The 144,179-nt window shown below is 34.4% G+C and overlaps 6 protein-coding genes across 10 annotated transcripts; 3 read left to right on the top strand and 3 right to left on the bottom strand.

Annotated features, from left to right (window-relative positions):
- Positions 1–34,700: 34,700 nt before the first annotated feature.
- On the bottom strand, positions 34,701–41,248 carry or (AP-3 complex subunit sigma-2 or). Its single transcript, XM_068765819.1, has 6 exons — positions 41,045–41,248; positions 40,157–40,248; positions 39,261–39,372; positions 37,390–37,569; positions 35,696–35,803; positions 34,701–35,138 (listed from the first exon to the last, which is right to left on the bottom strand). Exons 1-6 carry the CDS (start codon positions 41,111–41,113, stop codon positions 35,124–35,126), a joined length of 576 nt encoding a protein of 191 aa, XP_068621920.1. The 5' UTR covers positions 41,114–41,248; the 3' UTR covers positions 34,701–35,123.
- Positions 41,249–41,930: 682 nt separating this feature from the next.
- Positions 41,931–87,119, top strand: foi (fear-of-intimacy). 4 transcript variants are annotated; one of them, XM_068765622.1, is made up of 7 exons: positions 41,931–42,098; positions 81,797–82,309; positions 83,189–84,258; positions 84,493–84,629; positions 84,923–85,003; positions 85,708–85,895; positions 86,572–87,119. In XM_068765622.1, the coding sequence occupies exons 2-7, from the start codon at positions 81,902–81,904 to the stop codon at positions 86,710–86,712; spliced, it is 2,025 nt and encodes a 674-aa protein (XP_068621723.1). In that variant the 5' UTR covers positions 41,931–42,098; positions 81,797–81,901; the 3' UTR covers positions 86,713–87,119. The 4 variants fall into 4 exon arrangements, with proteins under 4 accessions (XP_068621723.1, XP_068621725.1, XP_068621724.1 ...); XM_068765624.1 differs by lacking the exon at positions 41,931–42,098 and adding an exon at positions 58,377–58,433; XM_068765623.1 differs by lacking the exon at positions 41,931–42,098 and adding an exon at positions 66,540–66,568.
- A 1,446-nt stretch (positions 87,120–88,565) lies between these two features.
- AspRS (aspartyl-tRNA synthetase) lies at positions 88,566–105,172 on the bottom strand. Of its 2 annotated transcripts, none has more exons than XM_068765680.1 (13): positions 105,052–105,172; positions 102,951–103,078; positions 99,927–100,092; positions 99,385–99,520; positions 98,236–98,413; positions 97,614–97,758; positions 95,851–96,002; positions 94,432–94,598; positions 93,446–93,561; positions 91,526–91,680; positions 90,064–90,175; positions 89,127–89,186; positions 88,566–88,883 (listed from the first exon to the last, which is right to left on the bottom strand). In XM_068765680.1, the coding sequence occupies exons 2-13, from the start codon at positions 103,065–103,067 to the stop codon at positions 88,780–88,782; spliced, it is 1,608 nt and encodes a 535-aa protein (XP_068621781.1). In that variant the 5' UTR covers positions 103,068–103,078; positions 105,052–105,172; the 3' UTR covers positions 88,566–88,779. The 2 variants fall into 2 exon arrangements, with proteins under 2 accessions (XP_068621781.1, XP_068621782.1); XM_068765681.1 differs by lacking the exon at positions 105,052–105,172 and adding an exon at positions 104,938–105,040.
- Positions 105,173–105,652: 480 nt separating this feature from the next.
- Positions 105,653–110,446, top strand: LOC137923093 (uncharacterized). The gene is made up of 5 exons (XM_068766229.1): positions 105,653–105,741; positions 106,153–106,316; positions 107,789–107,964; positions 108,690–108,778; positions 110,011–110,446. Exons 1-5 carry the CDS (start codon positions 105,653–105,655, stop codon positions 110,432–110,434), a joined length of 942 nt encoding a protein of 313 aa, XP_068622330.1. The 3' UTR covers positions 110,435–110,446.
- Positions 110,447–112,208: 1,762 nt separating this feature from the next.
- Positions 112,209–127,466, bottom strand: LOC137922815 (putative mediator of RNA polymerase II transcription subunit 26). Its single transcript, XM_068765892.1, has 7 exons — positions 127,379–127,466; positions 120,760–120,791; positions 117,541–117,620; positions 115,265–116,955; positions 114,529–114,727; positions 113,183–113,229; positions 112,209–112,490 (listed from the first exon to the last, which is right to left on the bottom strand). The coding sequence occupies exons 2-7, from the start codon at positions 120,789–120,791 to the stop codon at positions 112,317–112,319; spliced, it is 2,223 nt and encodes a 740-aa protein (XP_068621993.1). The 5' UTR covers positions 127,379–127,466; the 3' UTR covers positions 112,209–112,316.
- Positions 127,467–136,477: 9,011 nt separating this feature from the next.
- On the top strand, positions 136,478–137,216 carry LOC137922906 (histone H1.1, embryonic-like). Its single transcript, XM_068766016.1, has one exon. The coding sequence runs from the start codon at positions 136,479–136,481 to the stop codon at positions 137,124–137,126; it is 648 nt and encodes a 215-aa protein (XP_068622117.1). The 5' UTR covers position 136,478; the 3' UTR covers positions 137,127–137,216.
- Positions 137,217–144,179: the final 6,963 nt, after the last annotated feature.

Raw genomic sequence — 144,179 nt, 5'->3', positions numbered from 1 at the left:
AAGTTCAACTATTATCATATAAAAGACCCAAAACAAAAACTAAATTTAAATTGGTTAAATGTTTGTTTACAGATAAAAGATATTACCTTTTTTTCTTAAACAGTTCTCTTAATCTGTTACTTACGAAAAAAGCTACACTCAAAAACTAGTTGACTTCGCAACGCTTCAACGCTTTACCTTTTTTTTTGTTTGAAAAAAAAAAAAAGAAACAGCGACAATACTTCACTTAAACGTCACTGGCCGCTCACAAAAGCAGTCATTAATGTCAAAATATTTTCAAAATCCGAACATTCGTCGCTGGAGGCGACGCTTTGCGAACACCGCTTGCAATGGGATTAGTTTCTTTTATATATTCTGTGCTTTTGAGACCGTAATGGTATATTCTTTTTTGTTAACTCTGTGGGACATTCTCTTTTACGTTTGCCGGTTTTATTGAAAAGGAATATAATTATATGCAACACTGAAACTGTATTGAAATATAACGAACACTTTAAATTGCCATTTTTATAAATAGTAACAACCACGCAAGTTCAAATCCTTCGCAGATCTGACGTACGTATATTTAATAAAGTTCCACTTTTCACGTTCCATCTTATATCTTCCTTTTCATAGTTTTAAATCTTACTTTAAAAGATTTTTATTAAATTAATTCATTTATTCAACATTGAAACTTTTAACAGGACTCTTATTGACGGGAATTTTTTTAATCTATTTTCTTTTTGACTCTACTCTATTTCGCAAGGTCCTATAGCTACGGAGAAGAAGCAGGAAGAAACTCCACAGCAATACATCTTGTAATAGTTTAACAACACAGATTTATACATATACACTTTATTAGATATTGCCTAAATAAAAACAAAAAATCAGTGACATCATTGCCAAGGATTATTGGGATTTAAATATTCGTGTATTAAATAATAAGTCTTTTTTGTTAATTTACTTTTAATATGAGCTATGAATTTTGGTACTGGTAGCTTATTACTTACAATGTTAAAATAATCGACGATTCGAAAGTGCGTATAAGAATATACATGAATAAAGATATTTCGAATTTAAAATCTAAATGTTTTTTTGGCCTATAAACAACAAGGTACTGATCGTAGAGTCAGTATACTACTTTTTGAATACATTTAAATATTGCTGGCCTTTTCCGCCTTAACAGCTTCATTTAATTCAAGAAGCTACAATTTGAAATTTAAAAATACTGTTTGTTCTCTAAATTCAATAGGCAAGGCAAGCCAGTATACATTTTTTTAATGTACACTTTTACAAAGCGTAGTACGTCCAGTAACAAGGTGGATAGATGGCATATTATTAAGGTAGCTGGAAAATTGTGTAAAAATTGTACATCCATGCCTATGTCCAGTGTTGAACTGGACATAGTCTAGATGTACAATTTTTACACACATCGCGCTGTGGCGGATTTAGTGTGCCAGCCATATCGGTTGTCAACCAGTTTTTTATGAAGACTTTATTCAAAATGGTTTCGTAAAAAAATTAAAACCATATAAATTTTTCACAGTTAACTATTAATATTAAAAAAGCCTTTAAATGCATTTCGACGTAATATAAATATATCAGCAGAGTTGAACTTAGTCATCTGCAGAATTTCATCATCGTCATATCAGTTATTAGATGTCCACTGCTGGACATACGCCTCTACAATTGGTCGTCCTCCGACGACCTTAGCAAGGTTGTCTGTCTTTGTCGGTAGACGTCTCTGCGCTTGCCGGTTCATGGTTTCCGGGTGGTTCATGGTTTCCAGTCCAAAACTTTAAAGCTCCTGCGGCCATTCATATTGCGTTCACTGCCACGTCATCCTACCCACCCGCTGGTCTCAGTTCCTTTTGCTCGTCTACCAACCTTCACATTCGATCAACGCGACTGCGCGGCTAGGCCAAGATTAAGCCTAAGGCACCAGCAGCCATGTGGTATCTCCACTGCCACTCAAAGTGCCACTTCGTTGCGCTATTACGATTAATGCAGACTTTAATAAGGAAAGAGCCTTTTTGAAAAAATCCAAAAAGAGGTTAAGGTTTGAAGTTTATTGAAAAGCCAGTTTAAAATATACAGTCATCAATATCATCACCAAGGTGGTTGATAGACGCTCACTTCAAGACATAGGCTTTCTCCAAAGATATCTTCTGCCTGCATCCAGCGATTTCTTGCGACCACGACTATGTCGCTGGTCACCAGCTCGCGGTCGCCATTTGAGAACTTTTCCACCCCGCCTATCGCCGGTTGATCAGTCTGGCACAGGTTTCAGTCAATTTCAAAATGTAAACACACCCTGAAGTTAAATACCACACATTTGTTTATTTATCGATTAAATCGTAAATAAATTACGTATTTTAAAGTACAGTATAGAGATTGTTATCGACAACCATCATTTTGTTCGCTACAAAATTCTTTCTCTATGCTCCCATTTACATATTACAAACCTTACTCAACCGAAACGATTTTCTATTATAATATACCTAACCGGATGTTATAAAGTAGCATTATGGGCCGATTATACTGAAAAAACTTCGGTACTTCCGCTCCTAAAACACTGTGTGACTGGAATAGAAATGAAAGAATTACGACTTGGTGTCATTAAATACGGATTGGCTTTCCACCCTAGCTCCGAATCAAATTCTAAAAAAAAAAAGATTTTAAACCGATTTAAACCCTTTATCTGTGGCAACAGAATGGCAGTTATTTTAATGTCAACGTGACATTTCGATTCAATGGCGGGAATAATTATTTAACTGTCATATGTTTATGAGAATTTTTTTTATTTGCAAACTTAAATCACACGGCTGATTAACGTTTTATTAAAATACAACAAAAAATGTTATCTGTACTTTAAAAGGTTAAATATGCAGTGCATTACTGTCAATTAATGTATCCAAAAATCAATGGCTTCAAAAATAATAAGTCACGTAATGATAATATAATAAAAAAGTGTTTACAAAACTCAAATTAACACATATTAAAATTAATTATTGTTTACTATCTATTCCTGCAGATATTGTACTGCTAGAAGTTACTGGCGTGACCCATTCCAATATAAAAAATAAATTAAGGGGACAAATTGAAAATGTCTTCAATCAATTAGACATTTACACGCGCTTTTGAACCGTTGAAAATTATAACATTGTAAGTAGAAAGCTATCACCGATTCGGATTGTTGATCAACTGAGAAAAGCTGACTAGAATCTCAATAATTTCTCATATATGCTTTATTATTATAAACCGTGCAATGGGTATACATACCAAACTATATACTTTGATCACCAAAAAACTCTTGAATGCAATATTATATGTTATATGGTATACAATAATATTTACTTAAAAATACACTTTTAGTAATAAATTTTAAATTAAGAAAAGGTAGAGAGATAGTGATAAGATAAAAGATATATCTTTATATATATATACACTCAAACTTATTAAGAATTTATTAAAATTTTGAAGACGAAATTTACGCGTTATGAGTTGATTTTCATTTATAGTATTTATAATACGTAACAGTGTTCTATTAAAAGTTAAACATTCGTACTTTTAAAACTTTTTCATAACCAATCATTTCGAGTAACAATAATTTTTTTTATTTAAGTACGTAATGAATATTTTTTTAAATGTTAATATTAAAGAAATATATATTTCAGAAAGAGAGAGTTTGTTTTGATTTCCTCGTATCCTTTTTATATTTTAATAGGATTGCCAAAAAATCCGTGAATAACATGAGATCGTAAAACATATGCGTACGTGTTATTTCTCAAGCTATGCAGATACAGGCATTTCGTCGTGTGCGGTCCATTCGCGTTCGCGCGCTATTTTCTTTTTTTTTAAAAAAAAACAAATCAAAGGCCGTGACATATTCGAAACGTCGCTCCGAATAGAATATTCGTTTGAAATTCGAATATATTTAAAATGGAACTAAACAATAGATACTCATAACGTATACGCATACGTAGCAAATGTTTTTTATAGATCAAAATGAAATAAATAAACATTTATTAAAACTTATATTAAGCTATAGGATATATTTACGACATTGATTTGTTTTCGTGTTCCTTGAAAGGGTTCACATGGGCCTTTTTCTTAAATAGAAGTAGTAAAAAGTTAATTAGATGTATTAATCTTATCACCATAGGAAAACTACTGTTGAATGTACATATATTTCCTCCAATGATATCTAATAATACCGGACGGAAGTCGTCTGCATCTATTGTCTTAGATTGACCTCAACAAGGTCAGCTGTCTTCAGAACCCCAGAGACCATATGTTCTGCGCGCTATGTAGCTCACCTATTGCCACTTCGACCTGCCAATCAGCTGGTCTATTTTGGTTACTTTCTTTTGACCACCTATCTTTTCATACCTGATTTAATATTATAAAGAAATCCCATAGTCCTTTCCATGGCCCGTTTAGCTACTTTAAGTTTCCATATGAGATATTTAATGAAATCAGGCGTTACCTTGCGAAAGTCCATCCCAGTCAGAAAAAGACCAATATTTAGCCACTTCCGCACATGCTACACCGATTAGTGCTAACTCTGTGTTTGTCACTAATCGGTGTAACATAACTCCTGAAGATGCCCCGTGGAGGGGTGAAACACGTGTTGAGTAAATTAACGGTGGCAGTTGTGTAATTCGCATTGTTTGCCGCATACGCATTTATCAGCGGGCTGGCGGGCGGTGCACTTTGTTGCACGACTACCACTGCATGTGTGGAAGTGGCTAAATATCGGTCCTTTTCTTACTTCCATATAACACTTAGCGTGTGCGACTTTCCATGCCGCATTGATTGTAGATTTTCATCTTAAATCACTGGCTCCTGACACACCAGACAAATCATTTTTAACAAAAAACTAAAGTATTTTCGACCTAAAAATACAGAACGGTGATTTTTAATTAAACATATTTAACGTTTTAGAGTTTTACTAACTTAAACAGCCTCTAGTTATAAATGTACTATCAATAAATACATATTGATTGCAATTATTATTATGCCTATCAAACTTTTATGTTTGTCTCAAATGCCCAAAACTTATCTTCAAATCTTAAAAGATCTTTTATGGGTCTTATTGTAAAGCATACATAAAAATATAATATTAAAGTTCCATAATATATGTTAAACCTTCCGTTCTTCGTTTGTTAATAGTAATTAAAATAAATTTTATTACAGCGTTCAAAAGTTTTTGATTGGATATATGTAAACCTTGGTTTGTTGATTCATTTATATGATTGATTTTATAAGATACATCAAACATTTTTAAGTTTAGTTTAAATAGAGCAACAATTTAATTTCTAGACGGCTCATCATTCCGAGATATCGGTAGCTTACAGGTAATATTAAAATAATTGACTGATTCAAAAGTGATTGTAAATATCTACGTGAATAAAGATATTAAGAATTTGTTGACCACGCGTTTTTGAAATCGTGAATCCGATTGAAAGGTAAATTGGAGTCTGAATCTGCTCGCCGCCAAATCACTGGCCGCAAAAATCGACACCACGGCACGCCGCGGGCGGAACCTTTAAAAAAAACAAACACAGCGTTCTAAAATTCAAAAATGAAACTACAATTGGGTCGTGTATGCAAGCGGCTCTCAAACCTTTTTGTTTAACATTATTAAATGCTATTTTCCTTATAATTTCAACTAACTTTAAAGAGTAGTATAATTTTTAGCATTTAATCTTGTTTATAAGCAAAACAAATATAATTGCACGAAGCTTACTTGATTTGAACTTATATCAAAATAAATGTTTAAATGTGATATTTTTTTTGTTAAAATAATAAAAGAGTAAATGGCATATAACTCAATCTACCAAAAGACATTTAAAACATTGAATTCTTCATTTATTTATGTTAATACTGCAATAATTGTGGACGGGGCTTTTAAGTTAGACTGCGTGCGTTCAAAATGAAATTTATAAAGTATGGAAAAATTGTCAAAAAACTAAAACAAATCATATAAATTACAAAATACAAATTCTTTATTGGTGTAGGTCACCATCAAAAGTAAGTCGAAATAATAATATTTAAAATTTTTTTTATGAAGAGTTCTTTTTTTAAACAATATACGAATAAATTCATTTGATTTTTTCCTCAAAACACAGGCAAGAAGTGAGGAAGGAGAACAATAGAGTGACAAAAAAGACTCGGTAATTTGTTTCAGACCTATTTAAATTTTAATTAATATACTAAATAAAACAGATTTCTCTGGAATACTTATGACCATATCTTTAAAGACCCTATGAAAAATATGTAAGCACCAAGTGAATAATATAGCATTAAACACACTACCAAAAGTTTGAGAACGTCTGGTCTAGATACTTATCTACGGGCTCCTAATGGGCCATTGTCTCCCGAACGTTCCATCGGAATGTAGAATTTAAAATGACTTTTTCTTGCTTCAGTTTAATTGCGGCAATTTTTACGGATGTCACTTGAATCGCGCGAGCTTTTTAAGGGACTGGCCCTTTTTGATTTGGCCCATTGTTACCGTCCCGTATTTGATAACGACGTACCGGGGAGCACAGGGGAAATAATTAGATTATTAGGTCGACGGCGCCTTGAGGCATAAAAAGGCGTGATTGCGCCTCCTATAGATAACACTGGCAGATGTTAGACAACAGACGCCTGAAGTATGCTCTGCTTGCGGTAGAGAAAGGAAACGTAAACCATATAAAACATTCAGAAAGTCAATATGATAATGGTTTGATTTCTAGATTGAGGTCGACGGCGCCTTGAGGCATTAAAAAGGCGTGATTGTGCTTCCTATAGATAACACTGGCAGATGCTTAACAACAGACGCCTGAAGTATGCTCTGCTTACGATAGAGAAAGGAAACGTAAACCATACAAAACATTGAGATAAACAGTGTTGAAGTATTTTAGTTCTCCAACATATTTTATTCTGCTCATTAGATATAATAATCAAAATCGATTCTTCTCCTTTTATCTTTTTAGTTGATAAACGCCCACTACAAGGACCAATGCCACCCCCAAAGATCACCTCGAGGATTAGTCTTGCGCTGCTCACATCCTGCGACTTCCCGCAACCTTAGTTATGTCGTTCCACCTAGTGGTCAATATGATTATGGTTGGATTTCTAGATTGAGGTCAACGGCGCCTTGAGGCATAAAAAGGCGTGATTGTGCCTCCTATAGTTAACACTGGCAGATGCTAGACAACAGACGCCTGAAGTATGCTCTACTTGCGGTAGAGAAAGGAAACGTAAACCATACAAAGCATTCACAAAAACAGTGTTGAAGTATTTTAGTTCTTCAACATGTTCTTTCTACTCATTAGATATAATAATCAAAACGATTCTTCTCCATTTTTCTTTTTAGTTGATAAACGCCCACTGCAAGGACCAATGCCACCCCCGAAGATCACCTCGAGGATTAGTCTTGCGCTGCTCACATCCTGCGACTTGGCGCAACCTTAGCTATGTCGTTCCACTTAGTGGTCAATATGATTATAGTTTGACTTCTAGATTGAGGTCGACGGCGCCTTGAGGCGTGATTGTGACTCCTATAGCAGATAACACTGACAGATGCTAGACAACAGACGCCTGAAGTATGCTCTACTTACGGTAGAGAAAGGAAACGTAAACCATACAAAGCATTCAGAAAGTTAATATGATTATGGTTATATGTGAAAAGAATGATTATGGTTTGATTTCTAGATTTAGGCCGACAAGAAAGTGGAAGAGGAAAGTGTCGCCTACCTTATGATTGATTATAAGGTTCTGAGATGTGATGAGGCAGACCGTTACACGGAACAAGAGCAAATATTTAAATAAAAATTTTAAAAAAATTACACCCAACGAAATATATCATATATTATCTGTATTTCAGTTTTCTTATTTATATAGTTTGATTATGGGTGTACAAGTTATAACGGGGGAAATGTATGCTCATTTTCTTTCAATCAATATACGGCACACCCTATCTAAAATCAATGATTTCACAAATAATAAATAATGTAATGGTAATGTAGATTAAATAATCGTTTTTAAAATTCGAATTACTACATATTAAGATCAATAATTGTTTACTAATCTGTCTCGACAGACTGTAACGCTAGAAGTTATTGGCATTTCGCATTATAATAGAGTTGGGGCCGAAAGATTCTCAAGTCACCACCAGGAGCCGGTGGACGCGGTGTGGGCAGCGCAGGAACGGTCGTTGTGACGATCTTTAAGAGAACCCTATGTCTTGCAGTGGGAGTCCATCGTCTCAAAAGAAGAGAAAATTACAAAAGAAAAAAAATCATGAATAATATATATTTTACAGTGATTACTTTATACAGGTTGTTTGGAAATAGATATAAAAGCTTTATTTAAAGCTTTTTGCTGACAAATGGCTATTCAATCGCCCATTTCAAGCTTCTACAGCTATACTCAATCACCCTGTATACCCTATTAGATCTTGTATGATAAATTCAGATATTTCCAAACTGTTTTATAGAAGATACTCCTCCGCAATTAACTCTTCTAACTATCAATAGCCAAATCACTCTAAAAATCCTTTTTCCAGCTATTCGGTTCTATTTGTCACCCCACTCCGTTTTAATAACACAAAATATTTTACAATATATAGGCGCGAAAATAATTAAATACAATGAACAAACATACAAAGATGACAGATTCCAAATTTAAAAGTAGTGTTTTGTTGATTTTTAATTATGTATTTATTATACACGTATATTATACCCGGACTAAGTACTTATCTTGAAACTGGACCATGCTTGTCGAGTCGTTGATTATCTTTAAAAAATACAACAATGATACTAAAACTTTAGTTATTCTTATAGTTATTGTTGAAGAGAAGAAAATTCTGGAAGCTAAATACTAAGCCTATTAATTTATTTAAACACTTCTTATACAATTTATGTATAATAGCAAATTTAATGACAAAGATATTTTCTACTAGTTGACAATTTGGACGGTGCAGTGATAGATTATAATAACATAACTGAGAAATTAAACAAAAATCAAAATGAGATGGAAAAAATAGTTAACATAAAAACAATATAAATATACTAACTATAATGATGCATAAATGTAATATAATACATATATATAAACAATAAATTCTAATTATCTTGATGACTCCGTTTGTTGGTCTCGTAACAGCTTCGCTTTAAATGCGCAACAATTCCTAATCATCCTGATATCGAGGGGGAGCGCGTTCCAGAGATGAATATAATATATTTACAAGTTTACAACAAATTTCTTCTTCACAAATACATCAACAAAGCAAGAAAGCGTAAACCAAATATAAACCGTTTAAAAAAAATAAAAGATAACATATTGAGCCGCGTGGTACCTGGAAACTTGTGTTTTTATCAAAGCATTTTTAAAAATATAATGTTCTTTTTTTAAAAAGTCACGAATGAGAAATTACATTTGATACCCATAAGTTTCTACCGAATTTAAACTTCGAATTGTGTTTTATTTTTATCTTATTGTTTTTTTTTTTTTTTGCAATAAGCATTGATAACATTTCGGCTATACCACCGGTATATATAAAAAGGTATTTAAAATGATTATTTAAAAAAAAAGTGAAAAAATAAGGCTAGTAATGTGGTTAAAAAAATCAGTATTTCGGTGTATTGAATACAAAAATAAAAGTATTATTAATAATGGAAGAAGAAATATTGTTATTAATTACATTTTTAAGAAAGCATTCATAGCTGTTTATATTTCGCATATTTATTCATACAATAACCTCGTGATCAAATAGAAAATATATCGTAAAAGATAATAAATAATGTAAAGTAAATTAAAAGTTCAAATCATCATATACAATAAAAATACTTTTTATCATAAATTACATCACCATCATTACAGCCTTCCATTGTTGGACACAAGCTTTCTCCATAGATTTCCTATGAGAGCGGTTGGAAGTGGCCTGCGTATCTTTTTCCGGCGACCCTAACAAATTCATCTGTCTACCTCGTAGGTAGACGTCCAACGATGCGCTTCTGTGTCCGTGGTCTCCCCTCCTGAACCTCAAGATTCCAGCAGACATCGGTACTGCGAGCTAAGTGGACTACCCACTTCAACTTGCTAATCCGCTGTTTACTTTCGTCTACGGATCTCCTTATTGCTGTGTAGTCTCGTAAAGAATTCCTGAGCATAGCCCCTCTCCGTGGCTCATTGATGAAGAATTATTTAGGAATAATTCATCACGAAACAGTTTATTTTCCGACAATTTTTCGAAATCTTGTATTAAATATTTAATGTTAATTTTATATACTTCCGTAGCACTTTTGAGCGTGACTGTACGCCGGCTAAATTCTTACCTTTTTCTTTTTCTTCTTTTTTTTTCGATAATTTATATGAAGCGACGCTCTCAACGCGGCGCGCGATAAAGTGTTTACCGACTTATTTGCGGCCAGTGTCTGCACACTTTTAATTTATTTAAATTGCTTTTTTAAATGCCATGCCTCCTCGGCTTTGAACAAATACCTTTGATTTTTATAAAATTGTTCTGTCAAACGTTAAATTTTAATTTGTTTTTTTTTATGTTATTTATTTTAATGTTACTCAATCTTTAATATCTGTATATTTACTGCGCGGCTGCATCCTTCTTAGAAGATGTTAGTGAAGACACGGAGAATATTACAAGAATTATCGGCTCATGAAGTAAATATATCATGATACGTAATCTCGAATTTGCCAGAGGAAACTTTTATTGAATTACAACAAACCCAGAGTGATTGCTTATATAAAATCTTTAACGGAATGCATAAATAGTTCGTGGTTTCAGCCTATAGATGCCCGCTGCTAGTCCACCCTGCAGCTATTTATATAAGGGTATACAACAATCGCCATTCTTGGCAGATGGGTTGGCGATTTCAGTGTGGTATTATGGTACGCAGAGGACACTTACACTGCTGCCCTTCTCTGAAAACTTATTTGTTAGCAGTGGTAATCATATACAATTGAACCAGGCGTGGACAAGACCGCGATCCACCTGGTAGCAGAATGTTCCTCATTTGGAGGGCTCCGATATGAGACCGAATGCCGGCTAGGTAAAAAAAAAGGAGGCAACACTTGCCTCCATTATAATGGAAAAGGATGAAAGAGAGTGCGTCGAATTCTTTAGGAAAGTTGCACAATACGCAATAGACAGGAACAAAATATAGGTGGATAAAACATTGTAAAGTTATTAAAATAGATTCATTAAAAAATAAAAATAAAATAAAAAGACAATTGTAAAATAAATCCGTGATAAAATTGATGTACACGAGAAAGTAATTAAACCAATTAAAACTATGATACTGTAATAGAAATGGATAACTGAAGTGTTTGAAGATGTACGAAAGGAATGGAATGATTGAGAAAGGAAGATGGAATTGAAGAATGATAGAAGGAAGAAAAAATATATTGTGTACTATGGAAGACGAGAACGAAAATTAAAATTCTAGTTAAATTTTTTTTATTAAGATATACAAAACCCTGTTCTCAATTAAATAAGGGGTGGAAGAAGAGGTTATTAATGCACTAAGTGTGAATTGTAGTGAAGTGGAATCTAACCTGCGACCTACTATCGCCAGCCTCTTTATTTATCTGTATGTAGTCTTATGGAAAAAGCTAGTGAATTTTATAGCTTTGTGAAACTATCATTTTCCCAGTATAATCATCATTCTAGCAATAAGATGTCCAATGCCGGATATAGACTTCCGCTATAAATTTCAATAGGCCATATGAACGCGGTCTACATTCAGCTTCTTCGGAAGATATTAATATGAACGTATGTCCAACTTGTTGGTGGACGTTACGAAGCGTTTGCCAAACTGTGATCTCAAAACCTTAGCGGCTCTCAACTTTCTTGGTATACGGTCTCGTTACTGCCAGTTTAACTTGCCTGTTTACTGAGCTGCATCAATCACTACAGTTCTACGGCCTGTAGTTGATTCTATCTCATTAATAAATTCTTAGCTCTTTACATGGCACTTAAAGTAAACTTTCTTAATGATTTTCAGAGTAAGAGACCATTTTTCTTCATCTGTTTCTTTTGTTTTTAATCTGTATTTTTAGGTTACAGCATGGATGCACAGACCGCGGCCCGCCGGTCGAATACTGGTGGCCCGCCGACAGCAAAAATAATACTCTCCACATTCGAAAAATATTGAATTCTATTCCAGAATAAAACCAAAAAAATTAATTACCTATACTTCTGGCGGCCGGCCCGCCATCAGTTCATGATATTATAAGTCTGTGCAACCATGGGCTTAGAGTTTTATCTATGTTTGTACATGTCAACCCTGTTATGACCAATATAGAGAAACCAAATAGAGACATGATGCAAAACTTTTAGCCGCTTTCGACATAGGTTCCGACAATAGCCAACATGGTACGAACGTTATCATGGCAACACCGTTATATCTATCAGAACTGAATGTGATCAATAAGCACCTCTATTGTATGTATATATATATGTATATAAGAATTCAATTCCATGTAAAGCAAACCCATTGTCCGTATATTAGAAAGAGAGATCAGTGAAAACGTATTAAATAAAGGTAACGATAAAAAACGAATTGTTTATTTCGTGAGCTAATTAGTGAGAAGATTTGGGGCGTCGACGCGGGATGTTGCGTCACTTTTTGTACGGATCCCACGGCGGGGTAAATGCTGATGAGTCGGAGAAAACATTATTAGGGTTCTGTAAGATTTAAAAATTATTTTTACGTCTATTTTGCCACCACAGGTACCAATATCGTACTCTCTTTATCTCAACTATATTGACATCGTCTATTTTTTTTCCCTTTCAAAAATAGAGTGCGATAAACTTGATCTTTTCACCAATTGAATTTATTTTGTTATTTTTCATTTGCCCTACATTAATAGTGATTGATTATAGGTATGGTCTCTCATCTCTCGATTTGTGCTTTGATGCTAAAAACTAGGATAGTAAATATCGACATATATAATGTTAAATAAATCAATAATAAAATCGAACAGCTTGATATTTCCAATGGGATACGTATATCTACAAGTAATCTGCCTGAAGATGTGACACCAGGGACGTTAAGTTTCACGTTTGGTAACTTTGAATGTTAAGTATGCAAGATATTCGGCACGTAGGTGTAACACGTTAAGAAGTAAATATATACCTCACTTTATCAAAAAACTGTAAAGTTTTTACTCTTAAATATTTAATGGAATCAGGCGTTACCTTGCGGAAGTCCATCCTAAGTAAGAAGAGGATCAATATTTAGCCACTTCCGCACATGCAGTAGTAGTCGTGCAACAAAGTGCACCGCCCGCCAGCCCGCTGATAAATGCGTATGCGGGAAACAATGCGAATAACACAACCGCCACCGCCAAATTACTCAACACGTGTTTCACCCCTCCACAGACACAGTGTTTTTAATTCTTTTCTTACTTTTTACTCTTCTATATATCACATTAATTTATTTCTTCAATTCTAATGCGATAGCGTAATAACTTCTGGCAGTACAAAGAAAATAGACAAATTTTTAAAACGATTTTTCTTACTATTTATTATGTTATATATCATTTCTGAAATCATAAAATTTTGGAAAGAATGTACAATATATAAATTAGCAAATAAGCCATACATTGACCCTTTCAATGTTATTACACCTATAACCAAACAGACTGAAATAAAGATTTTCACGCGCAAAAAACAGTAAAAAAAAAACAATGAAATTATATTTCAAACTTTTGACAGAACGTTTATGGTTCTCATATATGGTACAAGGAACCCTAAGAAATAACTAAATAATAAATAAAAACATTACATTGTACGTGTCAATGCGTCTGTGTGAGTGGATCAAGACGAAGCCATCACATTCGCAACGGCGATGTATAAAGGCTGTTTTCAATTTTAAATTGCAAAATACATTTTATAGATGAATATCGGAAGTCTCAATGTTGACTTATTGAATTGTGTTACTGCAATTAATATGTCACAATTGCCTATGTCTCCTTTTAAAAAAAAACATATTAAAACCTCCTTCGCATTGTGTTATTATATATAAAATCAACTAAGATCTATTATTACACTTTACATATAAAACTTACGACTCTAATATTACAATTTTTGGCATCATGAATATATTTGTTTAATTTTCGGGCCAAAACCCCTGCTATTTGGGATCTCTCGTACAAGCTATATCTTGGGTTCACAGGGATAATTTTTACGTAAACATTTATTCACATCCTTTATTTATTATCTCACTCTGCTGCTTCTTAGTATTTCTCACTTATTCTTCTTTTATCCGTCACTATATCTTCTATTCCTATCAATTCCTTTACCTTTTATTCCTTGCCTCTTATATTTCATCGTTTCTCCTGAATTGCTTCCTTACCAATTTGGTTTTACTTATTTGAAATTTTGTTGCATTCTAATTTATTACTTGTTTTTTTTTTAAACTTATGTCTATATCAGAGTATTATCACTTATTTTCTTGTGACATTTTGTTATCTATTTGTTCTTAAATTTTTACTACGTTCTCGTTTATTTGTTTTGAAGATAACTGTTCGATGTTCATATATGCCCTATTTAGAAGAGTCAAGAGTATATGCCGTAAACTTCCATAAGTTTCAACGTCTCTAAAGTTGGCGATGGTTTTATATGGTCTCAAAAATCGTGATAATACTGGATTTCATAGGCAGGTTGAACAACCCCGGGACGAGATATCCGTAACACAGTGCGGGGTACTGTCGTTGTTTCTTAACTTGGTGATACCGGGGTCACTCGCAGCGCAGACCGTCCGAGATAAGATATCTTAAACATCCGGAAGGTGCCCATCTCAAAACCAAAAAAAATCCCAAATTCTTCGTGACATAGGAGACGATTTAAAGGGACAATAAATTCAATCTCCTTAAGGATAATTTTAGTTAGTTCACCTCTAAGGTTCTTTGGATGATCACGGAACTATTTCAGCAGTTGCCTAGAAATCTCATATTACCTTATCGCCCCCCCCCCCCTCTTAAAACATATCGAGAAGACTTCCCCGGAAGTAAAAAGCAAAATTTCCATGTTCACGACGGTGACGGTGACTAAAGAAGCATTGGGTACGCTGACATTTTTTGGATTCTTCTTCGTTAATTTAAAGAGTACCCGGAGATAGCAGACGCTCTAAATAATGGCATCTAGCTGCACTAAAACTAGGGTGTGGTCCAATCTATCCCCGAGATGTGCCTTTGCACGGTGCACCGGTGCGGTTCATAGGAGATTCTGGTACCAACAACAAGCTGTGAGGATGTTTTTGTAAATAAGAATGTTATATAACTTTTTTTTCTCCCAAAGATACTAAGGTGTCTTGCACATGTCGAAGAAGATTTCTTTTGAAAGATTTTTCTATATTGATAGCTTCGATGAAGTGTTAGAAAGAATTCCAAAGTAAATTACCATCGATTTATTCATGTCGTCTCCTAGTATTCTAAATATAATTTTGGTTTATGTTTATTCATTTAATACGTAAAGTACATATATAGTAAACAATTTGCTTTATCGTAACCTTTATTTATATTATTGTAATTGTATAGTTTCCTTTCAGTTGTTACGTATGCAATAAAGAGTAATAAATGTAATGCAATAAATGTCTTTTAATTAATATTTATTTTATTACGTAAATGAAACACCATGTAGATAAGCAGAAACAGTGATAATCACAAACGAACGCCGCCCATACACTCGAGAGGAACGTAAAAAAATATATCAGTTTACCTTTTCTAACGCTACCAAATCACTATTGCTATTCCCTTCGCTCTCGCCCAAAATGGTCGACCACAACAATATTAATAATTTATATAAAGCCGATATAAACTGGTCCGGTTTATTGGGATCGCGCCAAGTGGCATGGCTCTACGCAAAATGGCCGCCAACCTCATCTCTAGCTCCCACAGAATACATATAATTTACTTAGGCCCCGTAAAATAATAATTATCTGTGGAGCGTTTTCTTTTTGACGCTGTCATAGACATTTAGGGTGCACATGAGATGAAATAATGCAGGACATTGGAAAGTCGATTGCGTTTTAAATTATTTTATTTTATTTATTACAATTTCAAAAATAATAATACGTATACTTTTATCTATAACTTACTATCCAGTTTTTGTATGGTATAAATCAATTATTCCAATTGTTTTATCGTAGTCGAACTGGTGAGAATTTTATACTCGCTTTGATCTTCTTTTCAGCTGATGATCCGGTCAACCTAGAGAGGGGCCTAACGACGCCGCGTCTACCTACTTGTGGTCGCCTCTCGGGAACCTTTCGGCTCCAACAGCCGCCCTGCCACTTGAGACGAATTGTGCTCCACAATTATATCCATGATTAACTTATTCTGTCAAACTCCATTCCATCCATTCCATCGAAATTATCATCATTGATTTGTATTTACATTTTTAAAAAATTTATGTATATTTATTTTTTCCTATACTCTCACATTCAATTACGGTTGCAAGCTGTAACAACTGGCCATTATAATTGAAAAATTAAATAACTGTGTTCTAAAATCTGTAAGTTAAACTGTACTGTACTTAGCTAAGTTATGGTTCCCATTATTGGCACTGTCATCCATATAATATCTTGACTGTATTTATTTTCAAGTTAAGAATTAAAAAAAAAACTATTTTTCTTTTCTTTCTTTATTACACCATAATTAACACGATTCACATTGTTAAGGGTTTTGAACAAAAACACCTGCAATAAACTGTGTTCAATCATTAATGTTGCCTCATTTCGAACGTTACGAACCACATCACGGTTTTGTTAATAAAAACGGAATAAATTTTTATAAATGTTGATTAATAATTAATATCACAATGTACGGTGCGGTGATTGTGTGTAAATTACATATTTTTTCACATATATATATATGTCACGTCGAAATATCTGCGTTCACTCGATACAAAATTCCTAACCATAATATTTTCTGTACTTTCGTTTTTTCTCGCTTACATTGAAACCTGAAATTTAAACCAGAAAATAAAGTTTAAAAAACAATTCGCATTATTTAATGCAGCATTATATCTACAGGATAATTGGTTATAGGTGTTAAAGGTTTTACATATATTTTCAAGGAAGATCAGGAAAACCGTGTAGTCCTCGCTTCGCTCACCTATACTACACTTCAATGACAACACTATACACCTACAAGGGTATAGTCCCTCTTTATACGTACGTCTTCGATATAATTCAGATGCGATCAACCAGCGTAAATTTTTTAACCTTCGGATCTCCGCACATTCAATACCGATGAAGTTGCTCGAAACCTCAGTCATCTAGCAGCATTACCTCCATCAAATTATATATATATATATATATATTTATATATTTATATATATATATATATATATATATATATATATATATATATATATATATATTTATTTAAGATATCTATGCTATGCTATATCTAGGCCTCTTAATTTGCAATAGGATTGGTCTGAAGTGGTCTCTATCTTGTTTCTATATATATATATATATATATATATATATATATATATATATATATATATATATATATGTATCTATTTCCAATCGTCCTGTACAAAATGATCACTCTGAAATATGTGTAATAAAGAGATTTGAATACGAATTTAATTGGCAAAAAATGTGATGAGAAATTGACCAGAATGGAAGCGCCGGAATGGAAGCATCACCAACACCACAAAATGATTTTTTTTTAATGGTATCAGACGTTATTGCCATACATTACTTGACGGCGAATGAGCTATACAATAACAGTATAGAAGCTTTTACTTATAATCAAACACCATGTATAAAGAAAAATCAATCGCTATATGTTACTCATCGCAAAACTCAAAAACGGCTTTGCTGATTCGGGTATTTTTTTTCTTTCTTATTTCCGTATTACGAGGAAAATTCTTATGGAAGGTAAAAATGGAGAAACTGCAAAAATAATAGTAATACCAAGACTTTTATTTTTCGTTAAAAACCACAGAGTAAATTATAACAACTGTCCTTATCTATGTATAAATTAAAAATGTGATAATGAACTTGCGATCGAAGTTCAAGGGGTCGATTCCGTGGATAAAATCTAATAAATCACACTTTGTGCACTAATCATAAATGATTGTCACTGTTCCCAAATAAGTTTCAAGAGGATGTGCAGCAGCTATATCTGTGTACTGTAATACCATAGTGCACTCACAAATTCAACTACCAAACGTGGCGATTAAGATATATTCTTCTAGAGGAAGAATACCTATGTCTAGCAGTAAATCTGATCATCTATCGTCTATGGCAGTGATTACCAAAGTGGTCTATATCGACCCCTAGGGGCCTATGACAACCTGCAAGGGATCTTTGTCAGCGGAAAAAATTTGGGGGTCCATGAAATGAAAATGAGGGTCCACGATAGTGGATCTCAACACATACACTGATAGTACCTATTTACTTACATCATACTATCTTATGATATCAAAACATTTACATTATTTATAAAAGTACCTATGAAGTAAAAAAAATATTGCATATGTTTATAAAATTGTGTAAGTTGTAGGATTATTAAATCAACAAGTGTTTTTACTTTAAGTTTTTAATACTAAACTTCACTACAGTTAGAGATTTACAGGAAATCAATATCAGGTAAGTAAGGGGGACTACCCAACACGGAAAAACATGGCAAGGGGTCTACGACACAAAAAAGTTGGAGGAACTCTGGTCTATGGGCTGGAACGATAGATGATGTATGTTTGTGACGTATTACTGTGACAAAGCCTAGCTAATATAGAGCTGTGGTAGTCCAGCGGTAGAGGACTGAAACTTGCGATTGAAGGCCGCGGATTCGATTCTCAGAAAACAATTTCAAATAATTCACACTTATCGCATTAATTATATAGGATTGCCACTGCTCACAAACAAGTTTCCAAAGGTAGATATAGCTTTCAGCGATAAGACCGCCTATAATATATAAGGTGTTTTTTTCTCTCTAGTTATTGTCTGTGGTTTAAAAGAGCGTTAATAAATAAAATAAAAGAAGTTTTCAGAGAATCGACAGCAGCGACCTCTGCTTACTTTAAGTCAATATAAATTGATGCAAATAGTGTCCAAAGATATAATTTTATTATAATATTAACCGCCATTTTTTCGGCAATTTTAGAGATAATTCAAACATACATATTAAAACCTGTAAAATCAAACCATCATTTATTTTCCTTCCATCATACATCGCAGTTTTTAGTTACTACTAACATTGCACCAATCGTACTATTAGTTGCCAAAAATATGTCCATGTATCCACGATTATCAATAATAATGGATACTATATTACGTTAGAATAGCCTCAGTAAGTCAGTCGTGGTCAGTAGATGACTTCATGCACGCCGGATGGTCAAATGGTTTAGCCACGCCGCATAAAACGGTTCAGCTTGATCGCTTAGTTTTACCATTAATACTCAATAAAACCTAATAGGTAATGAAACTATTTATCAAGGATTCGAGGCTGTTAGTAAAATTTAACAAGCATAACATTGAATAGAAATTTTTAAAACGTCATTTATATAATTAAAACAGGAATGAAACAAAATTAATTGCAATATAAATATATTGCGTCATAGATATTCAATTATGATTCATTTGTGTTTTGTTATTATAAGTTGTGTAATAAATGTCTTATAATAAATCATTATAAAATTAATTAATACAATAGACAATAACACTAATATTCATTATTATTTTAGCTTTGGCAAGCACCACCAGTTAATAGTACATAGAACACCAATACTACAAAGAAGGCCGCCCCCAAAGATCAGCACGATGAACTGATCTGACCACATCCTGCGACTTCCTGGCCTATCCATGCCACGTCTACCGGCTATCGCCACTCAAGATCCTTTCGGCCCCAAAGACCGTCAGTTGCACCAATACAAAGTATTATTCTAAGTAAGAAAAGGACCAATATTTAGCCACTTCCGCACATGCAGTGGTAGTCGTACAACAAAGTGCACCGCCCGCCAGCCCGCTGATAAATGCGTATGCGGCAAACAATGCGAATCACACAACCAAATTACTCAACACGTGTTTCACCCCTCCACGGGGCATCTTCAGGTGCCACGTTACACCGATTAGTGCCAAACAAAGAGTCCACTAGAGTCCACTAGTGGCTAATATTGGTCCTTTTCTTACTTAGGATGGACTTCCGCGAAGTGACGCCTGATTCCATTAAATAAAAAGTATTATTCGTCACAATTTTATCGATATATTACTGCTAGGTTCAAAATGTACAGTCTGTCAAGAAGAACCTGACAAGAAACCCGATGATTACTCTTTCAGATACCATTTTTAAATTTACATGACGTTATTTTTTTATTTCTCAAGTGAAAGTCTGCTTGTTACTAATTCTGGCTATATTTGTCTCCTATACAATCTTTTCGCTGGTAAATGTTAAATTTCACGGAGTTTATTATACAAGAGATTTTGTACTGTTGTTAAACTGAAAAGCATACATACTAATCTAAAAATTAAAAAAGTACAGCAGTATTTTAATCTATGCCGAACCCGTGGTTCCCGAGTATAGTTACGGTAAAAAGTTCTAGACTAGACATCTTCTGCGATCCTCTCTCAAAAATCTTTGCACACAGCCACTCGACGGCACACTAAATGTATTAACCACGTCTGTTTTCCCGACACAGTTTAATAAAGAAGCTATTGCCGAAAGTTTTGATGATCTAGCCCGGAATTTTACATATTAACATTTTATATTTTCCTAGTACTAACATTTTTCGAAGTGGTAGTAATTAGGCCATATCAAGTGCTTGTCTGAATGCTAAGAGGGTGTTATTGGCGAATGACAGGTCAAGCCGAGGTTCTTTAATAGTGACCTTGTCACTCCAAAGAGGTATTACGCTAAGCTCCTTCTTCGCCATGCCGTCTCAAACCAACGGAATCTGCAGATGCCAATCGAGCAGCTGTGAAGTTCACCAAAAAAAGGCACTGGCAACACAAATAACGGTTGAATTGTTAATGCCAACTGGCAAACATTTGTCAAAGACACGGCGCCACACCGCCGGCGCATTATGGAAATTGAAAAATAGAAAAAGAACATTAGAGTTCAAATAAAATCTACCCGCAATAAAAATCCGAATCAAATGTTTAGTTAGTAATATTTCAGACCGACACCCGTCGTGATTCTGCGAAAAATAATTTTAAGAATCGAGCCGATATGAAATCGCACTTCCAAGCAGTCTTTACTTATGTATTCATGTGAGCTTGTGTGTGTATACATATATGTGAGTGTGGAAGTTTCTGGAAGTCTCAAGTAATTTAAAACTGGTTGTGAACTATCCAATAGGCTGAAGACCACGCCTTTACAGTATACAAGCATCTTTTATTTCATTACATGGTCGCTATGTTAAGGAATTGTTTATTTATCAGTGTACGTGATGAGAAGTCAAATTGAAGAACCTATTCTCTTCTTCTTCCTCAAAAGATGGCCACGATGACTTGTTCTGAGCTGCCTGCATCTAAAGACTTCCCGACCCTATGTCGGTCTACCTAGCGGAAGGCCTACCTAAAATACGTCTACCGGTTCATGGTCGAGAGAGAACCTTTCAGCTCCATTGGTGATCGGTTACACAAACATTATGCTCCGCCCACCGCCACTTTAGACAAGCAATTATTCAAGCTGCGTCGTTGCTCTTGGTTCTTCTGCGGACCTTCACATTTCTCATTCAATCTCTCAGCGAAACTTCAAGCATACCCCTCTCCGTAGTTCTCATAGTAATCTTGATGAATTAACAAGTTCAAATTAAGGTTCTTTATTCAAAATTAAAAGTAATTCATAGTGAATTACATCTCTTATCGGAGTCAAATTGAAACGAATGGTAAATGTTTTAGACCATAGAAGAATAGGCGTAAAAAACTCTTTCTATACACCAATACCTCACTTTGCGTCGTGTTTACGTTCCAATAAATCACGATGCAAATTGAAACGCCGCAAAGTGAATTAAGATTTTCTATAGCAAGCCATGTAAAGTGTGTTCCAGGGTCACAAAAATACTACTTTTTAAAAATAAAATTAACAAAATAAACATTTAAAAAATAAAAATAATATAACTCTGCCAATAAATAAGTTGGAATAATATTTACCTTTTTTTGTAACTAGAAACCACACGTAAAAATTTAAATAAATTTATTATTCTCTTTTAAAAAAAAGGTCATCATATTACATTACATTACAACACACTACGTAATTGAAACTGAACTCTTAAAATTGCGTTGATTTTTATTTAGAAAGGGAATCTCCGATTTTAATGGCATGGCAGGTAGAAACAAAAGTGTTACCATCTTTTATAAAAAGAAGAAAATTTAAAAACATTAAAGACTAACCCAAAACAACGCAACCTCGAAAATCTAATGACGCATAGTGAAAATTAGTATTAATTAAACAGCAACGCAACTTCGATAAAAACGCAAAACGAAACGACGCAAAGCGAGGTATTGGTGTATTTAAAAACTATGACATAGCCTGGAGGCGAACACATCGCTGCCAAAGTGCTATCTTCTACGAAGGCGTTTATAATGTTAACATGTAACATCCTTTGGCAATTTTTTAAATGCACCAATAGAAGCTATATGAACTGGGATCTTATTTTAAAAGCATATATATACACAGAGTCGATTATTATGTAAACAAATAAAATTGCTTCTAATATATATAATGTGTATATCACACTTTCAGGGGAAATAGGTTTTATGAATACTTTCACATATACGTGTTGAGAAGCAACATTCGATATTTAAATTATTATATCAAACGCACTTTACTATTCATATTACAAATAGCAGAAATAGCTAGGAAATTAGAATCAAATTCAACTTTATTATGGCGTCCTTCAATTTAAAATAAGAACCCTTATGTGTTTACATCTGAAAAGATTCCACAACAAACACATTCCGTTTTTATTTGTGAACAATTTCGTAATAATTTTAATTCTATATTCCTTTTAAAATATATTTAACAATATAATATGATTTATATACTAGTTCTTATTATTGAAATAAATCAAATTGAATTTGGTGATGATAAATACCTTCATTACCATCACCATTTAAACTAAAAGACGTCCACTGCTGGGTATGTGCCTGCTCCATAGATTTCCAGAAGCCAATATATCTAATAAAGTATATATGTATAAATATATATGTTATTAAAATTTATTAAAAGATATGTCGTTGTAGACTTTCTTTCTCCTTTCTCCACAACTATAACACTTTCCGAAAAAAAGTCAATAAAAAAACAGATTAAAAAAACATTTAAATAATATCTTATAGTTGACGATCTGTAAGAGTTCTGTTAAAAGTTCCAATAAATGATTTTTTTATGTTTATCTTTAGCACTGTGTGGGTGGACATTCTACCTTGCGCTTGTTGGTCTGTAGTCTGTCGAAAGCGTGACAAAGGAAGTTATTGTAAAAGACTACACAGTTGTCTACGAAAAAGTAACAAATTTTGTAGAGCCTAGAGAAAAGTTTCTACATCATTTTTTTTAATGGAATCAGGCGTTACCTCGCGGAAGTCCATCCTAAGTAAGAAAAGGACCAATATAAAGCCACTTCCGCACATGCAGTGGTAGTCGTGCAACAAATGCACCGCCCGCCAACTCGCTGATAAATGCGTATGCGGCAAACAATGCGAATTATACAACTACCACCGTTAACTCACTCAATACGTGTTTCACCCCTCCTCGGGACATCTTCAGGAGTTATGTTACACCGATTAGTGCCAAACACAGAGTGCTGTGTTTGGCTCTAATCGGTGTAACATAACTTTGTGTTTCTAATTATATGTCTATATTCAAGTCGATTATTTTAACATTATAAGTAGTAAACTACCACCGGATCATTACGCTGATTTATTGAGAAGAACAGAGAAATCAGTTGCTCTTTTAAAAAAATTTTCACGTGTACATTATAATATCAATCATGTAAATGAGTCAACAAATAAAATTCCACACATTTCGATCAATTAAAAACTCTTGAAAGCTATAGTCGTCATTGCAAAGCATAGATATCTACCAAACATATCTATAAGGAGATATACCATCATAGCCACGCTTGATAGGCGGTTTATCGATCCCAGTGTGGTGTTATGGTATGCAAAAGACGCCACAGCCCATCCTCTGGATCTTGTTTATGAACAATAACAAACCTATATAATTAATGCACAAAATGTGAATTGTATAAGACTGAATGTGAAAACTGTGAATTGAAACGTTGGGCTACAGATACTTAAATGCCTTAATAAGATTTAATAATGTAGTTTTAATAATAGTTTTAAAACTAAGTAATAGGAAGTCTTTGAACTTTGAACTGAAGTTTTTGACGTTTTCCGTCTTATCAGGTGCTAACCTTATTCATCGCTATTTATCATATATTTATCACTATTCTTATATGTATTAAAAAGATTATCATATCATCATTATCTTTTCAGCTGTAGAACATTAACGTTTCACTACCGAACATTGGCCTCCCTTAAATCCAATATAAACAGTTAAAAGCTGCCCGCATCTAGTGTGTTCCAACGACTTCAACAAGATCGTCTGTCCCACTTTTTGTGGGTGCCCAACGCTGCGATTACTGGTCCGTGGTCTTTACTCCAGAACCTTGAAGTCCCAGCGGCCATTTGTCATATATTAATTATTTAAAATCACTAAACTTAACTTCCATTGCACCATAAAGCGTGTTAAGATTAGCAATATCAAAAAGTTCTGTTTATTTATTTTCTAAATAAACGACGACCGACGTTTATATAATTTTTATTTAGTTCCAAAGAGTTAGTCTATGCCTAAATTATACACTAGAAATAACACAATATAACAATATACTATATATAAAATTTGTATATGTTCGTAATAAAATATAATAAATGCATTAAATATGTCAAACTCATATTTTTTACAGCCAACGTCATTCTGAATTTAAAATGTTTAATCTAACATTTTCATTCTAAATATTTAAATAACGCTACACCAAGGAGGTTAACAATTACTTTGAAGAGGTTGCTATATAAGCTGAGGGCTTAAACGCGGCATACACACACAGTATTTTATGAAAACATTATTTTAGCAGTTTCTAATACAGATTATATTGTATATTTTTTGTTATATTTAAATAAGATATTCATATTAATCTTACTGTTCATATTTTGTTGAAAACAATTACCCATATTGCAATATATTAAAAAGTCAAATCATTGTTTTAAATAGTGTATTACTTTTTCATTGTTTGTTTTTCATTATGTATAGAGAAAGCTATTTAAAATGTTACAACATGCGCTACCTGGAAATTTTCACAAGAATAATTAACAATTATTCCTTTATAAATTACATTCTCGTGGCTTATGGGGGACAGAAATGTAAACCAGTTGGAACTATAAATAAAAAATAATAAAACAGCGAAAAAACATGTTTCATTTTAATTAAGATATCTTGATAAGAAACATGAATATTTCTAATTCAACATAAACCCAACATGGCGGTATTTCATTTTGGCGCCAACTTCAATTACTGAAACTTACTTTTTTATTATAAAAACCGGCCAGCTATATTATTCAGCCTAACAAATAAATTTTCCTTAACAGAAATAAAGAAAAAAAAACAGAGGAAATTAATTTATCAAAATACGTACACGCTTCACGCAATGATGTAAATAAAACAACGATTTATTATGGTCGGATATAAAAAAAAGTTTTGTCTATGTTTTGTCGCCCGGTGTGCGACCACCCATGTTTAAAAACGCCGCGAAAGCATTCGTGATATACGATATAGTCCAGGTAGAGTTCTATTGATAATAATAATATAAAAAAATGTATGTCAAAGCAGCCGAAATCAATAAATAACCGTTGATAATAGCGCGGTGGAGATGTCACAACATTGTATAATTACGGGGGGTAGGGCCGGGTCTTTTTGCGTGTGAATGCGCCTTAAGGAATAATACGTCGCAGGTGATTGTGTGGCGGGACCTTTACGCTAGTTTCTTGTTTTATAAAATTTCCCTTATTAACAAGCCCAACTGGTTCAAAGCGACGGACATTCCTTTTTGCGCAAACCTTGGATACCTTTGTTTTGATTTGAGAGGAGTTACACACGCGTTATGAAATTCTTTGCATTGATAGTTCACATCATTTCAGCCGTCTAAAGCTTCACATAAGCATCACCGATATATTTAATGGAATCAGGCGTTACCTTGCAGAAGTCCGTCCTAAGTAAGAAAAGGATCAATATTTATTTAACGGTGGCAGTTGTGTAGTTCGCATTGTTTGCCACATATGCATTTATCAGCGGGCTGGCGGGCGGTGCACTTTGTTGCACGACTACCACTGCATGTGCATAAGTGGCTAAATATTGGTCCTTTTCTTACATCACCGATTTATTTCCAAAAAGGCCGGTTGGAAGCGTTTCATCCAGGGTCTTGCGACGACCTTTTCAAGGTCGTCTGTCCACCTCTTGGACGAGCATCCCATGCTGCGCTAGCCGATTCATGATCTCCCTTCTTCTTTCTCCAATTTTAAGGTTCAACGGCAATCATTTTTGCGCATAAATAATATAAGAAATCATTTCTATTTTATCTTGAGCCTTTTTGGGGGAAGTTCCGAGTTTAGCCACTTTAAATAGACATAATTAAGTTCGTTGGAAGTTGCTGAGGTCTATGTCATGCTGTAGGCGTACACCGGCTGAAAACAAGAAGAAGATTAAGAAATAAGACCTGAAAAACCTTCCACATAGTTCCACGTTAAATCATTTACAGTGAACACTTTGAAAAATGCTATATGCTCAATTGAATACAAATTATAATAGAGATGAAAGAAGAGTCCACAACAAACTCACCGGAGTTTTCTTTTGTGCGGTCATTTTCCTAGTATCCATATTACTTTAAGTCTAAATTCGCCGGAAAATTCTAGATAAATACTGCTTCCGACCGGTCTTATTGGAAATATGCGGAAGGCGGCCTATGTCCAGAAGTGAACAATCTGCTATAATGATGAAGATGATGATGATATAAGTAGAAAGTAATACGCTAAAGGAATAGGCACGTAAGTGAGATTAATAATACGCCAGTGGACAACTGCCAAAATATGCTTGATGAATTAAGTGCGATATAAAAAGTAAAAAAAAATAAGAGTAAATAAATTGTTACAAAAATGATAAAAATAATAAACGTGAAATTCCAGAAGTCTGAACGGAAGGCGAAGGAAGTGAGACGACACATGAAAAAGAATGTAAGACATTTAGAAGAACGGAAGATGGGCATAATGTCCACCATTCTACCATAGGACTTGAACAAGAAGCCCCAAAAACTGGGCCGAAAAAAAACACAAGCTTGAAAACGTATCTAGTGTCATTAGCTATACCTGTAAAAGTTTTAACAATGTGAATGTATTGTTTACTTGCTGTAAATTTATATGTAACATTATAACACAGAAGAAATAAAACACGTTTTCGAAATTCGTGTTAAAATAAATCATTATTTACTCTATGTAACTGCAGGCTTTATACTGCCAGAAGTTATGAAATTTAAATATATGTAACACATATCACAGTGATCACCACGTAATTCAATAACATGATTCAGGGTGATTGAAAATAGATGTGCAAGAAATTGAATTTAAAAACTTGTATATATGACAAAAGAAAATTAAAGTATTGTTTTCAAATAGTTGTTTGTATTTTAAAATATGACCGCATTATAATTATTTAATTCGTAGCATTATTTAACATTGAAAATGTCGGTGAAAAGGAGCATCTTGTGTCCGACGGTGACCACCGGACGTCTGCCGTCGGCCGCACCGCAAAATTACCGTCCGAACGTCAAATTACCGCATAAAATCCCGTGCGACCTATTTTCATAATTCAATACTCGGTATTTCAAATTGCATGCGTCCTTTGGCGAAAGTTTTTTTTTTAAATGGCGTTTTAAAATGGATCTACGAATACCGTTTTATTTAATAAAAACGGATTAACGTTATCTCGTTTGTTTGTTGCGCCAGTTTTATTAAGAAAATAGTTAAAAATAAGTACGCGTGGAAGGTACTGCAAGCAGTACCTGCACCGTTTTAAAATAATCGATAATGAGACTTGCCCATGCGACGACTCCACAGTACAGAGTTTTGATTACTTACTCAGACACTGCTCCCGATTCGCATCCAAAAGACGTAACCACGTGACCTTATGTGAAAACCTTAATCTACCTCCGTTCAACTTACCGGACCTTCTCAAGAAAAATTCTACAGCAGAATCTTTTGATGAGTTGGCCCGACACATTGTGCTAAATCTCAAGGCATTTAACGGTCTGTAGCGCTTAGGCAGCGACTTGAAATAAAATAATGTAGCAACAAATATGTAATTGAGTATTCCAAATTGTATTGTTAATATGTATAAATTTTAGCTGTATTGTGCCTCGCTGGGAGAAGAAAGATCCGTATCAAATAGCGGCAACCCTCTCCCAACTGTCTGCGTTTAGTTTAAGCGAAAAATAAATATTGTAAAAAAACACTAGCAATACAAATTAGAATTAATAAAAAAAAAACGCTGCGTGTATAGACCCACACTAGATTGGTCGACGACATTGTTTAGGTAGCGTAAATCGATGGATGCGGGCAGGGCAAAATCCGTCATCGTAGCGATCTTTGGAACAGGCCTCTCTATTGCTCGTTACAGCTCCGATGTTTTTTTATCTTTCTTGCAATCTGCAAAAGCCTCTTAGGTTGCTACCTAAGAGGCTTTTGCAGATTTCTCAGGTTCGATCAAGCAGCGCGCAGAGGACGCTTTACCTAATGCCTCTTTTAAGGTAGCGAAGCTAGGCTCTCTGGGAATCCTTGCAACCGCTACGTACTACAAATTTACCTTGCATTTGTAGGTCCCCTAGCTGTTAAATTGTTATTTAATTAAATGTTAAGCAACATAAGCACTAAGTGGATAAACCAATAAATAACAGAGCTACGAGAGTTCCAATCGCGTTCTGATGTAATGAGTGCCCATAACAAAGACAGACGGGTTTTTTTGGTTATCACTTTTATAACAACCCCAATACAATTAAAAATATTAACAGCTATAATATGATTTTTATATTAAAATTATTATAGAAAATATTATACTTTTTAATTTACGTTTGGCGATTCTAAAATCAAAATTTAAAAATGTAAAATTTTCAAATTGTGAACGTGGCAAAAATGGTATAGTTTAGCGACAGAGCTGACCAGCTGTGATGTTAAGGAGAATGCGAAAACGAAGGCATGTAATGGAGGCTCTTTAAAAGGCCCCCAAACCGCAAATCGCACTGAACCGTCCCCGGTAATCAAATACGCTTTATGACCAAATCATAATGCTCGCCACTTGTAATTTAACATACGAACCAAGAAAATGGCGGGAGAAAGTTGCAAAATGACATTTATTTAAATTTGGAACGGTCAGCAGATGGCCAGTGTAGGAGGTTGAAAAATAAATTGTAATTTACTAATGTTCATTTAATGATATTATTTAGTTTTAAAATTAACATCCGTTTACTTTAATTTTAATTAATCTTTATTTTACTTTTACATCAGCTTCTTACTTAATAAGAAGATATTCAGTATATGTAGTGATTGGTTATGGGTTAAATTCTTTAAGGGGTGAACATATGGCTTATTTTTCAACAAAGCTTTTACATCTATTTCCAATTACACTTTATATAACTTCTGGCAGTACAAATTCTTCACGGACAGACAGTAAACAATAATCAACTTTAATATGTTTAATTAAACGTAATAAACGTTATTTATTATTTCTAATATCATGATTTTTTAGATAAAGTGTACCATGCATTAATCAAAAAGATCAATTAACCTGTATATTAATATAGAAAATATAAAATTTTCGGAACCTAAATAAATAAGTATTTAATTTGTCGGTAAATAAAAACACAGCGCTAAGTGAGAGTTCCGTGTTCATTTATTCATGTTATTATTAAAATAGAATTATTTACAGAATTTACTTCAAAATATTCTTCGGCTTAAGGCTACGAGGTTTCCAAACGCATCATGATCTGACAAAAGCCCATGACAAACACAGACGGATTTTTTTTGGTCACTTTTACAATATTCTTAATATAGTAGAAGATCATTTTACACAAGCTTTATTATCACTTAAAAATCTTATACATTTAAAAGAATTTCTTACAAGTTTTTATTCAATAAACTTAGATAATACATTTTTTTATTTCTCATTAAAATATGAAGTTAAGGAACTAGTAACGCCATCTAGTAGACACTTCCTTCGCATTTAATCAGAGTTTATATAGCGCAACGTATATAAATCGTTAAAGAACATTAAATAATATAAACCTGTTTAAATACATCCATTCTATTTACCAATACGTCAACAATGTTTACAGTTTTATCTAATTTATTACTTTCTAACGTAAATAGCGCGTACAAACTTACACACGAACTATTTACATTGGGTGATAATTAAAAAAGCATCAATTACTTACTTGCATGTATACGTTGGGTAATGCTGCCTTATTTAATGCCACTGGCGCATAAATTATGGTGTTAATTTAAAATTAGCATCATTTTCAAATTCTTGCGACGTTCCGACACATACAGGATGATAGGTTATAGGTGAAAAACGCTTTAAAGGAATAAATGCTTAAAATCGATACATAACACCCTATCCACGAATTAATTGTTTCAGAAATAATAAATAATGTAATGATAATATACTAAGAAAATTAGTTTCGGATAATGGCGTATTAAAATTAATTATTGTTTATTATATGTCTCAATCTTTGTACTGTCAGAAGTTACCGGTCTGTCGCATTGAAATAGTTTAAGAGCATGGATGCACAGACCGCGGCTCGCCGGTCGAATGCTGGTGGCCCGCCGATAGCAAAAATAATACTCTCGTACATTCGAAAAATATTGAATTCTATTTCAGAATAAAACCAAAAAAATTTAATTACCTATAATTTTTGCGGCCGGCCCGCCATCAGTTCATGATTTGCCCGAGTGGCCCCTAGTCTTAATAAGTCTATGCAACCATGGTTTTAGAGTGATCTCTTAATATAGGATTTGCAGATATGTGTTATATGCGTATTATAATAAAGGTTTTTTTTGTGACAAATCAATGCTGCATTTACCTCTTTTAAGCTTTCATCTGTGATCAATCAACCCTTATGTATAATATCATCTTACTTAAGTTAATATTAAAACAAAATAAAAATTAACAATAATTAAGTATGGGAATGTTAATTTTTAAAGTAAGTAAATAGTATTATTTAATGAGGACCATAAACAAAACAAAGGATGAATTATGTATCCACGTAAAAATGTTGAACAAATCTTTGTCAAAATACAGAACTTTTCCGGTCTGGTGCAATTGCTTTGCTTATTCTATTCGTTCATTTCAGACCATAGACGACCAGTGCAAGTCAAAGGCCTCCGCCAAATATATCTATGGGGATTTACCATAATCGCCACGCTTGGGAGGCGGTTTTGCGATCGCAGTATTATGTATATTATGGTATACAGAGGGCTCTGCTGCCCATCCTTTTAAAACTTATTTGTGAGCAGGGAAATCCTATATAATTAATGCACAAAGTGTGCATTATATAAGATTATATTCCGGGAATTGTACCCGCGACCTAGCAAGTCTCAGTTCTCTACCGCTGGAATACCACTGCTCATTCTAGTTGTAAAACGATATTTATTCAGTATACTTCAGAAGATATATGAACAGAAAAAATATCTAACTAAGAAACGAATTCGTTGGACTTACATTCTAATTCTTACATATCTGCATAAGTTAGATTAATTATTTTAAGAGCATATTAATGTTTTAATGAATGTCTGCATCAAATTAAATAAATTGTTGAAAATAATTTTTCCTCGCGTCCTCGTCACATTTTGAATCTAGTCGAGGTCGCGATACGCACACTTTTTCGTTTTTCATCTAGATTTCTTTGTACCACATGGAAGTAGAGGTACGAATTCTCGTATTCGTATTTTTAAGTTGAAAGAAGAAGAGAGACCATCTGAATTTGATTCTCGTTTCTATCAAATAGGGCTCCTCTATTCTATTCATGACATACACAAATGGTAATTGTTAATTCTATGATAGTAATGATGTGTGCAACTTTGTGATACTATTGTAGGAGAAATATTAGGTCATCATCAGCGGCGCATCGAAAAGGGGAATCCCACAGAAAAATTGTTGATTTAAGTCGGCATAAATACGGGCTTCAATAAATATACACACTGCTTCGGACATCGTGTTGTTACTACCTCAAGAGGTACGGACCTGGGGAAGAATCTTACATTATAATTAAAATTGTACTGAAATGATTAGGGATTTAATGTCATACTTGTTTCTATGTGTACATGACGACGGCATCTAGCTTGCTAATTATACTATTACACTGGTTGAATCATAAACTTTAGCTCTTGGACAGTCGACAGCTGAACAAAGACCTCCCTGATAGATTTTTAATAAGACCGATTGCAAGCGGCCTGCTTGCAGAGTTTTCCGAAGAAGAATTTAATAGGTTGTTTATCCATCTTCAGACCCAGCGGCCACTCTTTCTGCGTCCTATGTGGCCTGCTTACTTCACCTTAGCTATTCGTTGGGCTATGTCGGAAACTTACGTTCGGATATCCTCATTTATGATGCGATCTCGTATAATAATTCCAAGCATAGCCTTATCAATAGTTTGTTGAAAGATTGTGAACTTACCTATGAGACCTAAAGTAAGAGATCACGTTCCTATGTCGTAAAGTATCATTCGTATGTTGGAGATCGTCGTGTTTAGGAATTGACAGATTATAAATTGAACTAGGAGACATTTCGTTGCTCCATATATTATACGTATATACATAAAACGTTACTAAACAAGATTTAAATTTTATTTTTCTATTCAGTACAGAAATAAATAGTAGCTATTTAAAATATGCGCCATCTATTGTCACAAAAGTTCACCAAGAAATATCACCCTGCCATCTATTGTCGAATAGCAAAATTACTTTTAAGCGCCATCTAATATTACTTTCTAACATCAAATTTTACTGCGCTACCTACAATATACTTCTCAAGCTTGCTTTAATTACGCCATCTATTATCGAATTGTTTTAATATTTAAAATAGATGGCACTTATCCAAGTTCTTTTCATGATAATCTTTTTCAAGGATTTTTTTTTAATTCTTAGTCAAATAATCAAAGATTTATTGTTTTGAAATTTATCTTAATTATAGATGTTAACTTATTGGCGAAAAAATATAGAAATATTTCCTTTATTTAATTAAAATATAAGCATGTCATAGAAGCCGCATCTATAAGTTCTAAACGAAATAACTATGAAACCCTTTTTTAGTAAGCATCTAGTTGAAATGACATTACAACTTAGGTATTAAAGGTAAAATAAAACGCAAATAATAAGCGGTTAACATATATATTTCTTATCAACTATATTATAATTAAAGTACATATATATCACGTTTCTGAGATACATAATACCTCTTCGTGTTACTGAGTTTTTCTACCTAATATGTTACATTAGGTAGGCCAGTAGCGGAAAGTCGCTGCATGTGAACAAAGCAAGACGAGAAACAAAGATTTCCGGGAGACAGCTGACATGGAGTTGATGATTTATAAATGAAGTATAGACTCTTTACTTCCATTTCTAACTTTATCACCTTTATCAATATGTCGTCATCATTGATGTCCTGTTGGATGTAGGGATTCCCCATGATTCCCAAAAGAACAGGTTTCAAGCGGTCTACGTTCAGCGTCCTCTAATAACTTTAAGAAGATGTCTGTCCAATTTATATATATATGTGTGATACTATATCTACCAAGAAAATATTTTATATCCCAGAAACGTGTCAAATTTATCTTTTAATCACCTCAATAATATTTTTTTTCATTTTAATTAACTCACGTGTATGAGGAATGTTTACAATAAAAATAATTTTTGTTTAAACTACCCACATGAATAAAAATAATCATATTTGAAATTGTTATATTAATCATTCTTTATTTAAAAATCATTAAACCTCAACAAATGCAAATTTTTAACTTCTGTTCACTGTTTTAAATGTTTTATACTTGCAAACATCGGTTTTCTTACAATAGGTCATGGTATTCATTATTATGCATAAACTAAAAAGTGAAATAATTAACTTGAACCTGTTTACGTGCCTTTTATATGAAATTAATAGGCACACAGTCTAAAGAGTAAATTAAAATTCTATTTGATATGTGACAATAGCTAACCATACTGTGGCATATAAATTTGATGTCAAATTAAACCAGGGAGGTGAAAGGAAGTAACCAAAGGATATTTAAAGGATTACTTGTCTCTATCTACCTTGTGTTATTATATTTAAAAAGAATATATATCATTCTGTATGTTTTAACTTGTCTTTTAAATTCATCATCAGCCATAAGACATCAGCTGGACATAGGCTGCCTCCATAACTTGGTAATCGAAACAGGAATGAGATCTGCTGAGGGATTAAGTTTTTGGAGTAGAGATCATGGATAGGCAAGTGCAGCACGAGACACAAGATTGAGAGACTACAGGTCAGATGACCATAAGCAATCTATTTGGAAAGGCTTATGTCCATAAGTGGACGTCTTATGGCTGAAATAATGTTAAATTGATAATAATTAACTATTTTGTAAAAAATGTATTGAATTTTTTTTGTCCTTAGTGTTCTTTTTTTGGATTCTAAAGATTAAACTATTAAACAAAGATAATCTTATCAAAACAAAACCATTCAGTACTAACATAGTTGTCAATAAAATTTTAAATTCAATATCCCGCTCACTTTCCATTTCTCTTCTTCTTCTTTCTTTTTTTAACTTCACTGTACTCCCGCTCGACTGTGCCGCTAAGATCCTGATAACCATCTGATTTGTGGGTCTCGTAATTAGGGAAGTTTATACCTTCAGTCTGCTGGTAGTTCTCGGAGAAGGATTCTGAAAACCGAGTGCTGAGTGCTTCGGAGCCAAAGAATTTGTTGGGGAAGTCCTGTCGATGGAGGTTGTGGTACTTGTCGTTCTGCGGGTAGATGCTGCTGATGATATTGGTGGCTAGAGTGGCGGGCGAAGCGGGGTACGCGCCCTGCTGTAGCGGTCAGAACTTCAGATCCTGCGGACAAGGTCGCTTTAGTTCACACCATACAAATTTACCAAAACAAATAAGTAAATATCGGATGATTATAAATAGGTGTAAAGGCTTTAAATTGCATAATATATAATGAGTAACATTATTTGTATTACTACATATTAAAATTGATTATTATTTACAATCTGTGTCTACTATTTCAAAGAGATCACTTTATACAGGGTGATTGGAAAAAAGAAGAGAAAAGGGCCTTCATAACAAAGCTATATGTTTCCTGTATAAATTATTTCTCCTCGAACCACTCCACTTTTTGTACCTTTATATAAAATAATTCTTTTTTTAGTTATTATCTATGGTGTACAATAAAGTGTAGGGTGGGGCGATGATCGGAGTCCAGTTCATGAATTGACTCGATGCTTTGGACTTGGAGTGAAACATTTTTAAAGAGGGCTAAGTCAATAATTGATGCCCTGTGAGGGTGGGGGAGAGTTTAGAGAAACATTTTGTATTTTGTTAAATATATCATTAAATATTCAAAGTGACAAGATACTTTGTATAAAGACGTATTTGTAAATAATGACCTTGATTGCTTGCGGAAGGTCGGGGAGCTTCATGTAACGCAGCTGTTGTGGCAAGTTCATACTTTTCACAGCTGACACTGCACGTGCGGGAGCCGCAGATATGCCAGCCTATAAAAATAAAAAGATATTAAAATTAACCATCGCTATGCCTCGCGTTCTTATGGACCATTTGTTTACCCCTATATTTGAATAGACAGGGACTTTATTTTTCAATTTTTTTTTTTTAGTTATTTCTTTATTTAAGTCTCCTCTTCCATTCATGATTTAATTCTTCTTCTCCCTTCATACATAACCTCAAACTCCTCACCACAATTTCCAAAGTATCGCAGTTACAATTCTTCTTTATTCATACTTCTGTCGTCCACTTTGTATATCACTTTATTTTTATTTTTTTACATTTTAAATTTATTTTTGGTTTAATCTTTTATATTATTACATTCATTTGACTTAATTTGTGACTAGAGTAGTGTTTCCCAGCGTGGGGTCCACGCGACATACGAGAGCAATTTGATCGTCAAGCGGGGCAATTTGAAAATAGAATCGAAGTTTTCAACCCTTTCGCTTTTTATGTATATATTAAATATATAAACATTATGTAATTCACATAGAGGGAATTAAGAATTTTAAACGTGACACTAAAAAGGTTGGGAAACACTGGTTAAATATTTAGTTCGTACTCGGCTATAATCTCCTTCATTATCTCACTTCAATATCAGGGAAATTCGGGGCGACTTTGCTGTCGCTCATTAGAGAGACAATGTTGCTGACCTCTGTCTTCATCTCTGTTTCTATTTTGAGATAATTCCTTTGTCTTTTGGATGCAGTAGTTATTACATATTGACACCGAAACGTAGTCTCTCACCCTGGGCTTCATTGCAAGACGCTCAAAAGACCATGGAGAGGGCTATGGCATTGATTTATCTAAGATATCAAATTCGACATAGCCCAGTGAACAAGTAGACCAGATCCACTGGGACCTTAAAGACTAGAAACCAAGGCCCGAGAAACTCAGTGACTGTCGTCAGCCCGCCAGGTGAACGGACCCTATTACCCTTAAGGTCCTTGTAAGATACTAAACACAGACCGCTTCCAACCAGTCCCATTAGAGATTTATTAGGAAAAAATTGTCTAGCAGAGGACGTCATATGGCTGTGACAATGATGATTTTCAAGCTGTGTTATCAATTTTAATAGGGTTAAGGTAAAAAGTTCGTCCAATAAAAACTAGTAAATAACTAGTTTTTATTGGACGAACTTTTTAATCTATACATATAAAAATTTAAATGTCTTTTGTTTAATATTAAAATTACCGTTTTTTACTACATGCATAACATATGATGCATATACCAAAACTACTTTTTTTTAAAATCATCCATATGTCTGTTTGTTTTAGCTAATCTCTGAAATGGCTGGACCGATCTTGACATTACTTATAGTGATGTTTATTACTATAAGTAAATAATTACTAGGTAGCTGATGTAATAATGAATAATTTAGGCTACTTTTATTTTGGAAAAATTCTTAAGCGAAAATAAACTAAAGAACCTATTTTTTTTTGTTAAATTCCACGAGAAGTCGCGGGCACAACTAGTTTATTATATGAATATTTTGTTGTAAAATAAAGGAGTTAAGAGCATCTCCTATGGCTGAAATGATGTTGATGAATATGGGTCCGCGAAGAAAAGTATGATGCACCTCAGCTTTCTGCATCTTATTCTGTTCCTGGAGCCTGCACAGTATATCCGCCATGTTCGTCTGAAGCACCATACCACCCATCACAAGTTCATCTAGAACTTGATGAGCGGCATCCGCGTGGAAGATCAGGTCCAGCTCGCAAACATTCTCAAAACACTTGTCCAATGTTTCAACAAATACCTGCAAAGGGATAAAACATTACATGTATTTAAATACAAAATTTTATATAACTATTTATTATTAAACCTCATTATGTCAGACAGTGGTGTAAAAATAGGGAAAGATATATAGATAGCAATGGGAACAATGTAATATATAAATACATGAACATATTTTTTAACTTCTTATTCAATCACTTTACTTAAACTACACATTATATATATATAAATAAATGTCTGTCTGTCTGTATTCAACAAATTCAAAAACTGTACATCCAATCGCAGTGAACATAATAAATTATTAGGTATATCCCCCAGGAAGGTTTTTTAAAAAAAATATATTACCAGTTTATATTTGTGGTATCAATACTGCCTTTTTATTCAGATTCTTAATAAGATTCACAACACAGCAAAGTGTGGACGCGCACCCCTCACTTTCTCGGTATTTCTTTTATCTTACTTATTTATAAAACAGTGTGAATATGCAGTTTAAATATATTTTTTTCTGTCAAACATAATCCTACACAAAATAACCTAATGAGTTTTAAAAGTTAGTTCAATAATATACAATATATCAGATACGCTCTGGTATGTCAGAAATGATGAAAATGAAATACATCAACCCTTTATCGAAAAAGAAATCCGGCGGACAGGAAAAGAAGTACAAGAAATAACTGAACCAAAACATATTGCCTGACTGACAATATATGAAAGTCTTAAAAGACAAAAGAGATATAGAATCTTGGAACTGGGCAGAACGCAGTAGCCAGTACACAATATCTGAGCAGATGCCTCGGAAACGTGCATGCACAATTTGATTAGAAAGCACTCAACATATCTGCATATAATTCTAAGACTGATGGCAGATTCAAACTGAGTTAGATTAAAATAGAATTTGTTTTCACCAGTTAATATATAAGATTAATTTATTTATTTATAATTAAAAAGGTTACACACTTATAATAAGACAACATTGACAAAAACATAAATATAATGTGTTGCTAATAACACGCTTCCACAATAATGTATACAAGCACTCACAGGTGTGTATAATCTTATATGTGAAATGTAAAAAAGTCAAAGTCACATTAGCGCCACCCACCAAATCAGTCATTATAAATTAAAATATTGTTACATACTGTGGGTTCTGTGGGTGTAGGGTTCACCCTTCTTTAACACAAAGTATACTTTCGCTTAGTCCAAACTATGCTACCGAATCGCTCAAGAAATCATTGTCCAAGTAACTTTATATTACTGATCGTAGTTCTTAATCTTTTAACTCGAAAAACAAAACTGAACTGTCGACACGGGGAGTACACCTATTTATACTACGGAGGTATTACTAAGTTTGTGATAGTCCTTGGTAAGAATTTCTGAGAACCATACACAAAAATCTATAAATAACTTCATCACGCGTGTTTACAGCACTTCTTGATCCTAGGGTTCCGTATTTATTGTTTAGAGGGTTCTGTAACTCTTGCTTTGTTTAGATTCAAGTAAAGAGATATTTAATTAAACGAATTACTCCTGTAATTTCAAAGGAAACATTAAGTATTGGTCGCTGTTGAATTTGTCTATAACCTATTTTAGAAAGTTCTGGACTGTAAATTATGTCATTAATATTAAATATAATTTTAAAATTTATTTCATTAATATTAAATATAATTATAAAATATAATTTAAAAAAAATTGGTCATTCAAAATTATATTTACCTGTATGAGATCTAGGATACCCAGCTCACTCTCTGAAGAATCCACACAAAATACAAAGTATAATGTTGCGTAGTGTCTATATATAAGCTTGTAGTCTGAACCACCAATTAAGCTGTAAAAAGAAATTATTGTCTACTACTTAATAAATATAAAATAGGCTATATTTTCGAAAATAAACTCCTGTTATTCAAATAAATACATATTTATGCAAAAAATGCAGCGATGGATAAAGAAGACAAACTCTTATAAAGATGGTCGGAAAAAATTAGACCTAGACAATATCCAATCTGACTGATTGGAAATGTACAGAGAAGGTCCATACAGCATAGTATGTTAAGGGAGGTCTTCTTACAATACATTGGTGTCATCACCTTATACTATATATCATCTTAAATTAAAAAACTTTGATATTCACCATATCTCTTGATCTCTTATCAATGGCATTGTCACACATATTGGGGTGACAGAATAAGTTCTCGTCAGGCTATGTCCATATTCGGGAGACAACAAGAGTTCTAATTGAGCCAATCAGCCTTTATTTATGAGGCTACTTTAGTGGGATTTCCAAGTATATTTAAAGAAATATGAATTAAATGTAAGGTGACAATTAAGGAATGTAGTACGTAGTTGGTGAACTAAGACATGGTAAAGGTCACTGGGAGTCACTGGATGTAGGCAGAGCAAGACCAGTCTTTGTAGCAATCTTTGGGGGTGACTTATATTGAAAAATGGACAAGTATCAGCTGACATGATGTTAATAATGATAATATAAAGCTTCTCTCTTCTGTCTAGCATGCACACCAATATTCTGTTGTTAACAAAGGCAGTTAACATATCAAAGCAGAAAGAAAGAGTGTCATAAAAACAATTAAATTAATAAAAGTTGGAATTCATACCTGCCACCCTCTAAAAAATTACAAACATTGTCATCTCTCTTGGACACCAGCTGAAAGGTTTCCTTAATGATTTGCTGTTGCATGTCTTCATTCTGGAATATTAGATATTTACAAGTTAACCCCTTGTGTGTACAAATGCATGGCAATTGATTATAGGTGCGAAAGATTCACTCTCATACAATATTATCATCACATTATTTATAATTTTTGTAATCATTGAATTTTAGACACAGTGTACCATACATAAAATGGCAGCAAATGAGCTATACATTCACCCTTTTCAAGCTTTAGCATAATCAATCATCTTGTACATTGTATGAAGTATAAAAATACATTATATGTGATAACAAGATACTTTTCAATAAATGTTTATACTAATATGAAACATTCATTTCATGTTTAAAGTTATCAGTAGTCAAGATAAGGTGAAACAAATCTATAAATATACATTATAATAATATATATGTAATATATAGGGTTATTTGTGCTTTTTAAAACTAAATACTCTTTTCACTCTCACAGACAGATTCCCCTAGTGAAAGTGAATAGCCACACTCACTATTTGACCTAATTTTAAATTCAGCAATACTTTACCAACATGTATCCAAAGTTTCACTTATATATTTAAATTTATTACAAACCGTACTTTATGTCTTGTCTTTTATTAATATATAAAGCTTTAATTCAAAGTAATTTAAGTAGAAAGTAATTTCTATGGACTAACATCAATAAATAGAAATTGGTTGCAATTACTGATCTTCGAATATGAATGAATTAGCCTGTTTATAACTTATTGCGGTCATTTGGTTACAGGTGTTCAAAAGTAATATATTCTTTTTAATACTAACTCGTCGTAATTAGAATGTATGAATATATATCATTACTTACAAAATATTGATAAAACTTTGACAATCGCGGTTTCCCATGATTGTTAAAAACTAGTATAGCTTTGATCATTGTAAATCGAATATATAGTTATGCACTTGTTTTTATTAATTTTACATTTATACAATTCTAATCAAATAATGTTAACGTAATTCTCTTAGATGAAAATACAAATTCATCCATCGATTTATTTCACGATTGTTGACATTGACATCTCTTTGACAGATGTAGTTTACGCCATAGACCACACTAATTGGTATTGTTCAACAATCCAAAGACATTTGATCTTTTATTGAATTACAATACAAAAAGTAGTAGACGGTATTTACACCATTATAAAGTTTTACGTAAATTAATAAACTATGTAATATAAATAGAAATAATATAAATAGTGTAAAATATAGTTAGATCCATTCTTAGCGTATTATAAAAGTTCACAGAATTAATATAAGGTTAGGTTGTGTCGCCTAAAACAGCGCAATTTAAATATAGTGATACAGGACATAGTTTTTAACTCTTCGTTATATTATTAAATTTACAAATAACATATTAACAATTTTATATGTCATACCTGTCAACGATTGAACTAGAAACAGTTATTATGGAGAGACCTCAGATACAGTATCAGACATAAAACGAAATTTCTAAGGTAACATTATATATGATGGTAATCAAATAAAAGGAAGTGAGTATATAAAATACTAAATATATCACTTTACATAAAAAAGTTTAATTATTTTACTTAAACTTTTATAATTTGATTGTTATGTATAATATTATTTTATTGTATTAAGCCACAAAAACATTCTTTTGTTATGAATGTTTCTATCTATGACAGGGAAGATTTCCTGACGTTTTTTTATTATTAATCTGTAACGTTGCGCTCCAGCGGACAGCCGAACGCTAGTTCCGCGAGTGTCACAAAAAGAAAATCGTAAAAAATAAATGGTTATTGTGTGAAATTAACTGAAATTGTGAACGTTCGTGCTTATTGTGAAATAAACTCTTGAATGGAATCTCAGCGTGGCGTCGGCGAAGCTATTGATGCAAAAAACAGGTCAGTATTTGTTGAATGGTCGACATGTCATACTTTGATGTCTTTATTTGGATGCCGGGCTACGATTCCAGCGGTGTCGGTTGGCTGAATAACGCATTTAATTGTTTCTTTATCTATCTTATAGGATAAATACACGAACTGAGAACATATTTTTATGTTAATTATTTCTTTAAGTACTGGTTAACACTTATTCCACTATAATGGCTATTGTCCATTATTTAATTGATAAACAAGCTTTGAATCAGAAGATATTTATAAATAATTAATAAACAAAAACCTGGAAAATAATGTGATTAGTTTTTTTACCGCGATTTATTATTATGATACAAATTTCCTCTGTTTGTTTTGATTTAGAAACAAGCTATTATTTTTAAAAAGAGAAGGAGAATAATTATCATTTTTTTATTTTTAATAGTATAATCCGCCAATAATAAAATAAATTAATGTTATTTTAATTAAAGAGCATTATTTAGTACACAACCTTGTCTTTACTTAGCATTAGAAAGTTTAGTGAAAGTACTTGTTACTTGAATTTACAAGAGACTGCTTTGAAATATATTTATACATGTTGTTGTGTATTGTCTGCTTTGTAACAAGCAACTATTTATTATCAAATTTGACATTTCAGCTTGAAGAACACAACAATTATTTATATAAATATCTAAGTCAATTATACCAAATCATATAAAATTCTAGAAATTAATAAAAGATAGCAAGTCTGTACTTTATAACACTTGTGATACTTTAAGTGTATTCTGTATTCATATTCTACATCTTTATATAATGTAAATAATGTTGTTCAAGTCAATCCTTAATTGCAGTATTCAAATATTATTAAAATTAACGGATATAAGGGTCCTGAATAACATTAATTATTGTATATCCTTGAGCATTCTACTTATGGCTTAGTTTAAATTGAAGATATTACTTCAAATTATTGTCAAATAAGTATTATATTAATTAACCAGCATTTCAGTTAAGACATATTTAAATTAAAAGTAGATGATTGATGATGATGATTTTTATTTAATTAAATCAGTGAATAGCACTATTTTTAAATGCTAAGCTGTTTCGAATCAGGTCTGGTTTAAAACATCACTGCAATTTTTTTCTTGAATTAAATAAGTAGATTTTTTATTGATTTCTTTTTGAAGTCCTCTTAATAACTGTGTAATATTACCACCGCATAATAAAGGTTTTTAGTAAAAAAACATGGTCAAAATTAGATTGTTATGTTAACACAAATAGTTCAAAAGTTACAATTTAAATGTCTGTAGATTATAAAAATGTACAAAAGTGCTTTTTTACGGAATCAGACGCGCATTAGATAAACGCAAACGAAATATATCGCGTGCATATTTAAAGAACGAATCCATGGGTGTTACATGTTATTACGCGTACATTGCGGCGTGGGTGTGTCAATTTAATTGCGTGTAGGTCAGTAGAGCGGCGATGTAGAGTGTCACGCGCGTTATTGTGGTTACGAAAAAGTTATTTATACGCCTCGCCGTCGTTATAACGAGCTCTGATCCCGCGTAACGCTTACGTCGTAGCGCGATACAGTTTTATTATCAATCTAATATGTATCTTATAGCTATAGTAATTAGGTACAGTTTTGGTTAATTAATCTTGTTGTATGTTAATATGTTCTTTTTTCGAACGATAATGATTTTAGTTTTAAATTTGGAATTATTACTAGTGGATAGTATTCGCGGCTGTTGCGTCTCTCTCTTCGTAAAATGTTTGAACTTCGCATGGCACATGTTGTAATTAATCCTTTCGATATAAAATAGTTATTTTATCTTAATTTACTAGATTTTTATTATTTTTCACGATGTTTACTTATTTACCTACCTTTTTATTTTTATTCATTAAGATATCTCTGAGCCTACGGTTTAACTGTTATAAAATAACTTTGGTAATAAGTTCGTTGAGGTACTTTGTTTAACTTTTAAATAAATTAATAAGTAATAATATTTTTTTAAAGAGAGTTCGTTATTAAATCGATAAATATCGTATGTATATTTATTTATTCATCTGTGTGAAGTTTTAAAAATATGTTACAGTACTATATTAGTTTGAACCGCGTGTTTGTAGGCGCATGTTACCGAAATATCCGTATTCGTGCCATACGTCACTCCGTTTACATAATATAAGCATAAATGTTATAATTCCCGTTTAGTTTAATATTTTATTGTTGTATGGCAATACCGAGAAAGAATCACAAATGTTTATTATTTCGAATATACTTTGCCATGCATCTTCGTTGTTTGAAGACGAAGGTCTTCGACCAATGAGTGTTGCCGGTGATGATATATGGATCCGAAACGTGGTCACTTACAACGGGCTTCATAAGAATGCTCAAGGTAACCCAGAGAGCAATGGAGAGGGCTATGCCTATTGACCATTGGAGCTGAAAGGTTCTCTAGTGACGACCAGGAGACGGTAGACACGGCATGGGTAGATTCTCCAGCAGGCGAACAGACGCTGTAGTAGTAAGGTCGCTGGATACGGGCAGTGCAGTGTGTCGATTTTTGGGGCAGCTGAAAATAAGAAGAAGCACCTTCAAGACGTGACATAATTTACATTTAAATACATATTTATATGTATTCTGTGTTCCTTTTTTCTCCTATACTGCTGTCAGGTTAGGAATGTTGATTCTTTGGAGAAGAACTTGTCGTTTTAATGTCAATTTAATTTTTTATTTTCTTGTTAAATTCTATTTGTCATATGAAAATCGGTATGTTACTAATCTTAGGCGTGTTTGTCTATTGCATCTAAAGTAGTTACCGAGTTACTGGTTGTGTTGTGGAGTTTTCTCTTGCTTCTTCTCCACGGCTACCTTGCCTCAAAAAAGTACAGTTAAAATAAAAGTTCTGTTAAAAGTTCCAATGTTGAATAAATTAATCTTAATATATCTTAGTTCGTTTCAATTTGCTTGACAACACTGTACTATCTAAAAGATTTGCAAAATATATATATATATATATATATATTCGTCATTATATGTATATATATATATATATATATATATACATATAATGACGAAGTTATTATCACCAAAGGACTAAACATAATATTATAAAATAGTTTTAATAAAAAAAAATTGAATAAAACCTACGTAGAACTATCACTGAAGATTTGACGATGGTTGAATTATAACTACGTCTTTCCATTGCTACGTATTATTACGTTGGAGGTTGTATTAATTTAGTGTGCCAATAAAAGGCTGATTATGGCAATAATGATCGACACGATCTTGTATACAGATAAAACAAAGCAAAGAAGAAATTTTTGCAAATGGCGGATCTGTGACGTCACATCTTTAATACGTGGTTTCGGTTCATCGTAGACGCTTTTATCCTTGGGGGGGGGATGTTATAATTTCGTCGGTCTCAGGTTCGTTAAAATATATTCATCGCTTATGTATAGATTCTATTTTAACATAGTCCCTAAAATATTTGATAATCAGCTGTTCCTTCAGATTGTACCGTCAGATTTTCATCGCTCAAAGCCTGACTTATGTTCAAGGACTCTCTCGGGCGATCTTGTAATGTTAAGCTGGTGGCGATTGACAGCCTACGTTGAGGTCCCATGAGGCCCCTGAGCCGTAGATACCATGAAGCATTCACCGAAGCGGCCTAAGAGCTCGGCAACAGTCAGAGGCGAAGCTCCCCAAGGAACTTTGGGGCTTCGCTGCCTTAATAAAATCTTAAGGCTGAGCGCTTTCTGTGCCATGACATACGGGTGCGAAAGACCCACGGAATTTGTAAATATCAGGTCAGCTATGTGTCGGGTGAAAAAAGACTCCTCTTGAGTTGTTTAGCTTTAGTAAAAACCCCACAGGTGGGCAATTTGATTATTAAAGGAGGCCCTTCCAAAAGGGACTCGAAACGAGATTAACCCTTTAACGAGAATCATACTGGCAGGTAGCTGTTGTAATTAGGAGTAACTTGGGCTACTTTAATTTTAGAAAAATTCTTAAAAATTAAACAGATTTAATATTTAAAAAAAAAACACCACGCGACAATGTATTTGCAGCGATAAAACTGTCAAACGCGCTAATGTTCAATATTCATTATATTTTTTTTTTAATTTTGAAAATCGGCAAAGGCTAGTTTATGGTGTGACCACGGGAAACTGGAATCGGAATGCTAAATGTATCTCGAATGACAATCCGGCACTGGCCTCTTCAGAGTGTCTGACTCAAAGAATAGATAGCTCTATGGCGGCCCCCTCACCTGCCTACGAGACCCTGGGCCGAGGCTTTCGAAAGAAAGTTATTTCAATGTGATAATAGAATATACCGATTTTCTCAATACTCTTTCACGGCTTCTTGAAAGGGATGGTGTTATTCAATATACATAAAGTACGATCGTAAATCCCGACTTGCAACCTTAAGTCAGAAATCTAAACAACTAAACCACATGTAAAGAGTGTGAAAAGTCGTATAGTTCACGTGATAACGCTCCGTGTTACCGGCCAGTATTACCACGATAAATTTGAACCGTAAATTATGACAGTTATTGCGCGTTTAAAATTCGAACGCAGATTTAAATTCGAACGCCGTCAGTGAGATGGTCGCTAGCGTTGCGTTCAGGTCGAATGACGCCTTGATCATACTGTCCTTATCATCAAGAAGAAACAAACACGCACGGCATGGCCTCTCACTGCCGCCCGCTAAACGCGTATAAAATATCATATGTATGTCATAAATCTATATTATCGCTAGCTGATCCCGCAAACGTTGTTTTGCAAAAAAAAATTAAAGTTTTTAATTAACAAATGTAAGATAAGGGTTGATCGTAGAGGGGTGAAAATTTAGGTTTGTATGTATTTTTGTATGATGTATCATAATAAAATAAAAACCAAAAATATTGTCTCAAAAATTAAAAATAAAATTTAGGGGTGGACCACCCTTATCACTTAGGGGTATGGAAAATAGATAGTCGCCGATTCTCAGACATACTGAATACGCATGTAAAATCGGTCAAGCCGTTTCGGAGGAGTTCAAGTTCGAACACCGTGACTCGAGAATTTTATATATTAGATATGTATATCTGGAATAAACATACATATATAAAAAATTAAATAGGTAGCCTATTTTGGGTACAACCAAATACAATACACTATCAAGGTTTTCATATGTCATATGTAAATTACTCATCATACTCTCGCCGAACGTCACCGCGGATTCGAACCGGCGACCTCGCGGTCACGGCCCGGCCGATCAATGCCGCAATTGTTATTCATTACATACGCAACGTAACATGCGTTGACCACGTATTACGTGATACGAAGCCTACCGTTTTATAGATCGATAGCAGGAAATGTCTGATGAAATACTTCGTTTATTGCCCAATTATTTAGGTTTTTTTTTTGTTTTCATTCCTTTATTATTGTAGAAATATAAGTGGTCGATAGATCCGATGTATAGATATCTCAAAGATGTAACTGGATCCACGATATTTAAGACAGACAGACAGTAAAGAGAGATGAAGGAGGTCTTCATTATTAATATATTAATTATTTATTATATTCAAAATAAAAATATCTTTGTAGAGCTACAGCTACAGCCAGCTTGGATTGCTGATCTGTTGAGTAAAGCCGTCGGAAACTGAACAGTTGCTCTTTACGTATACATTATAATATCAAGTTCCCACGCATTTCGGTCAACCAAAAACCATTTTGACACTATAATAAAATATATTTAATGATATACTTTTAATAATAGATTTAAAACTAAATCCAGGAAGGTCTAATATATCTCGTGGAATCTTTTTCTATGTATATCAAACCCTTGAAGGGTTTATTAACTTTTTAAAACGAAATTAACGTAATACGAGTTTGATTTTTATTTATTAATAGTGTCTGGCAAACTGCTGTCGCTCAATGAGCAATGAAGGGAGCTATGTTCAAAATGATTTAAGAGATCGAATCAGGGTGGAAGTAACTAACAACGCCCAGCGGATTGGGGCAAATTGAGGTAATAGTGGGCATATAGCGGGGTAAAGTATTTGGTTCTAGGGTAAAGATCACTTACTGTGTTAATTACTTGTAGTGAAACAAGTATTTAATTGTTCTATAAGGCTTTGCTAAGCATCATCGAATATTCAGGACATTGATTTAACGTACACTTAAATATGTATTTATATGTAATGTAAATAAGGTTCAATTTACTCTCCGTACGTTGCCATAGGGAGAAAATTGGAAGCAATGAAAAATAGAGAACCATTTAGTGACGTCATGTTTTCTCCAGAATTCCATCATCGTCCCCATTCGATAACCAACTGGATGCGTTGCTAGAAGTGTCTTCCATCACTTATCCCAACGCTAGGACTTTTCGAAGTGATAATGATATTAGGTAGACAATTGTAACTGTCCAAGCCAAGGTTCGGTTCTCTCGGGTGCGTTTGTGTCGGATGCTAAGCTGGTATTATCGGGTGACAGTCCAAACCTTGATCCTTGAACCTAGTCAGTAGTATGTAGCCGCCCGAGCTGATGCTCCTTCGAGACTTCACGAGTGTCGCCACCTTAACCCCTTGGGGCACGCTGGTATTAAAAATATCTCACCTTTTTGATGCGTAATAACGCATGGTGGGACATTTCTCGACCCACCTGGAAATATTGGAATAGTTGCGTGCTCATACATTTTTTTCTGAACTTTATTATTTAAAGTAATTAGCAACACCATTAGCAATTGTTAAAAATATACTTGATTGCGCTGGCAAGGTTTATCATCATATGAGAGGTTCATCAAGTGTTGAAACCGAAAATTTTTGGTAGTTAATAACATAATTATTTTTTATATCATTGTATATCCTTATTAATAATAACACACCAATTTTGTTAAATTTTGAACGAAATAAAATTTCTGTGCAACATAGGTATTTTTATTTTCTAAAACTCTGTGCCTCAAAGGGTCAAAATAGGTCTTAGGATAAGCGCCCTTTGCGCCCTGTCACTTCAAACCCGTGGAATTTACAAATGCCATTTGGGTAGCAGTGACAATCAGAATGCCTAGGTTTTCTTATTTAGGTTTGTTTTAAGAAGGACCTTACTTCGTCTCAGTTTATCATGACTTAAAAATGACAATAATACTTGTTGGCAATAGTACCAACAAAAAATGTTTTATTTAAGATTTTATCTAGGGTTTGGCGAACCTGTAAAATATGTTTTTATCTGTGCTCCCTCTCTGCTCCCTACCGCCACCGAGCACACGTTTTTTCGCTTCCTTGTAAAATTAATTCTTAATAAATCAATTCATTCTCTGGACCAAGGCCTTTTAATTAAATACAGTCCACTAAAGTCAATCCCAATCTTATACAATACTTGAGTTACAATGTTCCATCTCAGCAACAAACTAACGATATTTGGCATTAATGTGTCAGACCTCAAAGCGGGCGGCTCGTGCGATAACATTTTGGAACTAATTATTCTTATCACACTGATAAGCGTTGTCGTTAATTGACAAACCCTTTTGTGTACCTTAATTATAATTATTCATGTTGTTAATGTAATGTGTATTAATTAATCCATTTAAAAGGCAGGCGTGAAGGCTGAAAATTAATGAGAAATGATCAATAGATAATTAAAATTTTTTTTGTTGTCAAGAATAGTTTTTATAAAACATTTTTTCTTCAATATTCTTAAAGATTTTTTCACCATTTATTTTATTAAACGAGTAATATTAAAGAAAAACACTGAGTTATAAATGAAAAAAAAATACAAGGTGCGGTTTTATCGCTAGAGGTAATTTATTATAGGCAACCATGATAATAAAATAAAAGGCAATTCGATATACAACCGGTCTAATAGGAAACGATGTTGGTTCGTACATCACAGGGAACTCCAATCCTCGATCATACTAGATAGAAGCGTTGCTAAAGTCTCTTCTGCCACTTCAACCAGCGGTAACGCTTTCCGAAGTGGCAGTATTAGCCAGGCAATCGCAAATACCCCAGCCGTGGTTCGACCATTATTAACAAGTGAGAAGGTTTACTCTTGGAGTACCATAAGCGTAGTAACTTGTTGGAGCGTCCATCGAATAGCGTCCCAATACAGTAAATTAGTAGTATATAGCAGCCGGAGTCGAGGCTCCCCCGGGGGGAGGGTGGGGGGCTCTCGCTCCAGCTTGATTATTTTAAAAGAGGTCTTAGAGGAGCTATCTGCACCCTGCCATCGTAAATCCAAGGAATTTCCAAAAGCCATTTGACCAGCAGTGACAGTCTGGTCCCAAAAATAAAAGGACAATTAGCGAGTAGGTAGACGTGTGTATTGTACGATATATACTAATATTACATAATAATATATACACCGATACTTCACTTTGCGTCGTGGTTACTTACTACCGCAAATTGAATTAAGATTTTCTATAGCAAACCATGTAAAGATCGAAGATAGGTTCCAGGGTCACGAAAATACTACTTTTTAAAAAGAAAATTTAACGAAGTAAACAAAAATAATATAACTCTCGAACTCGAACCCAAAACAACGCAACCTCGAAAATCTAACGACGCACAGTGAAAATTAGTACCAATTTAGCAGCGACACAACTTCGAAAAAAAAACGCAAAACGAAACGACGCGAAGCGAGTTATTGGTGTATATAAGTACATTAAAAACTTACGTAATTATTTCATTTCAATTTATATTTTTTTAAAGATAAATATGCCTAGTTCAATCTAAGCTGCCATTTCTTTTTTAAAACGTGATCACTTATATTGATGACGAACAAAATCGTGCTCTTTCTGTAGTGACGAACTACATTGGCAAGGTAACAGATGCACAAAGAGATATAAAGAGAGCTTTGCTCGAGATTTCTCTAAGAGATAGAATTGAGAATAAGGAGGACCGTAGATGAACGAAAGTAACTGATATAGTCCAGTTAATAGGAGAGTTGATATGACAGATAGGCTACATATGCATGCAGAACAAATTATATAACATATTCCATGCTATGTGGGGCGTATACGACCTCCGCTGCACTTTCCGTTTAGGCCATTTGCAGTTGTCATTAAAAACAATGGATTTTTGAACAAATGAATTGTAGTGTCGAATATAGATAACTTTAAATCAAGTATGAGTGTACGTAATGCATATTAAAATATATAAGCTTTGCAGTTTTGAAAATGTGTAAAGCATACCGTCTTAAACGACTTACTTAATTTTAAATTGTAGGTGGTATGCCCCCTGAGCGGCCTGAATGGAAAATCTTCAAAAATTGCCGTAGTGCGGTACGTGATAACGAAAGAACTGGCACCGACTAGTTGACAATCGACTTTTTAACCCTTTCGTTACTAGCGCCGGAGTTAGCCGGCGTCCACTGGACGACCTGTGTGTACCAGCGCCGGAGCTACACGGCATCCACCTTGTAATGTGGGCTTATGTGTAGATCCCTGTTTTAAGATTTATCACAGCCAAATAAATTACTAACAATTATCCTAACTTCTATTTTTAATTAATATACAAGTAAAATCTTTAAATATGTAACACAAATGAGAAAATCAGTTTACCGCCATACAATGTGCGCACATGCCCGGTTCAGTAGCGTTAATTCGGCGAAACGGACAGCTGTAAGGAAAGGGTTTAATATCGTCAGAAGGTGCTTTTAATCAGTCGTATTGGAAACCTATAGAAGCCTATGTATAGAGCTGGCAGGACGTTGGCTGAAATTTTCGTGATGATACAAAGCTACTTGAAAAATGGATGTATGATCACAACGTCATCAAGACCTGTTCTCCCTTCATGTTATAAAATAAGATGTCATATACCTCGTGAGACGTATTCTAGTAACACAGCCAATGATAACTCAAATTTTTGCTTTAACCTTCACCGGATTTGAATGTTTATTTTAGTTTAATGATCTACGATAAGAGATACACGAGACGCTCGCGCCTGTGTTTTTAATCTCGATTATTGGTCTGCCAACTTCCAAGGAAACTACGAGGAATATTCCGGCATAAAATACATTGCGGTGTTTGAATTACATTGTCGCTTCAACATGCACGGCCACTGCAAGCTATAGGCCTTTTCTAAAGATATCGTCACGATTGGTAGGCGTGTTGGCGATTGCAGTGTGGTATGCAGAGAACGTTGCTGCCCATTCTCTGAAAACTTGTTTGTGAGCAGTGGCAATCCTATACAATTAATACTCAATGTGTGAATTATGTAAGATTGTATCACGGGAATTGAACCCGCGACCTTCAATTGCAAGTCTCAGCCCTGTACCGCTGAGCTACCACTCGTTTTTGCTTTAAGCTACATAGCGATGTCTGAACAAGGAGATACTTCTTTAATCAGGTACTATTTATATATGTTTGTGTACGTCCATCACTGCTTCAGTTTTCACTGCATAACCTTCAAGTTCCAGCGGCCATGTGTTCTGCGCGCTATGTGGCCTGTCCACAGCTACTTGCCGATCCTCTGTGCTATGTCTACGAATCTCCTCTTACTATATTAATCAGCTTGTATCGAAAATGCAGTTCAAGATTAGTAAACTAGTTTAACTTAAAATCTACATTGGCTCCCTTGATTAAAAATGTTGCTCACAACTGCCATAAACAATAGAGTACAACATTTGTTGAGTTTTAAAATACGCATCATTCTATTGTAAATGAACTTTAAGAATAAAATGATAGATTTAAGACTGTTTTTACGAAATACATCAAAAACTGCTTGGATCAAAGATATAACTGGAAATGATATAATCATCGTTATCTTTACTGTACAGTCTAGAATAGTTTATGGCTGTTAATTCAGCAGCGCGTGGGCGTGGTTCGTAAGAGATATGATTCAAACTAATTACCAGTAGGTCAGTGCGGAATTACATTGAGTATTTGTCAACGGTTTATCTACGTTGATGATTCAAAGCGTGGAAATTTGCCAAATTCGCGATAGCTTTAACCGATTTATTGCGTTCCCGTGCGAAAACTTCTCTCGTTATTCTCAGCCGATGGATGTTCTCTTTAAGATACAGGCTTCCACCAAAGATCTCCATTATGACCGGTGCTACCCTGCATTCAGCAACTTCCAGAGATCTTAACTTTTTCGGTTCATCTAGTTAGGGATTTACCCACGCCTCCAGACTATTCTAATGGGAATATACAGACGAGTCCTATATTCAACAGTGGCATAGGCCTGCCACGAAGAGCAGACTCATCATCATCTGCATCAATGATTTCCTGTGACCCTAATTATGTCGTCTGTCCATCTAGTGGGGGACTTACTTATGCTGCACCTTACGGCTGGCTGCACAAGCAATGTGCCCCGTCCGCTGTCCCTTCAGACGAGCAATTCTTCAAGCTACTTCGGTGACCTTGGTTCTCATCATCATCTCATCATTTCTCATTCAATATCGCCACGAGCATAGCTCTTTCTATTGTTCTGTGTGATCTTGATCCTTATTATGAGTTCTATCGTAATCGACCACGTCTCTGATCGATATATTATCACAGGTTACACATTTTTTAGAAAATGGTTCCCGTTATTTGGGACCACTCGTTACCGTTGCCATGTGGGGGGCAAAAACGTTACATTTTAGGTAAATGAGTTTTTCACATGTTTTTTTTTTCAATTTTTATTTACATACTCCTTCCTTCCCTCACAATATCTTTTCATCGCCTTTCTCCCCTCAATTTCATTCCATAATGACAATTTTAAATTAAATATCACAGATTTTTATAAAAGACGTTTTATTTTTAGTCTTACAATTAGAGTTAAAAACCATTCTTTTTTTTAATTCATTATATTACCTTTATAGGTTTTTATACAATTTTTATCTTAGTTATAAAAATAAAAATTTATTTCCTGCTTGTCTTACCGACCCTCAAAGTCTAGGGTGAGTCTTTTCTTTTTATTGTTATCTGAATCACTTTTTTTACAAAACTCAAGGAATTTAAGACGCAGATTGTCGTCGCCCATCAGAGAAGCGATGCTTGCTCTCTCTATTTTTCTCCATATCTCAAACTCTAAATCAGAGCGGAGTCCTCTTAACACATGACAAGTAGCAATAACCTGCACTACGGTGGTAGCACACTTCGGTTAATGACCCTCGTCTTCAGACATTGCGATATTTTGGACGAGATGTTTCGGGGCTTCCCGAACGCTGCCTATCCCATGGTTATTCGGCAAGTGATCTCTTTCTCGGAGTTGGACTCGTCAAGCTGAATGGTTTGTCCCAGGTGTATATAATCCTCCAAAATTTGTAGTGTACCATTTTCGACAATTACTTCGTCTTGTATATTTATTTAATAAATATTCTTCACTACTATTTTCAACAAACTGTTGTATAAAAAGATTCTGGTATATCAAAATTTTGATTCGACTTGTGTATACTAGTAAGAATTGAGAAGAACGTATGAAAAACTTAGTAACTTACTTTTTGTAGGTATTCTCTACGTTGTCTAAGTACCACTATGATACCAACATCGGTGTTTGTGTTAACTGAATTTTGATTTGATGACGTCTTAGCTCCTATAAATAGGCCACCCACGTCGATAGTCAATTGAAGGTAATTAGTTAGTAACGCAATTAAAACAAATTACGTCGGAATCACACGTACTAGGTAAGTCGTCTACTTCCCGGAAATAGGAGACGAATTATTTGCTACAACAGATCCAAAAATATCACATTATTTACTATCGATATTGTGACTACGTTGTCTAATTAAAGCTCTTCTACTCAGATCAAACCGGACTCATGGAAAAGTTGATTTTTCGTAATAATGACGTCACAGCCTAATAGGCCCGCTGCCAAATTAACCTTAGTAGAAATTCCTCGGTGTGGTACTAATAATTCTAACCGTAGTTTTGATTATCATTATTTCAGCTATAAGACGTCGGCTATCCAATATAAGCCCCTGTAGATTCCCAGCGGGATAATCTGAACGCATGGGTAGGCTTCCATTAGATGAACAGACAACATAGTGCTGGGCCGGTGATCGTGACGACTTTGGAGGCTGTCTCTGCCTTGAAGAGGGCGTCCATCGGCTGAAAAGAAAGAAAGAAATCTGGACGGGCCTTGCTTCCAGCGTGCATGACCTTAACAAGGTCGTATTCACCTTGCAGGTTGACGTCCTATGCCGTGACTGCTCCTCCGTGGTCTCCATATGGTTCTAGCAGCTATCTGCTATGTGGCTTGCCAACTGCCACTTAAGTTTACAAATTCATTGGACTATTTTGTCTATTTTCGTTAGTCTACAAATCCAAACATAGCGTAGCCTAGCTCGTTGAGTGACTCTTAACTTGCCGATGTGGCCCCGGAGAGACAACGTTCCATCACTGGTAAACACATTTTACGATTATCAACCATTAAAATAAATTCTTCGATCTACACGTCTAACGTTAAAATGTGGTCGTGTTTATTGTACGTAAATTCATTGTTTGCATACTGTAAAAATATAGTTGTTTATTCCATGGATCGTTGTCCTTCATAACATTTGAAGCAAGATTGTGTATGGCTGTTACGTGATAATCTGAATGAACCATTACGGTTATTGGGTAATATAGTGTCATATGCTTTTTTGAAATTTGAACTTCGACTCCTAGTCATATATATATTGTTGTTATTTAGTTTGGGAAGCACGCGTAATGGAATTGAGCAGTGGTAGCCCAGCTGTAGAGGACCAAGACTGGCGATCATAGGGCACGGATTCGATTTCCAGAATACTATCTTATATAATTCACATTTTGTGCATTAATTATACAGTATTGCTACTGCTCTCAAATAAATTTTCAGAGGAAGGATAGCAGGGTCTTCTGCCTACCATAATACCACACTGTGATTGCCAACGTGTTGGTAAAGCGCGGCGATTATGGAATGTACCTCTGTAGATATCTCTGGAGATTGCCTATGCTTTGTTGGCATCTATAGGCTGAAACTACGATGTAGTTTGTATCTTAATATTGTATTCGTATATTATATAGTTATGTATAGAGAGTAAGTATATTTATGTTACCAACCTACCCATAATTTTTCTTGCACCTCCCAAAAGGTTAACTCATATAGAATTACTACGTCATCAAATTTGCATCTGTGCGTATAATATAATAAATCACTATTAATAATAAATCTATAAACAGGTTGAAAATGACTCGCACAAGTGCGTACATGATATTGCTGTATATAAAATGTATGATAGAATGCACCTTGTATGGCTTAATCCGTCTACACAGTGGGTATTCTGGAAAATGGCTTCCGCGATCTCTGGCCTCATTTGCACTACGAGCTATGGCTGTGACTGTGCTCGAGGATAGTAATGAGAAAATCCGTAAATGAACGAAAATAGCCAATATAGCGAATAGGCAAGTTTTTTTTATGGCTCCCCCCCTTTTGGGGACTTTTCGTACGATCCCTGTCTTGTGTTCATAGGGATAGTTTTGCTTAATCATTTTTTATCTTCTCGCACTTTCTATTCCTTCTTAATAATTATAATTGCACAATGGGTGAGGCCAAGTAGCGTAGAATAGATGGCCGCCAGGGCGTCCTAGAGTGGACTGGAAAACGCAGTGTAGCATGTCTACGCAAAAGTTTACAGCTGAATTGATCCTTCGAAAGCGCTGGATTCAGACCGCTTCTAATCAGTCTTATTGGAAATTCTACTACGGACGTTCTACTGCTGAAGTGATGGGAAAGACCTTTCTTCTGGTCTGAAGTTGCGAAGCACATTCTTCTTTTCAGACGATGGAAGCCCTGCACTGTCTGCATATTTACCGTGACCTTAACAATGTCGTTGGTCCACCTAGTGGAGACACGGTTTAATGTTGTTCCGCTGTGGGCATTTACAGCTTCACCGGTTTTAAGGTGACATGGCAAATTACAGTATTGAGGCCTTTTTCAACAATCTCATCTCAAGCTTTATATCCTATCTGATTGGAAGGACCTGAGCTCTCCGTGGTGTGACTTCCTTAGGCCAAACAGTCAATGAATGCATTTTGGATCTTCAAATGCATCCCTATCCTCTTAAAGTGCCATCGTCATACGAAGGTCAGCGACTATTAAGCAATGTTATTTTTTGACAACGCAGCTCTGAAGATCGAACGGGTGGTCCGTCCAAAGCCACTGGCATAAGTTTTTCGAGTAGAATGTCTGTTGTCTTTTACCAACACTTCGTTTTCCGTATATCTTACCCTGTACGATAAGTTAAAATTTATTTGTAACTAAACTTTCAAGTTCAATTTTTTACATATTGCCACTGTAAGATTTTTAAATCGAATATCAAATTTTAATATATAACCTATTCTAAATTCAAAATCACAGAAATCTTTAAAGTTATTACAGCCATTCCTGATGTGTACACAGATTAATAAGTACAATTTTTCACACGGCTCTACTGATGTACTTAATGTTTTTTTTTTAATATTCATGAAGTTTTTTTTCTATTTCGGACGAAGACAAAATCATAAAAATTGGTTCAACCGTTTTTGGATTATAAATAGGTGAATGTATAGCAGATTTGCTGTCAATTAATGTACGGTATACCCCATCTATAAATCAACGGTTTCAGAGATAATTAATAACGTAATGATAGTAAAGTAAGAAAAAACGTTTTCACAATTCGAATTGCTACATTTAAAATTAATTACTGTTTCTGTCCGATGTAGACTTTGTACTGCTAGAAGTTATTGCTCTGTAGCATTTTAATAGAGAAAATAATTTAAAGTGAAATATTTCAGAGTGCACTTTATGCAGTATGATTGAAAATAAGTATTTTTGCAAGAAAACTTTTGCTTTGTAGCTTTTCGCTGAGACGGGCTATACATTTATAACTAATTATAAGGTATAAGGTTACCAGTGTGTATATCTGCCCCGCAAAGAATCGAAAAATGTTATGTTTGTAGATGAAGTTACAGGTTATAATAAATATATATATATATGTGTGTATGTATATATATTTATTTATTTGTATTTATATATATATATATATATATTTATGTGTTTGTGTGTGTGTATATTACGTATACTTAAGTATAACCGTAGGCATTAAACTTATTAAATTACGTATTTTCGAAGATAATCAACAAGCAATTCGTCCAACACACGGTATCAGAATGAAAGTTTTTTCACATCGTGTTAAAATCAATTTAACGTAAAAAAGCCCACAACGGCCCGCTCTCAACAAAGGGCGCTAACAATTTGCCTAATGGAGCGTTCCGTCGCGATCGTATTGTAAAAACGCATCCTTCCTTGTTCCGCATCGCTCTCAACGTTTTTCCCGGGCTTTTCAATATAAAATGGCGTCCGGTGGTGCAGTTGTCATCAGTTTCGGGAATCCCGTCATCCCCAAAGGTTGTGTCGTATCGAACTGTGCCCAATTGGATTGTATTATATTTAATACGTAAGTGTTTTATTGCTAATTATTTGAGTCGCCATAATTGTATTTAAATGCGTTCGGATACTCGCACTTGAATTGCACTTCTTTATATTATGTCAAAAAATTATTATTAACTCAACATTGGAAATACCGTACAAAAATGTATCTTACATCTAGAGTCATAATATTTATTATGTAAAAAATTAAATAGTCAACATATATACTATGAAATATTAAAGTATACACTTATTTAAAAAGTGTAATCTTTGGACACGAAACAAAATAAAAAAAAACAATTTACAAACATTACTCTGCATAAATGTTGCAGTCCCGATAGTGCGATGTTTAAATTTTGATGGAGAATTAAAAAACTAAATCTATCGCTGCAAAATTAAAAAAAAAATTTTTAAAGCATATTCCTTATTTGAAATGCGAAAATATTTGAATGATCGACAAAGATGGAGGACGAGTACCGTTCCAACATTTTTATTATATACTATAGCCTATGCATCGCTGCAGTCGTTTTAATTCGAGCTCTTGGCAAAAGCACTCCACTTATACTGCCATAAAAATACATTTCAACTTTATTGCCTAGATCAAAGTTATTAAGTTGAAAGTATGCAACTTGATAACATAATATATTTTATTTTTCTCCTTTAAAATCATAAGTGTTATTGCAGGTAATATGGTATCGATTCGAGCTATAATATTTCTTTATATCAATTTGTAAAAAGAGAATAGTTAAAAATTCAGCGATGTCTGAGGGTAGTACAAAGTTCGCGACAAGTTCCATGATATGTTAACTTTATGACCCCATCAAACATAACGGTGTTTGATGGGTTCATAAAGTTTTACTATAGTGCTACCGAAACCGCTGTACCTTTACGATATCCCGTCTATAGACATGTTGACGCTACCCCTGAAATATATATTACATATAAATGTATTTATCAAGATATATGAGACCATGTCGATCTATCGATCACATCAGAGTCGCTGAAAATAATAGCAGTTTAGAGCCCCAATCTTCAAAACCCGGCGACTTGGAGCCTCTGTTTGTGGTGAGGCGACACCTTTACTTAAAGGGTCATTACCAGTCGCGCTTCCGCGATGTCGTTGTCTCTGAACAAGATTACATTCCATCAATCCCTTGTTCCGTGTTTTGGGATGATGACGGTATTAAGAAAGAGGCAATTGGCCTTCGCCTGTACCCCAGCATCTCGGACATAATTGCGTGTAACTACTTCTATTAAGTTAGTAGTGTGGAAGCTTCAAAAGTTCACCCCTGTATAGTTCATTTGTCAACAAAAAATTTTAACGCTTTTACGTCTCTTTTCAATCATCCTGTATATAGTCATCACTCTGAAATATATTACATTAATTTATTTATTCTATTGGAATACGACAGTCTAGTAATTTCTGGTAGCCTAGTAAAAAAAAACCGAATTTCAAAATCCGTTTATTTACTTTATTATCGTTATAATTATTTATTATTTCTGAAACCATTGAATTTTGTACAGGTTGTATTATGAGCTATATATATTTATCTTTTTAAATCTTATATATATACTGTTATTTGGACCACAATATATGTCAAATACAATTATAGTAAAATATTCACGGTACGATCTGTCTGTGTGTGTGCGTGTCTGTGAGTGAAAATTAATCATGTAATTGACACGCGGTTAAGATATTTACACGACACAATTGACATATTAATCTTGCCTCATTGTTATCACAATAGTCGATATGGGAAACAAATCGTTGCAGTGTCACGTACGTAACGTAATTGCCGCATGTTCAACGTGAAGTAATACGGTTGTTACACGTAATATGACAATAAGGCTCTCAGTATTGCGTATGTACACCGATGGTATTTTTGTACGAAGCTATCACATTAACATAAAGTTTTTGGTACATAACTATATGTCTGATTTTCTTATAAAGATACCTTTTCGTGACTGGCGAAAAGCTACAAAATTATTTGTAAATACGATGAATGAAGGAGGGTATAGATATTCAAACTCACACGGAGTGAATCCTGGACTATTCCAACATGCTAGGATGCATGAACAACTTCTGGCAGCGATGACAAGTCAAATGAAAACTCTCGATATGGGTTGCAGTTATAAAAGCATAGATGTGTAATAGTAATGAACTAGTGGTGGGGGTCCATATATTTGGTTTAATCTCTTATGTATATGTTACTCAATGTCGATTATTTCGGAACGCTAAACGGGTATTATCGACAAGTGACAGCCCTAGCCGAGGCCCACTCGTGGGGCCTGTGAGCTTAGTCACTCCATGGAACTCACCGAAGCGATCTACTAAGAGTTCGGCGACCTCCCAATCCGGTAAAATAGTAACATGTAGTAGTCCAAAACGAGACTCCCTCAGGAGTCCTTGAGATTTGCTACTTTTAAAAATGCCTTAGGCTAGGCAATCTGCACCCTGCCAACTCATACTCGCGGAATCTGCAAATGCCATTTGGGCAGCAGAGAGAGTCCTATAAAAAAAATTCCCACTAGGACATGAGATTCGTGTGTGTGTGAGAGAGAGAGAGAGAGACAAAGTATACTAGTGTTTTTATTGATTGCCTTTTTTCATTTATGTTTATGTATATATATATAACCACCTGTATATGTCATGAGAAGAATTCCAGAGTTGAAAGTAATTACAATCGGATTGATCTCCTGTATAAAGCCATCCAACAATTCAAAGCTTCGAAAATTCCATACGTCCCTATCCTTATTATCCAAGAAGAGCCCACAACAAATTTCTTTTTTTTTTTTTTAAATATTTCGATACTGTATAGGGGTTCATTCTCAAAATTTATTTTCATTTCAAAATTCTTACACTATAATACAGTTTTATTTTTAAGTTTTCACTTACTATGCACCTAAGATATGTTACATGATGATTTAGATACATCACATGGTAGGTTGTAGTAGTACCGTACAGTTACTTATAAGAGTACATGATTTTTGAGAGGTGTTTGTCTTTAATTACACGTTTTGCATTCCGATTCTGGGCTTACGCAACCTATAAATATGTGGGGATTGGTATGTCACATACGTTTCCGATGTTTGACTTTCAGGCATATCGGTTTCATTACGTTTTTTTTTTCACCGTGTGTAATTATTTTTTACATAAAAAATATCGTGTTAATTACGTCTAGATAAACAAATTTAGAACAGTTAAACTGTTACAGGTAAAATCTCGCGTTAGTATAACATGGTAGTCGTTCTTAAGTCATAGGAGCAGTACGTGTAAACATGTGGCTAGCAATAACAAAATTCCTATTGTTATAACATCGAGTATGTACGCTACAATAAGCGATATACAATACTGCTCGACTACGGAATGTATTCGCTCGGTCGAATGTATGCGGGCGATGTATTGCTAACAGAAAGAAACCGAACTAAATACGAAATACGAGCCGTGAAATTGTGTTACACGGCCTCCAATGCGGCCGTAACTCCGTTCGGTTTTTCCTCGCGCTGTGACGGCCCGTCATGTGATAACGTATGTCCGCAGAATGACAAGTAGGTAGAAAACGCGATGGACAAGTGTACTCTACACTTGTACATCGTCCTCGTTTATGTCGTTTAAGTTAATGTTATTAATTAAAAATTACAAGGATAATTTACAAGGAATTATAGAGTAATATTATAGTCCAGTTTTTATATTTTATTGAAAATAAGGACTGTTGAAATTTGAAATCATGAAGACATATACCGTCACCATTTTAGTTGTAGAACGTGCGCTGGTGGTCAATCATAGATTTTAAATATGACTTGTCGGAATCGACCTGGATACAGCGTCTTCCAACCACCTTTATGTGCTATGCCGGGAGTTAAAGAGTTCAGAAACATAGCCCATCAGATTGGCTAATGGGCAGGCCACATGGCATGCAGAAAAAATGACTAGCTGGGACTTTAATTTTCTGGAGACACTAGAAATAGACCTTTTTTTCGATCCTATTGGAAATTCTTGGGGAAGCCTGTCTAACCATGGACGTCATACGGTAGAAAACATGATAATGATGTATTTATCTTACTCGTTAAAGTAAATCAATTCTGATTTATTGTAGATGTTAAAAGCTTCTACACTTATTTCCAATTATCCTGTTTAAAGTAAACACACTGAATTATGTTACAATATTCTTTTTCTAGCCAATAATTACTGGCAGTACAAAATCAGCAGAGATAGTAAACAATAATTATTTTAATACGTAGTGATTCGAATTTTGAAAATGCTTTTCTTACTGTACTATCAATACCGTCAATAATTGAAAGTAAATGTATACATTCACAAATGTAAAGCTTTTATACTTTGTAACCAATCGGCGTGTATAATATTTTTTAACACGCTTGCTACTAACTACGAGTTTATTGTTTCAAAAAGAATTCCAAATACTAAATTTTCCTGTACTGCGTATGAGACCCAATAAGTTTCTAATATTACTTTACTATACCATCGAATCAATTTCAATTATACAAGGGACTATAAACATGGCTTCTGCTCCAGATTGACACTTGATGCATAAAGTAAAAATCGAGGGACCTTTTAGACCTAACGCAGTTAAAATCGGGGAGGAGTCAATAGCCTCCCTGATAAGCGAAAAAGACACGTAAAAAATGCTATAGAAAGAAATAAAACGTAAATATTGCAAATAAATAGATAATGAAGACAAAATAAGAGCAGAATAATATACAGTACTGTGATATAAAATAATTATAGAATTTAAGTAATAAAAATGTGATATAAAATAACAATGTAATTATGGTAATGTAAAAAGAAAAGAGGAATGAATGAATGGTGATACAGAGCAAAAGGGAAAGACAGCAGAATTGTGGCATGAAAGAATAGACCGAAAGACAATGTGAAGTATGAAAGAAGGTATTTGCCCGGAAAGTCCCTGTCCCACAAAAGATAGGGGGTACGAGAGGCCCCAATAGCGGGGGCCATAAAAAAAAGACTTCTAACCTAACCTTTTTTTTTTTCGGTTGGGGAAATCTTCTGGTATTCAAGATGCCTTGCCTCTGGGGGGAGGACAGGGGTATGTGGGATTCCTACCCACTAAAACCCCCCCCGGTGGTCGCCCTCTGCGTTAAACGGGGGACCGCGGTATCTCCCGGTCAGGGATCGCCACGCGGTCTTCCCTTGCGCCTTGCTATTTTTCGATAGCCCGTCCCGGGGTATGCGTGGATACGCTACCCCCGAAACCCTCGTGGTGCTATCACGATGGTTCGAGACCACGTCGAACCATCGTCCGCCTCAGAGTCGCAACCTAACCTAACCTAACCTAACCTAACGCAATGAATACATTTGAGCGTGTCTGCGTTGCGAAATCTATATCGAATAACGCCACCGCGCGTTACGCTAGCGGCAACGGGCGTGTTATCGTCCGGCCAGCGATAGAGTTATCGTATAGTCGACGTTATGTTTACGTAGTACGCGGAGGAGGCTCGGGCGTTAACACGGCAAGCGCTATTTCGTTTTCTCATGCGGTTCCATCTAGTGAGTACCAAATGATTTAAACTTTTTTATTTAACCTAAAGGTTATTTACGTACTGCTCTATATATTTATGTATATACTAGCTGATCCCGCAAACGTTGTTTTGCAAAAAAAAAATTTAATTAACAAATAAAAAATAAGGGTTTATCGTAGAGGGGTAAAAATTTAGAGTTGTATATATTTTTGTTTGCTGTATCGTAAAGAAATAAAAACAAAAAAAATCGTCAAAAAATTAAAAAAAAAATTTTAAGGGTGAACAACCCTTATCACTTAGGGGTATGGAAAATAGATAGTAGCCGATTCTCAGACCTACTGAATACGCATATAAAATTTGGTAAAAATCGGTCAAGCCGTTTCAGAGGAGTTCAAGTTCGAACACCGTAACACGAGAATTTTATATATTAGATATATAGACTAGGTATATGTGTGTATATATTACATATGTGTGTGTACATGTGAACGTGTGTGTGTGGTGTGTCACTTTTTTGTTAATTAAAGTCTTATATAAAACAAAGTGTGTCTTCATCTTTTTAATATGATTTGGAAATTAATTATAAAAGATCGTACGTAGCAAGTTCGATTCCAAGGATGCAATCTTAATTTTCAAATTTTAAATTAATTATGTAGGTTTGTCAATGCTCGTAGACAAGTTTTCACGTTTCACGACACAGCGATCGACAACCCGCCTACCCATAGATATCTTTAAGAGGGACATATTCCTTGCAGTGAGGTTTATGCAAGATAAGTAGCTTTCTCATGAACACAACTTGTTTATGTTTACAATAACATTGAAGATATAACAATCTTTGTTTTAAATTTTCTTATATGAAAGGCACGCACAGTAGACTGACGAGTGTTGTCCTTGAATGCTTCGACGTATGGGCAGTTTAAGTTCTTCGATTCCGTTGACGGGTTTCCACGCGGTGATAAGAAATTTATTTGCATCTCTCTTCTCTATTTTTATAAATTCTGTTTATGCCCTTTAAAATAACGGTGGTGATACGAGGTATAGATGACGTCATCAGTGATTTGTTCCTCGTATTGTTTATAATGCGTGTATAATATGAATTTTCTTTGGTTTAGTTTAATGAGTCGTCTCCAAGTGATTATTACGATAGTTTTGTTTAGGGTTCCCGGGAGCTGGGTAATATGTTTTTACTGAGAAACCCTGTCTAGGTAGGTAGGAATGGTTTTGGTGAAGTTTTAATAGATGTATCGTCTTATCGCTAAAAGACAATGATAAGATCATTAGAAGACGTTAGATGCAGTATACAAGAAAAGGACTAATATTTGGCACTAATTGACGGTGCACTTTGTTGCACGACTACCACTGCATGTGCGGAAGTGGCTAAATGTTGGTCCTTTTCTTACTTAATATGGACTTCCGCAAGGTAACGCCTGATTCCATTAAATAAAAAAAAATAATGTGACATTTATTAATGTCATCACTTTTAACTTTTTGTTGATAAATGAGCTGTACATTTACTTTTTTAAAGCTTTTACACCTATAACCAATCACCCTGTGTATATATATATATAACTATGAGATAAACAATATCGACAATTGTCACTTTGTATTAGATTTAATTTTACTTAACGCTACAAAACTATTCAAAGGCGGCCAGTCTTTTCAATATAAAAAGCATTTGAAAGTTCTTATATATACAGCTACAATAAAAAATTTTGGGGTTTTGTAAATTTCTTAGAAACGTATAATCACGCGTTGTCTTCATGGAATTTTAGTACTGTGGTATTACAACAGCGACAGGTATCCCACGCCTCGGTGACATGTCGGAAATAGCAGTGATTCTTTTTAATATGATTCTACACGAACACGATTTTTAATAGAAACTTTATTGAATTTTCTTGATCAGAATTTGTATTGTCTATACATGTAAATACGTATAATGTGTGGTATGTGGTAGTACAAGTTATTTACTTACTAATGTTACATTTTTGTTGTCTATTGCCAACTTCGAGATAGAGATCTCGTCGAATTTAACTCAGATAGGTAATGTTTCGGAACATCTAGGTTGAAGACGTGGTCGCTTATGATAGGCTTATAAGAAGGCTGTAGGTGACCCAAAGGAATATTACTCTCAAGGGCTAGGTTCGGGGTTTCGCAGCGAGATCGAATCAGAAACAAGGAGATTTTTGGAAGAAACAAAGTGACCGTACCTCATTGGCCGTTGAAGCCGAAAAGTTCTCGTGTGGCGACCACGATTTGGTAGACGCGGGTAGACCCCCTCACTAGGGAGACTGACGGCTTAGTTAATGTTACGGGAAGTAGCTGGATCCGGAGACGGAAGACTAGTCAATTAGCGATCTTTGTAGGAGGTCTATGTCTTGCAGTGAACGTTTATAGGCTGAAAAATAATTAGAAGGTGTAGTATATTGGAAGTAAACACATATTTCTGTATTAAAGAAGAAAATCGCTGACGGCTGTAACACAGTTTATGAACAGTAAAGAGTTACATGTCGTAAATTTAAATGAATATTTTAATAAATGTGTAGAGAACCCATCATAACAAAAGGCCACTCACACTTACTACTCATTATAATTTGAACCGTTTATATTTAAGACGGTACGAATTTTTTTTTCTGTGTACCTCTCCTATAACTGCTATATACATTAAACGTAAGTTATTTTTTATTTAATATTCCAGACAAACTTTTGGTATAGTTTAGAAAAAATATAAAATTAATCAGTTTCCTAATTACAAGCTTCCATCAATAAATATAGAAAAATGAATATTAAGAAATGTTCATTGTCATTAATAGCAGCAACTAGACTCCCACAGTAAGGCATAAAAGAGATCTTAGGTTAAGCGCCCTCTGTGTCCTGCCACCTTGAACCTACTGATGCCACTTGGGCAACAGTGTAATCCAGGTTTAAAATTTTTTAAATTCAATCATTTATAATTAAAAGTCCGAATCATAATTGCACATTATAAACATAATCAACTTTATACAGATACAAAAACGTCTGTCTGTCATTGTTTTTTTTATATATATTTGAAACGTTAACAAGTTTAAATTAAAACCAAGAATCGTTTGATCGATTGTTTTTTGGTAGACGGCTACGAGTTTAAGAGATAAAAAAAACGCCCCGCGCCGCACCGCCGCCATTTTCGGTTCAACGGTCCAATGGAAGGACGATTGTGGTTGTTTAGCCGTCTGCGAATTCGAGACGGACCCCATGTTTGATTGTCTGGTTATTTGTATATGATACTCACAGTTAATAACAGGTTACGCTACACCCTGTGCAACATTGAACTATCTGCGCCGACGGTGTTCCTATTGTCAAAAGTAATTGGCCTGTCGTAGTCTTAAGAAATAAAAGTGTCATATCTTAACAACAAACAAGGATTACTTACGAAAATAAGTTTTTTTATTTCATATACTGCATAGTAGTAATAATGTGATTTTAATTATATTTTTATACGGTTTTATTTAGTTCGACCCGTACGGAATTTGTTTGTGTCAAAATTAGAAATTGAAATTTAAGCACCTTCCCGTTGTCAGATTGATCTGAAATTTGGTACATACGTTTAATTTAGATAACAATACAATATAATAAAATCAATAACATTATAAATCTAAGATAACCGCCGATACAAATTGGCGGATTACATATTTTTCCTTAACCCCCTCAATATGGGTATCAAATGAAAGGGCTACACTAGTAAAACACGATGATTATGTCAAAATTTAAAATTCAAGATGGACGCCGTTCCAATATGGCGGACTAGGTACATATTTTTCCACAACCACCACAATATGGGTATCAAATAAAACCGTGTAAAAAACCGTTTAACTTAAAAGTTTTTTTACCGATTTTATTGTATATATATTTGATTACATACTACCACTCAATTTTGTTTTATTAAAAACTGATCGGAAGAGAAAAAAGTATTTTTTACCATTTACTTCGAAAACAAACTGTAAAAAGATATATATATTTATTAAATAGAATTTAATGTTTATTGTTTTGCTAAATGTACATATTCTATGACACGCTATCTGCTAATGTGCTAAAAGCTATATTATATGCTATGTGCTAAGCCTCAATATAACACATTCATTATTTTTAAATATTGCGTTAAATTTTGTAGAAACAGTTGTTTACCTTATATCGATATCTTTTGATTTTTTTATTTTTTACCTTCGTATCACAATGAAAATAAAAATATTAGTGGAATTGGACAAGCAAGCAAGGTTTTGCGCTTACTTATACTATTATACTGTATTTTTTTAAAATAAAAACAGTCAACGGTTCATTATTTATTGCGATATTAATTAATTTATTTTATTTTCACCTTCAATTTTATTAAACTAATTACTTACGTTAAGATAATAATGAAAGTAAGATCTTTATAAATGCTAGATTATAATCAATCATCCTATAGAAAGTTGTGCCTTTAAATAAAATTGCAAGGCTCCTAAAAGCTTCCTGATCTGACAAGAGCCTACAAGAAAATGAATCAGGACTTTTTGTGATCACTTTGACGCAATATTAGCTTAAAAATAACTTTAAACTGCATTTAAAACAGTTAATATTTATTTTCTTAATTAAAATAACAAAGATTAAGTTCACTTTTCACACAATTGTTTTACGTAATAATTTGCTGTATATTTAAGTAGTTCTCGTGTTTTGAGCTAACGCCAAACGGACTGGTAATCACTGGACGGTAAGCTGACAGGCGGCACGTTCACCACGGCAAGCATGACCCCTCTACCCATAACGGTGTAATAGATGCGCAAGCGCATGTAAACCTCCTTAAAATAATATGGCGTGCATTCCAATTAATTCTAGTCCCAGTGTTGTGTTTTAAAATCTTTATTGTTAGGTTATAATAAACAAATAGTGGATTAATTGATACGTGATCTCTTAGTCTGGGCTTCATTAACAGACTAGCAGTCACTCAACCAGCCACGGAAAAGCTTGGGAATTTCCTTACGGGCTAGAATCAAGAATAAATGGGATGCAGAGACGAAAGAAAGTAAGCGACATGGTCCACCAGATAGACAAGTTGTGACAGTGGACAAGTCAATGTCCTGGAGTGGTCACCACGTACCGGTTCACAAGGCGGAAAGACGACCTAGTTAAGATCTAATAGATTCAGGCGTTACCTCGCGGAAGTCCATCCTAACTAAGAAAGGGACTAATATATAGCTACTTCCGCTATGCAGCAGTAGTCGTGCAATTAAGTGCACCGCCCGCTAGCCTGCGCGTGCGGTTAACTATGGGAAAAACACAACTACACAGTTAATTCACTCAACACGTTTCACCCCTCCACGGGACATCCTCAGGAGTGATGTTACACAGCCCAGTGCTTAACACCGAGTTAGGTTCATCGTAAGGTGCTGGATGCAAACTGCTTCCAACCAGTTCTAGTCGAAATGTTTATGTGCCTGTGTAAACCAGTGAACGGTCTACCGCCGAAATGATGATGAAACTTGTACATTGTTTTTTTTCTGGCGCCGTTTTTTGAGGACCTTTATTTAATTGGAAAAAAGGCATTTTTGATACTTCAAATATGAACTCATATAAAAATAGTTTTTAAAAAATCTCGGGGACGTATCATTTCAGCTATATCACGTCCTCTGATGGACTTGGGCTTCTGCCATTAATTTCTAATAGGATTAGTTAGATCTGTGGAACCTTCCTTTCGTCTACCTCATCTCTGATTCGATATCATAGAGAATTTCCTGTCATATTCTTCTCCATATCAAGCGGGTATTATTCTACGTGTAAAGGTGCTATACCCTCATTAAATCATATAACATTAGTGTGAAAGTAAAACCGAAGCGTATTATGAGTCTCAACGTTTTCCTAACCGTCTAACGAATTTATGTTTCGTTACACGTAACACGACCGGCTGAATCATACGCGGCTAAAAGGCGATAACGATGCAATTTTATTTCCTACATTGTTTATTTGCGCCATCACTCACCTCTAATGCATTGGCATAACGTACATATTCCCTTACTTAAATTACTTCTTCAGTAATTGATCACTCCAAAACTGTGCAACTCAAATAAACCTTGTTTCAATTGTCATAAGATTCATTTTCGACAATTACACTTATGAGTGTAAATTGAAAATTGGAAATGTTTCTGTGGTTCATGCTTCATGCACTTTATCGTGTACGGCTTAAAGTTGATTTTTGCGTAATTGTAAGTTAATTAAAGTTTGTAGCTGGCTTTTGTCTCTGTCTTTCTTTAGACATGAGCCGAGTCGAATGTATTATAACGCCGTATAACGAGTAACGGAGAGCATTCAAGGGCCTCCTTTCGTTACTCTAGTGTTGTTCGCTCGTTTTTTGACACTTCTATACCGGTTAAGTGGGTATGTATATTTCATTTTTATTACTGCATTATAATTTTACGTTAAAAACGATGTGATTTTTTAATGATTCTCTTTTCTACCATAGACTAGTACATTTAGGCTAGCTTCGTGACGTCATAGATCAAAGAACCGGGTTACGTTTATGGTGTTAATAAGAAACGCAATGAGTTTTGGTATAACACGTTCACTTAGAATCAATCGCGTGAAGGATTCACTATGCGAATTAAAGATTTAAACAGTAATTCTTTATTGGTTGAGGGGCAATAGCCTGACGGACTTTAATTTATTGTAACGTGAGTTCGAATCCTGTAATAAAATAAATATATATGTTTGTTCTTTCGTCAAATAATTGTTAAATGGATTTTTAAATTTTTGTCCATATTTAAAATTTCCAGTATTAGCACCATTACATTAGTATAAGAAGGAAGTTTTTTTTTTAATTTAAACTGTTCTACATTTTTTATATATGTTTATATTTACTACTATCTAGTTTCTTGTCAGGTTTTCATATTAGTAGTAGTTTCATAGTGGAGCCATTTATATTACATATGAATATATATTAAAAAGTACGTATTATCAATGTATTGACTTTTTGAAGACGCTTAGAAAAGCCTATTTAAAAGAGTATTTATATTTGTTTCATTGTTTCAATCCTCTATATTTTACTGTCCATTCTTAAAAGAGGGTACTTTGTGGGTCTTTGTGGGCTCTTTGTGTAGTTGTTTTATTACCGATGTTAATAAAATAATACAAAATATTTGTTCTCGGGTTGTATTTGTTCTCGGCTGACCTGGTAGACGTGGCGTGGGTAGACCCCCTCCCCCCCAACACACACACACACACACCAAGTACACCGACCTTAAGGTTTCGGGAAGTCGTTTAATGTGAGCAGCGCGAGACCGGTCGTCGTTGCGATCGTTGGGGGAGGCCTAACCCTTGCAATGAGCGTCTAACGGCTGATAGTTAGCTTTAGACAGTTAAAATGATTAGTTCACCAAATAATAATCGACATTTTTGAAACCTATGACAAACAAACTATATTTTTTATAGTGCATCGAGTATACACTTTTATCGAAGCAATCTCGAGTACCTTAAGTGGAGTGGTCGAGATATACTCTATTTTTAATCCATTTTGTCTTATCGAAGCGTTGCAAAAATATGTTTACTTTCATGTCTCGCGGTGCTTAGGCGCCGCCCAGTTGTTCGGTTTTTGACGGGAAGTCGATAATATTCGTGTGTGCCAGTGACCCGCTATATCCGTTATCTACCTTCCACGTGTCTTTTTTTACGAGTGTGTTTTCAACTTATTTTTTTTTTGTTGTATTTTTTAGTTTTTTGCCTTACGCTGTTTTGCTGGGATTTCGTGTGATATTTGCGACGGATGTTTGCGCGGTACAAATATTTGTTGCGATGTGTTGACGATTCTTATCAATATTATTTTGCTACAGGTGTTTGTGACTATATTACTGTTTAATGGAATCAGACTTTACCTTGCGGAAGTCCATCCTAAGTAAGAAAAGGACCGATATTTAGCTACTTCCGAACATGCAGTGGTAGTCGTGCAACAAAGTGCACCGCCCGCCAGGCCGCTGACAAATTCGCATGCGGTAAACAATGCGAACTACACAACTGCCACCGTCAAATCACTCAACACGTGTTTCACCCCTCCACGGGGCATCTTCAGGAGCTATGCCACACCGATTAGTGCCAAACAGACTCCTCTGGGCAGGCGGGTGGTGCACTTTGTTGCACGACTACCACTGCATGTGCGGAAGTGGCTGAATATTGGTCCTTTTCTTACTAATATTACTGTTTGCCGGTTTGATGGTAGTTCTTTTGGTGTAGTCTGTCTATCATCATACACCCCATAGATTGGCACGAGGACTTGTCTTGTACTGCCTGTATCCAGTGACTTCACGCAACTTTGACTATATCGACGGTTCGCCCGTGTTGCGTCTCAAAGGTTTGTGGACGTTATTTAAGAATCTTTCGGCCGCTATGGCCATCGGTAGCAGTACGATATGCTCCACCCGCTGCCACTTCAAACGTGCCGTTCGTCAAGCAACATCGATGACCTTAGTTCTTCTACGGAACCCCACAATTCTGATTCTGTCTCGCAATGATGCTCTGTGGACTATGCACGTGGACATTTTCGCTGCCACTTTAGACAAGAAGTTCTTCGTGCAACATCGGTGACCTTAGTTCTACGGATCCCCACAATTCTGATTCCGTCTCGCAATGATGCTCCGTGCATAGTCCTTTTCGATTATTTTACAGTGACGTTTTCAAGTTTAGCAACAATGAGATGCTTCTCTTATCTGGTCTTTGACTTCGATATATCTAGAAGATTGTATTCTTTTATCGAATTACCAAAACGTTGTACTGCACCGTCCTTTTTATTACATCATTGTTATGAATATGCTGTAGTAAATGATAATAAAATTGAAGTGGCAATGAGAAGCTTACAGCGCGCAGAACAGAATAGCTGCTAGGTCCTTAACATTATCGAAAGGATACCACGGACAGCCTTGCTAAGCGTATTACGTCCTATACATAGATCATATGCCCAGCAGTGGATGTCCTGTGACTTAAATGACGATAATTATTTTTCAAGCACCATATTACGATTTCATTCACGCGTCCAGGGTCAATACCTTTCAGCGTCAATATCTCTGCCTTATAGTGGAAGATAGAAAGAACTAGAATCTTCCACAAGCTTCTAAAGAGACTTGTAAATATTTAAAACTAGAGAAGGACTTAAAAATATATTTAACTGTATAAAAAAAGTTAAATACACTACGTGTGAAGCAACAGTGTAAACGTAAAAGCGAAGGAGTGCCAAAAGTTATATATAACCTTTTCGCATCGATTTCAGGTTACCTTTTTACTTTTTCAACCTTCACGCGGCGGCGATATCTCGCACTGTCTCTACGTATTAAAAGTTAACTATGTTTTGTGAAGTTTAAAGAAAATAGAAAATTGTATATTAAAATAAGAGAATATGAATTTTTATTTATCACAGATAGGCATACAAGCCTATAGATATAAATGAAACTAATGATATAGTAATCACTATATTTATTGATTAAATGTCTAAAAAAAATCGTCTTCATCATGTCTGCCGATAGATGTCCACATGAAAGCATAGGTTTCCCTTAACCCTTTTCTTTATAATGTATCTGTAGAGATACATCAGAATTAAAAAAATAGAGGCATCAATTTTCAACGCAAAGTAATGATTTGTATGTGAATGTTTAGGTAATTTCTTAATTTTCGAACGCTTGTTTAGTTTTTTTCTGTTGGCATCCTTGGGTCTTAAAAGTCAAGTGGTATATATATTAATGTAATATTAAAAAAAATCTGACAAGTTAAGGATTAAAGTCCAGTCTTGCACTGCTTACATCCAGCGACTTCTCGCGATCGCGATGACTCTCCACGCCACAATATAACAAATATCAATTTATTACAAAAGTAAGTATTCTATTTAGTACACTACCAAGCTCTGGATATCTTCATCATCAGGCCTTTTTCCAATAAGACCGTTGTCTTGTGAGCGAAAGTCCTTTCTTGCGCTTGCTGGTTGCCCGTTCTGTAATCTCTAGTACAGAACCGTAAGGCTCCAGCGGCTGTCTGTTTTACCCACTATGTGACCTGTTCACTGCCACTTAAACTAGCCAATCCGCTGGGCAAACATAGTCGGCTCACTTGAATATTCCTTTATGTAATGTGGTCACACTTGTATGTACCATCGTGCATGTTCCACTAATGTCCCACACTTAAATATACACTAAAAACGAAACCGAAAAATGATTTTTTGGCTTAAAATAGATCGATTAGTGACTGGCTATGGCTTACGGACACGTATATTAATTTAACTATGTAGTACTACCAACACAGTTTATTGTAACGTTTTCATTGGAGTTGCAAACTTAATCTCATTAAGTAGTTTTGCGGTGCTCCGGGCGTAAGTCACTTCCAAGGCGCGACGTAAGCCCAGACTTTAAAGTTATTAAATTAAGAAAAGTAATACAACAAATTCCGTTTGAGAAAAACTTGGATCTTTCGGCGAGTTTCCAGTCGGTCATTGAAAATTCGAGGCCATTAAAATCTAAAACTTTATTGATTTGCTAGCTAATTTCCATTTTATCATCATCACCCCAGCCATAAGACATCTACTGCTGAACTATGTTCCTCTCCCATATGTTTTCAATAGAACCTATTGGAAGCTGTGTAGATCCAGCATCTTCAGACTACCTTGCTGGTCTGTGGTCTCCATTCCAGAACCTTAACACCCTAACGACGAGATGAACAAATGCTCTTCGCGCTATGTGGCCTACTCATTGTCACTTGAACTTCAACAGGAGAGGCAATTTGATACAAACTATGTGTAAATTAAACTCCTTTATTATGGCATCTTTCACCTTAAAAAACACATTTACAAAGTTTCCAAATGCGTCCCGATCTGGGAAAAGCCAACGACGAAGTCAGTCGGGACCAACAATATACACGTACAACTAATAATACCCACAATATAAAACTAGTTCCGGGAAGGTACAAATTCTTTTGAAAAATTATTTTTGTTTCAAAGATCCTATTAGCTAAAAAAATCGTTTCAAGGAATTGAGCATAAACATATTGAACCACAAGAATTTTGTTTCGAAATCTTGCCGGTTTTACGAGAAAAGTTAAACAATGGTTATAAAAACATCTTTGATTTGAAAAAGTTTTTAAGAATCACTTCAATTCTGCCCATTTAGACATATTTTATATATTTGTAATAAATATAAATTAGTTGTTCATTGGACGTCTGTCACGCTACATCACCGGGATAGTGACGTGTATAGCGCGCAATGTATTGCGTCACGGCCTTGGAAGTTTCGTTTGTCATTAACGCGAATCTTTATAGCGCCGAGAATACCGGGCAGGGCCGTACTCGGTGATTATTTCGGGTATCTCGTCACTTAGTGAAATTGCAGGTTTGACTTTTTACCTTTTGTTTTTAGTCATTTTGTAGGAATGGTAAATGCTTGTTATTTTTTTAAACGACTGCTACATTTAATCATTGCAAATAATACCAGCGACAATGTTTTGAATTAAAATTTTATATAGGCGTCAGATCTGTTTCCCAAAACACAAATACATTTTTTTAAAATCTACATATATCTCCTCGTTAATGGAGGCCTATCGTACATCATCTGTCTTGTCTACACAGACATTATTTTTCTTTATAAGTTTTTAACTTAATAACTTCATTTTAATCCTCATCCAAGCGTGATGATTATGGTATATCCTGTCATAGATATCTTTAGGAGAGGCTTATGCTTTACAGTAGGTGATGGGCTGAAACGACGACAATTACACAAATACGTGAAGTAAAGGATATACTTTTACCATCAGTCAAAATGGGGTGTGTGTAATATTAAAATAACCGCCTTTTACTACAAGCATATTAATATATGTATGGTATAAAACCCAAATTTAAATTTTTTTTTTAATATTTATCTGTCTGTTCCGGCTAATCTTTGAAATAGATTGACCAATTTAGACGATACTTATATTGGCAGGTAACTGATGTGATAAGGAGTAATTTAGGCTGCTTTTATTTAAGAATAATTCTTAAACAATTGAAAACTAAATAAACAAATAAGTTTTTTTTCTTAAATTACACGTACATGAAGTATGGTATATTTTTCTATAGATGTCTTAGGAAAAGACCTATAGCTTGCTCCAAGCTTTACTTTAACTTTGTAAATTTACTTTACGATGATTTAGGGATATTTTTAAATATTTTCCGATTATCCCTATTTCAATCGAGCGCATATCGCTTATCAAACACCCGTAGACTTATCGGTGGTAATTCCCTTTGGGCGTCTAGATAGATCCCACCGTTTTAAACCTACAGACAGACAGTACTGTGTAAACATTACTGTGCCTCGGGTGGTTGGCACAGAAGGCTGTGAAGTTATGAAGTTCAGACGTGTCTGAAGTCTCGTGTGGTGTACCAGAGGTATGTGAAATAAATTTTTGTATGTCCACGTGCAACTTTGTTTAAAACTAGCTACCTCGACAAACTTCGTACTGTTAAAAGGTATTGACTATCGTAGTCTAATTAAAAAATAACTCTTTAGTCACGTAACGTATTTAGTTGTCGATCGTCGTTTCAGCCCATAGACACCCACTGCGAGGCATAATAGACCTCACATAAAGTACTACGGAGGCATATGCTACTAGAGGGATCGGAAAGTAACGTCGCTTTCTTAAGTCAAATTTACGCGGCTATATTTTTTACAAGTTTTTATTTCTAATCAACAATATATTTACCTTCGTTATCAACAACCTTTTGTCATCTAGTATGCAAATTTTCAATGCTGGAGCTGTAAAAATCAATCAGTTTTTCTGTAAAATATGTCGACCGAAACGATATTGCTTTCCGTTCTTACTAATATAATCACCACGCTTGGTAGGCGGGTTGGCGACCCCAGTGCAGTATTTACCATAATACTGGTGAAGGACGCTGCTGTCCATCTTCTGAAAATATCTTGTGAACAGTGGCAATCATATATAATTAATGCACAAAATGTTTAAATATACCACACTTTCCACACTTACCTTTGAGACGTTTTGTCAGTCGTTGTATTTCACGCAATAGAGATAACGCTCTACGAAGCCGAAATTAGCTGATTGTCTTTTTCCAAAGATCCATGTACAATATTTATCGCCAGGTACTGTATATGGCTTTTGGTTATAAGTAAAAGCTTAAAAGAAATGAATGGTATATAGGTTATTTACTCCCAATAAATGTATGGTAGACCTCTGTCCAAAAATTAATGGTTTCACCATAGTTTTCACAATTTAGATGACTACGTATTTTAATTAATAGTTGTTCCTGTATACTTTGTTCTGCCACAAGTTATTAGTCAGTCGCATTCCAAAAAAAAAAATCAGACTAAGCGAAAATAGATGTAGTAACTAGATACCAGTAGCCGGCGATAAATATCGCACATCGACCTTTGGAAAGAGACAATCGGCTGATTTCGGCTGTGTAGAGCACTATCTCTGTCCCACACTACCTATGTGACGTTTTGTCAGTCGTTGTATTTCGTGCTGTACTGTAAAAGCTTTTTCCGACAAATGAGCTATACATTTATTCCACTTAAACTTTTATAGCTTTAACCAATTACCTGTATAGCAAACATTTTACTAAACTGTTCTTGTCTTGTTTGTTAGTAACAAATATGTTTTGATGTATAACTTTGAAGAACCGCGCTGCTATTGTTAATATCTCCTATTATTGTAATATTAATTTGCTATGTTCATACAATATTCGGTGTATCAGTTGCGCGCACAATGAGGTGACGTCACAAGTGTCTGCGGATTGGTGGCCGTTAAATGGCTCGTTAGAGACACAATCGGCACCGGCGCGAATCGATCGGTGCACCGCTGCGCCGGCGCAACTCCGCTTGTCGCCGCTCGATACACCCGCACGAGATCAATATTAATAAAACTTAAATATAGATTAATTACTCGTCTTACTTTGCAATGGACTACCATGGATTAGATAATATAATATCATTTCTAATGTGATTAGCGGATCAGATTCACTTTATAACTGGTACTTTCAGCTATAATCAATCGCCCATATAAAGGAGACTTAACATGGTTGTTTGTCCACCTGTGGGGATGTACATCGTAGGTTGTATTGTACGTTGTGCTTGCTGATCCATCCAGAACTCTCTACTCTACTTCTACTCCAGAACCTTTACGCCCTACGTCCTGGTGCGACACGTGGTGTGTGTGTGTGTGTGTGTGAATCAATAAGCTGCCACAGCTAGCAGTGAAGCAGCTTCACTGCTAGCTGTGGCAGCTTATTGATCTCTCCACTGCCACTTTTCTTTGTTAATCCGCTAGGCTTTGTCGGTGACTTTCGTTCGTCTACAAATCTTCTCATTCCTTTTTTAATATTTTAGAGAATTACCGAATTATAGTCCTCTGCATGGCACACACTATATTGTTAGCAGTAAAACATTTATCTCAATAAATGTTTTACGACACCGGCAATATTAGCAAGACAAAAGGGGAATAAATTCCGTTCCGTTAAGGTATTTCAATTTCGTTTGCACCGTCTGGTTGACTACTAATCGTGTGTCAAGGTTAGGCGTCGCAGAAGAAAATCAACCGAACGTTGCTCTGCGAAATCTTAAATCTCTTTACTGTCGGTATTGTTCTTTTGTGTAAAACTGACAGGCACACGGGCTTACATCACCCCAAGAACAATGGTGATGGTGTAATTTACTCAAGTATCTATATATTTCTCATTTGAATGTCATATAATTTATTAGCTTTGTTTATTTAATACTGAAGTAATCAATGTTTCTATAAGACTCACAAACATGTTTATAATAGAGAAACATCGGACATGATTTTTAAGTGTAGCAATCTAAACTATGAACGGATTCATGTATAATTTTAACTTTTAAGTTTAAGTTATTTAAAATTAGTATGTTAATGTATATATATATGTATATATAAAAGGAGAGGGTCTACCACTATGTGGACTGATATAATATTGGTTAGGGGAAATCGTTGGATGCGTGCAGTGCAAGACCGTGGGCAAAGTCATTGTGACGATGTTTGGGGTAGGCTTATGCCTGGCAATGAGCGTCAATCGCCTGACATGAATGAACGTTGTCTTGTACAAGGCATGAATTCACGAAAGCTTGTCTACATTTCCAGTGAAAAGTCTTCGCTGGTTACGAGGTATGTGTTCAAAGAGATTGTAGAATCAGTAAATATTCGTGGCATCGAAAATCATTGAATAAGCAAAACAATTTATAACACAATTGATAAGTCTGGAATGTTCCAAATCGTAATGCAGGGTTGACATCGACGTTTGTGTCTCATTCGGCAATTATATTCCGGTTAGTTGAGCTCGTTAAAATTGTCCAGCGCGAGGCGTGTACTCTGTCCATGCTTATGTATAACAAATACACATTGCTGTGTGAACACGTTGTTCTTTGATTTTCTAGTTGAGATAAATGACTAGAGGAAGAAGGCTTTCAATTAGTGAATGATACGAAAGTAGTTCAATGCTTTGCTATCCAGAACTTTTTAACATGAACTGCCTACTTTACACTATTGTAAATGGCATTAGAAGACAATAAATGTGGCCCCATATTCCTAGAATTCTCCAAAAAAAGTAGTACAATATACAATAAAAGAGGATAAGACTCGGAAGTAAGTCAAAAAGGGTCGATAAAGATCCCAAGCTAGTCATGAATAAAGCAATGAAGGTTTAGTAAATGAGAAGATATTTAAACAGTTGTAATTGTATAAAAATAAAAATTACAGCAAATAGTACAATGTAAATAAAATCGATGAATTTAATCAAAACTGCAATAATTTACAATTTGTGGTCCTGGAACAAAGATGAAGAAGGGAAGATGATGAGTGGGAGGCGATTTGATGAGAAGTGATAAAGAGAAGTAGGTAGCGATTGTGAGGGTTGAAAGAAGAAAGTGGAATAAAAGAATTAAATGAAAATATAGTTTACCAGAGTTGTAATGTCCCTGCCTCAAACACAGTAGGGAACGAAAGGTCCTCAAAAAAGTAGGTCATATTAAAAAATCGCATTGGGCAGAAGACCTGTTAAGTTATATATCACATATATTGGAATTCATTTATCGAGTTAAACTCCAAGCTGAAGACAATCGGATGCCTTCTATCTAAGAACTTGGTGAAATAGCTAACGTGACAGACCATCTGGGTAAAGGTTTGACAAGTGCTATCAACTCTGTCATTTCATACGAGGTGGATCTATCTTTACTGCTTTACTTTATTTCGAATCCGCGAGCCCTGAGTCCGATGATGCTGTAAAAGCCAAAACGACAAACAGCGCGCATCAACATTCGAATATAGCCAACTGCCCCCTTCTTTAAGGCTAGCAACGACGCTACCACAGCCCCATGTTAAAGGTGTTAGTCGAAAGACGCTTGAATGGAGGCCTCTTCCAGTTGACGTCTTACCGTTCAAAAGATAATGACGACAGCCCTGCCCTGGACTGGCGTCGTATTCGCGCAGTTGGTGGTCCTTGTGTCATCGAATCTTAATACAAAAGCGGCACGAATTTTGACACCCGGAAAGTTTTGTTTGCTCGACAATCGTCTCAGTTGGCTAAGCTTATCCGTCTATACCAGGGGTGGCCAACTTTCGGCACGCAGGACCCTTGCGGCTCTTTGAAGGATTATTTGATATACCCGAGGTTGCTTTTCATTTTTGTGTTATTAAATTTCGTTTTTATTTATTATTATTGTTATGCATTATGGTTTCGTGTTTCAATACGACATAGCTGAAGTGACGGGAAGTTGCCGGCTTTTGGCCTTGCTGTGGGTATGATGATGTAATTTAAATTGTCTTTTAAATCATATATTAAGACTTTAAGACGATAAATTTGAACAACTAAATGTATCGCTAATTTCATGGCAGCTCAAGTTAAGAATAATATGACACAATTCTGGAACAAATTTTCAATATTTGAAATATTTTCAATCTCGTCTTAACCTTTTCTGAACCAATTTGAAATTAAATAAATTCAAATTGAATTTTTTCATCTGCGTCTGGAAAATTAGAATTCATAGAAGATTAAGCTCTCCAATTAAAATATAAGTAGAGGGAATTATGGAAATTTGTACGATAAATGTGAAGAAGTACTCTTAATTAAAATGGGCTTGTCGAACTAAGTCAATATTTTAAAAGACGTACCTACGTGGATTATTTTATTCAGATTTAAACACCGATCAGTATTAACTAAACAGCCACTGAAAGAAATATTAATAAGTGCTTTCGCTTATTTAAAGCATTAAGAAGTGAAGTAAAATAAAGGTTTTTAATATTTGTATTTAATTCAGATATTTAGTTCGTTTGTGTACTAAATAACTACAAAAATTCAATACGAAATGTTTAAAATTTTGGGAAATGACTCCAATTATCGAGGAGGTTGACAATCCCTGGTTTATACTTATAACAGGAGATCATATACTTATTATAGTTTCAAATTCAACTCAACATATCGCAGACGTCTCCGCTCCGTTGACGTGATTTCACATAACAAGGCTGTAATTATTGTAAATTTAAAACGACCATTGAAAATTTGAATACGTCAAAATAAAAAAGAGAAATTGTTTATATTTAAAAATATATGTCGTTGTTTTTATTAGCATCTTTGATATTGACTTTTATATATGAAGTGTTATTTTAAAAATAATAGAAATTCGATTTAAATGATCGACGATCTTTGGGGCCAAAAGGTTCTTGCGTGGCAACGAAGGCTTGAGCTGGTCTCCCACTAGGGGAACCAACGACTTAGTCAGGATAGCAGCAAGTTGTGGGATATGGGCAGCTACGACCCTGACAATCTTTGCGGGAGGTCTAACCCTTACTATGGACTTGTATCAGCTTGTCTAATAGAGAAGAAGCATTTCTTTGTAATAAAGTACGTTTTTTTTATTTTGTCGACAGATCGAGCTATGTTCTCATCGTGACGCTTCGACAACTGTTTAAAAAGCCGATGGATTGAGCGCTGTATAAGTATAAGCACTACAATCGTCAGCTATATGCACTAAGATGGCCCACCACTTTGTAACGGTGTGTATGTTCTGTCTGCTGTGTGCAGCACACACGTGCGGATCTCACGTGGACACACGCAGAGACCCTCAGTCGCACCAGCCGATAGTCACGGACACGAGGCACATGATGCTAGACATCGCCAAAAGAATAGAATCGCCGCGCTACCATCAGAAACTACAGAAGATAAGACAAAAGAGGGCAGTGAGAAACTTAAATCCAAACTCCTATGTAGAGCAGATATTTAGTATGTACGGCGACTCGGGCAGTTCGACAATGAACCTGACGGGTTTCAATAAAATGCTCGAGGACTTGGACCTTCACAAGCTGGTGGAAGGCGGCGTCCAGAAGGCAGAGCGTAAAGAATACATTTATGGTGAGGCTGAACCTAAAGAAGACGTTGTTAATGTAAGTATTCTATTAATCAATCTGTATAAAAATAAAGGGTAGTTGATTATAGGTATTTTTTTTTAGAAATATTTCCAATTACCCTATATTATCACTCTGAAATAAGTTACATTAATTTATTTTAGCTTTTGGAATGCGTTATATCAATAACTTTTGAGGATACAAAGTCTGCGGGGACAGCTATAATCAAATTTAATACGTATTTAAAATTTTGAAAGCGTTTTTTCATACTATATTATCATATTTTATTTAATTATATTTTTGATATTTGTTTAAGAATATATCCATTCACACATTATTTGACAGTAAATGAGCTATTTGATCACCATTTAAAAAGCTTTTATACATGTAACCATTCAAATTGTATAGTTAATTATAAAGCGATTGTTAGATTTTAGACCTTGTGTCATAGAGTTTAAGTCCAATTTATAATCGGACTGCGGCAGTCCAATAGAAAAGAAAACATATTTCAAGAGAATGATTACTTTGTTAATTTAATGTCTTACTCAACAATGATTACTTACAAAAAAGATTTCAATTTCGCACGTTGCAAGGTTTATAATAACATAATTATAATATTATAATGCTTTATGGTACACGATATTTTTTATTTGATCACATCGTAACACATGTATTTGTATTGTGTTTGATTTTATAATGTTTTAATAGCTAAGAATAGATGTTTTAATTTGCTATGTACTTTTTATTGGAAAAGAAACGTGTTATCTCTTCAAATTTCTGCTATTTTTTTCCCATTTTTCTCGCTGTTCTTCATGTCCTGACAAAAAATATCTGACAGTAATTGTAAATTAAATATAAGTAAATTTCTATATTTTTTAAGGATTCTGGTTACTAACAATTGTTTTTATATATTTCCAGTGCATAAGCAGCGCAGAACTCGTCACAACTGTGAACACGAGGTTGCAACCTCACGACCACGAGCACGCCCATGACCTCTCCGAACATGAGGCTGAGAATTTTGTATCCGAGGATACGTTACAGGCCATTTGCCCAATTTTACTATATCAGAAGCTAGCCGCGACCTCACTGGAGAGGTTAGGTTGTGTGAAAGAGTTAAACCTCCCGGAGAGGATAGATAAGGAGTTGAAGCCTTTAGAAAATGCGTACACGAAAAATATGTACGCTGTGTGGTTGTACTCATCGTTGAGTATAACGGCGATAAGCGCTTGCGGCTTGCTCGGAGTCGCCGTCATACCCATAATGCACAAGACGTACTACAACCATTTGCTACAATTCCTCGTCGCTCTAGCTGTCGGGACACTGTGCGGAGATGCGCTTCTACATCTTATGCCACACGCCATGAGCCCCATGGAGCACGAACATGACCACAGCGGTGCTGTAGAAGTCAGGACATCCCACGATGACGGTATGTGGAAGGGCTTAGCAGCAATGTTAGGAGTCGTCTTCTTCTACTTCACAGAAAAGGGACTCACAGTCGTAGTAGAATGGAGAAAGAGACGTCAGAAGTTAGAGGAAGCCAAATTGCCCACCAGAGTCCGAGTACTAAAAGACGAGACTGTTGGATGCTCAGACGGCGTGAAAACGCCCATATCGAATTCAACATCAAATAATATCATGAAGATCTTCAAGAGGGATGAGAAGGGAGATCCTATGACGAAGACGTGCAAGCACAAGTATTCAGAATATCCTTACTGCTATGACGAGATAGATACAGATACCCACGATGAACACCACATGCGGGACGGTCTACCGCCCAGCCCCAAAGCGCAGAAGAAGCACAACAACTCGGTCAGCGTAGTCTCCTCTAACGCTCTGAACTCGGAGGGAAAGGAGAACGAACCGACGGCCAAGGACTGGCTGCTGAAGGGAGAATCCACCCCGGCGGTGGTCGAGATGAACAACATCAAGCACAAGGACGAGAGCGGCAAGGACCTGAAGGATGGTGACAGTTACACGGTCATACTCAGGTGAGAAAGTACACATCTCTTTAGTAAGTTATCATATTCTGTAACATTTAACATTACATACCATCCAATAGTATGAATCACCTCATATGTGATAACAGTCTTTGTATAAGAATATAACAGGCTGTGGAAAAAATTAAACTCATTAAAATGCATATGTCGAAGGTCTAAAATTCGTAACCAAATAAAGTTAAATAAGAATGTCATATTCTATTGTTTTAATGTATTGTGTACCAGGGAACACTCGCGTGCCCACCATGGACACTCGCACGCCCACGGCCACGTGCACGCCCCTCCCTCCTCAATGTCCTCCGTGGCCTGGATGGTCATCATGGGCGACGGCCTGCATAACTTCACGGACGGCATGGCGATCGGTGAGTTACATCTGGATTTTTCAACGGCTCCTTGTTCAGGTGACTTTGTACGTACTGGGTTACCATCATCATAATTTCAGTTTCCTGCTGCCTCTACAGGTTTCCAATCTACCGTACCTAGCAAGGTGATTTGTCCACGTGTAGTGTATTTAAAAAACTACGGACGATTACCATTGGGATTTTAGCGGGTATCCAAAAAACTGTCGTACTCTTAGTGGGCGGTTAGTAGTGTGGTTGTAAAGTATTGCATAATCTTATTGAGCAACTTCCTCACCAAGTGGTTTTCCTCGCAGGGGCGGCGTTCGCGTCGAACATCGCCGGCGGTTTCTCCACGGCCATCGCTGTCCTCTGTCACGAGCTTCCACACGAACTGGGTAAGGCTTTTTTTAAATTTGGGATCACTACTAACCAAAAGTATCAAAATTCTGAAATCCATGTTAAGTATATATGTATGTATGTATATATATGAATATTTTTAAAATTAAAACAGTTCTTAATATTTTATGAGTATGTAATATATATTTTAATATTACTTCATTTAGGAGAATTAAACACTAAAAATAATTTTTTAAACTTTTGGGACGTATTCCTAAATTTTATATATGTCAATCGGATTTATTAAACTATCTTCTAACGAAACGTATCTATAATGTAAAAAAAAAAGTTGGGTGTGTTTGCCTATTGTAGTCATATACAGCCATGGTCGTAAATATATTCAAATTGAGAATGTGTTGCACTTTATATAATTACTAGCTGATCCCGTAAACGTTGTTTTGCAAAAAAACATTTAAGGGTTGATCGTAGAGGGGTAAAAATTTAGGGTTGTATGTATTTTTAATGCCACATTATAAAAAAATCAAAAAATTTCGTCAAAAAATTAAAAAAAATTTAAGGGTGAACAACCTTTATCACTTAGGGGTATTGAAAGTAGATAGTAGACGATTCTCAGACCTACTGAATACGCATATAAAATTTGGTAAAAATCGGTCAAGCCGTTTCGGATGAGTACGGTAACTAACATTGTGTCATGGAAATTTTATATATTAGATATATGTAATATGTGTTGTGTGCGGCGCAGGTGACTTCGCGGTGCTACTGAAGGCTGGCATGTCGGTGCGACGCGCCGTGTGCTACAACGCGCTGTCGTCGGCGCTATGCCTGGCGGGCATGGTCTGCGGCGTGCTGGCGGGGCATGCGCCCTCCGCCACGCGCTGGCTCTTCGCTGCCGCCGCCGGCATGTTCCTCTACATCGCGCTCGTCGACATGGTCAGTCAATCACTCACTCCGTACCACCGCAAAACAAGTGTTCCTACATTAATCTATCCGCTCCTGTGGTAACTCCATCAACTTCTGTATACTATATCAAATCAATTGTTTATATAACACCCACTATATGTAGTTAGAAGAAATAATTTAAACATATCAAGTTTGTTATACCTTTCTGTGTAAGGTAAATATCAAGTAGGCAGTACGTACAATATGTGATGCCCTCGAATAGTCCACATTCAACTTCTTACACAGAACTTAACATATATGCTTATAGTCCTGTGATAAATATAAGAATATCACTCGTTTTTGATTAAAGGTTTTGATTCAAATAAAATTAAACAAGGATAATAGAGCAGTGTACCAACATGTTCCATGCAGTTCTCTTTATGGTTCATTGCATCATGTAATCCCACCAATGTAATCAACTTCATTGTTCCAGTATCTACGAAATTGAATTTTTAGTTAAATTGTGCAATATGAGAGACTTTGCAGATCGTAAATATGACTCCATTACGATGGGTCGGCACTAATATGTATATATATATATATATATATATATATATATATATATATATATGTATATATGTGTATATATATATATATATATGTGTATATATATATATATGTATATATATGTATATTGTTTACTGATTTATTATAACATTAATTTCAGATGCCAGAGCTAAGCACATCCCACAGTAAAGAAGGAACACTATGCCAGTGCATCCTCCAGCTGATGGGGCTGGCGTCCGGCATCGGCATCATGCTCGTCATTGCCATGTACGAGCACGACCTCAAGAACTTGTTCAGCTAGACAAGGTGCACCCGGACGACCCAGTGATAAGTGCTATAAGTGAAAATGTTCCAATACAATAAACCCAAAGTGTCAAATTATAAAAAAAACGGTGAAACTAAAGTGAATCGAGTGTACGAATTTCGAATTTTCTAAATGTAAGTATTTTCCTAACTTCAATTATATTGGGGTCTTAATTAAATTATGATCGGAATGGTCATATTGACCGTGTTTAGACTATACGTGAAATGGAATAATTGCGTTTATTATGTAACTTAATTTGCATTGTATTAAGTACAAAGAGAAATTTTATGTCATCCATTTCTATATAACAACCGGCATGGATCTTGAGCATTGAATGTAACACAGTAGAAATAAATACCAAGATATACAAGTTGATCTAAATTCTGCCTTAAGAAAAAGTCGTATATAAGAAAAAATAAAAATAAATACTAATTTTACACAATTAAAAAATATTGCAGTTCACCAATAAGAAGAAATATACTAAACAAAATTTAATTTCTAATATGAATCTCTAAATTTTATTTTTTAATTCTAATTTTGACAGCTTGTAGAGCTTATACAACGAAATACAATGAGGAGAGTAATGTATCCCCTGGTTTTGGTCCAGTCTTAATAAATATACAAGCTTCTTGACATAGTTGTAAAATTGATAATTATTTGCATTTATATATGTTTTCACTGTAAAATTAATAATTATTTTTGTTTAATACTCATATAATATACTTAATTATTACATTTTTACCTAAATTTTTATGGGATAATCTATAGTTTCTAATCAAACCAGATTTTTTAAAGTTTTGATACAACTTTGGCATGCTTTACCTTGTAAAAAGTGTTGAGTGTAACATGTTTAAAATCTCTTAGATATATAATTGAACATGCATAACTAGGCATATTTTTTATAGAATGCTTAAAGTCCATGTCGGTTTATATATAGACATTAGCAAATGCTATTTAAATATTTGTCCAACTGGTCAAGAGTGTATTTAGTGTAATATTCATTTAATGAGGTGCTTCGTCACTCCCTTGGTTCCATTTCGTTTTGGTAAGCAGTTCCTAAGAATATTATTTCTTGAACATGTCCCTCAAGGGATGTGTCCACTTGCTGTTATAACGAAATCATTGTGATGTACTTAGGCAGTGCTCAACTCCTTGCGTTGTAAAGTTTAAGCATTAACTTAGAAAATACTTAATCATGTAACAACTTACTTAATAGGATTTATAATAAAATTATGAATTTGTGAACATGTTATTTATTTATTTACAAATCCTCGTTGTAATAACATATTGGAGTGTATCCAGTGCATATTATCTTAATAAATTAACTAAAATAAGATAGTGATGATGCCTCTACAAATCAATATGTTCTTTATTAATTTCATGTTGTTTAACACATTATTTTGTTAAAACCATAGAAAAAAAATGTTTTCAATACATATTACCTCTTATTCTCTATAGGAAAATTATCATCCAATATACCTAATACTTTTTGTGGCCCTTATTTTTTCTTTTTGGTTCACTCCTATTTAGGGTAAGAACTGTGACTTTTTTTTCAGTTTTAATAATTTCTTCAGTTATTTCTTTTACTTGGTTCTCCTCTTCCAGGCATCACATTTTTCTCTCTTTTCCTCTATAATCATCACAACTTGTTTTGAATATCCCTTATATTGCCAATGAGGACTTATGATTTTCACATGTGATCTCTCACTCTTATGGCAAACTCAGTCACTTAAGAAGTCATGGAGAGACAAGAATCAGAAATGAAGAGACCATAGATAAACCAAAGTAACTGACATAACACAGCAGATTGGTATGTTGAAGTGGTAAGTGAGCAGTCTACACAGCACACAGAACAGATGGTTGCTGGTGCAGATGGTGGCCTTTAGGTCCTGTACTGGACACCATGGACCAGCAAGATCAATGTAGGATGTGATGTATGTGTGTGATGATAAAATATAAAAGTAAAAAGGATGTAGATAGTCAAAAAGATTTTATTCTCAATAATATCTTATAAAACGGGTGTGTATAAAATATAGTTATACTCAAGGATTTTAAAGAAAGAGCTCAAGGCGTGACTCTCTTGGGGTCACGCGGGAACATTGAAGTCTTTCTGATGTTGTCCAGCCCTAAGTACAACATCACTACACGTTCCAAGCCTATGCCGCCGCCTGCAATGATGAAAAAATGGTAATTATAGTAAAGGGGACAAATAATACATTTTACATTAAGGTGTTAAGTTGTTATTAGGAGTACTGAATTTAATCTATAATTAGATTTTTTTAGTGATTTCTAAACCAAACTGTTAAAGCAGCAGAACTAAAAGTGAACTGTCACATTCGGTTAAGTTCGTCAAACTGTCAAGTGCACAAAAAATTGTTCGCTGATATGAAATATTGTAAGATAATATTCACCTGCGTGAGGCGGGCAGCCCAGCCTGAACGATTCGATGTACGCTGCGATCTTGCTTATGTCTGCAAATAATTGTACCAAATTAGCATATATTACAAATCAAGAAAATAGATAAAAACTTAAAGTTTTTGAGCGGTATTTCTGATGTGAATTTAGTTTTTTATTTGTAAAATCAAACTGGAACATAATTGAAGAAGTTACCATTCAAAAAATTAGTAAATAGTGTTATGTATATCTGGCTACAGAGATATACAAACATCTAGTGTAAGTAAAAACAAGTCTACTTCAAATAAAGAAACCTATTTATGAACTAGTTTACCTCAACATTTGTATTAGAATATGAACAATAATGGTTACAGATTTTAGCTAATTCTAGTAATTCCGTAATGTCATGAGGCTTTTTTTATGTGGTCCCTATTCTTTTTTTAAGTAAATTCCCTATTGGAAAGAAATATCTCTGCATTTAATTGGTGCTTTATTGAAAGTATTGGCTCAAAATTTGTTTTTTCTTCAACTGATGCATTGTGTGAGAAACTGTCAGCTACACGTACAGTTGGTTCGGGTGATTTTCCAGTCTCACTTTAAACCTCCTGCTACAGGGTTTAATTTACTGTTGCTGCAATTCAGACATCTTTAGAAACCATGGAGCATTTGATATAATAGTCAAATGATGTTATATAAATTGTCAAATAAAAATAGCTAATTAATTGAATAAATAAAAGTAAAATTAAGAATAATAAAAATGATTATCAAAGAAAACAAGATAAAAGAAAGGGAAATGTGTGAAAGAAAATTTAAAAAAAGAAATGTATACAAAATTGTCAAAAATATTTTTACCTAAAACTGTAATGGGGAAAGGAGCCCCACAACACAAAGCAGGGTGAAAGATAGGCCCACAAAAACGGGAGCCATTTTAAAAAAAATTGATACAAAACTCACCGATGGCATGGTGGCGTGCACGCTCCGTCAGGAACTCCGGGTCATGAATCCTTTGGGCGCCACTAAGGATCTCTTCGCCTCGCATGAACATGTCATAGGAATTTGAAGCTTTCTGTAAATGTGTTATATGATATATATTTCATTATCAACATATAATCATTTATCATGAGCACTTGTTTATGTCATGATAAGAATATTAGAGCTCAATTTGATACAAACTAGAATCAGATTGAACTTCCCCATATCGACATCCTTCATTTTAAAGCTACAAGTGTTCTGAGAAGAGCCTATACCAAACTCAGACGTGTCTACTTATTATACTTACTTTTGAAACAGTATTAGAACAATTCATTCCCAAGGCTCACACTATAATAAGATAAGTTTTGTTTTTAAAAACTTATATTTACTATGTGATAATATAGTAGTTTATTTAATGGAATCAGGCGTTTCCTCGCGAAAGTCCATCCTAAGTAAGAAAACGACCAATATTTAGCCACTTCTTTACTCTCACTTTAGTAATTTGGTGGTGGCGGTTGTGTGATTCGCATTGTTTGCCGCATACGCATTTACCAGCGGGCTGGCGGGCGGTGCATTTCATTGCACGACTACCACTGCATGTGCGGAAGTGGCTAAATATTGGTCCTTTTCTTACATAGTAGTTTATTCTAACACCATATAGCAGGGGTGGCCAAGCTCCTTGATAGTTTGAGCCATTTTTCGAAATTTGAAAATTTTCGCGAGCCGCAAATTAATACGTATTTCAAACACGCAAAGGAATTTTTTTTTACTAAAATTATATTTATTGAAATTATAGAACAAAAGTACAAAATATGTACATTGAAGTTAAATATAATACTTAAGATGCCAGTTAGTTAATTATGATTAGATTAGATGGATTTTGCTAATTTTATGGTGGAATAATATTAATAATTATTCACACCAGTAATTTGTTTCAATTTCCCAGTAGTCAACATTAGTTATATAAAATTAAATATTGTAATAATTCGACAATCAATCCGAGCCAAAAATAATCGTCCAAAGATATTGCTCTCAAGAGTTATTAAATTTATCAATATTAGAGAAAGGTAATACATATATAAATGTATTAACATATATAGAATCTGTGTTTGGCACTAATCAGTGTAACATTACTTCTAAGGATGCCCCGTGGAGAGGTGAAACACGTGTTGAGTGATTTGGCGGTGGCGGTTGTGTAATTCGCATTGTTTGCCGCATATGCATTTATCAGCGGGCTGGCGAGCGGTGCACTTTGTTGCACGACTACCACTGCATGTGCGGAAGTGGCTAAATATTAGTCTTTTTCTTACTTAGCATGGACTTCCGCAAGGTAACTCCTGATTCCATTAAATATATGTATATATATATATGTATATATATATATATATATATATATATATATATATATATATATATATATATATATAAATGTAAGAGTACTTACCGGGTTGTTGGGATCGGGCATCGTGTAGAAAGGTCGCACGGCTAGCGGGTACTTGTCCAGGATATAGAAGTCCGTGTCGTACTTGGCCCTCACCAGCCTGCCCAGCAGCTTCTCATCCGGGGTAGACAGGTCATCCTCCTCGCCCAGAGTAACACCTGCGATCACATGATTATTTTTACGTGTCAAAATAGGAGTCGATATAAATGCCACTGGTACTTAAAGGATGTGTTTCACGGCACCTAGGTAACAATAGCCACGGATGTATACTGATTATGTGCCAAATATAGCTTGTTATAGCTTCGTATCGCTAACGAGACAACACCTCGCTTTCCTCGAGAGTACTCCTTAAATACCGCTAGCAAGTAATTTCTGGTTCGTCGCATGTCCAGATGTGTGGTAAAGAATCTATAAAGCCACCTGCACTACCTACCAGCTCCTGTGAAAGGTGCAGCAAAGCGAGAGACGCGTAATAGAGCCCGCGTAACTTTTTTTCTCTTAATTACCCCTTAAGCATCTTTATGATGTCGCGCCGTCAGCCCCGACTCGCTCGATCGTGAAATTCATCCTTTGTTTCCTACGATCTACTTTATCTCGGATATGTAAACGGCCGTTACATTATGTAACACGAACAAATCAATTGTATTTATTTTATGATTAATTCATATTATTATATAGTGACTACTTGTGGACTTTTTATAAAGAATGCCAGAAGAGCCAAATTTGATGGAAACTAGAACCAACATCTTTCTAAAGCAGTATTGCAGTATTTATCAATCCAGAGGTCTATACTAATGTAGTAAATGACGGGGAAATTTCTGCTTAACTCTGGGCGACTTTTTTTCTTCCCCTTACATATGTCTATTAAAAACATTGAAATAGACAAGAGTCGAACACAACATTCCAAAGGCATGCTACCTATGAACTCATTTACGGCGTAATAATTCTTAGAACTTTCTTCTTTGACATTTTTTAAGACACTGCAATAGGTTTGTGAAAATTATCTGGTATCCTATTATAAAAGAGTATTTATTGGACATAAAAAACATTTTCAAACTCGAAGACGAATCCTATGCATACAAAACTTACTCTTGTATCTGGTATTTATATCAAGTATATCATCTAGTAAGTATATAAGTATATCTATCGTCTAAGAGGTCTGAATAAAGACCAACCTATCCACAATCTTCGTAGAATAATCTGTTACTTCCGCCTCATTGCTCGGAGGAGCTCGGATAATCCGGAGAAGCTAATGTTTGTCAGCAATGGAGGGTAAACAAGCCAGAGAGAGATCACCCACTCGCCGGACTGACGACAATGTCATAAAAGTGCAACACCACTGCGGAAGGCTCCTTAAAGGTTTCACAGAATAGGACAGCCTTGAAAAATATAGCAGCATAAACTGACACGTTTGACTACGACACTCAGTCATGAGGAAGTAATGAAGAGATAGAAGAAGAAAATATACTTCCTAAAAAAATCGGTATTTTTGTGTGGTAGTAGCATTCAATTTTTTTTTATTGTTTGCTTAATATCAACAGCATTTACTAAACAATATCTTATTTGTGCAAATGGGATGACAAACTACACTTTATTGTAGGTGACTACAAAATTAGTTACTTTTATTCATCTGTCTATCGCTAAGTAATGTCTTAGTGAAAATTTTCAAGCAAAGATGTAACCAATTATGTGTTTTCTGGTGGAATGGTGCATTTCTTTTAACAATCAATTTTTTCATTCATTCATGCTTGTATACATTGCCCATAGAAAAAGTCTCTAGACATCTTTATCATCACAGTTCAACTTTGGTGTCCTAGGGTAACAGTGCAGCCAATCATTAATTACATCTTCATCAGCTAAGTTATTATTAAATAAGTTAAATATAACCGGAGTATTATGCCATGGTAGTAGCATTAGACTAACCTGCTTCCTTGAGCATCTGTATCGCTTGTGGGAACTCTAGCCTGAGCGGTGGGTCGAGGAACTTGAACGGTTCCACCTTGAACTGCTGCCCTACGGTTGCTATCTCTGTCGCGAACCTGGAGGATTGTCAAAAGTTTCATCATCGTCATATCAGCTGCTAGAAGACCGCAAAGCATAATAGTCCTGCTCCAAAGTGGCTATTGGGGATATATCATAATCGGCAAGCTTGGCATGAGGGTTGGAGATCGCAGTATATATGAGGGTATATTTGACGCTGCTGTCCATCCTCTAGGAATTTGCTCGTGAGCAGTGACAATCCTTTATAATAAATGCACTAAGTGTAATATACAAGATTGTATATATTTTGGATTGGAATTCAGTTAAGGGATTTGTACATTTTTTTATTATACACTTTAAAAATCATAATAAAACACTTTTATTAAAGAAACTGTGGTTCCAAAAAAAATGTTAATATTTTTTTATATTCTTTATTGCACATGTTAGAAAACATATAACTAGTTATATAATAATATAGCAAAAAAGCACAATGGTAAATTGAGGCAATTTCTTCTGGATAAACATAGTATGGAAATAGTAGAAGTATAAATAACGGGTATTAAATGTGTACAAAACATACATATATACAAATATACATACGTTAAAAATACATTTATATGTATATAGCATATATTTATAATAAATAAGATATAATACATTTTATAAATATAATTCAATAATCAATAAAAATGCAAAACTGACTAAACTTAAAGGTTTTTGTTTAGTAAGTAATAAGAGATTTGTTTAGTAAGAATTTTTTAAAATAGGGAATCTCCTAAAGCAATATTTTTGGTGTCGTTTAAACCATTCATTTTGAATAGTGTCCACCATACATTAATTCACAGCAAATGTGCTGACGAGAGTTTTAGAAGATCTCAAGGAAAATATAAAATATTTAAAGTGTTATTTAGGATTGTGACGTCACTCACTGGTCTTGCAGGCCGCGGAACATCTCGGTGAATGTGGCGCCGATGGTGTCCAGCACTTCGTGGTAGTGGTTCTTAAATGCCATCTCCAGATCCAGCCCCACGAACTCCGTGAGGTGACGGTGAGTGTTCGAGTCCTCAGCTCGGAACACGGCACCCACCGTGAACACCTATAAACATTATACAGGGCGTTTCAATATAGGTGTAATAGCTTATTATAAACAGACAGGCCGACGGAATCATCATGTTAATTGAATTTTATTATCTATTATATTGATATAAACAGTATAATAACTATAGTATGTAATTTAGCCATTAGTAAATTTATATAAGGTGTTTTTTATCTTTGCGATAATTTTCAAGTTTTATTTTACTTTTAATTTTGTATTATATTAATTTTTAATTATAAATTAAAATTTTTTTTCACCTTTACCTTTATTAATCTGTCATCTGTAAAGGTTAACTGGTAGAGAATGGCTTCGGCATTAAATTCGCCCATAAGTCGGTTGTGTAAGAAAAATAAATAAATTAATTATATTAAATATAAAATGCATTCCTTAGTCTAGCCTAATTACATTTCTATACAACTAGATGTTACTTATCAAGAAATATGTTATTAGAAAACCATTGTTTTACAGGATTTCTTCTTTGCAGTCATGTTTGTATATTCTAAATTATTTGAAACGACATTCAAAACGGGGCAACTTAAGTTTGTATACACCTTCTTTTTTTAGCCAATAAACACTCACTGAAACCTCATCCAAAGATCGATTCGATAACCAGTCTCGCGCCGCCCACCACCAGCGATTTTACACAACTTTAACAATATTGTTAATCCACCCAGTGGGATCCTTTCTACCAGCTTGTCGTCCTCAAGAACCTTTCGACCCCGACGTCTAACGGTTGCACGAGCAATTCTTCGAGTTACGTGGGTTACCTTGGTTCTTCTGCGGATCTCTTCATGGTTGATTCGATTTAGTAAAAATTCGAGAAATTCGTAAGGAATTCAAGCATAGCTCCATTGCTCTTTTGGTTGACTATGAGTATTCTTATGAAGCCCATCGTATGCAACCACATCTCAGATCCATTAATCATCACCGGCAACACACTGATCACACCTTCGTTTTAAGACACTGCTGTATTAGTACGAGATGTTTCAGAAATTTTCCGAACGTGGCCCATTTGAATTGGATTCACATACTAGTGCTAAATATATCGGTTTTTTATAGTGTTGCCAAAACCGCTGAAAGACAGCTAGGTGGGGGCCTTGGCAAAAGGAAACGAACGCCGCCGAGGAGCACTGACGGCGGACTAACGGAACGCAGCGCCCATTACTCCCCCCTCCCGTCTTGCCGCGCGGATACTAAGGCGCGGTACAGCCGTTTCGGTAGCACTATAGTAAATTTGAATACTTGTCAGGACCTTATCGAAGTCAGCTGCTATCGCCATTTGCTTGTAGAGCTGTGGGCTTTGCGCCAGGTATGCTGACGACTTGAAGTAAGAGACGGTGAACACATTGGCGCCACCCTCAGAAGCCGCGGAGATGATCTTCGGCGTGTGTATCTCTACGAATCCTGTAATACATAAAAAAGCACGTGTAAACACATTCTTACAATAGAGAAGTTAAAGAATATTCCAATCATATTCCTTCTCTTCACTGGGTTTTATGGACTAACGACATAATCATGATCGAACCGATAATCGAGGCGATTGTTGAGAGAGGCTTAAGTCTTGACTGGAGAGGTGTCGACCCATGGACTCGAACTTGGAATACTTTATCTATAATGCAGTCACTGCTATTTATATAAAAAAAAAATTGTGTGAATCTTAAAACCAATGGTATATCACTGCTATTTTAGTCACATGACACTTACGATGGAGCGAGACAGATGCCTAGAAATAGGTGTAGCTCTGCACTTTACTTTGGTACGACATTATCCTAACATTAACCCTTGGGGCACACCAGTTCCAAGAACATTTGGCAACATCGCGCTATACCGCAATTGTATAAATTTTACCACATTACGCCCCTATTTATAAAGAGCATTAACTATATTACATATTTCATGGAAACAGGCAACTTTGAGACACCAAGGACAAAGACAAAAGACAAACAAGCGATTCCAACGATAAAGAGAAGGACAAACTATGTGTGACATACATATATTATTGTCTTTGGCGTTGTATCAGCTCATAGATGCCCACTGTAAGGCCTAGTCCTTTCTCCAAAGATATCTACAGGAGATATACCATGATTGCCACTCTTATCGGATAGATTGGCGATTGCAGTGTGATATTATGGTACACACAAGACTGTTGTCCATCCTTTGGAAACTTGTCCGAGATAATGCAACCCTATATATTAAATGCACATAATGTAAATTACATAAAATTTTGTCCCGGGATTCGAACCCGTTCACAATAGAAGGTCTCAGTCCTCTAACCCACTCCGTTATCTCTGCTCAACTCTGCTACTATCTTTCCGAAGGGAAGCTTCTGTCCCAGCGGTGGGAAGACCACACAGCTAATAAAATACAATGATTTACTATTTCTATATACTTGTGTTGCTACAGTAGCAACTAAAAATAAAGGTTAACCAATTACATATCATCATTGTAACGTACGCCGATAGACGGCCACTGCAAGGCATTGACCTCCCCGAAAGACCGCCACAACTTCATATGAGCTTCATAAATTAAAAAGTTGTACGTTTTTTTAACAATTTCGTCTTTTTTAATATAGCAGCTGTAGTTATTTTTCATTCTAAATCAATTCATATATATATGAGTGTGACCCAGTGATCTGGGTGACCGGAAAGTAATATCGTTTCTGTCTACTTATTTTACAGATAAACAAATAAATGGTTTTTACCGCTCCGGCATCGAAAATTTGTATACTAGATGGCAAAATGTTGTTAATAACGAAGGTGACTATGTTGTTGATTAGAAATAAAAACTTGTTAAAAATGTACTCGCGTAAAGCTTAAGAAAGCGATAGAACTTCTGTATGTATATATATATATATATGTAGGTGTGTGTGTATGTTTTCCATTTGTGTGCTGACTTATAACTCAATAATCATAAAAGGTTTAAATAGTTGAAATGTGACACAAATATGTAGTAGAGAGATCACCTAAGGATGGATTTCGGGTAAGTGGTTATGAGACAGCAGGAACAGACGTTTACCTTTCTTGGACAGGATGTCGCGGAAGAGTCTGCAGACACCAGCCTCGATGCGGAAGATGGCCTGATTGGCTGGCGTACGCAGGTCCAGTACACGGTTATCCAATCTCGTGTCCTGGTTCACTCGGATCCTCAGCGCTTCGGGGTCCTAGTGGACGCCACATAATTTTTATATGTATGACTATATGTGACATAGACTTAATGGTATCAACTACAAAATACACACAGGTGTCAAAGCTATATACATAATAGCAATGCATAATTAAAGCTTTTTTTTTTCTTTTCTTCTCGTTCCCCTATCTCGTGTGGGACAGGGACTTTTTAATTCTAGTAATTTATTCATTTTTTTTATTATTATCATTCTTCTCTTTCATATATCATCTTATCTGTCGTACTGTTTCTTTCATTCTACAATTTTCCCATTTCATTTCATTCCATTAGCCATACATTCATCCTCAACCACTACATTATAGGTTTCCTTACTATTTTATTTTGCAACATTATTTATTTTTACCTATTGCATTTATTACCACCTTCCTGCAGTAGCTGAGGAAGCATACTCTCTCCCCTTTGTCTTGCATGATGGCCGAGATATTCCATCTAATTAAAGCTTTAATGAACATACATCGTTCGTCTCCGGTCTAGAGGCGTCTTCAATCTGCAACGGCAGCTGTGGCTTAGCAGCGGACACCTGCCACAGCTCCACAGCCAGGAGTTCCACTTCGCGCACCGTACAGGACTCCACCGGCGAGCTGGTCTTCACCACCGTACCCTTGACGTCCACGATCGACTCTTTCGTTATGCTGTGAATTATAAATGATTTATTAACTAAACAAATTTTGCTGATACAAATTTAGCTAAAAATTGTCAAAGTCTAATATCTCCAACCAATAGACGCCTACTGCAAGACGAAGTCTTCTCATAGCGATCTCCACGATGACGAGCACGAGCAATGTACTCCGCCCACTGCCACTTTAGACAAGCAATTCTTCGAGCTACGTGACTCATTTCTGATTCGATCACACTTTTTTTTTTCTCTTTCACTTATTTCACCTACTTACATTAATTTATCTCTGCACCAAATGTTTAACATATAGAAATTGCCTTCCACATTGTGTTTAAATAAATAAAAAAAGTAGTTTTGGTACACCGTTTAACTTATGAAAGTAAATGTACCTAGCGACCTAAGAGTAATAACATGATGGAAGGAAGGCGATGAAAGCAAGAAGGAATGAAAGAACAAAATGAAAAATATTATGTAGGAAAAAAGGTGGGAACAAAAGAAATGGAGTAGAATGAAAGCGAGTGAAGAATATAGATAAAAATTTAAAAAACTTATTTGTAAATAAAGACCCTGATCCCAACAAATTAGGGGTACAAGTATAAAAAATGAATGAAAAAATTTGTGATCTCTTTCCAGACCAGGATGCGTTTGTTATCCTTGCATCTTTGTTTAATATTTAGAGTTGTTATTATAACTTAATTTGACTTTCATTTCAATTAATATATTATATTCGTGCATTTGACAATTCGCTATGAACTTCGCCCATTTGTTGATTCGTTATGAAGTTTGCGCGTTTGCCAGTTCACGTGCCGCAGATTTAGAATGCCATTTAACAGCTGCACCAGTCAGCATATCGATTGTTAAATTTACTTATCCATCTCTCATTTAATCAATAAATCTTAGAATCTCATTTCAGAGAGCCTCTCTGAAATATTTTTTACAAATTAGTCAGTACAGCCAGTAAAATATGAATAAAAAGTGTACACTGACTTGCCGGCAAACTTGACCATCTGTTTACTAATGCTTCTCTCTTCGTTGACACTGACCAGCAGCTGCACAGTGCTGGAACTCTGACGGAGGACCGCGAAGCACTGCTTGCCCTTCGCACGTGATGTATGTAGTCGGGCTAGGTACAAGAAAAGATTTATTGTATATTATAAGTCATCTTAAACACATTAATATAAGGTTACTATATAAGTATATTGGTTGTTGGTAAAAAGCTCTTAAGCGGTAAAGTATAGCTTTGTCAACAAAAACGTTTTAAAGCGTGGAGAGATCAATAAAAATGTTGTATTGATTTACTTTTTCTATTGCAATTCTACAGGACAATAATTTCTGGATATATATCTCTATCTTTATAACCCATATGTGTGTAGACCATTAAAATCTAAAAATTATACAGGTGATTTGTTAAAGGTGTAAAGCGGTGAATGTATGCAACAGGTCAATAACTTCTGGCTATACAAAGTCTGTAGGGACAGATAGTACGTATAGATCAATTTTAATATGTAATCGTAAATTTAAAACCTCACCTCGGACCCAAACATCCTGTCCATCCAAAGCAACACCGAGATCCTTTACATCAGTGTATACCCTGTCACGGTGTTCTCCAGATGACTGGATCAATTTACGAATACCATACCGTCCTTCAGAGACATCTGGTTCGACCGAATCGTTCTGTGGCTGTCCAGAGGCTGCCTGAGAAATAAAAAAAAAAATTATTTTAAATTTCATAAAAAGAATAATTCATAGGGAAATAATTTTGGTATTTAAAATTATTTGTCAATGTATCGTTCCATAGGATAATAGATTACATAAAGCTAACAGACTTTTCATCATAGACCACTTTAAAAATTTACTTAGTTCCCTGGTGGATCCCTTTCAGCTACATTTCTGCCATATTCCCAAAACCAAATAGATATACACAAAAGAAAGATTTAACTATAAAAATTTTAATATGTCGATGTCGCTGAACTTCTTCAAAATATTATCTGCTTACATATATAACACGCATCCTAGAATGTTGCCCGTCCTCGTGGAGTCGATTCCGAATGGTTTGACCACTAACGCGTGTAGAGAGTAGTAGATTGCCTTAGCCGGGATTGTAAGGTCCGGGCGGTTGTCGTGCGGTCCCGGCGCGCAGTCAATCGAATGTACCGGTCTTCTTGAGCAGTTGTGTCTCGAATCCTTCCTGATCCAGGTCTTCTAGCCACACTACCTGTCGCCTGGAACCGCTCCCATACGTTTCGAATAGCTCGCCGAGGCGAGATGCAACCGATCTTTGCGATTCTCCCTCTTGAAGCAAAAGAACTGCCCTTGTCGAAGTGTCCACATCCATATGACAACGAGAACCTGGCATTGTAATCGGGAATAATGCCGAAACGAAAAAAACACAGCTAAACAAAGTGTGATCAAAGTATTGCGCTTAAAGCAAGACTGAGAACACAAACGATTGAAAATTTAAGAAATGGATAAATTTAAGCACTTTACTTTTTCGTCTACCCACTTGAAATCAACAAAAAAGTTAACATTTAAAACATCATTATGAACTAATAAACATGTGTGCTAGAAGTGGTAGTGTTTCATTTTGTTAATGATTAGTATATGAGTTATTTATAAACACGATTAGAGACAAAGTTGCGGTGGGCCCTATTTTGTTTTGAGTAGTTTATATGTGAAGTGTACATTTTAGTTTTTTGTTTACAAATTGTGAACCCCTTTGTTTTTGTCACGTCAACTTGTTTTAATAACAATGATATGTTGAACAGTGATATGTTGTTTTAATAATAATATGGACCGTATATTTTGAAAGTGGTGTAAGTCCATTTTTGAGAAAAATGAGCTATCACGTAATTCATGTTTAATTTAATGTAATTTTTTTATATTTAACTAGTCCGTGTTTAATTTCTCAAAAAAAATCCCATGTTTTGTACAAATTAAAATCGGTCGGTAAATGAAATTGCATAATCGTCGATTATGAAAGTGATGTAAGTCCAATTGACAGAGGTAGGTGGCGTAGCAGATGGATGCCGTTCAGTGATTTGTTATTTTTCATTTATTTTATATTACGTGTGACATTACGTTTCAAGAGTTTTAATTTAGGTTAGTTATTCTATTTTTTTTGTTAAAATGGCTAACTTCATATTAACATCAGATAATGATATAGGTAAGAATTAAATTAAAGAAGAACGGGAGAATTTCATTTAAAAAAAATCTCCAAAATGCAATTAAAAAACAGATAAAAAAATTCTAATGGGAACAGGTCAATTGGTTGCAAATATGTTGGTTGAGGTTCCACAAAAGTGCACCATATACCATTTTTTTTATAAAATAACGATGACGGACGCTGAATTTAAAATTATCAATTTATTACTTCTACGTCCTGGGAGACCGTTAAAATTTGAAAAAATCGCCCTGGAGCCTTTGTACCAAAATGAACCACGAAACCACGAAAAATATAAAGACATGAAGCAGCTATTACTCTATATACCTCCGGTGCATCATGGATATTTTGAAACACCACCACATGCAAAGAATAAGTAAATTCTTGTAATCAGTATCTATCAGTATCTTGCAATTATGACACATATGTAACTGGCGTCTAAAATAAAATTTTATGTGTTGTTGTGCGTAGTTGTAAACAAAACTATATTAAAATGAAGTATATTTTAAGCGATATTTGATTTTTCAAAATTGATATTAAACGATTTTTACAATTGTCTAATTTTGAAAGTGGTGTAAGTCCATTTACAGCGCATAAACAAGTGTTATCATAATCTAATTAGCCAAAAACAAATGTACATAAACAAATTAAATGTTGATAAAACAATAGAAATAATGCCAGACCTCATATAATTTGCCTGTATTTTTAAATCAACAAATATATTATATTATATTTAATTCAACAAATATTTAATTTTCTCGAAACAAAAGAAAATGGACTTACACCACTTTCAAAATAAACGGTCCATATGTTTATTGGAATCAATAGATACAAAAAAAAACAAAATAGGGATAAAAATAAATCAAAAAATATAACAAAACAAACAAAAGTACTTATTAAGGAACTAAGACTGTACGCCCGTGCATGCGTATGAAAGCACGCGCGTGCGTGCATGTATGTGTGTGTGAGAGAGAGAGAGAGACAGACTTTATATGTGCATGCATGTGTGTTTATATGTGCGCGTGTGTGTGTTTATATGGGCGCATGTGTGTTATATGTGCACGCGTGTGTGTTTATACGTGCGCTTATGTGTGTGTAATAGTACCTAGTTACCATGTAACCACGAACAAGCCTCAGCACGCTGGCCTTCCATAGCTGGGTTGAATATGTAAGGCTTGTCTCAATAACTGAATAGTACTTGACAATAATAAACAAATAAAAAATATAAACATTGAAATCAGACCCCATCTAACAACTATGTTTGAAGCATATAATTTAAATTAATCAGTAATATCATCTTATTGCCTTAGAAGTTAAAATCCAATATACTACTCTTTAAAATGAAGAACATATTTTGAAAAGACTTATAAATACATATTAATATAAACTACACCTTATGCTCTGCTTTTTTCTGTTGTTTCTCTGCTGCTTTTGCTGCCTTCTTAGCGGCTTTCTTACTAGATGCTGCATCTCCCTCTATAGTAGGTTGGCTTTCACCTGACACCACCATTTTGAATCAAACTGGAAATAAAAATGTATTTGTTGAAAATAAAAATTGCTTAACTATTTAGCATAACTACATTATGCATACATTTAAAAACTAACATAATTTTTTTAAAGAATTCGAACTATGAAATAATTATATTTAGGAAGTGATAATAGTTTCAATGTATGCAAATTAAGACACAAAGTGCCAAACACAGAGTGAACACTAATTGGTGTAACATAACTCCTGAAGATGCCCTGTGGAGGTGTGGAACACGTGTTGAGTGATTTAACAGTGGTAGTTGTGTAATTGGCATTGTTTGCCGCATGCACATTTATCAGCAGGCTGACGAGTGGTGCACTTTGTTGCACGACTATGACTGCTTGTGCGGAAGTGGCTAAATATTGGTCCTTTTCTTACTTAAGATGGACTTCCGCAAAATAACGCCTGATTCCATTAAATAATTGCATGTAAAGCTCGCTAGATGGTCACATCAGAAAATTGCACCTTTATAATATGACAATTTATCTAAAGTTAACAATCAATGAGGCTATCACTGAAACACCCACAACAATTTAATATAAATCAAAATGTAAACAAGAATATCAGTATTACTACAAAGTAATTGAAGTGATTTTAAGCTACATGAATAATAGTATTTAGCAATGAAACATTTTACACATATTAACAAAGCCAGGAAGATAGAAGAACAACATATCTAAAACTATTCATCCTGTCAATAATGAAGCTATTTTATATTGTATTATATTAACAATGGTTTATTTAATGGTTATTGCAATAAACATATATTTATAACTACTCTTTTTTAATTTGCTTTCTGGCCCCAGGTCTTTTTAAGTGACAGTGTACAGTTTATAATTCTCTAAATAGATCTCACATCCACACATCAGATAAAGTTGAAGTACAAGCTTAGTGAAGAGTAAGATGATTAACCAGTTCAGTAAGCAAATAAACTATAGTCAACAGTAACAAGTGAATGCATACAGCTGGCTTTTACCTGGAACAACACCAAGCCTGTATTGCTCTTTAAGAAATTTATGATGGCTAATACTGATAAGACACAACACATTCACCTAATGTTATTAAAATAAACTGTAATGGCTGAAAAACTAAAACCGATAAACTAAACCATAAACATATAAATCAGTATTAACTAACCAGCTTATGAAAGAATTACTGAGAAATACTGTCACCAATTATTCACAAATTTTTTTAAGAAATCATGCAGATTATAAAATAAATGTGATTAATATTTAAGACAATACACATATTTTGTACTTATAAGCTTCCAATGTAATTTCTGTATTTTTAATACACATTCATATATTTTAAACAAATACTCAATTGTGCTTGTGAAACATAACAGATTATGAAGAATGGCTCTGATTGTCAATGAGATTGGCCTAAACTGATGTATACAATGATGCAATGTCTGTGTTAGTTGTTGCTAATAGTGTTACTCACAGCGTAACATATATAATATGTATGTATGTCAACAGTTTACAAACAGCCCTGAGTTCTGCAGATTTAGTTTCTTAATCTATGAAAAATTCTTAGAAAATAACAGATATTTACTGAGCAGAATTAAATATTGTAAAGTATGTGCATAGTAAAATTATATTAATATTTGTTTTAACAAATATTATAACTTTTATATAACATTATTTAGTAACATAATTTATTAATATGAAAAAATACTGAACTATTAGAATGTTATGTTATTTTTCATTTAATTTAAATTTATAAATAATTATTGAAACAATGAGAACAATAACAAATAAATATTGCAGATATGTTTCATCATGTACAATATGATAAATGACTTCAGAACTTTAATAAAGTGTAAATTATTTATATACGCAGAATGACTAACCTCACCACGCAAATTAAAAAGGATAAATGAAATATTTTCCAACACACTACCCGGAAAATATGGTTAAAAAACTTATAAATCAAACAAACGTTAAATGAATTAATCGACGGTTACCTGAATAATGGTGTGTTTTATTAGAGATACAGTCTCACTTGTTCAAATATCTTAAATAAAAACAGAGAATATGATAATATTAGTCCGAACGATAAGGTTATATTTGATAAGTCGGTCACCTTCTTCGACTTTGACATTAGTGTCAATTTATGACATTTTGACTCTATCGATGACGGTACATCGATTTGAATCGATTTTCCTTGTAAATAGTTTTATTTTTAAATTTTAAAAATGAAGTTACGCATTATTTACACACCGGAGTGTAATTTATGCAGTCACAAATTATATACAGTATATTACACTGATAAAATTGATCGAGATACTATTTATTTTCATATAAGTCACTTTCAACAGCAATACAGTAATTTAAATAGCTATAGAGCTATAGAGACTAAGTAAATAAATATTCTATAATATTATTATGTCTTGGTGGCAGGTGTCATATTATACAAATCATTTATCAGTAGTTATAAATTATATAAAAGATATAAACATCGCTGTTATGTTTAAATTACTTGTTCAAAATGTCAAAAGATATTACCGACCCTGATATAAATAAAACTACACTGAAGTATTGTATGTCTGTAAATCCCATTGTAAAATGCCTGTTTTTACGGCAAATATACCCGGCATGCTCAAAATTGGTGACAAAATTGAAATTGGTGGAAAAATTAAAGAGAATGCTCGAAAGTAAGCGATTTGAATTGATCACAAAATAGTATGGTGATAAAAAACTTATTAACGTAAAGTCATATATCTATTTCCGCCGTACATATTTCTTTCTTTCTTATAAATAGCCGCATGAATACATTACACACTATACACTTCTTTTCGTGTGGCGGTTATCTAGTTCACGGACCCTTCCGCTCCGTGAACTCAGTACCGACGAAGCTGTAAAAGTCTTAGGGCTAACAGCACTAACATCATCAGAGAAAAGCAAAAAGTGTGGCGGAACTTAACCTACATGTTCCTAATTCAAGATTTGATTGAAGATTAGTCGATACAGGATGGTTTATCAGCCCTATTGTTCTCTATTTCTAAAAAATTATACCGTATTCCGTTTATAATCTAATCTATACAGTATTGCCATTTTAATTATAGAATGTCGGTTAACTTGTGCGCTCAAGAAGGAGAGGAGCCGAGGGATGTGGTACTTCATTTCGACGTAAGGTTCCACCGCGACAATATTATTTCGTTGTCAAGGAAGAACGGGATCTGGATAGGAAGCGGTAACTACGACACCAACTACAACATGTTTGTGCCTGGTTAGTTCTTGGTTTATTGTGGTTGCTTTACCTGTTATCCTGATAAATTTCTTTGATAGTCTGATTCACTAGGCCACCTCAGAAGAATAGGGAAGCCGTCAACATAAGTCACCATACAGATTAGATGCCCATGCAAGAAGGCTGCCAGAAAGAAAAAAAAACTCAAGAAAAAAGTAAACATCAACACTTAAAACTATAGAAGCAGTTCAAAATAAAAACAGCTACGGATCGTGAACTGCTCCATGATACATAGACACTAGATATGCCAGAGTTACATAGACGCGCTACATAACATCCAAGTGGCACACGAGAACGTAAACGTGAAGAGCCTGTGATCGCCAAAGTTGAAACAGCTCAAGGCTAACAGCTTCGATATATAACAAAAACCAAAGAGCATGCACTACGAAATTACAATTATCTCAATACCCTTTCATATAACGAAAGTATTTTATTTTAGTTTAGATAGAGAAAACCTTTTTTTTAAAGATTTTGAAGTGCAAAATAAACCGTCCTTACTTAAGAACGTGTAGACGATAGCTATTTTTCCTGATTTAATGTTTAACTAGTTTATTTTATGAGTTGATCATCAGTATGCTTATATAATTAAGATTAGATGATATCATCATATCAGCTAGTAGACGCCCTCTGCAAGGCACATCCCTACCCCAAAGATTGCTACGATGACCATTCTTGCGTGGCTCGTATCCAGCATCTTTCAGTGATCTTATGTCGTCACTCCACCTGGAAGGCCTACTCATGCTGCGTCTACCGGATTGTGGTCACCGCTGAAAAACTACTCGGCCCCAACGACCACCGGTGCTCGAACGACGTGTCCCATCCTCTGACATAGCTACATCAGTAACCTTGGTTCTTCTGCTGATCTCCTCATATGTATTTTATTAAAATTGTAAAAATAAGATTTTTCATATACGATTCGAACAAAATAAAAGTGAAATCATAAATATATTTATACCGTACATGTGACTTATGAACGAGGAGTAATGTTGTATCTTGGTTTAAAATATCGATAAAATTACTACTATTACACTTCCGATATATTTTAATCGATTATTAAATATTGTATCTTTATAAAAATTTTAGCTGTTATGTATCTACTTCTATGTAATCTTATTCAAAATATAACAAGAAAATCCTATTATGGTGTGAAGGATTTTTATATGGCCTTAGGAATGAATTGCTCTACCACTGTCTTAAGGATAAAAAACATAAAAATGACCCCAAAAAGCCGTTTAAGTTTGCTATGGGCTTTTCAAGGATGCTATTAAAGAGGAGTTCAACTTGATTGTAGTTTCTATCAAATTGGGCGCTTCTGGCATTTTCTAATGACCTATACAAGTGGTTCCTGTAAATGATCTTATGTGGATGATAATATAATATAAATCCATTTCGTAATTTGACAGGATTTAATAAAATCAAATTCTATTTATAATTTCTATGGTATTTGTACTCAGGTACGATATTCCGAATAGTTTTCGAAGTGAAGGACACAGATGTGATAACCATCTATTGCCAAGGCAAGTTTCATTCAAACTTCCTGCCGAAGATTCCTTTGAGCATGGCGCGGTACATCGTCGCCTGGGCTGACGTCGAGCGGGTTACCCACTGCTATTTTCATTTTGGATTTAAAGTGAGTTTACAGAATTCTTATTTCGTATGCTTTTTAATTTTTTTTTTCAATTGAGCTGCTCTAATGACGTCAGAGAGAAAGTAAGATCTTCCTAGATTTCGAATCCCGGGCATCTAGACTTTTGAAACTTAAAAGTCGATGGACAGTTTGTAAATTCAATTATGAATTGCTCGTCTGAATCGGTAATAGATAAGACACATGAGTCGTATTTAATGGAATCACGCGTTACATTGCGGAAGTCCATCCTAAGTAAGAAAAGGACTAATATTTAGCCACTTACGCACATGCAGCAGTAGTCGTGCAACAAAGTGCATTATGTGATTAGTGACTAATCGGTGTAACATAACTCCTGAAGATGCCCAGTGGAGGGGTGAAACATGTTTTGAGTGATTTGGCGGTGGCAGTGGTGTGATTTGCATTGTTTGCCGCATACGCATTTATCAGCGGGCTGGCGGGCGGTGCACTTTGTTGCACGACTACTACTGCATGTGCGGAAGTGGCTAAATATTGATCCTTTTCTTACACATGATTCGTACAATTGAAGGCCGTTGGGGCCGAAAAGTTCTCGTGTGGCGATCACCACGCGGCGAGGATAGCTCCCCCTGACGACGTAGTCAAGGTCGCCAGAAGTCGATGCATGTGAATTTAAAGGACAACTGTGCCTTGCTGTGAGTTTTTATAGGCTGGCGAGATGATAATGATGACAGTTCAGACTTCTCTATCAGGGTGTGGGTGATGAGGCTGGAGTAGGCTTCCCGTCGACCCAATCGCCGCGCACCGTTCCGAATTTGGTAGCTGGAGATACGAAGCGATGGTAAATATTATAGCTTTTTATACACACGATTCTTACTCTTTTGTTTACGAACAAGCAGCTGATGAACAAATAATTTCTTTTTGACTCCCATTGCATAGATTTTCAAAACTAACCTAAAAACAATGAATAAGGATTCCTAAATCGAATAGAGATCTTTATTTTTTTACATTTATCTCCATATACAGCTATACAAAGTAACCGATAAAAGGTTACATGGTTGTATCAGTGTAATAATAATCTTTAAATGGCCAATGTCTTGGACAAAAATCATTCGAAAATTTTATACTTTACTTTTAATTCGTAATGTAAAAACTAACTCTGTTAAATAAAGTTCATCTAAACTTATTCTTTGCCGTTATAAATATAATCGACGAACAGTACGTTTTTTTAATATCTGATACCAATGATACTTTGCTCCCTGGATAATGAAATACACACCATTATAAAATATAGGTAGCACGTACATAGATTGTAGAATTTAAAACTTTCCCATAAATCAACATTACATCGTTACCGGGTGATTAGGAAGGTAATGGCTCAAAGATGGCGTTACTTGTGATGAAAGGTGTGCATTGTATACAAGCGCAGCGGTGTTTGGGGACGCAATATTGCGTTATCAATCCACTTTGAAATAGTTCTGGTTTATAAACATTTTGTATGACGTTCAGAGCTCTTTTTACTTGTGTTAATATTAACATGGACATGTTAAAATTTTGTACCTATTTCATTTTAGTCGCGCGCCTATTAGAGGGCGCTAGAGGAATGATTGTACACTAGCGCTACAAGAGCTACCTGTGGTTACAGTAATAAAAAAAATAAGTGATAAAAGAATATTACACAGAATCTTTTCGTGTTATGTGACAATATTGTATAGTTCATTATTATATCGGAAAATTTATTAAACTTAGACGTTGGTCTCTCTCACACTCGAGTCATTGCGATATGAATTTTTATCTATCGTTTACAGAAGTGTTACTGACGGTAACAATAAAGTGAAGAAAATTGGAATGAACATGACGGGGTGCACATAACCATTTACTTTTATAGATAGTAAATCATTTAAAAATACGTGATGATGAATTTTTATATTAAATTATGCGAGGGTTAGACACTGAATCTCACTATGAACTGGTTTTGGTTTAACGTTGATTTATGGGACATTATGTGTTTAACATTTGAATTGAGATTAGAATAATATAAATGTTCCAATACACATCTTTAACACTTTTCAGTCAACGCGTCCATAAAAAGACTCCGGGGTCGCCTGTCCTTCACTCGTCGAATGAGAGCTCTGATGAAGAGCACGTTAAGCAAAGGGCGAAGCCCGAAGGCAGGGCTGACAGGTTCTTCTATGAGACACTACTGTGTCAGCCGCCTGATTTCTCAAAGTTCAATCCAGAAACGAAGACCAGGCGGGAAAAGAGCCAGCCGCGAGCTAAACCAGAGTACAGCAAGAAATACCGCGAGGTATCCGACACGGAAAAGAATGATACAGAGGATTTTTCCGAGGAGATCATGTCGAAGAACATGGACTCTTCTACGGTGGACTCGGAGGAAGTAATGCAGGACCTGGGCATGAAGAAGAGATGTCGCCGCGGAAAGTTCGCGCCGTTAGCACAAGTTGTAAATTTTATGGGGAAAACGAAAAGAAACTAGTGATGCGACACAGCGGTCAATTTTTTTTTCATTGGTGATTTTTGTATTGAATTCCTGCGTTTTGTTCGATTGTTTTTTTTTTACTATTTTAATTTTATTTTTTGTTGTAATGAGAATTTTAATTAAAAGTGTATGTAGTTTATTTGATTCTTTTACTGACACGGACTTACATAACATTGTTGAATTTCATTCATAAAGTTCAACTGTTAAGTTTGACCGGCTATTCTCAAACAAACCAAACTTCTTAAAGCGACTAGTGTTGTGTCTTTGCAAACTATTATTTGGATTTGTAGCTCGTAGAGTAGAAATATATATGCAGGGGGTCCAACGGAAACAGCTAAATTTTGAGAGTGGTCTATTAGAAAAAATTCTAGGAACCTCTTAGATAAAGCAAATTTGTTATTGACCAGATTTTGCTACCATGTAAACACATTCTTAGAGCATTAAGCATAACCAATGTGATACGTTGTGTATTTTCTCCTATCAGCTCTGACCAGCAAGAACGTCATCATTATCATTTTAGACGCTAGGAACCTCCTCTGCAAGGCATAGGCCTCGCCAACTTTGCCCCTCTCGACTTCCCTCGCCCTTGACTATGTAATCAATCTACCTAGTGAGATTCTACTCACGCCGTGTCTACCATAAACATAATAGAGGTAGCGTATTAGGTCTTTTGACTTCGGCACCACTAGCATAAGTTGGCATAGATAATAAAAGTAATGTATGTTAAAATTGACAACAAAGTATGTGTAATAATAAGTATATTTTTAACTCTTCTTCACAACGATTTTGTTTAATCATAGAAAAATAATGTTTATTTACATATCCATAAACAGTGGAGACATATGTTAGAATAAATTACTTACATTTAATTGAACACTTAACACATTTTTTACACAATTATTTTAAAGGAAGACTTCTCTATAAATATAACCAGACCCACACATTTGAAATTATTGTACGCAGGTAAACGAATTCAAGCGATTTCATTTTTCGTTGATTTTTACCGTGTAGTTATTAATTATATACATTTTATCAATTATAACCAATTTTACTATTTTTTATTTAAAGCACACAGAAATTAGATAATTAAATGACCATAATAATGTTTGTTTTCAAATCATTATACTTTGTTTACAATCCCGCCCTATATAGTTTGACAGGTATAGCAACAGGCAAAAGAAACTAAAGCATGGAGCCAGAGACTTATAAAAGCAAATGAATATTTTCGAAAACTATATAAAAAATAGTAGAAACTTTAAAAAAAAAAAACGAATGATTTATTAATTATCAAAGCTGTAAATTTTTTAACGGAACCACTGCTGCCCAAGTGGAATTGACAATTTTTCGCGTTCAAATTAGCATGACGCAGGCGGCGTCTAGTCTAAGACCTCTTTCAAAGCAGCGAATCTGGATGGTACCTTTTGTTCCAAATTTCGTTGGTACATAATTCACCAGTGTCATTCGTTCAAAGAATGACATAAGTTGGCATCAAAATATAAATATATAGAATAAAATCAAACTGTAAGAAATTTACAAAAATAATTTCTTTTTACCTGTAAAACTAACCATGACAAAGTTTTTTTTTTATAAAATAATAAACGATTTAAGATCAATTTTATCAAAATTGTGTGTCGATTTATTGAAACAATTTAACTATCTGTATTATTATGAATATTCTTGACGTTTTGAATAAATATTTACTCCTGATATACAAGTAAAAATGTAATGCATCACCTTTTATCCTATAATGCTTAAAATTCAGAACGCGGATTTTTTTAAAGGAAATTTGTTCGGTAAAGTTTTAATGGCAGACAGCTGATATCAGTCTGACAACCATTTGTCAAAGTACTTTTGACAAGTAAACGTAATAGGGAGTTTGTTAATTTTTAACAAAATCACAAATAATAACGGCATGATCTTCATTCACACCTATTGTTACTAATTGATTCTTCGACACTAAAAATAACGATTCTCCGTCTATCTCATGTTCGCGTAAAACTGAAACGGTTTCTTCCCAGTCGTATTTTAATAGATGTGCCGTCAACTGTTCCACCTGGAAATGCAGATTCCTTATGTTATTTATATTTTATATAATAAATACATTTAAAAAACTTTTAAGTTAAACGGTTTTTTGATACCCATATTGTGGGGGTTGTGGAAAAATATGTACCTAGTCCACCATATTGGAACGGCGTCCATCTTGAATTTTAAATTTTGACCTAATCATCGTCTTTTACTAGTTTAGCCCTTTCATTTCATACCCATATTGGGGGGGTTAAGGAAAAATATGGAATCAGCCATTTTGTATCGGCGGCCATCTTAGATTTATAATGTTATGGATTTTATTATATTGTATTGTCATCTAAATTAAATGTGTGTACCAAATTTCAGAACAATCTGACAACGGGAAGGTGCTTAAATTTCTATTTCTAATTTTGACCCAAATAAAGAAATAAATTCCGTACGGGTCGAACTAAATAAAACCGTTTAAAAATTAAAATATATATATATTGACGTTTCAATATTAGACAAACATCATGTCAGCTGATTAGCGCCTACTTCAAGACACAGGCCTCCCGAAATATTACCACGATAGCTTTATTTACCCTTTTAAAGGTTTCATCGATAACCAATCTGCCTGTAAACGTCAATATTTAATTCCGTTTTTAAATTTTGTACTTTCTTATCTACTGTGTATATGACAAATGTATTTTGTGATCGTATAAAAGTATTTAACATACGTACCGTCCATGTTTTAATCGTCTGCGGCACAAGTTCACTGAATGGATTATCTGTAAATAATAAAACATTAAAATTATTAACAAGATTGGTTTATTCTTGACACTAAAATAAATTAAGCAAATTTATGATTTATCTGTATTTTATCTATTACTTGAAGGTCAATCAAAGATGGTAGTGTATAATAAAATGTGCTATTCTCAACAGTTACAATTGTCATGGACAATACAGATTAAAAAAGTTGTACGTCAGTTTAATAACAAAAAAAAAAGTTTTGGTACCCAAAAATATATAACCGCTTTTATTTATATCATAAAAAGAAGAGATAAAACGACTTTATTAAAGTCATGGAAAGATGACAGGCCGTATCGAACCAGTTTTATTAGAAATCTATGGGAGAGGTGTATGTGAAGCAGTGGACGTCTTAAAGAACATAATAATAATGCCATATTTAAACTTAAGGCTACGAGGGTTTCAAAGGCACTAGCTTTAATAACTTCTCTTCTGTCAGTGATTGAAAATAAAATTGATGACACAGTTTTGTCTTCTCTCATTCTTTAGTTATGTCGGTAACTTGTTGTTATGGACGAAAATAAATCTTGAAACTTGGAGTACAAACTTAAGACTCTCAAGTTATTTGGAACATATATTGGAAGGGAACACCTTCTCTAACCTGTTCCTTTTTTTTGGCTCTCTGGGAGCAGTACTCTTTATGGAGAGTGCTCCGTGTTCGTACGCAAAACCTGATTGCACAATCCTAGCTTGGCATACCATATTATCCGAATATGGCACCGAGGTTGTTACATAATCACGTCGTGATTTCCATCACCGGATCTAGCCTAAACTACACCCGGCTGTGGTGTGTATTATCTAGCATTTCTTGCTAAGCAGGCAAATACCAGAGTTGCGGTAACTCGCTGGTTGCCAGCCAGCAAGTTACCGCTAACGGTCGTTCTTAACCGCGCGAACACCCACCATGCGGCCCGTTCACAAGACCAGTGACGATGACCACTCATGTCCGACTTCTGGAGTTAACCACATAGCCACTAGGAATCCGACACAGCCCACGCTCACGCAATACCGGTACCGGCTTCTGGTACCCATAGTACTCTAGTCCAGATAACCGGATGGTTACGTTGATGAAAACGGTTTAATTTGCGAATCGACTAACGCAGAGTATCTCTCCAACCGGTAAACAAATATTAGAGTGCAATGGGTTATTTAGATCGGACCGGACTTGACCTACCCCGAGACACTATAACCTATAATCCATTTGTATGTATAATCTGTATGTTTCGCCATACATGTTTTTATAGGATTTGTTAAATCAAGCACTACGTGAATTTATTTACCTTTTTTATTCACGTTATCCTTGGTGTCTTTATCATCACCGCCAGTCAGTCTTTTCTGAGCGTCTGTTTCGTCTAAATGCAATAAAGATAAGTTAAATATCTTGCTATTGGTTTCTGCTTTAGATTTTTTGGAATCTTCTTTTTTAACTTCTTTCTCGTCGATATTTGGCTGTGTTCTTTCTTTCAACGGTCTTCGTATCTGAAATGAAAATTTGATATCAATGCTTGGAAAATAAAGGCTTTATATCGGTATAAGTTGATCTGATACAGACTATATCTAAAGACTATGGTAGTTTTTGGTGTAATGACATAGCATTAGGCCAAAACGGAATAAAAATTAAAAAAACGCAAAATGCGTTTATAATATATCTTTTAATGATTCATCATCATCATCATGCCCGCCGATAGACACTGGGAAGAATAGGCCCACGGTGATCGGTCTTGCTTTGCCCGCATTCAGCGACCTCCCGCGATGTCGTACGCCTATCAAATAGGAGACCTACTCTCGTCGCATCTACCATCTACCAAGCTCTTGATGAACCTTTCAGGCCCAACAACCATCGCGTCTACGAGCGATGTACCTCATCCACTGCCACTTCAGAAGATCATTTCTTCCATCTATGTCGGTTGCCTTAGTTCTTTTGTGGATTACCTAATTTCTGATTCAATCTAGTAGGAAGACACAAGCATTGCTATCTGTATGGTATGTTTTAATGTAGAAATAAATAATACTTACAGGAAAAGGTATATTAGATTCCTGAATGACGTACCCGTCAAGTACGTGGGTAAGTACGAAGCCGTTCTTATCATTCGTTTTACTATTACCAAGTAAATTAATTTCTTTTACATCCGGTTTACTATCAGAATCAATTATTTTACAAACTTTCTCTTCTTTCGTTTCTACAGCTGGTATATTTACAGTTTCTTGTTTGACTTCTTTGACTGTTTCATCATTTTTAATTGAATCTTCAGTAGGTTTTTCATGATTTGATTCTATTTTAATTTCACTGGCTTTTGTTTCTTCTTTGACGTTTGTGTTGACTTCATTTCTGTCGGCTAAGACTCGATTTCTAGCTTGTGTGAATACTGTATTTCTTAATAGTTTTTCAGTCTCACTGGTCTGTGTTGATTCTTTCTCTATCTTATTATCTACAGGTTGATTGTTATCCTTTATATTTTCGTTCGTTCGGTTTGAATTCATATTATAATTATTTATAGTACTTATTGGTTTATTATTTGCTTTCTGCATTGTCACTGTATTGATTCCAATGCTATTGAATGTATTTGTTGTTGGTATCGACACAGCTGCTTTATTCCTCTGTGTTGGACTGCTGATGGCTATCTTCTTTTGTATTTCATCTGGAGATTCACTCTTTCTCTTTCTGTTCATAGCGTTAGGTTCAGTTTTGATGTAATTCATTGTGATTGGATAATTTTGTGTTTTAATATTATTATTTATGGTTGTGGATTGCATTGGTGGTAACATTTGAGAATTTGTGGGCATTAAACTAGGGGTCATGTTTCTTTGTTGTTGCGGTCTAGGTTGTATGGGTCTATAACTGAATGTCTGAACGGTTTTAGGTCCAGTACTAACTACGTTATTGTTTGCAATAAAATTTCCTTTTTGTGCAACTGTTGCTACCTTTCTTATTATTCTCTCGTTTGTATAATTTGAAACAGTGCTCATAGCTGGTTGTGGTATATTTGTGTTGGTTAATTGAGGTTGCATTGGACGAATTTGAGTCATGTTGTGTCCAGCATTGTTGTCAGGAACCGGATTTTGTATGGATGTTACATTTTGCATTGGAACCATATTTACAGATTGCGGTAATGGAGTTTGATTTGAATTATTTTCGTGTTGATAAGTCTGTTGAATAACTGGTCTATATAAATTCTGATGCATTTCAATATTTCTCGGTAAGGTTACTGTATTTGTCACGGTTGGTCTCGGTGTGGGGTGTACATTTGTCAAAACTTGCTTGTTAACATTTGCAGGAACAAAGTTGAGTTGGTTTTGACCAATTTGATTAGGTACATTTGTATAATTTTGAGTCATTATACCATAATTGGGCAGGTTAGTACTTATGTTTGCTTCATTTGGTAAATTTGGGTTGTATGTTGCAGTGTTTGGCTGTAAAGACTGAACAGGATTCCTTTGCAGGACATTCTGCATTTGTACGTTAGCCGTTCTCACTTCTTTGTGTTGAGTTTGAGATACGATCTGTTGAGGCATCACTTGCTGAATATTGTTGTAGTTCTGGTGCATGTAAAATTGATTTTGACCTGTTTGCTGTTGGACATGTTGTATGAAGTTGTTGGGCGCCATCTGTTGGACGTATAACACTTGGTTTTGTTGCCTGTTTTGTATCCATGGCGGCGGGTTCTGTGGATTTATGAATATCGTTTGATTTGGTTGTATCTGTTCCCCTGAAAATGAAAAAGGAATTTATGTTATTGAAAATGTAGTAGTGGACACTATTTACATAAGGCAAGGTAGAAAACTTGGAAAGAAAGAATTAAAAAAGAATAATTAACAAATAGATTGAACATGTGTTTAGTCAAATTTAAAATGCATTATTATTTCCTTAAATCGAAGACACTGTTGCTTTAATTTTTGGTATAGCTTCTATAATCTAGTAATTTCACTAAATACGATCATTTCAAGATCGTTTCAGCCGCAGAACGACGTCTGCTTGACATAGGCCCCCCTCATAGACTTCCAATAGGAACGGGGATAGCTACGTCTAAGATTTTCCGACGACCTCAATTAGGTCATCTATTCACCTTGCCGCTGGAAGTCTTACGCTGAGCTAGCAGTGGTATCCATCCCGAGCTTCAAGGCTTCAGGGACCCACTGCTACTTCAACTTGCTAATGCCTTGGGCTGTGTCGGCAAAGTTACTAGATACATTGCAGTGAAAATATAGAACACAGAGATGGTTATACACCATTGAAGTCTGTGTTAGTATACACAACGTAACTGATTATAATTTAAATGCGTTGGTATTCATACCAGGCTGTACCAGGATTTGGGTCTCGTATACCAGCCTCACGGGACAGAGGAGCATCTGCTGTGACGCGTTCTGTTGGTTGCTGGAATTCAAAAAACATTGTCAATGTTTTAAAACGTCTCTTGATGTAAATATATTTGGAAAATGATCTTAAGTAATTTAGTTGGATTTTACAAACAGGTACGTGTTTATCTCACCAAGGCAAACTTTAAGGCAACAATCTTTCAGAACGATGCCCACTTCTGGACATAGAACTCTCCTATAGATTTCCTATAGCACCAGTTGAAAGCGGTCTACATTCAACGTCTTTAGACCTACTTGTGATTAAAAGAACCTGAAAGTCATACTCGTGTGATGCCTTAAATATGCTTTTAAATTGATGAAGTCCTTTATACAAATGTGACCAAATTAATATCTGATGGTGACAATATAACCTCGCCAATGATAATATAGTCTATATAAAAGATTGACATTTTTTATTTATTTATTATTAATTAATTTATTATCTATTTATAATTATTTAATTTAGATTAAGGTACATTTATCTGATTCTTTTTTCAAAAAATATTTTTTTAAGATATCGCGTGTTGTTTGCTTGCCACTCAAAGTGCATTTACTTCGAAACTATTATTACTTTGTATTTACATGACATTGTTTATTTTATTAGCCAATCATTAATAAATAATGTATATATCCTTTATTACAGAAAATGGCTATTAAAAGTTCCTAAAGTGTTAATATGTTGGAAATTGTTTAGAATTTAGATCGTTATTGGTATAGATTCCTTAATAACACGTTTCCTCAAAAACCGTCCTCGAACTTACTAAGACATGTTTAGTTGGTGATATATTTGATGATTGGTATTTGGGATCATCATATCAGCCGATAAAAGCACATAAGGCAGGGTATAAGTCAAAAATCGCTACGATCAACAGTCTTTCGTTGCTCACATCCTTCGATCTCCCGTTTAGCTTAGTTTAATCAATATGTACGTCTTATTCTTCTCACTTGTTTCCTTATCACAGGATCGTGGCAAATCATTATATTAAATAAGTTATTACAACGTAGTCTGAACATCCAAGAGGAATAGATGTGATGTATTTTTAAAAACTAGACCAATAATTAAAAAAAAATACCATAATATTTGTTGTTAGTTGACTTCAACTATTAACGATTTAAGTCAGTTAATAGTTTAAGAGACTCGAGTGAGCAAAAGAAAAGTTAAATTTTCAAAATTGTTAAATTTGTGGAATATAGATTCAATAAAAAAAGTAAACCACAAGCTGAACTAACGTCGAATCTAATTGTGTGACTTTTTGTTTTAAAGTCCTTCGAAATTTTGACTGAATTCAAATTAGGAATCACACTATCGGGCGTCCTACTTGCACTAGATGGATAGCAACGTTCACTTTGTACTATTCTACTACACTGCATTCGCTATAAGATACAACATATTAAAATTAACAAGATAATATCTGACTCCGGATATATAAAACGGTAAAACTTGTTGCATACTCGACCAGATCAAGAGCTAATTCTCTTCATAATGTTCTATTAGCGAGCCATAAGTCACTTTGGTCACATCATCTACAAACAGGTGTTAGACCAGCGGTGGAAGATTAAGATTACTTACTACTTCGCGGGTTTGATTTCGGAGATACAACCTTATATAATTCACACTATGTGAAGTGATTATATAGTATAGCCCATGTAAACCTCTGCGTACCATAATACCACACTGCTATCGTTAACAAGCTTGCCAAGAGAGTCGATTGTGGTATATCCCTACATAGCTATGACTAGAAGATGCCTATGCTTTTTTTAAATAAGTTCCCTTCTATGGGGACCTCTCGTACCTCCCTATCTATCGTGGGACTGGGACTTTGTTTTTATTTAATATTTTTTTCGAGCTCTTCTATTGTTCTTCCTACGATCTTTCATTTCTTTATTTTCTTTCTTTCTGCAATTCTTCTTTCTTTCCCTTTCATATCCATTTTTATTTTTATTCGATACCATTCTTTCTTCTACTCATAACTCGACTATTATAATTTCTTTGTTTTATTCTAAGTCACATTTTTGTTCTATTCTAGATATACATTTTTATATGTTTACATTACACACATTTGCATTCATTCATTCTTTAGTTGCTTATTTTTACATTTTTTTTTTTAATTTTAGCTCAACTCTTGTTTCTTTTTATCACGTTTTACGTAATTGTTCTGCACATTTTTAGGAACGTTGGTCTTGCTTCTTTGTCTTTGATTATCTAGGTAAGGTTGCCTATGCTTAGCAGTGGCCGTGTATGGTTTGAAACAAGGACAAGTAACAGGAGAGCTAAGCGTATATTCAGGAGTCTTCAGGATGTCCACTAGAAATAGGCCTTCATTTTAGATTTCTAATAACACAGGTTGAAACGTATTGCATTATGTCATCTTAACAAGGTCACCTGTCCACCTTGGGGTGGATGTCTAGTGCCGGTTCATGTTCTCCAAATCCTCACTCGACCATCAGTTTTGAACGTGCAACCTATTCAGATGCTTCAACTTGACAGTAAATATTCAAATCCAGTATACTCATGTGTGATAAAAAGACTTCTATATGTTAAAGTAACATATATTTTGAATAGATGTGTTTTTTATTTTATTATATAATTCTCCTATCTTTGACAAAGATTTATGTGTCAAATAATTTTCCGTACATTTTTTTTAGCGTTCTCTATCGTTCACACAAGTTCTATTACTATATCTTCTTTCGTTCCTTACATTTTCTTTTATACACTCTTCTTTCATTCACAATCCTTAATATTACTGTAATGTTATGCGTTGAATACGTTGAACCAATATGTCATAGTTTAAACGAAAAATTAGGAAATATGCTGTCCTTTAAAGTGAAGATTGTCGAACTATGGAAGACATTACATCACCTATTGTTATACTCGATTATCAGGAAACTGTGTATTGTATATATGCATGACATAAACATCGACGACAACTAGGAAAGCCCATCACTTGATATCTACTCTAGCTTAAATACCTGAACCTATAATTTAAATATAATGCTATTCTTATTTTAATTTTACATATTTTTATGCGGGTATAAAGAAACGAGTGCATATGATACGAGTGTTTATATCCGCGAACGCTATACAGGTGATGGAAAATGCAAATCTAAATTTTGGCGCCATAAGAGGTAACATAATGTTAAAATTGAAATTTATATACCTTTGCTGATCCTGATAAATTGGCTGCTGCATCTGTAAGGATAAAAAAATATTCGTTAATATTACTTATCTGTATTTAAATACTCCTTGGAGTTATATTTAAGTAAATTTAAGTTTAGTGTTGCCTATATTGTCTGTAGATAAATATAATATCTGTCTTTTGTTAAGCAAATCCGAAGTTCTCTCAATCCGAAGTTATTATCAAATCTTCTTCTACTTCTTTTTTTCAGCCGATAGATGACCACCGCAGGGGACAGATCTTCTCCAAAGATCGCTACGGTGTTCTGCGCTGCCGACATCTAGCGACTTCCCATCTATGTCGTTGATCCACCTAGTGGGAGGCATACCCACGCTGGGACCACAACGGTCATAGGTTGCACGAGTGGTATGCCCCGCCAACTATCATTTAAGACGAGCAATTTTTAAACCTATGTAAGTGCTTTTGTTTCTTTTGTAATCTCATTTCGATCTTTCAGCTGCGTGACCTAAAACCTTCTTAAAGATCCACAATAAACGATCACGTCTCATATTCATCCACCTTCGTCTTCAGGCGTTGTTATATTTTGGACGAGATATTTCGGAGCTTTCTAAACCCAGCCCATCCGAAATGAATTCTACCAGTGATATCTATGTTAAAGTTGATGAAAATAATTACTTTGAAATGTTTAAAAAAAATAAAGTTTTATTAACCCTTTCCAATCCAAGGCTGTTATGCAGCATCGATAAAATTTAATTGAATTATAGTATCTTGCGATTCTAGAATATGTTTCATTCATTCGTGATTCGAACATTTTAGTAGAAAAAATCTTTCCTATTTTAAAATTTTCCGCAAAAGGAAGTATTACACCATGTCGAGTATCATTCGACAGTGGAGCTTGTGGAACAAAATCAGTGTCGAGTGACACTCGACATTGGAGTGGAAAGGGTTAATGTATTATAAGTAAATAATTTATGATAGAAATACTTCACTTAATATCGAGTAATAAATTTAACAGTAACTGTACTTGGATTCGGATAATACTTGCGCCTAATTTTCTCCGATTTATTTGGACTGTATAGATTTATCAAAACTGATTAGTGGGTTAAAGTGTAAGATTAATCCATATTTTTATATAATGACAGTATATTTCGTTGGTGGAATTTTCGTTATAAGTTTCAAACTTCCACTGCTGGAAATAGGATTTCCAAATGGATCTCCAATAATACCGATGGACCTGCATTCAGAGTCTTCCGAAATAAGGTCTGTCAACCTACTACGGTCCGCGGTCTTCGTTCCGAAACCTTTTGCGTCCAATATCCCGTATAGCTTTAGAAAATCTCAATTTTATTCTAATTTCAAATTGGGATCCGATTTTCTAAGGTGCAGTTCGGCGGTTTGAGTAAAATCTTAATCTTCTAAAATCTTTAAAAGACTTGAGTATTAATTACTGTACTGTTTTAACAATTTATCTGCCGGCGTGGGACACAGCGTGTACAGCGACAGGCCGCGTCTCGCGCCGGTGCGAGATATTTTTGATTTCTTATTTTTTATTTTAACTACCTTATATATGCATTAATACTTAATTAAAAACGTTTAAATCCTTTTTAAATGAATAAACAACAAAAAATATATCTTCTGACTGACTGCCATATGATGGACACTGGCAGTGAAGCCGTTAAGAAAGTTGTGAGTGATAAAAAAAAACATCAAAGTTAATTGTGGGCAGTTAGTTAGGGGTGTGTTTGTAACCCTCGCAGCTTAAAGTTGAAGAATTCCATTGTGGAGATCTGTTGCTAGTTTCTAATAAATTATACTCATTCGGAATTCTTCTTATGATATTATAGCTTACAGTGATGGGTGAACATAGTGGATAGTAACAGAAATAAACGAATGTTTCATATACGAATGGCGAAGCAAAAACTACGTGAAAAGAACTGTAACATATATGTGTAAACCATGGGCATAGTGGTGATTTACTGGTCATCTGATTTGCATCAGAAGTCTTTGTTCATCACCACCTATGAATTAAAATATCCGTGTTCGGGGTAATATTAAATGATGTTATGTGTGAGTAATTTTCACAAGACAAAGTGATGAAGTTACACTTAATAATAAATAAAATTCTCGTGTCACGGTGTTCGAACTTGAACTCCTCTGAAACGGCTTGACTGATTTTTACCAAATTTAATATGCGTATTCAGTAGGTCTGAGAATTGGCTACTATCTATTTTCTATACCCCTGAGTGATAAAGGTTGTTCACACTTAAAAAAAAAATTATTTTTGTAACGAAATTTTTTGTTTTTATTTTTTTATGATACAGCATACAAGAATACATACAACCATAAATTTTCACCCCTCTACGATCAACCCTTATTTTTTATTTGTAAATTAAAATATCAATTTTTTTTTGCAAAACAACGTTTGCGGGATCTGCTAGTAATAAATATATTAGTTTTAAAGTTTAAAGGTTTTAGAGTGGTGACCACGTGCCAGTAGACGTGGCGTTGGCCCCCACTAAGTAAACTGAAGACATGGTTAAGTTAAGGAAGTCACTAAATGCAAGCAGCACAAGACAGGTCGTCGTGGCGATGTTTGGTAGAAGCTTATGCCCAGCAGTGAGCGTCTATCGGGTGATATAACCCCAAACCAAAGCATCAAATATGTCATCAACTAATGATGCCTTAATAAGTTCAAGGAGGAGGTTGCTATACAGAAACGATAAATTTTTTAGACATTTTCCTACAGATTAACTATATTTAGAACCTTTCAATTGCCATTTTCTGTAATGAAGGCTGTATTTATTTTATTTATTAACGATTAGTGAATATTTTTTTACGTAAATACAAAATGGTAAAAGTACAAGAGTAAGTGCATTTTAACACGCAAACAGCGGAGTTTATCATCTAACATAGATGAATGGATACGTTAGAGTATTGTATGTTGTTTTAGTGTATAGACTAGATTCGTTATTAAAAAACAGAGATCCCTAAATTTTGTTTTGACCTCTTGCAGTGATGATTCTACGAAATTCCCAAAACTCTATAAAAAACGTGAAGATTGGATCTAACTATGGAAATTTGGGGGTAAGTCTGAAATACGATTTTATAATTTTGATAAAAATAGTGTAATATGTAAGTATAAAATATATCTTGTAAATGTTTTTTTTACAACTTGACAGATAAAGGAAAGTATACATTTTAGTTCTTCAGTATCTAAAGCAGATAAATTCTCGTGAAACACAACCCACAAATTGGTAGTCTCCATTTTTGTCACGTCACTGTGTCTCCTGGACTTTTCGGATCCACCTACACTTTGGAAACCTTTATTTTAAAATACTGCATTACAGTAGTTCGTAAATTTATCACTAGATGGAACTACTATCGCTAGGGGAATAACTGTGAAGTTTAGTTTCTTAATAATAATATTACATTTATTTGTATTTGTACATTTAATTATAGCTAATTTATTGTCATGTCACCCTATCAAAAAAAATTCAAAAAACTAATAAATAACGTAGGGATAATAAATTAAAAAAAGTTTTCGAAATTCGAATTACAACATATATTATAATTATTGTTTAATAATCTGTCCCTGCAGAGTTTGCACTGACAGTTGTTAGTCTGTCAAAAATTATGTACATATTAATTTGTATACAGATTAACAAAAAAAAAAAAAAAACTGGCCCGCAATACAGATGATATTAAATAAAGAACAAAACCGGCGACACCCATTTCCGATCGCGGTAACTGTAATCATGTTTAATATAGTCGCAATAAAACCATTGAAAGGTTAACAACTCCGTCATTGCATCTTCGGTTCGCTCCCTAACGCACTGGGCCATTGGCGTCCTTTGCCGGACTCCATTTTTCACCCCACATAAATTATTGTATAGGCGCCAAAAAAAAAACTATGGAATTGTCTCCATCTTAAATTTTTATTATTACGTCTCAACAACAAAAGTCATGGAAAATTCACCCGTACCCCGTTGCATTAAAGTATGAATTTATCTGTAGCATCAAAAGGGAATATTTTGAAGGGTCAAACTTGATATAGAAATTTCAACTCTAACAATACTAGTTTAGAATATGTTTCAGATTGTTGAATTGTTATCGTATAGTTGTAGTCCCCTTTGCCTCAGGAACGGTAGACATTTTTTGTCATAGTGCTGTCCAATAACATTTATCGATATTATTATTATTATTAATTTTTTTGTGAATTTGTTTTATCGATGAAGTAAAATAAAGACGTTTTTCATATACTTCACTATGTGTAAAAGTAAATAATTGATAAATTGCGAAGGCATTTTAATAACTGTAATTTGTTTTAAATTACTGTATTATTCTGTTTCTGAAACATCACTGTATAAAACATATATAATGTTTTTTTTATTATTTAGGTTACCTTTTCGTTTACCTTGTATATTATTTCACAGATATATTTATATATGTTTAGATTTAATTTAACATAATTAAGGCCAGAATTGTGCATGACTGCAATACGCAAAGACAACTAAACTAATGTAAGCGTATATTGTGTTTTCTGTTAGCGTGCATATTTAAAATAATTAAATTTAATAATTACAGTTATGCGATATCGATAAATATATATCAAGCCCAAATGTTATGAGACTATAAATACAAGAGATAGAATATTCGGATGTGCATTTGCATAAATTTGAAGTGTTGGCTTAATATAGAAAGTTTTAAATATCGAACGAACTCTGAGGATATAAATAGGCGTGAATGGATAAATAATTGGATCTGGTTTATGCCCTTTGCCAGTTTCGATAAAAAAAAACTGACAAAAGGTTTTTTTAATTTTATATCATAATTTTGACAAATTAAATTTTTTTTTGAAAAAGGTCACCAAAAAAAATTTTGTGCAATTCTTTTTTCAGTTTTTATTGCTATTTATCATTATTATTATAAATATGTGGCTGCAAAAAAATCTCAGACTATGTCTGCGTGTGCAACTGAGCAAGTAAACTCCGAAAATAGTTTATTCTGTTAATTTTTTTATTAATCATTCATGGAAGCCGTCTCCATAATTTGTAGTAAAAAATACTTTTGATAAATCTATCCGAATTTATGATCACTGGTTTACAAATTATAAATACACAGTAAGTTTTAAATAGTAAATAAATTTTATAACCTCATCATTTATTTATAAAAAAATTGATAATTATTAACATGAGTCTTACTGGAAATTCAGCAGTGGACATTATACGGTGATGATGCGTCCCAAGATGAGATCGAAATTGATCTCGCGAAAATTATTCGATAATTTAAAAGAATATTTTTACTGTAATATCATTAACATAATCCGTAAAAATTTTCTCTGCGTCATCAATACTTGATGAAAGATGATTGGTTTTCATCAAGTAATGAAGTCACGTAGCACCCAGAACAGTAAGCAGCCTGGGTCATAAGGTTCTATATTGAAGATCACGGCAAGAACAGCGTACGATTTCCACCCTGGAGGTGGACAGACCACCTTCGAGAAACGCTGGATATAAGCCATTTCAAATCAATCCTATTGGAAATCTGTAAGGAGGGCATATATCTAGTTGTGAACGTCTTATGTGATGAATGATAGTGAGATATGTTGAGCATTCTCTTAATATTGCATTGCATCCGGCCCAAAACCGGTCATGATGGCTATCTTTAAGGAGGGTCTTTTTTTTTTGGCTGATATAACGATTACGTTACTAAACTGTAAGCGTAACGAAAAGAAGTATATATATATATATATATATATATATATATATATATATATATATATATATATATATATATAATGGACATTAGATATATATCTAATGTCAAAAAATAAAAAGGGGCAGATCTTAACCGAATGACAGATGAAATTAAGACTTGAACTGATGTTAGTTTACTTTAGAATCTAAATAACAGCCGTCTCAAAGGTTTTCGCTTTTTTCTCTTCATATTTTTCAATAAGAAGAATCATATTTAAAAATAATAATGTTTTATAATGTTATTATAAAACATTACAAAAATCTATCAGTGTATTAATTTGTATCGATACACTGATTTTATCGATAGGTACAACACTAAAACAAATATAGAGCGCCCTGGGGGGCAGCGAGTCCCGCGGTCGTCCTATAAATAAATCACAAGTGAAAGAAAGAGAAACGCGGCAGTGCACCACCAATATGTCGAACAGAGACACCCTGAGCTATCTAATTACGAAACATACGAAATTCGCGCGACTTTCGACCTTATGTCATCGTTATAAGTACTCACAAAACAATAAAATGTTACTTGTAACGATATACATATGTCATTTATGACACGATACATAAAATCTTGACAGGTATTACGATATTAATCCAATGTTAGTACTGATGGACCTAAAAAAAATATATCCACTAATAAACAACATCGATAACAATAAGGTTGCATAGTAACATCACATAAAATAACTAAAACAAAACTAAATAATGAAAACATTCAAAGAAATTTGAAATTCGAACAAATTCTACGGTCTGCTTCCAAATTTGAAAACAATATTAACGACGTGACGTGCATTACAACGATACGACAACGGAAACTGTGTCACAGAACAAAATACGTTGATTATAAACGAATATTCGATAACAAATTCAACAAAATCTCTTACCTCCACGAATCTGGTCGGAACTGGGCTCGGGACGCACAAAAAACTGAGGAGAACGAATTCAGAACGCCATAAATACGGTCACTCCGGACATCTTTCGCGACGAAATGGCTGCACGAATAACGTAAAAGATTCATCCAACAGTGAGCAACACCCGTACCACGTAACCGGACCAGATAACGTTATTGCGACCGTATCGCTACTTGCTACCACGAAACTGGCAAACGCTATCGATTTAACTGAAACCACGCACTTTGTGGTACCGGGTACGCCCAACCAATGACAATACTCGTGTTACGAACGCTCCGTATTGGACGGAACGTGTTTCGAAATTCAAACACGTGCTGTGACCCCAATACCCTCTCGTTAATTCAATTGTAAACGAGTATAATACGTTTATCTCTTTCTAACTTATGTACAATTTCTTAACATATGAGCGAGAATAAAGATTACTTGAACAGTTAGCTTATAATAAAATGTCTTTTGTTATTTTATTTCAACCAATATTGAGTTTTGTTACTTTTAAGTAAAGGTTATAATTCTATGGTTACTAAAAAATCGTTACGTGGAGATGATGTCAGGAGCATAGTATGGCTTCTATGTGCATATTTTAGGCCTAGCCATTGTTTCATGTTATAATTTTAAACATTATATTTTTACACTCAATTATTATGCTATTCTAGTTCCTTATTTAACTTTGTATTATAAATATTGTTTCATTTAAATATTTTCGCGACGTTAGATACGAGATTATTGCCTATAACAATGTTAATTTAAGTGTTAAAAACGTAAGAGGGTAACAGATTAAAAAAACATTTATTGATTTCTATTTAATAATACTTTGTTACATATTTAAATGTGCAAATGAATTTTTAATAACTTGATTATGGTTAGGGTGTGTTATGCTAGAATGAATTTTAAACGGTTTCGAATTGCATATATTGTGTAATATTTTTTTACATTGAGATTATATAGAGTGGTTAGTTATAGTTAAAAGCGTAATGGTAGCTTATTGTTAGCAAAAAGTATTTGCACCTTTTTTTATTCAACGTGTATAAAGTAATCACTCTTAAATACATTTTTTTGAATTTAAATGCGATAGGCCAATAACTTCCAGCTGTAAGTCTACAATGACAGATGGTATTATTAAATTTAAAAAATTGTAATTCGAAATTTGAAGATGTTTTTTATTGCATAACGTTCATTGTGTTCTTTTTTTTTCAAACCATTGTCTTTTTATACAGTTTACCAAACATTACATATAGCAAATGAGATATACATTCACTCCTTTAAAGCATTTAGATATATAACTATTTACTTTATATACAGGTATTCGATGAAGATATACAATGTAAAACTCATCATCATGCCAATCCTCGATTCAATGAAATAATTTATTTCTTAATCAAAATACAATAGAAATAAGCTAGTCTAAGACTAGCTAAGTTCTATATAAATATCAAATTTAGTTATGCCATATTATAACAAGATGAAGGTTTTTATTGATTTTAATGTCAACTAGTCTGCCAGTAATTTTATTTAATGACCTTTATTACAAAAGGAACTTAAATTTCGAGACACGAATCCCGTTAATTCCTGCAATAGCCGATAAAAGGTAGATAAAATTATCTTTCAAAGCCGTTTGAAAACTAAGCGGCCTTGACAGATTCAAGGTTCATATCAGATCGCCTACCCTTGGTCATTTTAAATTAATGTTTCGTAACCTTTTTTGAGTCATGCCCCATATTCTTTCTATAATTCTTACCCACCCTCATGTAACATTTATACAACATGTAGTACAAAGTAGAAGTGTATTTATTTATCCGAGTTTCTCCCGTATTTATATCGACGTAAATAAAAAAATGTTATTTCTGTGGAATTTCCCTTTTTGAGTCATGCCCCATATTGTTTCTAAAATTCTTACCCACCCTCATGTAACATTTACACAACATGCAAGTAGAAGTGTGTTTATTTATCCGACCATCTCCCGTATTTATATCGACGTAAATGAAATTTTTTATTTCCGTGGAATTTCCCTTTTTGATGCGCTGAAGATGACGTAACGTTGCCCCATTAGTAAAAATTAAATTCGCTTTAAACTTAAAATTTGACACAGGAAATTAGCATTGCGTTCCATTTTCGAATTGTCCTCGTTGTTTCTCTCTCCTGTGGGGCGTAGGCACCACGATTCGAAGTAATGTTCTAGATAGATACGTTACAGTTTCTTCCACTGTTTCTTCTTTCAACGTCATCTCTTCGAAGTGACAATATTGTCAGGTATTTGCAAACGACTAAGTCGAAATTCTACCCTCTCTGACTCCCTTTAGTCTAAATATTAAACGGGTATTATCGCAATGTCTTCAGGATAAGGTGCCCTCAAAGAGGCCCTTAACTCTAGTCTCTCCATAGAAAGTTCTAGAATCTAAGACAGAGTTCCCCAAACTTTTTTGTGTCGTAGACCCCTTGCCATGTTTTTCCGTGTTGGGTAGACCCGCTACTTACCTGATATTGATTTCCTGTAAATTTCTAACTGTAATGAAGTTTAGTGTTAAAAACTTAAAGTAAAAACACATGTTAATTTATACATTTATTACTTGAATTTAAATAAAAATTTTGTATCTTTGTACTTATGTAAAATATACGTAACATTAAATAAACATAAAATAAACTATAAATGAAATAACATAAGCAATAAGTCAATATTTTTAGTGAGAAGGATGAACCTGATGCTTTAATGATAAATTATCAACAATTTTGTAAGGGTTAATCTCCTCGGCTAATGATGTCCAGTCTGTTTTTTTCTTCATAGGTACTTTTATAAATAATGTAAATGTTTTTATATTATAAGATAGTATGATGTTAGTAAATAGGTACTATCACTGTATGTGTTGAGATCCACTATGGTGGACCCTCATTTTCATTTCATGGACTCCCGAATTTTTTTCGCTGACGTAGACCCCTTGCAGGTTGTCATAGACCCCTAGGGGTCGATATAGACCACTTCGGGAACCACTGATCTAAGAGCACCGCGGCCTCTCGGTCCAATGACATTGTATTATGCTGCAGTCAGATCCAAGGCTCTGCAGAGTGCTTCGATCTGAAGAGGTTGAAAGTAAGGCGTCTTTTGTGCCCTGTCATTTTAAGCTAGCGGAATTTATAAAATGAACACAAATACAGATTCTTTTATAGAATATATATAAAAAAATATAATAAAACCAATCAAAGTCACACTATATGTGTAGATACATAAAATTATATATATAAATACACGAGGTGATTGGTTTGTATATGTGTAAAACCGCCAAAAAATCAATTTTAATAATGTTTTTGACGGTAATCCGTATAATTTAGAATGTAATCATTTATTATCGATAAAAAAAATCATTGCACTTCTTCAATACTATATATATACTAGCTATTTCCGTGACTTCGTCCGCGTGTTTGAATTTAACAAAACAAAACTTTTTACATTTAGTTTTTTTTTTTTCAAAATAGCAGCCTAAGTTATGTTTTATGATATCAGCTACCTGCAAATATAAGTCTCATCCAAATCGGTCTAGCCATTTCAGAGATTATCTCCAAGCTCCGATATCAATTTAGCTAAAATGTCTAGACAACAAAACCTAGTAGACATCAATTAGTCAATAAAAAACTCAAAGTACCGCATCAGACATAAATTATTTTTAAATTTACTATCCGCGAGGCTTAGTCCGAAGAAGCTGTAAAAGCCAGAACGGCTTACACGTCCAGCACCAAGCGAATATAGCCAGAGATTAGCTGGAACAAATAGAAATACAGACCAAAATTTACAAAAAAAATGTGTTTTTGGTATACATATGTACCGTATATTCGTATGGATATAGCAGCGGTTAAGCGGGTAGATTTATATTATAAACAAACAATCCAGTTTTATATATTTGTATAGATATATAATCGATTAGCGGTTGGAGGTGAGTTATCACCCGAGCACGAATCTGTTTCCTTTTGATGATGAGGAAGGTGATAGCCAGGGAGTGATCAAGGCATGTAATCATCATATACAATTAAAATAATTAAAAAGTAACCACCTCGACTACATCACTGGCGAAGTTTAAAAATGTTTGTTGTATATTTTTATATTTTAGCTGTGTTTGTTCTACAATCTTGCCAATTTTTTTTAATTTCGTCGTATGTAGAAATTTTTTAAGTTATCTGATACTACTCGAATGACACTAATTATTTCCAAGAAACAATAGAAATAGAAAAAATATACAGATGTTTCATTCACACATTGATTGTCAGAGTTTCAATTTTGATACCAATCTTTTAAACCGAATGTTCACATTACTATTAGTTTTTTTTATAGGTTGACTGTACGAATTTTACTGTTGTATAATATTCTTTCCAACGAAATTAAAAAAAAATCACTTTCGTAAATCAGGCTATTAAGGGTTAAGAGTATCTGTGTGTAGTGGCAGAGTTTTGAAGGCTATTCATATATAAATCCTTTTTAGTGACAAGACGCTCGCTTGACAAGTCAAACCGTGGTTCCGCCTTAGGTTAGCATGCGTCATGATAATCTAGAAATTAAAAACCAGAGATTCTTTAAAAGATGTTTTTAAACAAATCGGTAATCCAATGATCGCTTCACAGTACATATTTATTACGTTATTTAAGCGCGAAAATTTAAATGCTTATTTAAAAAATTGCGACAGACACATGACAAATAAATATAATAAATAAAAACAGATTCGTAAATCTTTAATTTTGTATTTCAAAAGCTAACGAATCATTTGTAGAGTTGACTAGACATTAATAATAAAGTATTTTAAAATCTAAAATTAGAAGTATTTTTATATTATAATATATATAAAATGAATCTTATTAAGATATTCAAGAGTAGATAGTAGATCGAAAAGTGTGAAACTTGATTTGTAGACTTATTCACACGGTCGATATTATAATTGCATACATAATTCAAAAGTTGTTAAATTTCATTTAAAAAGAGCAAATGATGAGTTTCTGCCCGTCTCTTAGCAGAGGCATTACGAGCTGGTGGTAGCTTGAACGAATATATTATAAATTTCAATTGTTCTCTCAAGATATTTAGGACCTAGGTGACCTTCCAATCCTGTGCAATATAAATCAATAGCCCAAGTTACTGCTCCTAAGAGTGACCTCGAGCTTATTCACTAAAAGAGGTCACAAGATAAAAGTTGTAAACCTGACGAGTTACACAGATACCTTGAGCAATGAACAAAAACAAAAAGAGTTCCAAGTCTCCATCATTCTAAATAAAAGAGTTCCTGGATATTCTTTCGCTACTTATTCTTGTCTCAGAACGCTATACGGGTATTATTTAACCAAATTCAAAATGGCGTTCGATTTATTTTCAAAAGAAAGATTTTAAATTCGAACGCATTTTTTTTTTAATTATAATTTATGACTAAAAAGTATTGTCGCCATAATTGCCAGTATTACGGAACGTTCTCATTTATGGGATACGTGATAATTCGAAACAATATTTTTAACAATACTAACCTAAAAAAAAAAATTCTACTTCATTTTAAATGTGAAATAACGCATGGATTTAAAAATGTCGTTCATTATTACTTATTGTTAAATATGATTAAGATAATTTATTTTTGAAAATACAGCAAAAATGCATTCTTTTTAAGTGGGTAGCAGGAATTATTTAAAGATGTACTTGTTATACGTTCTTTTAGGCTTTATAGAATTGGTAAGTCTCTTGTGAGCAACTGCGTATGGTATTAAAATACACTAGTATGTCTTTATTTGTGTAGGATTTTAAGATGAAAATAAAAGATTTCTAAAATGCTTTACTACTGTATTAATTCTGTAAAAAAATTCTCTCGAGTTTCTTCTCTTCTTTTCAGATTAGGGTGCTTTTGAAGCTCTCGTACATTTATGCTGAAGGTTGCATTTAAAAGGAATGGAATCTGGTTCTATCAAATTCGATCTTTTTGGATTCTTCTCTTAACGTACAAAAGGGATCACTATAAATGATCCTATGAGGATAATAAGAATAAATAAACTCTTGTGTACGTGAGAGGTTTGGCAGAAGATAGACATGTATAACTGCTTGAGCTTCTTTTTTTAATTTAATACTCTCTCTCTCTCTCTCTCTTTCATCCTTAACAATGTCTCTCTTTCTTCCTTTCATCCTACATATTTTCTATTAATCTCACAATATCCCTTGTCATATTTTATGTTACATGATTTTGTTATGTTTATTTACATCACTTGTAACAAAACCGCAAGAAAGTGTGGCGGCTCTGTTTCTCTTCCAAAAGGGAAGCGATGTTGCCGCAAACAACGCTCTTTATTACTTACCAATGCTTCCGTAGCATCGTTCATTTTACTTTCTATTAAATCGAAATTAGTACTCTTCTCACTGTTTAATCCAACGTGAATAACAGTAATAAATAAATATAACCGCAGTTATTTCACAAATACCCCCGGCACTGTTTCGAAAGTTTTAGTAATTGCTGCTCCGTTTTGTTAATCCACTGTCGACATTTATTGAAATGCTGCTCCGTTTTACTAATCTACCGTCAACGCTCGGTGAAGACGATCAAGCTATTCTTCCTCGGTCTCCACCTTTTCTAAGACTCGATTTAATCGCACTATAGTCCAATAAAATAGACCATATAAGTCTAATTTCGATTCTCTTGTAAACTATTGTAACGTAATGCTAAACGTATGTTCAATAATGGGTTTAGATACGTTACTCTGTATTGTAATACAGTTGTCCACAAAAGTTACTAATTTTATAAAGTCTAGACAAAGATATATCAAGCTTATATTTATTTCCATTGATATGTACATCGTTATTTCACTTAAATTTATTGGAATACAGAGTCGAAGGTTTCTTATATTTTTTTATATACTATTAATAATCTAATATATAAAATTCTCGTGTCACGGTGTTCGAACTTGAACTCCTCTAAAACGGCTTGACCGATTTTTACCAAATTTTATATGCATATTTAGTAGGTCTGAGAATCGGCTACTATCTATTTTTCATACCCCTAAGTGATAAGGGTTGTTCACCCTTAAAATATTTTTTTTATTTTTTTAACGAATTTTTTTGTTTTTATTTTTTTATGATACAACATACAAAAATACATACAACCCTAAATTTTCACCCCTCTACGATCAACCCTTATTTTTATATTGAAAATTAAAAATATTTTTTTTGGAAAACAACGTTTGCGGGATCAGCTAGTAATAAATATAATGTTCTTCGGGTAGTGTCCACACGGAACTGAATCGTACGCTGTTTAAGCGCTTCCTTTTATACACAACTACGTATGGTGCCTTAACCAGTGCTTTAGTAGTCGTTGAACGTGTGACTCAAAAGCGCACCCGTCTGCTATGACACCATTATAAAAAAGGCTATATTCGTTATAGCTTTTATAGCTTTTATATATAACCTAATTGAACTCGGGAACCTCTGAAGTGCTATTTTTATTTATTTAGTTATAGATTTGCAATGAATAATGGACAGAAGGAATACAATGTTAAAGTATATATATATTTAAAAACAATCTAAATATACCTTATCTAACCTACAAAATCGCCAAATTAGTAGCTATGGTGGCGTTGATAGGTAAGTTTTAGCGTTATTTCAATTTTAGTAATGATATGCTACTAAATTATAAACAACCGTAGCGTATAAATTTCAATATAAATAAAAAATAATTTAATAGTTCTATCTAACACTTTAATTTTTAGTAAATACGAAACTCCATCATTTTTATGTCAAACATTATTTATACACTTAAATTTAAATAATTACATAAAACAGTGACAGATACATGATAAATACTAGAAATAAAAATAAATTCGTAGCGCCTGAATTTCATCTTTAAAAGTTAACAAATACTTTATGGGTCTGTGTGTAAGCATATATAAAGTTGAATATATCTTAGGCCTTCATTCTCTTAATTTTAGTTCCTTAATTAAATTATTATTGGATAGTTCATGGTCACCCAGAGAGATGTGGTAACGGCTATGTTCGGGGTTTCATTTCGAGATCGAAACAGAAATAAGGAGGGAGATCCACAAACCAATTTAGGTTTACTACATAGTTTGAAGAATCCATCTCTGAAGTGACAGCAGGGGGAGCACATCGCTGACAACCGTTGGGGCCGAAAGGTTTCCAGTACACCCCACTAGGTGGACCGGTGATATGGCAAGGTCATGGCATCTAACCCCTATTTAATATATTTGAAAAATGGTTGTTCTTATAACATAGTTTTATATTGTTGTCACATTTAAAATTAGAATTAGAGAATCGTTTCAAATAAATAATTCCAAGTTTTCATCTAATATATAAAATTCTCGGAACGGCTCGACCGATTTTCGTGAATCTTAGCGAGCATATCGGCCAGGGTGGAGAATCGGAGAACATCTATTTTTCATCCCCATAAATGTTAAGGGTGGTTCACCCCTATCAATTATTATTAACAATATACTTAAGTTATAAATGTTGCTAACAACTGTTGTCTTAATTTAATGGTTTAATTATTATATTAGATTTTTCAAAGCAATGACAGGCATTCTCGGTAACAGTCCCTTTTATACTGCCTCGGCCTTAAGGTGCTCGCGTAGACCGGCAAGAGCAGCGTACGACTTCCACCACAAGGTATCTTATGCCTGCCTACCACCACCATCAGGGGAGTACCGACCTGCAGTGTAAAATCAGACCAGGGCTTCTGCCCACTACCCTTTATATAGAAATATATTTTTCTTCTGTTGTCGGATTCGCTGTTTTATTTTACCTTCACCATCCACAGTGGAAACGGTAGAAGGTGGACAGACGACCTTGTTAAAGTCACCAAAAGTCACTGGAAGCTGGCCATCACCAACTGGTCTTATCGGCTTGAATGACGATGATAATATTTGGCGAGTGATTTATTCAATTTTCAAGATAATTTTTAGATTAAAAACAAAACACATTCCAGAGAAATTCCACATTACAAGAGAGTAGATCTAATTGTAAACATTCCAAAATGCAATGCAACGTGGCTCTCTTTAAGGTAATGCTCAGAGTTACATTAGCCGCAGTACAAGTAAAAATTCCAAATGGTCATTAAAAATGTCGGAAGACTCGGACATAGAAATGAAAACGAAGATCCCAAAGAAGCGTAATAAAAAAATACCAGACAGTCCATCCGAAGAAATGTTAAAATCTAACGAGGAACCAAAAAAGTTGACCACTAGAGTCATGATACACCGGGCGTTAACTGAATTGAAAAGTAGAAAAGGCACATCTTTGTACGCCATTAAAAAGTATATACACGAAAAATTCGACGTGGATGTCTCGAAAATCAACCACGTCATTAAAAACCTCATAAAGAGTGATGTCGAAGCTGGAACCATCACCCAGACAAAAGGCACCGGAGCATCAGGCTCCTTCAAACTCGTCACGGAAAAAAATAAAGTCGATAAAAAGAAACCTCCAAACAAAAACAAGAAAAGTGTTGAAAAAACCAAAAAGCTATCCGAGAAAACTGAACCGAAACCTCAAAAGAAAACAAAAAAGGAAATCAAATCCAGCGATCAAAATGAAAAGAAAACCGAAGAAGTAAACAAGAGTGAAGATAAAACTAAAAAGAAGACAAGTAAAGATTTAAATAAAAAGGAAAAGAAAAAATCTAGATCGTCTATGGCGGTTAAATTTAAAAGAAAAAGTATCGGTTCCATTCTAAAACCGCCGAAAATGAAACCCAAAGCGAAAGCGTAACATATTTCAAATGTAAAAAATATTTATTTTAAAAGTTTTATAAATGTTAAAAATGTATAATCAATAAATAATTAAAAAAAACTCTAATTCATTGAAAAATAATATTATTCCATTTTCAAACTGAGTTAAAGATGGCGGAGGTGAGACAGATTGTTAATGGCTTTTTCCATTCTCTCTTCAATTTCCTTCCTATCCGTATAAAGTTCACTTTCATCCAAATTTAGTCCCCCATACCTTACCTATCATTAAATATCCTGACATCTGTAACCTTGATTTACATCAAGACCTCAACAACAAATTAGAGAGTATCTTAAAAAATAGTATAAATTTTCTCTCGGTGCTTCGAAAGTATGGCCATGTTTTCAAGTTTTTTTTAAATACCCTTTCAATGCCATCTTGTTTTCGGGACAGGGATATATACCCTCCTACTTTAACCTGCTTTACTTCACAATTTCTATAATTCAGCATACATTTAATATACAGCATTCATCCACATTACATTTACGCATCGACTCCCATTGCTCGCCACACTTTCTGTTACACAGTTTTGTTTTGTTTAATTACGTCACCAGCCTGCAACAAAACCGCAAGAAAGTGTGACGGCTCTCCCCCCCTTCCATAAGCGACGTTACTGCAAGCAATGCTCCTATTCATTTCCACTTCGCCAGCCCCTCTAAGCCCTCCATATACGAAACAGCAAGTAATTGCGTGCACCACGGTCTGGTCCACCGCTGGGTCACAGATGCACGAGGGTCTCTCTTTGAGCTTAAACCTATACAGGTACTCCCCCATGTCTCGTTAACATTTGGATCAGACACGTGTCCAGCCTCAACTGTCGCTTGACGAACGAAACGGGGACACTCCTCGTATTCATCACGTTTCCAAGTTTTGAGATCACTAGAGATGGCTCCCAGCAAAATTTGATATCTGAGAATGCTTTGTATCTTGTACGTCATAAGGGAAGTGATAACTCCGGTAAAACGGGTAGGGTGTTCTTTTAGGTTCTTCACAAATCACGGTGTCATAATGCGTGACCTCCTACTCCTTGATTGCAAAAAGAGAGAAAGAGAAGAAAAAAAGACCGCGATATTCCGGATTCCTTTTGGTAAAATTGCAACACGTACCGTTACATAAGGAAAACGAAATGGTCTCTTGTGTTTAGTTTTGGGATTTTGCTGCTTTATAAACGGAAGCGCCTTTTAAGTTTGCTACAAAAAGGTAAACAACTTGAAGCAACACTTGGACATTTGAGGAACGAGGCGAAGGGAGTGATGCGATGAAGGAACGGTAGTAAGAAAAAGAAAAAATTTTAACATGTAAAAAAAAGACAGAACGACAGAAGAGCATGGAAAATATAAAGAAAAGGAGGAAAAAAATAATTAAACGATAGTAAAAGTCCCTGTCCGTAGAATATAGAAACCCCATAAAAGCCCCCAAAAGCGAGTGCCATTAAAAAAACAGAAAAAAAATAAGCAACTCCTGGATCTCTGGCTTTAGGGCAATTTAAAAGCGTTAATTATTATTAAAATGTCAAACATTATATACATATTTACATATTTATATTTTTTTGAGTTTAAAATACATTACTATAAATAAATAAATTTTATAGTACGTTACAATATAATTTATTTACTTTATTATACAGGGTGATTGGTTATATGCATAACAGCTTTAAAGGGGTGAATTTATAGTTTATTTACTGTCTGGTATACTCTATCCAAAATTCAATGGTTTAATAAATAACATAACGATAATTTGGTAAGAAAAGAGGTTTTCAAAATTCGGATTGCTACAAATTAAAACTAAATATTGTTTATTATCTGTCCCTGCAGACTTCGTGTTGCCAGAAGTTGTTGGCGTGTGGAATTCCTTTAGAAGTTTTTTATTTTAATATATTTCAAATTGATCACTTTTAAATTTATTTAAAGCTTTTTCTTGGCAATTGAACTATTTTTTCACGCTTTAAAGCCATTAAAAATGATTGGTTATATCACCTGTGTATTAGTACGGTGTGACAAATGAGTTTTACAAGAGTTTTATTGCGACGTATGTCAAAATGTCATTGGTTTTTCACTGACTTATTACCTTTCACGACTGACAAAACCTCACATAGGTAGTGTGGGACAGAGATAACACTCTACGAAGCCGAAATTAGCCGACGTCTCGTTTATTCTACAACTTCATCTTTGTATCATTGCCATTTGTTTAAAACTCGAAATTTTTTATTTACATTTATATTTTTATTCAAATATATATTTTTGTTGCTATTTTATGTATATTTTTGTTCCTTTTTTATGTATATTTTTCCCAAATCACACTTTTAATTACAACAATGCCTCGCTTTGCGTCGTTTCGTTTTGCGTTATTTTTTTGAAGTTGCGTCTCTGCTTAATTAGTACTAATTTATACTGTGCATCGTTAGATTTTCGATGTTGCTTTGTTTTGGGTTTGAGTCTAATTTTTTTAATATTTTTTAAAAGACGGCAAGACTTTTGTTTCTAGTTTCGCCATGCCATCAAAACTTGGGGATTCTCTTTCTAACTAAAAACAACGCAATTTGAATACAGTTTTGTTTTCACTTTGTTTTGGTAATTTTAGAGTTCAGTTTCAATTATGTAGTGTGTTGTGCTTTCTTTAAAAGAGAATAATAAATTTATATAAATTTTTACGTGTTGTTTCAGGTTTCAAAAAAGGTAAATATTTTTCCAATTTATTTATTGGCAGAGTTATATTATTTTGGTTTTTTTAATCGTTTATTTTGTTCAATTTTCTTTTTAAAAAGCAGTATTTTCGTAACCCTGGAACCTATCTTCGATCTTTACATGGTTTGCTATAGAAAAACTTAATTCACTTTACGTCGTGTTTTTTTGGAACGTAACCACGACGCAAAGTGAGGTATTGGTGTACTTTTATAGGCAATAACCGGCTATAAAAATTTAGAAATCAAATAACAGGGTCAACCTGTGCTGCACATGTCCTTGAATCGTCTTTTCGGTCTGTAGAAGCCCTCTGCAAGGCATAGGCTTTCTCCAAAGATATCTATAGGGGATATATCATAATCGCTACGCTAGTCAAGCTAGTTGACGATTAGTGTGGTATTGTGGTACGTAGAGGACGCTGCTGCCACACCTCGGAAAACTTAATGTGAACTATAGCAATCCTATACAATTAATGCACAAAGTGTGAATTATATACATATCTTAAAAAGACGCATACGTAATTGGTAGAGTTCTTTACACTAGAATATCTCTACGCGATTGTGAAACACAAAATACTGGACAGCATGTCATTCGTGACTTCGGAGGAAAAGATTCAGTTGTGTTAATTGAATCATGAACATTTTTTTTATGGCTTCATTTAGAAACTAAATGAAGCCATGATTATATTGCAATATAACCAAACCATTTATTTGTAAGTCAAAACTTGAAAAAAAAATGTATTTCTAATCACATTGAAAGATGCTTTACATATAATTATATTTGGCCATCTTTATTTATATGTATTAGATTTAATAAGAGATTTTATCTACACATTATATGTTATATGATTCCTACATATATGTAACGTTGTAGATAGATGATGATTGTAGACAGATTTCAGCCCATATACACTTACTACAAGGTATAGGGCTCCACCATAGATATATACGGGGAGATATACCGTAATTGCTATGCTTGGCAGGAGGGATAGAGATAGCAGTGTGGGTATTATGGTACACAGAGAACGCTACTATTCATCTTCTAGAAACTTATTTATGAGCAATGGCAATTCTTTATATTTAATTGTGAATTATATAAGACGGTATTACGGGTTTACTGGAATCAGGCGTTATTTTGCAGAAGTCCATTCCTAAGTAAGAAAAGGACCAATATTTAGCCACTTCCGCACATGCAGTGGTAGTCGTGCAACAAAGACACCTATGCTCCGTGAAGGGGTGAAACACGTGTTGAGTGTTTTAACAGTGGTAGTTGTGTAATTCGCATTGTTTGCTGCATGCGCATTTATCAGCGGGCTGGCGGGCGGTGCACTTTGTTGCACGACTACCACTGCATGTGCGAAAGTGGCTAAATATTGGTCCTTTACTTACTTGTATTAAGGGAATCAAACCCACGACCTACGATTTAGTTTCAATCCTCTACCATTGATCCACAACCTCGCTATATCTATATAAGAACTTACACCGAGAAGTTATTAACGTTCCTGTCATAGAACATCTATTTCCGGAAATAAGCTTCATAGATTTCCCCAAACACTGGTTGTATCAGATAAGACTTTATCAAAGGCGTCTTCCGACGACTTAAACAAAGTGTATCTGATGCCCTACGAAAAAATTTCAAGAAATGAGATGCGACGGGTGAATGTAATGTAAATGAATGCTGTGATGATGATAGAAAAAATAAGGATTGAAAGAGAGGAAAAAGAGAGGAATTATGAAGGATGAGAGAGATGGTGAAAATAGGAAGGTTTATATCCCCTTCCCAAAAATAAGATGGGGCAATGAAAGGACCTGCGCTAAATTTGACGTCCTTGTTCTCCACTTCAGAACCTGCAGCGCCTCCTGTTCCGCGCACTATAGCTCCCCACTACCACTTTGATTAGACCCAATATGCTTACTACCACGGCGAAAGTGATGCAAAGGTGCAGTCCAAAAAAAAGAGTATTAACCGCGAGTATTAACGGCTGTCTGACAACAGAGCGGATGACACATCCCCCCGTCCCGCCGCGCCCTTACCTAAGGCGCGGTACAGTGGTTTCGGTAGCACTATAAACCAAGATTATTTACGATAAATAAAACCACAATATAGAAATATGTTTTTACTCAATATTTACAGCGAATTGTTGTTTATATAAAAATATACCTACTTAATTCGTACACTCCCATTACGTACTCATAACCACTTAAAGCTAAAGATTTATTACTTAAAATTAATAACAAAAGGAAATGCATGCTATGTAGAAACATGGTAACATATTACGTTAGGTATATATAGGATAACTTCACGCCTTACTATCGTAAAGGGGTTGGTCACAATAGAATCACAGAATCATTGATAAATATACGTGAAAAGATTCACATGCACATATAACGGCTCTGTAATTATGCTATCCACGAAAAGACTCATATAAGCCTATATCTGTATATATATGTATATATGTACTATTTAGTGAACACAAAAATAAATCACTTTATACAGGATGGTTGATAATAGTTGTAAAAGCATTTTTTTCTAGCAAATGACCTACATATTCACACCGTTAAAAGTTTTTACACCTGTAACATATCTGTAGAAAACGAAACTCATACCAGAATTGATGTTAAACCTATCATCCTGTATATAGGATTGTATAGGTATTCTCTTGTATGTTTAAGATATATATCAATATTGTTTGTTATATATCAAGTTTGACATTTGATCTTGTACATTTAGTATAACTATAAATAAGAAAGCAGTGTTCACATTGTACTTTTAAAATAAAACACTCACTGAAAACATACGTCTTTTATGATTCTATAATATAATGGTTTTAGAGGCGTGGCTAAGGTTCGACAGCTATTATTTTAGTTACTTTCAAGATATATACACATGAAATATATATATATATATATGTTCCCCATGGACCCCGTATTTAAACGTGTATTCTATTAAACTTATTAAGAAAGATCAGCAGCCGGTAGATGCGTGGGTAAAGCCGTAAGGGCTATATAGGTGGACTATCATTGTCAAGGTAAGTCGAGTCTCTAGATGCGTGCATCTAAAAACATGTTTATTTTTAAATAATTAAAAACCTTTATCATACGGCCATTATGGTTAAACTTTGGTTCACATATGAATAGACTGTGTCCATTGGCAACGTAAAGGAAGTTCTTTATGACTTTTTAATTATATATATATATATATATATATATATATATATATATATATATATACACACAGAGTGATTGGTTATAAGTGTAAAAGCTCATTTATCAATTAATGTACAGTACACCCTGTTTTATAAATAATAAATAACATAATGTTAATACATTTTAAAATTAATTATTGTTCATCATCTGTCCCTGCAGACTTTGTACTGATAGAAGTTATTCACCTATTTCAGAGTGATAACTTTAAATAGTGTGATGATGTTAGACCTTTTTCCTGACAAACGAACTCTACATTCACCCCTTTAAAGGGTTTATAGCGCCTATAACCAATCATCCTGTATAAATGTTTCTTTTTGAACGATTAAAAACCTTGGCATTATGGTTCAATTTTGCATAACACAATTAATGTACCAATAAACAACGTTAAATAAAGTTTATGTATATACATATATATACACGGTATCTATAGTGTTCCTTAATATAAAATTTGTTCTGTATAATAAAATATGTTTTGAAATGAACATGTAAAATTATTAGTTAATCATAAAGCTATTTATTATAGCAGGTGGCTTATTACACAGCTTATTATTTGGAAATTGATGCTATATGCTATCTAGCTATGCTACATAAATGTCATGGGTTTGACTTGTGACCATGTGTTTAATTATCAGATCAATGATTTATTGATAATTAAATTAATAAAACATAATTTTAACCGTTACATTATTAATGACATTTTTTTCGAACTGTCAACACTTTTCGGGTAATAACTTTCATATATGGCAACACCAGTAATTTTTTTTTAATTTGTTAATGTCATTGACACAGATGTCTACAAGAACTTTGTAACTATGGCTCCAAGACGACCACTTTTGGACAAAGGCCGCCCCCAGAAATGTATTTATAAATATATAGTTTATTTATAAAAGTGTTGGTCCATCGAAATAAAGGAAACATCCCGTCTAATACTCCTCGTTGCCTACAAACGTACATCAAAGTGAAACGTCTCCTAGTTTCGGCTTCATTTGCAAACCTTGTCTTTCGACGACCCATGGAGACATAAGTTTGAAAGTTAAATTGGAACGGAACAGAAGTCCAGGGAGCATAAGATTCTTGACTGAGATGGCCAGTGTGTTGAAAGTCCAACAATAAGGTGGACAGACATTGTAAGTCAATGGTGGAGGCAA

This window comes from Battus philenor, unplaced genomic scaffold (assembly GCF_028537555.1).
Source record: "Battus philenor isolate CCGP_79_NKW_IND1 unplaced genomic scaffold, ilBatPhil1.0.hap1 SCAF_20, whole genome shotgun sequence".
NCBI classification, from domain to species: Eukaryota; Metazoa; Arthropoda; class Insecta; order Lepidoptera; family Papilionidae; genus Battus; species Battus philenor.
Note: the sequence above shows the minus strand (reverse complement) of the source record. Positions and strands in the feature narration are given on the sequence as shown.

Excerpts from the sequence above, each read along its gene's own strand:
- or (XM_068765819.1), bottom strand. The coding sequence starts at position 41,113 with ATGATCAAAGCTATACTAGTTTTTAACAATCATGGGAAACCGCGATTG. Across the intron at positions 39,373-40,156 it reads AATTTTTTAGAGGGTGGCAG|CTTAATTGGTGGTTCAGACT; the intron begins GTATGAATTCCA and ends TTCTTTTTACAG. Across the intron at positions 37,570-39,260 it reads GTATCCTAGATCTCATACAG|GTATTTGTTGAAACATTGGA; the intron begins GTAAATATAATT and ends ATCCCTTTGCAG.
- foi (XM_068765622.1), top strand. The coding sequence starts at position 81,902 with ATGGCCCACCACTTTGTAACGGTGTGTATGTTCTGTCTGCTGTGTGCA. Across the intron at positions 82,310-83,188 it reads CTAAAGAAGACGTTGTTAAT|TGCATAAGCAGCGCAGAACT; the intron begins GTAAGTATTCTA and ends ATATATTTCCAG. Across the intron at positions 84,259-84,492 it reads AGTTACACGGTCATACTCAG|GGAACACTCGCGTGCCCACC; the intron begins GTGAGAAAGTAC and ends ATTGTGTACCAG.
- AspRS (XM_068765680.1), bottom strand. The coding sequence starts at position 103,067 with ATGGTGGTGTCAGGTGAAAGCCAACCTACTATAGAGGGAGATGCAGCA. Across the intron at positions 100,093-102,950 it reads AGAAAAAAGCAGAGCATAAG|GCAGCCTCTGGACAGCCACA; the intron begins GTGTAGTTTATA and ends TTTATTTCTCAG. Across the intron at positions 99,521-99,926 it reads ACAGGATGTTTGGGTCCGAG|CCCGACTACATACATCACGT; the intron begins GTGAGGTTTTAA and ends TCTTGTACCTAG.
- LOC137923093 (XM_068766229.1), top strand. The coding sequence starts at position 105,653 with ATGCCTGTTTTTACGGCAAATATACCCGGCATGCTCAAAATTGGTGAC. Across the intron at positions 105,742-106,152 it reads ATTAAAGAGAATGCTCGAAA|AATGTCGGTTAACTTGTGCG; the intron begins GTAAGCGATTTG and ends TTTTAATTATAG. Across the intron at positions 108,779-110,010 it reads GCTGGAGATACGAAGCGATG|TCAACGCGTCCATAAAAAGA; the intron begins GTAAATATTATA and ends AACACTTTTCAG.
- LOC137922815 (XM_068765892.1), bottom strand. The coding sequence starts at position 120,791 with ATGCAGCAGCCAATTTATCAGGATCAGCAAAG. Across the intron at positions 117,621-120,759 it reads ATTTATCAGGATCAGCAAAG|CAACCAACAGAACGCGTCAC; the intron begins GTATATAAATTT and ends TTTGAATTCCAG. Across the intron at positions 112,491-113,182 it reads AGACGATTAAAACATGGACG|GTGGAACAGTTGACGGCACA; the intron begins GTACGTATGTTA and ends CTGCATTTCCAG.
- LOC137922906 (XM_068766016.1), top strand. The coding sequence starts at position 136,479 with ATGTCGGAAGACTCGGACATAGAAATGAAAACGAAGATCCCAAAGAAG.